Source organism: Takifugu flavidus, chromosome 14 (assembly GCF_003711565.1).
Source record: "Takifugu flavidus isolate HTHZ2018 chromosome 14, ASM371156v2, whole genome shotgun sequence".
In the NCBI taxonomy this organism is placed as follows: Eukaryota; Metazoa; Chordata; class Actinopteri; order Tetraodontiformes; family Tetraodontidae; genus Takifugu; species Takifugu flavidus.
The window spans coordinates 14,788,326-14,906,203 of record NC_079533.1 but is presented as its reverse complement, the minus strand read 5'-3'; the positions used below and the strand labels follow the sequence as shown (position 1 = coordinate 14,906,203).

Below are 117,878 nucleotides of genomic sequence, written 5' to 3'. Positions count from 1 at the left end.
TGGATGATGGATGGATGGAGGAAGGGAGGGAGGATGGATGGATGGATGGTTGGATGGATGGATGGATGGATGGATGGTTGGATGGATGGATGGATGGATGGCCAAAACAACTCCACATTTTATATCTAAACTTTGTCTTTTTACACTGAAACCTATTTCCTGAAGCGTAAAGTCGTTTAAGCTTAATGTTGTTTCATTTTACAACCCCAGAATTAGAAGCACAACTCTGCAGAAGCCTGTGTCGATTTAGGATTTCTCATCTTGACCAAAATCTCTTCAACTTGGCTTCTAAAACTCTCTGGACCAGCTTTCTTGGATGATTACGAACACATCATAAATAAAGGGTGTGTCACCTTGCTTCCCCTCTCTTTGTGTACAGATATATTTAAAATCTTCTTCATAAATTCTTTATACGTGTCAGTGCATTGCTCGCCTGTTTCCTGTTTGTTAATGCACAAAGGCAGATGCTGACAACTGCGTATGCCACTCAGTGGGGATTTACCAGGATGACTTCTGCATTTAGTGATATCATGTGGTTGTTGAGCTGTGGTGCGTCCTGCAGAAAGTAACTATAGTATTTTGCATCAAAGTGAAGAAGTGAATGTTTTGACTATTGATAAAAATGGAAATGCAAGTACACAAATTCTGCCAGAAGATGGCTGCCAGAAAATAAAGGTCAAAGAAATGGAAGTTACAAACCAGAAACAGAGCCCAGCAAATTAAAAATAGAACAGCAGAGAGAGTAAGAACACAGAAGAGGTCTGTTCAGCTCACACTTGTCCTTATTAGGCTCACGGTCCATGCACACAGTCAACAAAAGATGGTGATGTACTGTTGAGATAATGATGCCCCAACGACAGATGAGGTGTTTTATTTATTTATTGTTTGCGCATTAACTTTTCAGTTAAACATGGAAATGGAAACAAATGTCATTTTTCATTATGCTGTCGGAACAGGTCTTCAAAATGTTCTGCTCATCAGTCAGACCGGTCTCAAAGGTCATATTTTGGGACAGACAGATAAGGTTTCATACAGGAGGCTACATATTTTATTCTACAAAAATTGTAAAATGTGATGTTTAAGAGCGGGTTAATATTTAACCTCACAAAGTGAAACCAGTACAAATTGAGAGGAAACAGTCATAAAATGGGGAAGTTTGGTTATTTTTGCAGTGGAATCTGCCTGGTTTTATTTAAGAATGCATTGTTGCCATTTTTTAGTGATTGAATGGATGTTTTAGTTCAGCCACTCATTTGCTTCTTGTATTTCCGAGGTGAGCACACAAAATGAAATCCACCGAAAATTGCCAAAAACACAGTCAGATCTGGCCGGTCATCTTCTGAAGCCAGTCCAGCGAGGCTCCGTTCTGGTTGAGCTAATCTGAAATCTTGATATGAAGTTTTTTGGCTGAGGAAAATTGGCTGATGCCTGATGCAGCTGCCTCCTCACTTCATGCTGTTCTCGACAGTGTGACAATTTATCTACTCCATCTATCTGGTGCTCCTGTGGCTCTGCCGTGTTGCGAGATTAGATTTCTTCCCCCAATCTTTTTCCAGGCTTAGCTGTATCTGTTTGTGTCAGAGCTCAGGTGCTTGAAGAATTCTGGAGATTGTTTTCCTAACCTCATTTTAATTGATGTTTTATTTTGCTCACATAAAGTTAGGAAATCACGCTGGTGTCTACCGCTGTTCTGCTCTTTATTCCCCAGTTTAAGACGTGTAATGCGGAACACCATGTGCACGAGAGCAGGTGAGTTATATTTTAAGATGCAGGCCTATATTTTTAAAACACCTGTCATCTTCCTGGTGCGGTTTCCATCAAATACAGCGCTGAGGGTGATGCGCAGTGAAATGCGTCGTGTACAGGGTCTAATGGGAAAGAACCAGCTGTCAGATCACTTGTGATGACACACTCTTTGCTTGAATCATTGGTTCACTGAAATGATTCCAGTGTGGGTATGGATCCATCACAGGTGAGTTATTTTCAATCCGTCTCCGCGGTGCTGCCGGTAACACTTTATTCTGGATTCTGCTCCTTCTGAAAGGACCGAGCGTTCCGAAACCGAGTCAGGTTATTATTGTGAGCAGCACGCTTGCTGATTTATTTAGCTGCCACTGTTCTGGTTGAGTTAATGGATTAGCGTCTGAAAGTTGCTTGGGTTTGCAAAGAGAATTTTTAGAATGCGCGTTTCACTGAAGACAGTTGTGGATTCCGAAAACATCTTCTGGATAATAACACAGGTAAATATTTGTTTTCTATAAAATCTAGAGGCACTGTTTTCCGATTCTCAGCACTTGAAAAGTGTTGTTGAGCCAGACATAAAAGCGTTTGCTCAAATCGATGGTAGCTATTTACGTGACAGGAGCAGCAACGTTGGAACATGCCCTGCAGAAAGGGACGGCCGCTTCATAATTGTTATCATAAATGACTCAGTGCCAGAATGAACACAGCTAATAGCTTTGAGGACACAGCAGTCAAACTGTTGTCTGTCACCGGAGGAATAAAGACCTGCTAACAGGTCGTGTTTCTTTGAAAACTAGCTTGATTTTTCTTCTCCTGGTTTCCTGTAAATTCACGCAGAGCCTACAACAGCAGCAGGAGCTCTTATAAAGCCCAGGGCTGCTCAATCACCATAATTTAGAGGTTGCAGGGTTCATCCATAATTCATGGCTAAAGATGCTGAACAGATTGAATTGTCACAATTCAGGCTGCTGCTCTCAGTGAGAAAAGCAGATGAATGAGTGCATAAAAGTCATCATAGCTAAAGCAACAGCCACAAATTCTGACTTTATGTCAACACTGGCTAAGAACAAGATAATTACACCCAGGTAAGTTTATAACGACTTAAATACTTGCATATTAACAGATTCAATTCACACTTTTCTGCAGATTCTCTCATCCAAAAGTGTAAAGATGTTGGCTCAGCAGTAATTCTGATGCCCGTTCATTTCGCCCTTATATACCGATGTGCCGGGAAAGGCTCTTATTTCTATTGAACAGTCCACACGTGACACTACTGAAGCTCTCATGTTTGTGGGGAGCTTCAGGCCTCATGTGTCTGCCAGTGTGAAGAGCTGGTGCTTGAAATATCTCTTAAGTGTGTCTGAGGTGGAGGACGTGCAGATGTCTGCAGGTAGAGCTCTCCAGAGGCTTGGGTCTGGGACACTGAGAGCTTTGTCTCCGAATGTTTGGAAACCCCAAAGCCTCAGGCAAGATTCTGCTGCGGTAGTCCAGGCACCAGGTTATAAGGATGCGTGTTGACATTCAGGGTTTTCTTTTTTTGTCGTCCAGACAATTGACCAAGACATCTGGGTACCATCAGCATAGAAATTAGGCCGTGTGTACAGATGATTCGATCAGCAGAGAGCCCGTGTAGGTGGAAGAGGAGAGGTCCAAATACAGAGCCTTGGAGAACGCCAAGGTTGAATGAAGTTGGGTGGGTGGGACGTTTGTAAGTAGTAGCAGATATTTCCATTGCAAAGGTATGAGTGGGACCCCAAGAGAGGCTGCCAAGGTGAGACAAAGCAGGGTATGTTACTGTGGGAGGAGCTAGTTTAGAAGCATCAATACGCTTCACACAGCGTATCACCAAAGCTCAGATGTGTTGACAACGATGCACTTCGTGGGGACAGATGTGATTCTTTTAGAAGTTTGCATGACCTCCACAACTCCCCTGCAGTATCTGGATCCTCTGAGCGCCTCCATTAGTGACGCATGTTGGAGGCAACCTGTGTGCAGTGAGATCCAGATCCCATTTGTCCAGGAGTGTGGCAGGGATTTGCATCTCCATTACTGCAGGGGACCTGCTTGAAGGTGAGACGATTTGTACTTGTCTCTCCCTCTGGTGACGTGACAGAGCGGCTGTGTGGAGCTAACACATTCTCGTCCACAATTCTATGTTTTTTGCTTTTCATTTCCGGAAGTATTATTATCAGAAATCTGTTCCTTCTGCAATAAACATCCCCCCCAGGAAAATACCCATTAATGGGAAGCAAGAACTCAAACGTCTCATCAGCAACGGAATCTCAAAGGAATCCCACTGGAGGATCATTTTTCCTGTGTTTCCTTCTTTCTGTAGGATCACTGCACATTCTTATAACACCACATCTACATCTCAGGAGTCTGATTAAAGGTCATCTTCTAGACTCACCGGGGCTTTGAAGCATCAGTAAATGTAAAGCTATTTCACATATCTATTTGTTCAGACTAACCACATGATAAATATTCCTTTACATCTGTCAGTCTGCAGCTCTCAGGGGGGTCAATGATCACAAGCTTCCTTCCTCTCTTCCTCAGATATTCTACATCTTCTCCCCCATCCTGCATCTCTTTGAGAAAATCTCTGAATTAACAAGGAAAAACATTATGCTTTCATATATATGCAAGGAGATTTTTTCGATTTATGAGGATATTACTGGCTATGTGGTTTTCTTAAATATAGGAGAATATAAAGTATTAATATTTAATGTGAAGCATATCAAAGTAGCCTGCAATAAAACAGTCTGTGTATCTGAAATACTCTGTGACTAAAAACTTAAATAAAATACAGCATTTTAGTATTTTGGTTTTTGATACAGTTAGTTATATAAAATCTTTGAAAAACATAAAATATCTCATTAATCATATGTAACTATAGTAACGGTACACGTTAGCCATAAATAACCACTTACTAAATTGAACATTATATATATGTGTGTGTGTGTGTGTGTGTGTGTGTGTGTGTGTGTATGTTTTAATGCCCATTAAAGCCAGATAACCCTATAAAAATTGATGTAGTTGAAATGTCAATCACACTAATGGAGGTTCTTCTCCATGATTGACCCAACTGGGCCACCGTCAGGAGAAAGAACTGTCTCCTGGGAACCTGATCGATGATAACTCAATGATTGACAGATACGCTGTTGTAAAACCTAGTAATGTGTGTTAGTGACGGAACATGTCAAGGGTCTGCTGTCTCCGCACTGTGACCTTTTTACTATAATATTTTTTTTTTTAAAAAGCTAAACAGATCAGAAACAATGTCAGTGAAAGGCAAAGAAACAGAAATAGAAGGTCACCGGTGGCAAAAATTACAACAAGGAATCCTCTAATTCACTTTGTCCTTTACGACTGCCGGTATAACATGTGACCAGTCGGCCATTTTAAAGCTCCCTCAGGCTCTTCCATGTGGCCACCTGTCCATGAAGCCCATCTAATCTGCCTCATATTGAGAGGACAAAATGTGTCTGAATAAAGAGTCGCATCTGCTCCACAAGGGCTGTTTGGCACTTTATGGCCTTGATAGCATCAATGGGACTGATGCTGGGACTGATGATGATGATGATGATGATGACGAGGATGATGACAATGAGGATGAGGGTTGACTCCTGGCTGCTGGACACCTGTAACTGAACTCCTTGACTTATTGTTCACACAGGCAAAACATTAAAACCCGCCATTATTGTATTTAGATTACAACCGATTTACTGTGTCTTGATTCACACAATCTTCATCAAATAAAATTCTTTCGCAAAAAAATCCTCACATGAAAATACATTTGAATCTCAAAATCTGAAATACAGTAATGAACGATCAAATCAAGCGAAGTGCCATCTGCACGTTTATTATTGTGTTTTATTTTTGTCTTTTATTAATACCGCACGACCAGTGATCCAGTTAATGCACCGGTTGCCTGGATATTGGACGGAGGGGGCTAACCTTCAGCGTTCTTGTTCCTTAATAAAATTAATGTAAAATGGTGATACAAAAATCTCTATTACTGGTGAACAACGCATAATAACAACTGCTTGTTGCTGGCTCAAGTCAAAAACGTGCTTGGCTTATTGTGATTTTTGGTTTATTGCCATTTTAATACATGTTGCAGATATTAGAAACTTTTTCAGGTTAACGACATATACTTATACGTTTTGTTGCAATTCCATTTGCAATCACGCTATATTAAAGTTATGCTGCTAACGGTAATTAATTAGCAACATCATTTCAATGTTTCATTTACTCACATGTGTTCTAATGTGTTGATTAGGAGAGTTTTAAATGAGAAGAAAGAACAAGGGAAGCCAATTTAACTTGACTAAAAGTTGGGGCAAGAACACCTCGCAGCGCTGCGCCTCGTTATCCTCATGCAAATGAAAACACACGCCAAAAATGCTGCCGATGTACAAAACTTGAAAGAACAAAAGAGAGACAATACATTTGCACAGCTGCTGTATGAATAAAGTGTTTGAGTGATGATGCACCAACTTGTCTCTTCCCCCCACTTCAGTAATGTACCGGAAAAGATTGTCACTATATACTGAGGTTCATAATTTAGACCAACACTGCCAGTAAATATAGAGGAGCAAGAGCAAGTTCTCTTAAAATACAACAGAAAAAGACTAGTTGTTACAGGAAAACTCTTGCTTTGCCACTTAAGTGCCTCGGAAGCTTCCTGAAGCTGTCATGGCATTAAGTGGAGACCATTTTATTCATGTTAGGCCATCAAACCTCCAGTTAAGGTTAAACTTATGTGTGACACCCTAAAAATCAGCCCGGGTTCAGCTTCTTTATCCAGAAGCTCTAAACTCATTAAAGCGGTGAAATGTCTAAGACGTGGATTTCATTTTAAATAGTTGTTAAGGTGGTGTTTCTCTCCAGTAGCTCTTAATTCCCTAATCATTTCTCTTGGCTTCCTACTGTACGTACGCTGATAGTCTGCATCTATCGGTGATGTGTTCGTAGCTGGAGTGATATTGCTTTTGCAGTGTGGTCCATTTATCTGAGTCTCATGCGATGTCATACGATGCTGAGCTTGTCACACTGCCTCTGAGAGGCACCACGGGATAATAATCGCTGCAATATATCTAGTATCATTTTGGAGGTTACACTAGTTGCCTCCAGGATTCTAAAATGTTAAAGGGGTTCTGTTTTTATCTCTTCTTTCTCCCTTTTCAGGCTATACTGCAGGAAAACCATGACTCATTTATCTCTTGTTCTCTGATCTCATTTGCAAGTGAAATACAGACAAAAACTTTACAGTCTTCTAACTTTTGTGCTGTGGGTAGGAATGTGCTTTCAAGGTGAAGGTCACAACAGATCCTGACTCTATAGCTCAACTATATTCCTGTCAGCCCTGCACACATTTTACTTCCTTGTCACTGGGGTCTTTTATAAAATGTAGAGTCTCTGCAAACGGTTAGTAATTAGCATGTTGCTCTTGTTCTCGAGTTGTAGCCAATAGTTTGGCTAAAAGGTCATTGATCTTGATCTTTGACTGCTGACCCAACTTCCTCTTACAGTCTTGTACTCAAAGGCCACAAAAGTTAGTGAAAAAGATATGAAATTGAAGTCATTTTTTAAATTAAACGAGAGGTGCAAAAGATGGTTGCTTTGAGTGTTATTTTGAACCCATTGGACTCGAACTGCAGTTCTCCATCTGCAGAACGAAGACTCATCATTAAAACCCAGATTGGTTCCCAGAATGAGAATTTCAAGTTTGCTGGCGTGTTCGAACCCGTCTACTCACCCAGCTTTCTTTCCTTATGCAATGGAAGGATGTTGAATTATGAAAGGTTCCCAGACAAGGTTTCGCCTAATGAATAAAAAATCTCCGAACATGGCTGTCCCAGATTTCCTCATTGCACACAGATCTTCCTCAGTGCCGAAACACCTCTACGAAAAACACTCATTATGACTTGACCAAGGGGTTGACTCAAGATCTGGATCTGCATATAAGAGCAGGGTGGACACACACGCTGCCCATTGCTGCTCAGTTTTCAGGATGCGTGACCCAGAAGAGAATCCATGATGAGATATTTCAGATTCTAAAATGCAGCAAAATTTTATCCAGCCAGTAAAACCAGTTCTGTTTGTCAGGTTTGAACATCGGTTGAACTTTGAGAGACTGTGGCCAAACTTGTGAGAGACGCAGCAAAAGCTGTTCATGGTAAAACGCGAACCGTGTGAGAATCAGCGGCAGTTTCACCCCCCGCTAAGAAAAAGCTGCACCAAACAGCGTCAGATGTTCTCCCTCTCTTCGATGAAGCAGCAAGGGAGTAAACATGTGTGCCGTGCGCAGCTTACCAATGAGGTGCTGCATTAAATTTTAAATTTGATGCAACATTTGATTCTATTACAATTCTCCTTTGAGGGCTGCCAACATTGGGAGCAGCCTCAGGGAGTGGGTCTGTCACCCTTTTGTCCAGCTTCTTTGTCTGTGACCCCTCTGACTTCTGAAGATTATTAAAAGCTTTAATCAGGGAATACTCAACACACAGTCAGCGCAGAACAAACAGAAAACGCAGTCAGATGCCAGCACGTTCCAGATCATTTGCAAAGTGCAGAGATTTTTACAAAATTGCACCACCACATGAGGGCCATTAAGATGCTACTGCAGGGAGCCGAGCTGCAGGTCCCAGATACTGCAGAACACGACTGTACAGATGAAAGCGAGCGCCTGTTGTTTCCCCTGAAATCACAGAGGTTTGTCACAAAAGGCTCAGCGGTCTGTACCATCAGTATTTTTGTTCCTTTATTGGAGGATTCACAGCAAGTGACAGTGGAGAGGAAGCTTCCTCCATCTTGAAGTTTGGTGAACACAAACAGAGCAACAGGACTCAGTCATTCGCCATGTAAGAGCATCACAGGGAGCAGGTTTTCACCGTGGCTGCATAAACACCTGCCTTATCGGGTGTGCAGATGCTGGCGGTGTGTGTACCTGCAACCGAAATATACGAGCCTGCACGGGATGCAGGGATGAAATACAACCTGGAAACTGAATGTTCACACATCTGAATACTTGTCCTGTAAATCACTGCTTTAAAAAACACACTTTTTCCACAATCTTTGCACACAAAGAGCGATGATGAACGAGGTGTCATTGGGATTCTCTTCTCTCCTGTGTGTTGGTGTGTGTGTTGTGACACGATGGCTCTCTGGGGGTTTACATTGATCTCCCCCCCAGAACTGCAGCGCTGTAGAGAAATGACAACAGCATTCATCATCATAGCCGTCCTTTGTATTGACTGGACACGACTATAATACCCGCTGACAGTGAAAGAGTGTTGTCTGTGTGTTGGGGCAGTGCACAGTTCCTCATGTTGCTTTCACACAATGGACACACAGAGACTCGTTTGGCAAAAAACTGAACATTCAGATTCAATGTCATCTGAGCCAGAGGGAGAACGATTTTCCGCTGTGCTTTAAAAGTGTCTTAAAGTCCAGTGTTGCATTCATGTTACACACAAAGGCTCCCACCCAAGGGATGCATATGTTGACATACTACTGGAACCTGCAACGCCCACAGCAGAACGGACACGTGCATAGAGCACCACGTCATGCTGCATTCGTATGAGACGCTGTAGCACAGTTCAGAAGGGTGAGATACAATCGGGTATATGAGAAAATGTTCGCTGATCAGCATCAACCATCCTGACGCCGTAGGTCCCAAAGAAAAGTGATGAAGAGGAAGAAAAGGAGAGAGATAGGTCATCCTGGGTCAGCCGTAAAAATGAAAACGCGTGCGGCGTTGAAGCCTCTCTGTGTGGAGTCGGGACGCCCTCGGAATGATGGAGGGGCTGAGCACGCTGTTACACACGTGAGGATGTCCTGCGAGTAGATTTCTGATCAGTTTTCCCAAACTGGGAGGACAGAATCCACTTTTAGCCAGTGAAGCTAGACATCAGCAGAGTGCTGGAGTACAGATAATGTCGACCTTTACATGCCAAAACCAGTTGTAAAAACTGTAATAGCGCCTTTAAAAGAAGCCGTCCCTCAACTGGTCTGTATTCATCACAACTGCAGCCGTAAACAGGATTGCTGCTTTTTTGGTTTGGTTTTCGAAAGGTTAGCTCTTCTCTTCTCTCAAACTGGAGTCCTGTAAAAGAGAAAACTATAAATGTCTCTTTACCTTAACTGAGGTGCAGCCTGGTGGCGCCTTCATCCATCTATCATTTACCAGGAAAACCAAACTTAAATGTGAGTCTTGAACTGCTTCGTTTGAAGAAGAGCCAATCAGAAGAATCCCTCAGCTGACCAGCAACATAGAACGTGACGGGCCTTGAACTGGCCGCTGTAAATGCATTCTCATTCTCATTCTCATTCTAGCTTTGCAGCCGACTTGGCAATTTGTTTTTTTTTTTGCAGGTTCTCTCTGAGGTTTTCACCCGGCAGTGTGTTCACAGTCTGGTAATCTACTGGGCTGGCTAACAAGATGTGGAATTGAGTATATTGCGCGTCGATAGAAGCCTTGCTTGACTCTGGAATTCTAAAGGAAGTATTTAGTCAGATGCCACGAAGCAGCTGAAGCAAGAAGAACACAACTGTCATCCGACCAAAAAGCAATAATCAAACCACTGAACTCCTCAGAATCCTTCCTGTTACCATCATCCACACGAGCTGCTTACAATCTGATGGTTCTAAACGATGATCTGCGTCTCCTGGTCCGTTAACTCTGCAGCGTGCACCAGCCTCATATTACACCAAAAGAATGCTCTTCTTATCTCAGGAGAGATCACTCGTAGTCTAATGTATTTTTCTATGGCTTTTTATGCATTCGAACAGCGAGCTGTCGAGTCAGCATGACGGCATTTGGACCAGCAAAATCAAAAAGGCTGTTTTCCAGCTGTAATAACTGCATAGGAAATGTATTATTAATTTAATTCCATCCTGCAAACATCACAGCGAGTCTGTAAACATGTAAACACCCTGCTGAGAAGAGAGAAAGTGGACGGAAAAGTCATACATTAATCATTAGAGCATAACACGCACAGCAATTAACAGGAAGAGTTTGTTTTTTTAAAAGGTATTCTTACAATATAATATCTTGAAGGGGTTGTTTTTATACGATATCAACTCAACTCAACTCAACTCAACAAATATCATTTATAGATCACCCACAAGCTTAATATTCATAAAAGATATACAAGAACAATCACTGTAATTCCAAAAATACACACATGACCATGACGAGCACCGATATTATTACTAGTAGGACACGTTTGTATTAATTAAAAGGAGATATTCAGAAATTAAAAAGTTTAGCGTATGAAACACAAAAAGAATGTTTTTTTTTTTTTCAAATGGTAGGATTCATAAAAACCTTCCCAGAAGTTTAATAGCTTCAATCTGGAGGTGTAATGAGTGAGAGCAGCAGGAAGTGATGGATGTGGATCTGATTGGGACCCGAAGAAGCAACTGCTGTTTAACCTGGGTTATGAGGACACGTGGGGGAGCCTTGAGCTGAATTCTGAGCCCTGTTCTAGTCAGTCAAAATCATTAATAGCTTTTTAATCATTTCCATTTTTTTTTAAAGAACGTGTGGGCAAACCGATTAACCACATTCAGCACAATTTCAACTCGCCATATTTCTGAAATGAATGTTTTTTCCCTGCAGGAAGCTCTGCAGTCTTTTCCATTTCTGCTGAGGTTTTATTTAATTTTGCCTCAGAGACGTTTCCTTCTGTTCAGACTGAGCAAACAGCCGTCCGCGGCCGACTCATCACGTCTGGTGCTGAGAGGAGGCCCAAAGATGGAGGTGGTTCAAAAATAAAGTACAACTGAGCAAAAGTGTTGAGAGGGAGTCTATTTACCCAAACACATTCTTATTCTGTTATTTTCAAAGTTATCAGACCACCAGTTTCTGCTGATGTAATCTATATTTCAAAGGCACAACAATATCTTCTAAGGACACTTTATTCCAACTTCCACTTTAATCTGAAATGCACTAGACAAACCTTTGGATTTTGGTTGTAATTCTGAGAGAACACGAGAAAAGGAAACACCTAATGCTTAAACTGGGGTTCTTAATGAGCTTTGTCAATGAAGAATCCCATAAGAAGTTCAACTTATATGGATTATAAATAGATGCTTTTCCCCATTGCCACACATTTGCAGCTGGAGCTTACCTGCTCTGTCAGGTTTATTCAATATTCTTTCTATATTCGTGTTGTCGAGAGATTTAAAAGAAATAGAAGCCAAAATAACCCGTTAAAGCTCTTATAATTCTGCGACTATCCTGGAAACGCTACAAACAGAACCCACTTCTTTACACAAGTTTGCAGTTTCGTGAATCTTATTGGACGGAAGGTAAAAAGGTCGATGTTGATGATGGTCAGCCGCTGATTCAGGCATGAAGGTGATCCATTAAAGATTCTCAGTTTGACCCCCTTTAATTCCCCTCCAAAATCTTTATCTTTGATTTAGCTCCAAATCCGCCCACTTGGATCAAAGACGCCGGCCTGTTTTCCAACCTGCACCGTAGAAGCGTCTTGGCCTGCTCTCTGTTGAGCCCAACCTGCTCATTTGCTCTTCAGCGTTCAAGTGTGAAAAATGTGTTTTTGTTTTTGTATTTTGCCCTTTGGCCCCAATGACTGTTAGTCAACCTTGAACAACAGGCTGAATGAGACAGGCCGTCGATTATGCCTCATTACTGGGCGCTCTGGTCATCGGGACCGGCTCGTTTAATCGCTCGTCGGCTCTGACAATGGGGCAGAAGCACAATGGCAACTGATTGTCGGCTAGGGGAGATTTGACAGCATAATGAAACATGATGGCTAATCTGGAGACAAAGAGGATCCTGTCAAGTACACTTTCTGTTGCTATTCAAGCACATTCTGGAAAATAAAGAAAAGGGTCACTGTTGCATAAAGTAAACTAGTGTTTTGGTTTGAATACCTGCTCTATTGTACTCTATTGAAGTGGATAATTGAGTTAAATTGGCTTTTAACTAACAGAAAGGTAAACATCAGAGAGAGGAGGATGGGGAGCGTTGTTCTGCGACGATCACCCAGCGCGTGTCTGTATCCTGACAGGAACCATCTGGACCAAACCTGCTCCTGATCCAGGACATGGCAGAGGAAAGCAAAACACTTCTGCTACGATTCGACTCCGCTAACCATTGCGTTTCAACATTCGTGACCGTCGCTGCTGTTGCCGAGTTTCCGCAAAACACCCACAATTGGGATATTCCCGTCATCCCTTGCCTTTCGCTCCCCGTAATTCCAACGAAGAATCTTAAAAGGTTCCCTTCATCAAAGGCACCTCAGAAATGGACAGAGAGACCATCACCTGTCACACAGCCGAAGAGAAAATGTCCTTTTATTCACAGAGGGCAGTTAGAGCATCATAAAGATACAATTTACTGCTAAAAGGTGTCGCTCAATTGGGACGATTAAAAGTACAGGACTGTGTAATGGGTAGAGGCATAAAAAGGCTTGGTCACCGTGAAAGAGGTTCTGCTGCAGACTCAAGGACGAGCGTAGGTCCTGTGTATCATCCTCAGTGTAAGTTCAGAGTAATCCACGCCTCCCTTTTTGAATCAAATGTAGTTTATTAAGAAGAGGAAGACCTGATGGCTCGTGTGTCAGCAGGTGCAGTTTAACCTCCATGTTGGTGGGTGATGGAGAAAAGGTGGGATGACAAACGAAGTCACGGTTGCCAGGTATTATTTTAGCTGCGGCAGTGAGGCTTTTGTAGAAAGAGTTGCTTCGCCAATCTTGTTTTCATCTCTTCAATCCCTGACCCTGCAGCCGGGCAGGCGCACATTCCTGAGGGCTACGGCGCGTCTGATTCTCGGAGAAAACAGACATTCCAAAGGCAAAATATCAAAGCCCGTTAATAGAGATGGACGCCTTCACCTGCTGCAGCACATGGAAGCCAAATAATCTCAGACTTCTTTTCTCGCTTGATCCCAGCCGGTAGTGACCTTTCAGTCTAATTCACAGCATCAATAAGTAATTATGTACAAATGCTTTCATAAAAATGGCGTTTCAAGCTATGCTCGCTAAGATTTAGTGCCATGCCGTTGTTGTCTCGTCTAAATGGCGTCAGAAGCATCTCGTTCATCTGAGACGCTACGGAACGTACTTGGATCTGTTCTGCTTGGCTGCAATGAACCTTTGAGTCACCAGATCAGAAGATTGACAGCCTGCTATTTTCTGCTTGATATTAAATGATGTAGAAAAATGTGCATTTAGTTGATGGACACATAAAAGCTTAGTCTAGCTGACCTTCAGCTCCCCGGTCTCCCGAGGAGCCGCCGCTGCCTCGCCGCGCAGCGTTTTTCTCCACAGCGGGACGCAGCAGCCTTTTAAAAGCATCCCCATCTTCCCCCAGATCGCAGTTGTTGCTCCGTCTGCACTTTGTAGAGACGCTACCTGAACAAAAGCGCGCACACAAAGATAAACGGAGGCTGGCTGGCTGTTACCCTCTGTTGCTTCATCGATTTACCTAAATCACTTTGTGTCTCGTGGTCCCTCCGGGAGCGCAGGTGCTGCGCCTTTCATCGAGTTCTCGGCTGCCGTTGGCACATGGGATTGTTTGTGAGGGTTTATAAAGCAAACGTTGGCCCTCGTATTTGCACCGGGACAGCAGATCCGCTCTCACCTTGGATTGATCTTGATATTTCGGAGCATGAACCGAAAGAGTGGGAAACCGATTCTAAATGTTACAATGTTGTATCGCCTGATAAAAATCTGAATTCAGCCTGAGAAAGGTTTTTTCTCTCTGTCTTAACCAGTGTAACAGGCAGCATAACGGGGCTAATGACTGACAGTTCAGTGTCCACACTGAGGAAACCTCGACGTCCTTTTACGTCCATGTTTGTTGTGAGTCATCTGTTGGCCAGTAGCGCTGTGTCACGTCGCCATCATGTCACATCTGTTAAATATGCAGCTCTCACCATCTGCCCGATCACTTTTCAGTGGGTTTGGGAGCCAGATCAAGTTATTCTCTTCCAAATCTGATGCAAACCCTCCTGTTTATTGAAGCAATAACACTTTATTTAAACATAAAAACTCAGCAGGTCTATCTTAACGGGGTTTCTGGAGACACAGCAAATAAATGCTCATCTAAACCGAGTCCTCTCATTTCCAGCGACATCTGTGAGATGAGTTTGAAAGCTCTGAACGCTAAATGACAAGATGAAACCTGTCTGAACACTCCTGAGTTGTTCGACAGGTAAAGTCGGTGAAGCAGTTACACTGAAGATTAAATTGGGCAGAGGTGATACTCCCTGTGCTCCGGTGCCACAGGATAAGATTGATGTTGCCAAGAGCAGTCTACATTTTAACCTCCAAACACGTTAAAAATGCTCCTGGAGACTCAGAGAAATCAGAACTCAGCTTGTGTCTCGGGGTCTGTCTGCACTGTCAAAGATTATTAATTATCTTCTGCACACACAACGTTTTTCCTCCTAAAATTGATTGCTAATTTTATTTTGATATTTAGCCCAATTTGCATGAACAGAATGCTGAAGGTGTGGAAAAAACATGTGAGCTCTACAGCCAGAAGCTAAAAAGATGTCCACCAAGGCAACTGAGAGTTAACGCGCTGGTAGAAGTTCATCCAGGTCACGGAGGCTCCAGTCAGCTCGCAGCGTCGGGTAAATCAGAGCTCTAAGCCAACCTCTGTCAGCTGATCCAGAAGATTAGCCAGTCTACTCCTCCTGCTTCCATCTGCGACCTTAATCCAGAGCAGATAGTCCTTTTAATTCTGCCTCCACTGTCGGCTCGCTTCTCAACCACACACCGCATTAATACCTTCGCATCCAGAAGAGCAAAAGACCAAATTTAGCAGAAATGGCTTAAATGTATATTTGTGTTTCTTATGATGGAAATAACAATCAGGAGTCCTGTACTCCTGATTGGACTCCTTTAAATGTCTGCTCCACCTCCTCAGGGGATCGGGGACCATTCTGGAGAGGTCCAGCCAGTAACTTCATAACTCATTGGAGCCTTCCAGGACCTGCAGCAGGATGCTGCCAGGACCAGGGGATGATGTGCATGATGTGCACAGTTCGGTGTCCTTAAAACGTAGCTCCTGTGTTGAGTTTGAAGCCATGGCCCCTGTAGCTATGGTCAGCTCGGTATGAAAGGAAGGGATTCTATAGGTTAATAAATGTGTAATAATTCATTAGAAATTATTTAAATGTCGCACAGATATTAGCAAAGCGTGGGCGGATATAAGGAAACGTCTCCCTCTGAGCCGAATCCATGCAGCCCACCGCTGTTGGGTCACTCAATCAAAGCTGTTTGCTGCATGAGGAAATAAGGCAGGCGAGACCTGAGCACTTCTCTCGATGTCAGCGCTGCTCGCTCTTACGCTGACATCTATTTTTCCAGCGAGCGTCCCTCGGAGGCCCGGGCTCAGTTGATGGGTGAAACTCTCACTGTCAGCTCATTTGCTAAACTATTCTGTGACCAATTTGGCCGCCTTTGTTTACGTTCTCTGCCTCTTTATCTCGCCCCCCCTCCTGCGTGAAATGGATGCAAATGAGAGCGGCGGAATGCGAGGGGTCCGCGAGTGCGGAGAGCAGCTTCCATTAGTGCCATCCGAGGCGACTTGGGGTATTAAAAATAACAAATGACATTGTACAGAATAATTGCCTCTCAGTTATCAGGTTTTCAAAGCATCCCTGCTGCTCTGTCATCAGTAAATGATAGCTCACAAACTCATTAAGTCCCTTAATAATCCATGAAATGCCGTCTCTTGTTATATTGTGTATTGTTTATTTTAGGTGCAACCCAGGGCTGCTGTTGCTCATCGGCGTGCTGGGTCGAATTTCACTAGCATCTCTTTCGCTCTGGAGGTTCTGTCTGACGGCAGCAGGAGAGCCGCTGTTATCAGGGTAGGACCCAGTGTTGCTACGCACTACGAAGGTGACGCCGGGGGGGTCAAGCCCGACATTTCAGAGCACCATATTGGAGCGCGGGTCGTGCTGTCCACACGCTTGATTGTCATGCTAATGCCCCGGTGGAGCCTCGCTCATCACACCGGTGGTGCTTGGTTTCAGTGGGGGACTAACGAGGCTCAGGGTATAAATTTCAATTTCAATTCAATTCAATTCAATCTTTATTTATATGGCACTTTTCATACACTAGGTAGCACAAAGTGCCTCACAAAGGATAAAAACAGCAAAGAGAATCAAGAAAAACACATACACACACAAATGCATACAACACACTTACACACACACCCACACACATAAACAAGCTGAGGCAAGCTGAGACATGGCTGGGCACCGAGACCTGAGGCGAAGGACACGCCACCTTTGGAGGCCCACCAGGCCGAGGGAGGTCACGGTCTGTGACCACAGGTGGTACCGCCACAAAGACCACCCCGACCCGGACAGACCGGAGGCTCCACACCAAAGCACAGAGCCCCCTAACCACCCAGGCCAGAGTCGACAATGGGACAGCACCCCCAGCGGTAGACCGGAAACATCTCCCAGCCTGGCAGGCCCCCATGAGGAAACACCATGAGGAAACACTGGAGCTAAAAACTGAAGGACTGAAACAATAAATGGGATAAAAGGTATAAAAGCTAAAAACTGAGGAACTAAGAATTGAAGGAGTAAAACAGTACTAAGACTAAAACAGACTGAAACAGTAAATGCGATAAAAGGTGTAAAGACTAAAAACTGAGAATAAGAACTGAGGGAGTAAAACAGTAAAAGTATCAAGTAAAATAAGGATAAGACATAAAAAGTATGAGGACATAAAATAAATTAAAAGATGAACAACCCCAATGTTGTGCCTAAAATGTGAGCATCTTTGCCCTGCCTCCTCTAAATGTAAAACACCAGTTCTTAGTCTTTTATTGTCAGGGCAACTCTAGATTTTACCATAACTAACATCTTCTGACCACAAACTAGCTTTTATGCTCACACTCTCCAGCCTTAAATTGGGGTTTCTCGCTCTGTAACATGGTTTTCAATCTGTCAGCGAAACTATTTCAGGCTCTGAATCCGGAGCTCCAGGCCTGAGCACGCTGGTGCTGCAGAGTGCGGTCGAGCATGATGTGGACCATCTCTAAAGACTGTGTTGTGGCAGCAGATTGATGGGGTTTATTTAGAAAGGAGAACCGTGAAGAAACCAGGAGAGAAACACTGAAACGGAGCCAGTGGGAAGAAGCAGAGTGTGGTGATGGATTCTGCAATCTAGTGGGAATTAGTTGTCCTCAGATGTCTGCTGTAGACAGATGGTAGGACCATGAAGGATGTGAACTTCAAATCAGGCTGCCTTTAATACTGGGAATGCAGATGATCTGACATAGCTGATGCTAACCACCTGATCTAATGAGCTCGACTCAGTATTTTCCTCAGTATCTTTACATATTTTACCTTTACATTTACATATTCTCTCACCATAAGCCCATGCACACTAATGTTACTATTTATCCAGATATTAAATCCTCTTGTTTTTGACCTTAGAACATAAAATGCACATATCTTTCTTCATAGAAGCCCTTAAAGGCAGATCAGCTCCTACACATACTGAACGGTTAATCTGGTCGAGTCTGTGTGCTGATGGTCCTTGAGATGGAGTAGAATCAGAAAACTTGGTGCGTGTGTGTGTGTGTGTCTGTGTGTGTGTGTGTGTGATTTCGATCACTGGATGTACATCACAGCCATGTCAATCACCACAGCCTAAACTGTCTCTATAAATGCTAATTAACATGCTAAAATAGCCAGGCACTGGGCCTGGAGTAACCGGGGTTTTTCAAGTCATTGAGTCATTTCCTCACCAGTTTACTCCCCCCCCCACTGATTTAATCTGACTGAAACTAGATCAAACTCAATTTGGTGTTACTGCAGCCTGATCAGTGAAGGCCGTCCGAGTCGGGTAGAACAAACGAGTGATTTTGATGTTACACGTATAATTGGATCAATGCGTTTTCATTGTTTTTCAGGTTCCAGATGCCGTCATGCTGAGGCAACATTTGCTGAAGCCTAATCCCTGTATTTGCTGGTGTGCTGTGTTCACGCACGACCTCAGCTCGGGAGGTTGGAGTTGCAAGGAAAGTCTCTCCATTTCTCTTATTATTGCAGGATTTAACTCTTTATTCAGGATGGGCCCGAAGAATCAGGGGGAAAAAGGAGCGAGGAGGGAGTTATTGGAGTACATGCATTATGTATCATATCCTACAGAGAAGAAGACGGCGCTGCGAGTGGGAATGAGAGCGGCCGGTGGTGCAGCGAGGTGAACGCTGCGAATGCTAATGAGGATGCTGCATTTGCTGGAGGGCACATCTGATTAAAAACACAAGTCATGGTGAACATGGCACGGTGGCGTTATCAGCGGAAACTCAGAGAAAGTGGAGGAGCCAGAGCCAAACCCAGATGAGTTTTTGGGGGGTTATTTCTGGCTCAGCTGGAGATAAAAGATCTGATGGCCGATAAAAGAAGTTGTTGGCACGGAAGAAGAGCAGGAGTGTGTTCAGTTTTAAACTTTTATTCGGCCATTTTGTTTCGGATGAGTTAGCCTTGACCGGAGGAGCTTCTGTTGTACAGTATAATTGGTCTTTTGTGTCACAGCGGTGCAGCGACACATTAGCATATAGACAAGGTTAAGTGATTTTAGGTGGGTATTTTTCAAACCGCTGTGATTTTAAGGCACAGGCTCATTGATACAGGAAGCCAGACTGTCGGTGATACGGCTTCTCCCTCAAGGATAATTAACTTAACTTGGATTAAGGAAAATACATTCCAGTAAAGATAAAGAGGCGGCTTTATTAGACGTGGCTCCTGTCTGGTTTTCATACACCATCACACGTTGGGTTTATTCCTCAGAACACAACTGCGGGTGAGCTGGAGAAATATCTATGAAAAAACTAAAATGAAAACAATCGGCAACAGCACCAAAACCGCGAGAGGATTTATTACACATAGCGCTGTGTCGCCGTGCCGACACATGTGCGTTACTTCCTCTCCAGCCCTCCAGTCTTCATGAACTATACACTAAAACCTGATTACGGCATGGCTCACTTCACTTACTGGCCTTGTTACCACATCACATATATGCTGAATAGCAACAAAGTTGGGTATAAATACACTGTTATACAATCGGGCTAAACACCGATTACGTCTTGTCATCGTTCATTCGGCACTGACAGATTTACTCCGCGGGGCGCTGATAGGGTGCGGGACAAATCATCTTATGAAACAAGCTTCCCGAGGTTCTCTCCGCTGCCAGCACATCACGCCTGTCATGCAGCAGCCAGCAGCCAATCAGAACTCCGTCTCTCTGCAGGAGGCGCCGGGCTGCCTGCTGCCCAGGCTGCACTTTGATGACTGGATCCTTAATATATATATATTAAACAACTCTTGTCTGAAGTTAGGCAACACTCTACACCCATCACTTCCACTGTTTTCAAATTAAAATGATCACTTGCTAACTACTAGCAGCCTTTCAGTAGAAGGAAAATTCCCCACGCTGACTGTTTCAATCATTTTTGGCTGCTTTCTTCCATTTCTGTAACATCTCTTTTTACAGTATTAACCTCAGAAGGGGCTAAAATGCTGCTGCTCATGGAATATTTTGTAGTTTTGTAGTGTAAAACAGCACTGTGCTGCTGTAAACACCTTTAAACAGCAGCTTTTTAAAGATGACAGCGCACATGCATCCAAACTAATAAGTTACAGTTGCTTTTTTTTCAACTTTTTCCTCCTCAAAGGGCAGCGCTGTCAGCACAGATTTACTTCACCCCCACGAGAAAACCAACCATTCCCAGCGGTTCCCTTTACATCTCGCCGGGCTGCATGTTGATGCGATCGAGCCTCGATGCAAAATGGACAACCTGACATCCCAGACGAGGCTGCAGCGTTGGAGTGCGGCTGTAGGAACCGGACCACACTGCTTTATCTACTCCACTTCCCGTCGTGCTGTCAGCGCTAATCCCCGGAGACCGGCGCGCGTTTGACTGAACAGATCTGAAGTCCGATTACTCAGCGGCTTAACTGCTGAGCGGCCGAGGTGTCTGTCATAAAAGTGATGATAGTGTTCAGAACGAGGAGCGTGATGATGAAGAGAAATGTAATTACCTTCACATCATGTCGTCTGAAGCGACCCGCCTCGCCGAGGCCCGAACACCTTCTGTCAAAGATTAGAGAAACGTGCAGCTTTTCTCTAAAGGCAGACAAATGGGAAATAACTGCAAACGTGCGATCAAATTAGGCGATTTGAATGTCTTGGATACGAAATTAAAAACAAGGGAAAAGCAGTGTGAGTGAAACCAGCACCTCTGATTGGAAGAAGCGTTCAAAACGCTACCGGATCGTTTTCTGCCACTTTTATTTCCCAAAACGAAATCCGGGCGACGGCGCCCATGCGAACCAGACTCCCCCTTCGCCGCCGAGATGATCAAAAGGTTTTTCTGGGATTCGTTCCCCCGGATGACAGCTCGCGTCACACTCACTTTATCATCCCAACTGGAGAGATTTCCTTTCGCTTCGATCCAGACTCTAATAACAGGTTCCGTTCTGAAACTTGATTCGAGCAATGCAGATGATGTGTGACGGGATGAGACGTGCCAGGTGCAAGGATCTCCCGAGAGGAGGCCTCACGGACTGGCCTGTGGGGCCGCAGCGAGCCTCTGCGCATGCTACGATGCCTTCGACAGGAGAAGAAAATGACCAGAGAACAGCGGCTGAAGCACAAACACAACAAAATGTCCGTTCTGTCCGTTTGACCCAACGCTGCTGCTGTAATAAAGGAAAAGCAGCGGCTTCTCCTGGAGTCCTGATGGACGTGGAGGAGTTGATGCAACCGGCTAATTTACTCAGAATCTCAAACTAAGTGATAAAGAGTGAAATGAGGGATGTTTTCAAACCTGAGGCAGCTTTCAGCTTGAATAAATCCTAGCATGGTAAATCATTTATCATCTGCTGTGGAGCTGTAATGGATTCCCTCATTTGCAGTAACTGAACTTGATGGGAGGGCCGTTTGCTTGACTCATTATTTTTGGTGGGAGGTAAGCAGATTCTTTTACTTGAACACTCATTAAGCTCAACCATTAGGCTGCAGGGAAGCAGCCCAGCTATTACATTAGCATTATGTTTGCAGTTGCTTCTCTCCAGGATACAGGCTATGGCGTTTGCTTCCCCACGTGGATTTATAATCTGATGCGCGTTCCCTCGCTATTGTTCGAGATGATGGCCTTCATTCATCAAGACTCTCCTCCCAACGTGATTTAAGCAGTGTCGGATATCGACTCCATCTGGCAGCAGCTGGCAGATTTACTGTATATTTAAAGTCTCTCTCTGTGAGCATTTCCCAGACTAACTCTCTCTCAGATGACACCCACCCTCCTCGTCAACAAATCAACTGATATGCGCGCTCGCCTAGTTGCCCATCGCTCTTTCGTTATGGCCCCCCGGAGGTCCCGCAGCCTCATTATATCACCTCTGCTCCATCAGTCTGAAACTTCACGTGTTTCTTCATGCGCACTTTCTCTCATCTGTCTCCATTAAAAGTTTAAATGGGTCAGACGAGATCTTATTTTGCTCGCACTGATATTTTAACAAGAATAACTCCCAATTAGCAAAAGTTTTAGCTTCCACTTTGACAACAGATTACCAGAGAGCTCCTTAAACACTGAGCTTTAAGTGATACCTGGCAGGGTTGGTACTCAGGCTGGCTGCTGCCCAGGATGATGGATGTGGAGCCCTAACCCTGACCCTGGGCATCCGTGGAGGAAGAAGACGGCTTCTTCTTCCTCCACGGATGCCCAGCGTTGTTCCGGAGGTCTGGAGACTAGCCCAAAACATTAGAACATCTCAGTTTTAACAGCAGAGGGACGTTTACCACATAGCCTCCAAAATGGGGACCTGCTTCAGACCGCCCGACTTCCACTTCTGTTTGGATCCATGAGGGTTCTGCAGGTGACTAACCTGCTGAAAGGTCACTGCTGTGGTGCAGGGCCGCATTTCCCGTCAGGTCCACTCTATTGTGGAAGCACGCCGACTGACAGCGGAGAAGGGAAGAAGCTCGCAACGCGCTTCACTGGCGTAGACCTGCTGGAGGTCCTCGCTGGGAGCTCAACCCTCAGCCTGACACATCTATAATGGATGTCATCTAAATGGCGACAGCCAACGGTGCGCCAACCTTTCCCAAAGCTCGGCCGTGCAGGGAGAGAGAGAGGAAGAGAGAACAGAGCGGATGCAGCTTATTGTTTCACCATTCCGCATCTGCCGATGATGGTTATGGACGGACAGCAGGGCTGCCATATTTTCATGATGGATGACGATCCGCTCGCATTGTGTGCTCTAATTAAATGACAAATCAGTCTCTGGGGCAGACAAACTTTTATTTTGTAACTTGTTAGTGTCATGTAACGGTCTGTGGGTGTGTTCCAGGCACATGGGGGAATGGCAACGCTCTCCAAATGCTCCCGCTATTGATTACTTGGTCTTAATTGGTTCAACTGATGTGTCGAACGCTTCGTAAAAGCGAGACGAAAGTGGCGATAGTTGCATGTGTGAGTTGAGATCTCATTGGCTGTGGGTGGATATTGATGTAAAAGTAATGAGTCTGAAATGCTGCACTGATCAACACCCAGCACTAATGTGCGACTAACCATGTGAGATATTCCTAATTAAACATCTTTCACACATTAGCAGCATCCCGTTTATTTGCAGAGGTCCAGTTTTAGCTTTGGTTTAATCACACAAACAACCTCCAGGAGACGTCTCACAGCCAGCGACGAGGGCTCAGAACTCCGGTCACAGTAACCTTTCTGCAAACAAGGGTGTATTTTTTGATTTCATTATTTGTTACTAAAAAACTGCGCTAAAAGGAATCAAACCCTCAACCAGTGACAGAGCTGGCTGAGCTGGAGGCGCAGATATATTTTAGAGCAGGTCAGACTTTTGTGCGGTGGTCAAAATAATTCCATAATTCCAGTGTGTATCCCAGGAATTCCTTTATGGTCAGACATGAACCAGCCATAAATCCTTTTGTCATGGATCCATAAACTCTGCCCGGAGAATGTTGAGAGACAATATTTCAGTCGGTGGACGCCGTCACACAGAAGAATTTGAGTTTCAGAGGAAATGAACAACCTCTCAAGCGAGTCCTGCCGTCATTTTTGGCATTAAAAATGGATGAAACCGACGTCCAACTGTTGTCCTCGGTGCCTCTGACAGTTTGAATATCTTCAAACTGCAGCAGAGTCCAGTAAAAGGGATGAATCTTGGCATAAATCTGACCTTCTACACTCTTTAGTGATTTCTGGAAGGTTTCTTTGCTAACTAGGCTAATGCTACTGCAATTTTGAACTGAATGCAATAATAATTACCAATAATAATTTCTTCTCAGAAAAAGTTCCTTTAGGTTTTACACAACACTGTGGTCTTTCTCTTAAATATGAACACATGTAAAATATAAAGAAATCGAATCTTCTCCTTGTGAATCATGGGAGCTCCCCTCTATCCCAGCACAATTCTGACGCTGCATGCTGGTTTCGAAAAATAACACCTCGGCCCTGTTCCAGGCTGTTCATGTCCTTTCCTGCAGCGCATTCAATTATACAGCAGCAGCAACATACGGAGGAGTCAAACATACAGAATATTCAGCCAGCACATTAACAGTCGTGCTTTAATTACCCGCATAATTCAACAGCCCACAATTCTGTGATCCTGGTCGGATAAATACATCACAATTCCCTCTATCATCTGCTTCTGCAGAAGGTATTTTAAACTGGGATTCCAGAGGATCCTCGTGGTGGGCGAGCGGAGCCTGATATGCTAGCTTGACACGTCGATTAGCTTCTGTATTTAACCAACACAGAATGTTGTGTTTGAGTTAAAAGTGTTCTACAAATAAGTGATTATATTTATAAACTTGCAGATAAACTTGACGTTATATCACTCACCATATCGTTCACAGCTTTGTCTCTCCTGGAAAAAAAAAGGGGAGTGCCAAGCGACATGATTCCAGTATCCTTCAGCGGCTCTCTGAATCTTATTTTTAATATTTTCCTTCCCAAAGCTTTGTCAGCGACCTTGAATCTTGGCTGCCAAATCTAATAATTTTATCTGAGTGAACAACTTTAAGGCAAATCCCTAAATTGGAAAAAACTGTTGGTGTGAACGTTTGAATGCGGCTCATGTTTGAATGCATGCTGCAGTAAATCCTGCCTTATATCCCCTCATGACCCCCCCGATCCATTTTCAAACTGGTTCTGCTCTTTTCTTCCCCACCAAATTCTGCGCAAAGACAGAACGATAATGAAGAAATGCTTATCTTAAATCTTTTATTTATGAGCTGATGCTAGGTTTTACTGGTCACCAGCTGCTTCATGCGGCCCAGTGCTGACAAGCAGGTACTGTGCTGCATACTGAGGTAAGCATCAGTCAAACGTGTTGGCACTCTCAGCCCGAGCCCTGAAAATCAATATCATCACCTTTTTGGGAATGATAAGAGTAATCCACAGATGGATGGGCAGATCAGCCATCTGTTTGTGCGTTTGCGTGTGCACAGCCTGGCTGGGTCTTCCACCGACCTTGCCTGGAGCTCACCTGACCTCTATATCCCGACGTCTTCCTGCTGAGTCATGGTTCCCTTCCAGACAATGGCCCGTGGACTCTCTTGGTAGCCAGATGGCCGCTGCTGCTTTGGAGCTGCGCTTCCAGCAAATGCACTTTCATTTGACCTCTCAGTAAGTTGCTGACAGGAAGCACAAAACTTTCGTCCTGAAGTCTGAGGCTGATGTGATTTTAGCTGGGTTTAGGTCTTTGATCGATGGAACTTTTTGGAATTAAGGCAGCTAAACCGGCGTAACTGACTTTGGGAACCCTCGTTGAGAAACTGCACCATGTCTGGACACAACATCGCTCAACCCTGCAGGAGCATTTTGGCGCTTTAGCGTCTACATTTTCTGGCTTTAAAAGTTCAACAGGAAGCCAATTAGTTGTCAAAAATTCAGTGTGAAACGACAAAAATGCGATCAATTCGAGGGCCTGCTGAGCAAGCTGCCCTCCGCAGCATGGCAAAGCAGAAAACCCTTCATCCTAATCAGGGAGAGTGGGCAGAGCCGTGCTGGAGCTGGCCGACACCAAGCTAGCTGTGTGGCAGTTGGCTGAGGAGACGACATCACTGCAGGCTCAGGAGGTTGAGCTGTAAACATGACAGTATATTCAAATGAGCTAATTGCGCTAATAAAAAAGACTGTGGTATCGAGCTAGCCTTAATCACCGCGGGGGGGTAGGATTTGTTCCCAGTGACAGACATAGATTTAGGTGTGCCACTCTGGGGGAAACATATACCCTTATTGATCATAAATCCATGTGAATGGCCCGTCCGATGTCAATGTGACAAAGGCGATATTGACTACACTGTTAGGCACTAAGCCATCAGGAACCTCTGAGTCCTTCAGCAGTGATTTCAGAGGCTGCTGCACCCCTCCAAGGTTAACTAGTTAAATCATCAGTGTTGACAATGAAAGTCGCCGTTTCTCCACTCTGCTAACTTTAGCTAAGCTACAAGCTGTGGCAGAGCCAGTCGGTGCAGGTTTGCATGCGTGGCCTCAGTAATAATTCAGTCTGGGCGCTGAGAGAGACACTGTTGTCGCCCCCCCCCCCCCCCCCCCCCCCCAGTGACGACCTGGACAAATGAGTGATGCTAGCTAGCCAGCAGAGTGCGGGAGGCGGTTGGTTGGTGTGACTGCTTCTTTAATCCACCCGTCCACTCAATCAAGCTGAGCAAAATGACTGATTGCGACATGTGACTGACTTCCTCTGAAAACTGCCAGCAGATCCTCGTCTCACGTCTCTTCATAATTCAAATAAACGACACGGGTTACCACCGGAGCCGCCGCCACGACATCAGCCAGCATGTAAAAGCAGCGCGAGGCGGCAGCTCAACAGTGATGCATTGCAGTCCCGTGACCCTGAGCGCCTTCCTCATCAACGCGAAACAGGTTTCAGCCCGGGCTGAGATTTGGTAACGTCTCACTGTTATCGACCTGTTACTGCTTCCTGTTGCCCTAAACGTATTGCGCTGTTTTGTTTTACAGATGAATTCAACCATAAAATAAGCTGCCAAACACAATTGTAATGACTGACACTCTAGATAAACCATCAGACATCATATTGACATAATAAAATAGAGAAAATCCAGCTCTGTTATGAAAAGTGTGGCAGCCAGAGCGGCAGGCTCTTGTATTAATCCTGCATTTGGACATGCTACGTACCATTTTTTATCATGTGCCTTCCAGTTTTCCCAATAGGGAACGGTCTTGCACACGTGGGAGTCTTAAAAAAAAAAACGGCAGTTTTAGCATTTCATATGAATTACCTCATGGGTTTCTTCACTCTTCCTGAACACCTCCTTCAGGTCAGGAAATCAGTTCTGGGGAGGAAGTCTGAAAACGCAGCACTGAAGCGACTGCATCTGTGGGTGTTTCTGTCAGTGTACGGCTGAATTTTTATGCATATATTTTACACATAAGATGCGTGTAGGCAGTAGAGAAACCTCGCCGTCTCCTGGGACACTCGTGACTACGCATGCTACCTGATTGTGGTTGGATTTCATGTGAGGGGATGAAAAAAGAGGCGTCTGTGAAGAATAGCACAGAAAACACAGATAAAGATCACAATCTGCACATGCAGCCCCGCTTCAGCATTTTCCTCCCTCAAGCCTCTTTGATCTGGCTGACCAATAAACCAGCCGGTCTGGTCTGCCTGCCATTTACATTCACATCATCATAAGTAGATTTAGATACCAGTGACTTTAACTGGAAAATAATGAGCGCTTTGCTGTGGCACGAGGCCAGCTGCCTGAGCGAGATAGCACAGCGTCCCCCTGCAGATACATATCAAAATTAATTTTGCTGGAGGGAAGTGCTTATCGTTTAAAAGCCCCTGTCCATCAAAGGAGTGAGTCGTTACATCAAAATGGGCGCCGAGAGACATTTCTGCTGGTGTGTCCTGCAAATAATGTATGATGAGCGGTTGATAACTGGGTGCCGAGTCTCGTCAAGGCTGCTCCATTATGAAATCACGTGCTAATGAGGCGGCCAGTCAGGAGCAATGTGAAGTTCAGCAGGGTTAAAGCAAAGGCCCCATAAATGGTCAATGGAAAATGTAATTTGCCTTTTTATTCCCCTTCAAGTAAGGTGAGACAACCCAGATCAGATGGTTTGGACATGTCCATAAGGAGGGACAGTGAATGTTGGAAGAAGCATGCCGAGATTAGAACTGCCAGCCCGGAGACCTCGAGGAAATCCCGAAAGTGGACGCGGGGACGTAGTTGGAGAGATCAAGGGAGATGGAGGAGGATTAGCTGTGGTGACCCCTGAGGGGGAAAATTATGAGAAGTCTTTAGCGTGAGTGCAATGCTGCCCCTGGTGGACGAAATCTGAAAAACATTCTGAAGAAGCTGCTCTGAGAAGTTGATTTAAATCTACAACAATCTGACCAAAAGTGTAAAATCAGGACATTAAAAAAACATTAAAAACAAATGTGAAGTTGTGGACAACTGCTCAAACAGGGCTGTTTGTTACGCTAATAAAATAAAGCTCTAAGGATGCTGAGGTTCTGTCCTTTAGTAGGCCAGGAGCTCATTCTGCAGGTATAAAACTGCAGTGGAAACGACTGTAGCTCCAGTCTGAAGCTGCTCTGAAAGCAGCACACAATTGAAGTGGCTGCCCCTTTCAGTTCCAGCCAGCGCACAACATTGTTCCCAAATTCTCTCTCATCTGACTGACAATCCACTGGATGCCTTCCAATTCAGGTGATTTTCACAATATGTCGCAGGCCCCATGGGAAATTTCACCTTCAGCACCCACCAATTCCCTCCTCACCCCAAGTAAAATGGGTTTCCAGCTATTGAAGGACCGAAAATTGCCGGGCCTACTTGGAGAGACATTTGCTAGGACTTGATAGGACCCCTGTGATTACTGTGAAGTGGAATTACCTCATTTCATCACAGAATGCACCTTCTGCCTTTTGGCACAGCCTTCTGATAGTTTGCATCCAGCTGATGCGGAGATTAGAGGCTGCGTTCTCAGCAGCAGCGGGACAGAACTCCCAGAATTTTTATCAAATTAATTGAACTGCATTCCTTGTTCTGGCTCTGGAGACATTTGGATGCATCTCGAGTGCGTTCAGGGAGTGGATTAACAGAAGTCCAACCTTTTGATCCTCTTCACGGGGCTGTAATGATGCTTGAAATCATCAAGTAAAAGCTCTTTAAATAAGAGCTCCATCGCTTTTGGAGACGGAAATCATCCATAAATTGATTTTGGAATTATCAGGGTATCCATTCATGACTACAGATGATCTACAGGAGGATGGTTTCTATCAGAGTGCCGATCCTGGACCTGTCCTGAGGGACACAAATTCAACACAGCCTTGCCTGAGCAGAATGCTGTTGAGATACTTCCATCCTCGCCTTCAGTGTTGTGATGTCATGGCGACCATCCAGGCTTCCAGCATGGGTCACAGGTATGTAATGACAGAGAGAGAGAGAGAGAGACAGAGAGAGAGAGAGAGAGAGAGAGAGAGAGAGAGAGAGAGAGAGCATCATTTTGAATGATCTCTTCACGGCCACATCTGCAGCCTGACTGCACGGCTGCTTCACACTGTGGAAGAAGCCTCTCAGGAAAATCTGGACAAGCGCGAATCGATGTTTGGGCAGCAGGGACGAGTCTCTTTGGCTCTCCCGTCACAGATGACCATGAAGGCAACACTAACACTGGGATATCCTTCAGATCTTTAAGGGCTTGTTCCGTAAAACATTGTAATTAATGGTTTCAACTTTACTAAGTAAAAAGATTATGCAGATTTAAAAACCTTCTGGCTGTGTGGCTTTTATTTCCGTTCTGAATGATTGACTTTTACAGCAGAATCATTTAAATATGTTTGAAGCATTTTTTTTTAACAAGATGATCGAAACATAAAAGAGCTTAATAATAAATGATTCAACAGGAGAATGAGCAAAAATGTGGGTGCAGTTGTTTTTAAAGGAACAGATGGATCACTCGATCATGGCGATGTCCTCTCTGCTGTATTGACTGCAAAGCCACTTTTTTCCGGCCGTTTCCCTCCAAACAGTTTGTTTATTAGCAGTGAGCAAACAGAGCAGCGCCGCCATCGCTCACAACCGGGCCAACGTGGATTTGAGGAATAATTAAATCAATAATCCACCATCTGCGATATGATCTTGTACGCTGCCTACAAGCAAGACCAACACTTGATGTACCCTGATTGTTCTGACAAATAATTAGCAAATGGGAAACAGACTGAGACGCGAGTGCTACGACCGGATACAGCCCCCCCCCCCCCCCCTCCTGATGGTTTATGTTAAAAAAATCTACAAGAACGCAAAGTCACGTCCACATTCCGCAGAACGCGAGCTAATTTATGGAATCAGCTGAAGTGAAGCCTGACACAGAAACAGTAGAGCAGGAAGCAGCCAACAGATATACGAGGAGGAGATTATTAGACAAAGAAGACAGAGACAAAGAGCTAATTAAAGCCACGAGGGAGGAGGAAGAAGAGCACGAGGGAAGAGGAAGAGGGTCAACACAAGACAAGGCTCAGCTTCGGGTGCATTCGTGAAGCGTCTGAAGCTTTCAGAGGGTTCGGGTTTAACGTGAGAGCCTGTCCTCAGCCCCATATAGATGGTGAAAGAATCAGCCGTGATGGATGAAAGCATCTGGACGTCCTTGCCAAAGTCTGTCCAAACATCTCTGGCTGATCTTTCCTCACACGCCTGCCACTGCTGTCATGTTGGACCACAGAGCACTTTGTGAAATGAGGACCAGGCCTGGAATGCAAAATGATTATTTGTTGGTGAAGTTTGGAAGTTGGACTTTTTTCAGCGAAGCAGCGAAACTCAGAAGATGAGCTAGACTTTAATGGATGGTTCCACATCCACGTATCCTCCTCCGAGCAAAGCTCACTTGGACTTTTTAAAACTTTACAGTAAATTCAGCACTAGCTGTCATCTGCTTGTTTTTAGCCTTCTAATAAGATATTATCTGGTTTCTGCACCCAAATTGCTCCGTATGGATCCGACAAAAGTCTACCGTTTATGAAAATACACATGAACGCACACTTTCATCTTGGAATCATTCCGGTGACATTAAAAGCGACGGTCGTCGTGCTCTCAAACGCTGCGTGTGGAGAAGAGGTGTCAGAGCAGAAAGTGAAAAGTCATTTTCCTGCAGATTCGGCTTTATTAAAAAACGAAGTGCACTTAGCTTTCATCTTCAAACAGACTTCATCCTGTTTTCTTTGACCTCGGAGCCACTTCAAAGTAGCTGTCAGAGTAAACACATTAGTTGGGAAGTTCTGCTGTTAATTTGAGTGGTTTTCTGTTTAAAGTTTAGGTTTCAAACCTTATTAAAGGACCTTTATGTCATGTGACCTGTCATAGTTGTGTAGGATGTGGCTGCAGCTCACCTGTGCCTTTGAGCCTCGCCGCTGCAGGCGGTTTGAACACGGCCGCAAGCGTGGATCGACTACAAACAGACCCAGGACCAGCCCCAGGATGAAAGTCCGCTTCCACAGGATTGCCTTTGTTCATAATTTGAGCTCCCCCCGCCCCCCCAAAAAAGGCATTTTATTTCTCCGATTCCCTTCTGCACTGCGGCGGGCTTTGAAACAAAACAGCAGTCGGCAAATCCTGAAATGAATGTTTAATAATAAAAACATTATCTATCACATCCACACCAACGCTTCACTCGGTGTCTCACCAGGGGGGATGTTGGAGGGGCGGCGGGCACCATGCTGTGACCTCCACCGCTGCTTTTCCAGGACAGCCGACGAGCCCGACTTTTAATGAACGCCTTTGTTCCTTTGGACGTAATTTTGATTGAACAAAAGCTCATCATTCAAGAGAAAAGGATGAACCTGCCAGTAAATCGACAGTTGCGTCATGAAAACATCCCAGTGTGCTGTTAGAAATAGGATCATTTGAATGTGTCTGCCTATTCCTCTTCAATCACCTGTGTCTCGCCTTGTCAGTGTAGCGCAGGTTGAGGCATTATAAACAAAATCCACGTTTCCATCAATAAAAGGATGACAGGAAATCGCCATTTTGACTCGCTGATGCACAAAATAAATGATGTGCAAATCGTAATTTTGCACCAGTCTTAACATGCGCCGCCTTTAGGTTTTATTGATTGAATTATTTCTCCCACCATGAAGCCGGTCTTTGTTTCTCATTGTGGACAAAGTCTCTGCGGTCGGATTTGAAGCCACAAAAAAGGCCAATTTAGGGGAAAAGACACAGTTGCTGCAGTTCTCCTCATGTGGGAGAGTTGCTGGAACGGAGTAAAACCAGAATCTTGTTACCATTTGCCTTTGAGAGCATGTAAGGACGCAGCAAGGAAAGCAGCTTGAAACCACCAGTTAACACACTTCTGCAAGACTTAAAGAGTTGTTACAGTGGGCACAAGAAAGCAGTGAAGATCCAGGTTTTCATCAATTACCTGTCCAGTCCAGTCAGTTCAGATTAATGAGCCTTCTTGGTTTTAAGGCGTTCAAATGAAAGTGATTGAGGCAGCGGCAGACCAGCAACTCCTGACAAACTGTAGCAGCAGCTGGAGTCAATAAATCACTCCGCAGAGGACAAACAAGGTTACGATTCCCAAAACCTCTGCTGCTGTCAAACTCTGTCAGACACGACTTCCGCGTCAGAAAACCAATCGGTCGATCTGCCATTATCAGGGGCAGCCGGGACTGCAACAAATGTGGGAATCTTTTCAGCCAAAATAGGAAGAACAGAGGTCCTCAACGTTAACTGAGGCTGCTCTGTTTGACTGGAGCGTCTTTTTATTTTCCTGTGTGATGATGCACCTTCATCCTTTATCACAACGGCATTCTGTGTGTTTGATGTTTAGCAGGTGGAAACACCAGTTGTGTCTTTTTTATCTGCCCCTCGGCTGCCACAACACATTTATCAGCAGCTTTCCCTCCTTCATGGCTGCAGCAGGCCATCATGTGACTTAAACCTTTGTTCCTGACAACGATGCATTTCAGGAGTAAGTTCCTTGAGAAGGCTCCTTCTCTAAAGTTAGAGCGGGATGTTGGGAACCTTCTGAGGAAACTCAACCCTGATTATGTTCTGCTCTTCCACAGTGTCAATAAAGCCTCGTGGAGCTGTCTTTAGTATTCACTGATTTTGCCCACAAGCTCTAGCTGCAGTTTTTCCAATTCGCAAAACATATTTGCTGATGTTGCAAAAAAAAAGGCTGCTAATTTGGTTCCAGGATATGGTTTCAGTCAACATTCCCGCCTGGAAAAAAACACAAGCTCTTGCGTTCAAAATATCTTCTCCAGAATCTTGCCGATTCTGTCCAACACTGAGGGTTTAGGTGATGGATGGGGGGCAGTCAGAGCCACTGACAGAATAATAACAGACTGAAAAATACCAGGAAATTACAAAGATGAAAGAACCAGACTCGGAAGCACCAACTTTATTATCAAATCACCCAGAAAGTGTTTCTGTGTGGTGCAAAGCAGCCTGAAAAACAAATCAGAGATGCATCAGTGACCACATCTCTGCTGTTTAGGGCTAAATTCATAATTTTGCCTGCTGGTCACCTTCTTTAATATTCAGTGATAAAAGAGGGAGAAGCCAAAAGGGCCACAGATCAGTTCAACAGACGCTCAAATGTTTGCTGCTTTGAAATCAAACAGATCTTTGACCATTTCAGGAGGCCTCTGTAGTCGAGACTTTAAAGCCGTGAATATAAATTTCATCCAGGGGCTGAAGCCATTTAGTTTGTTTTAATTATATCACGGCTGGCTTTATTCCAGTTTCTAAAGCTGCCAAAAGAAAAAGGGAGGAACAAAATCAACTAAATTCCACCCACATTTCAATCATAGAAAACAGATTCTATGGTGAAATGATAAGTCGGCAGAGAAAGAAGAGCTAGAAATTGAAATGGAGGGAAGAGACAAGGTGAAGGAAAGGAGGCAGAGGCAGCGATGTCATTCTGACTGATTCAACAGATAAAGATCTCACTGTAACCCAAAATTCTAAACTAGAGAAACCAAAATTCACTTCTGCTTTTACTTGATCAAGTCGCTTCACTGTTTAAATATAAAGAGCCACAAAAACCTTAAATCTACCAGCAGAGTGAGTCTTACATTAAAATGCCTGCAGTATAACCATGAGCTGAGACTGAATAAATCCCCGTTTCTTTGGTTTCCTCAGAGCTCTGCTCCAACCGGGGACAGTTATTCCTTCTTCACCTCAGTTCGGTCCTGACAGGTAAGAACCGGGACCCTGCTGCTCTCCAGCTCTGAGTCGGTGCCCCTGCAGCATCTAACAAGGCTTACGTCTCCTTGGATATTCAGCTTACTGCTGCTGTGTTCCTCTAATCCTGTGAGCTGGGTCCCGGCTAACAGCGCTAACGGTGAAAGCTAAAGTGAAGAGGAAGCGGCGGCTGACAGCTTCAGAGGTGATTTCTGTGCTGAAAGTCCTCCCTTGTTGAACGTGTTTAACAAGTTGCCCCTGTAATCCTCCCCATGCCCCGCTTGCATGTTCCGTCTGCACGTATTGTGTTCAGTGCTTTGGTTAAACGTATGAACAATCCTGATCAAAGCAGAAACACGACGGAACGGTGACATCAAACACACAGAAGCTCATTATTAGCCTGATCAAACCCGCTCCGGTCATGGCCGAGAGGCCAGGAATATGTAGTGTGTGGCGTCAGACATCCCATATTTGCTTACATTTTATAAAAATGTACAGTTGGAGCGACTCAACATTTCCCTGATTAAAACTGTGTGTTTTATGCTCAATGTCTTTGCTCAATGTCTTACGTTTATTTAACATGAAGACGAGACAAATGAGAATGAAAGTTCATTTTGGTTTTAGATAATGGTCGGCCACACACACATTAGCACACACACACACACACACACACACAGTCTAAAGCCACTGGGGGATTGTCGAGAGTGCACTTCCTGTCAGAGTGGCCTGAAGGGAGCTGTGTCCACCACGCAGCCATGAGAAAGTAACTAAGATGGATGTGCTGAGGACGGTGTATCATTCAGGTGGTCCGGTGCTGCTCGGGAGGCGTAAAAGGCCGGACACAGAGGGGAAGAGGGTGGAAACACAGATAGAAGAGTGTGAGACTGCCAGACGCAGGCAACACGGGGGCTGGGGCAGGGAATGGCGTCCACAAGTGGCAATATTCTCCATCCAGAGAGGATGAACATGTCAGGAAATAAAGACCGGGCAGGTTCTGTGTGCAGAAACAATAGAACCGGCCCATAAGAACACTGCAGCAACCAAAAGTTGAAAAGTAATTACTAAAGCTGCGAGTCCCAACTCCCCACAGCGCTGGAGGAGCGCTGTGAAGTCTGTGCAATCATTTGTTCTTTTGTAACTTCAGCAGCGAGGTTCGGGTCCATTCAAGGCCCGGAACATTTGCAGCTCTTTGTTTTCATGCGAGTAATCAGGAAAGGTAACGGACATGAGTGAAAAGACAAAAAGGCTTTTAACAAAAGGGATTAGAACAAAAGGACGGGTGCAGGGAGGGGAGGGCAGAGCAAAAAGCCAGAAGAAGACACGAAAACATACGGAACCAGCGATAACGGGACGGAGAAGCACAGGTACTCGTCCAAGTCCGCGTGGCAGAGCCGGGTCCCTCGAAATGGAAATGTGCCGCTGTAGTATGAATGTTTGATGGCTGCCGGGAACTCGACGTGCGGCGAGGACCAACAAAGCATGAAATATACATTACAACAGGAGGCAGAGATGTGTGTGACCTGCACACGGGTTCACACACGTCCCCGTGTGTGACCTACACACGGGTTCACACACGTCCCGGTGTGTGACCTACACACGGGTTCACACACATCCCCGTGTGTGACCTACCTACACACGGGTTCACACACGTCCCCGTGTGTGACCTACCTACACACAGGTTCGCACACTTTCCCGTGTGTGACCTACCTACACACGGGTTCACACACGTCCCCGTGTGTGACCTACCTACACACAGGTTCACACACATCCCCGTGTGTGACCTACCTACACACGGGTTCACACACATCCCCGTGTGTGACCTACCTACACACAGGTTCACACACATCGCCGTGTGTGACCTACACTCGGGTTCACACACATATCCATGTGTGACCTACACACGGGTTTACACACGTCCCCGTGTGTGACCTACACACGGGTTCACACACGTCCCCGAACACTTACTGTCACTTAACCCTCCGTCAGACCGAAGAGGCTGTTAAAGTTTTGCTCCTGCGGACGGAACCAAGCCGCCTGCATGCATCGACCCTCCCATCCTGGGTCAGTTTAGGTGATAAGAAAGCGAACCCTTAAAGTCTGGATTCTCTGGTTCACACGTTAATCACTTTCAGGTCCGACTGAGCCTCTTCCTTAGAGCTTTTCCTCCTCTGAAGTGGAAGAGGCGGTTTTGGAATGTATGAATATGCTTAAGGTCAGAGGAGAATCACTGGAAGCTACAAATACTTTATGGATCAGAATTGGTTCCCAAACTAACAGAAGGGTGAGCTGATGTTCCTACAGTAAATAATGGAAGCCAAGGAAACATAGGATGTATGTGCAGTGGGAGTTGAGTCGAAAATGAAAAGCTGAACTGCTTTCTTTGATGGGTTTTGCATTTTGGAGTTCCTGTACAGATTTAGTGTTACCACAGGCATAAATGATGCCAGGAGACTTGGAATATGGCTTCCCTGTCCACATGTTTTATACACCCACACTAGATGGGCTTCACCTTACACAGGTGAATAAGGTGATCCCCAGTAAAGACACTTAAACAGGTCAGAAGAAGTTCAGCCTCTAAATGACCAACCAAACGCGCGATGGCCTGCAATTACAGTCTCATTGAAACTAAGAAATCAATGCTTCTTGAGACACTGGTTAACCTTTTAAAAAAAGGCACCAGCACCTACTTCACGAGCGCCGCTTTGTTGTCTCCAGCACAACAAAAGAGTACCTCCACCCCCACTGCGACGCCGCTCCCAGCATCTCATTCCCCTCATACTTGTCTTGGTGCTCCCTGCTTGCTATGACTTCCCATTAGCATGCCAAACATTTCCCAGCCTTCATCCTCTCCAGCACCGTTTGGAGCTCAGTGGCTGTGGGGACCGTCTGTTTGTACAGTCTGAAGTTTGAGCTCTGCCACAGGGATTACCCTGAAAGCCTTTTAGTCATTTCATCTCAAGACTAATAACCTCCGCTGTGGCGTGTAGTTGCATGACAGGGTGATTTGCTGCACTGCATTAAACAGACGCTTGCATTAAAATAACACTTCCTGCAGGTGACGGCAGTCCGATTTTATGGTTTACACGCAGTAGTTGAAAGAGTTTAAACTCTTGAATGCTACAAAACATTGGAGCCTTTGCTTGCAAGCTCCAAGGTCATCTGAAAAATGGTTCTACTTGCATTCCATTCTTCACATGCTGATAAGTGAAGGACAATAAGTGGAGAACTGCCATGTAGTAAGGCGTCTTAGAAATGAGACATCGGAGAACATTGCGGGTAAATAAAAGGACAGCAACTTAACCCCCCACCAAAAAAAATATGAAAAATAAAGAAAATGGGCTGTGGCCAAGCCACCCATAAATATGCCAATGTCCACAACAGCCCCATCTTAAATGTGTTTACACAGCCTTTAAATCAGGAAATTCCGAGAGAATCTTGCAGCATTCATCTTCTTCCTGCGTGGACTCGAGCCTGATGGGGCTCCGCAGGGCCGAGAACCAATTAACCCATCTGCACCACCGTGGGCTCTGAATGCCTGTGACAAGCTCCGAGGTGCCAAACGACATAATGGCGCTCGGCTCGGGCTGCGGTGGGATCTCCTCCCCGTAGAGCAGCTGAATAAAACACATTTGGCAGCTCAGGAGGTAAAGACACACGGCTCTGCCGCCGAGCAGGTGATGATGGCGCCATTGTGCAATTGCCATTGTTGTGTGATTTTGATTTCGCCCTTTGTAACTGTGCTGAAATGCACTTTTTAGCTATTTTCTTTGTCGCGTGAAAGAGGCATTTGATGGAAGAAGATGAGATAATGGGAAGAACTTGCAAGTGTGACGACCTTTGGTACCATTCATGCCAAGATGCGTTTATGTGCAGATGCAGAACAATTTCCTGGATGTTTGACGTCTTCGGTTAAAACGGAGCGAGAGACCTCCTCTTGGCGTTTGAGCCCTTTAGCATCCTCCAACACTTTCAGCAGCAGGAGCCATCCAAGTGTTAATACAACATTAATGTTTGCTTTTCATCACAGCCCTCACGCAGTGTTTACTGGCCCAGTGAGAATTCTGGTTCTGTCTCTCTCCCAAGCTGAGCAGGTTCGAGTCAGAGTGAGTGGAGTAGCTTTAAATTAGTGGTCAGGTAACCCACAAGTTGCTTGAGGTTAATGTGACATGGAGCTTGACTCTAGTCTGGAGTCTCCGTGTGATGTTAATGATTCACGTACAGATGGAAAAAGACAACATGAGTCGAGCCGGTGGCACTTTCCTTGTTGCCAACATTGTCTTTGCAGCTGCAGTGACAGCTACAGTGCAACCTGCCCTGAAATCTTCACTCTTATTCAGGAACGACAGCTGAGCGGAGGCGTCAGTCAGTAGTGATTTAATGCAGCCACGTGCACATTTGCATGCTTCGAAACTGCCAATTTCCACCCTGCAGCTAGTTAGACACTCTGGGCTAAATGGCCGTATCGCTAACTCGTGCTGTCGCTGGCTGTCAGGGTTTATTTGTGAACACAGACAACCGTGCCGCCTGCTTGCCCCACCCTCCATGAAGTCGGATGCAGGAGCCACAACTGCATCCTTCCTGTGTGATTTTTCCCCACTTCTGAATAGTGTGTGTGCGTGTGTGTGTGTGTGTGTCTGTGGTCTAAAGGAATGGAGAGCTCTCATCTGCTGATTGCTGGGATAAGCTTTGGCAACCCCCACCCCCCGACCCTGATTAGAAATAAAAGGCCTTTAAAAAAGGATGGATGGATGATTCAGATTCATTTGTTCCGAGCAGCGTCTGACCCTGGATATGGTGCCAGACTCAACAATTTTACCATAGATGATTGCGTCCATAGATGTCCTTGCAAACAACAAGCGGTTCTTTGATTTCAGGGCCTCTCCTGTTCCTGGATGAGTGCTCTGATGGATTGTTGTGCGCTTCTATGTCAGAGATACGGCCGTGCCGCACGTATATTCTTTTTTATTTTTTTTTTTTTAAAGGTGCATTGCAGCTCGATTCTGAGACAATTGGAGAGTTTTGGAAAGATGGAAAAGTAATGGGGATGGAGAACAATTCGTTGGAAAGACAGGGATGATGGAAGACAGAGGCAGGAGGATGAAAGCAGGCCAAGGGAAAACAGCAGGCAGAGTCCTGGGAGATGAAACACAGCAATCACTCCTACAGAAGCCCTCCGCCCTTTCATTGATTTATCCCACATCGATCATCTATAGTTACACAAGCTGGTCGCACTAAAAATCACCCTGCAACCTTTCAGCACAGGAGGAGTTTAAGCAAACAAGAGCTCCATGATGCTAGTTTTAAAGGAAATTATTTGTAGCACCTGCAGTGAATTGGAGAATTCCATTTGTTTTATTCACTTGCAGAGCCCAGTTGTCTGCCTCAACATCTGAGACCTGTTTAGGTATTCAAGCAGGTCAGGATCCCAAAATGTCTCTGATTAGCTGTGATGCTGCTCCGGTTGTTGGCTGAAAACACCTTCTGATGCCGAACTGAAGTGAAGGGGAGCCGCTTTGCTGCAAACATGACTGCGGACATGCAGCAGAACTTCACGGTCGACCCGCACCGACCTTGTGTGGAACCTCTCAGTCTGCATATCTGTGGTCCGGGCGGCTTAAAACACAACCTACACCGACTTCAGATACATAAGGACAGAATCGATTTCAATGAATGTGATGGCAACTGATATTTGCCGAACCTGCAAAGGTGTTCTGGTACTAGCAAGAAGCAAAAAGCTTTATTAAATTGGTGCAGCTACATCATGTCCAGATTTAACAGACACTACCGTCTGATGCCCACCAGGCTAAAGCTAGAAATCCATTGGTGCTAAGCTTCAGAGAGGGGGTGAAGGTTTAGGCACCATTTTTAATGAAGTCCTCTTACAGATTTGCTGAAGGTGAGGGACAGAGAGGTTGGGTGTTGATGCTCATTTAGTTTGGAGACTCCTTTGAGGTAAATGCATTTTAGGCTTGTACTCTGGAGAACCTAAGATGATGGACCTGACTTGATCTCAGGGGTTGTTTTGGACCATCTATTAAACAGACTTCTAAGCAATTTTGGACCAAGTGCTACCACAGACAAGGTTTGCACCAGAATTCAGACCAGCCAGCAGTGCTGCTCAGAAGGTCAAAACGACGCTCATCACATGCAGACTCAACCCAAATACCCTAGAATCACACAAACACATGCCCAAACCGGCAAAGACCAGCAGGTGAGAACATCTTACATAGATGAGGGAGGGCTGGCAGCAACGAGGCATAGGTGAGACACACTCGACAGACATCAGGTCAATCAGGGAAGCGAGAAGATGTGACACAAACAGAAACAACAGAAAGTGAAAATCATGAACAGGAAATTCACCATTTACAGATGAACGGATCTACTCACAAAAATACTCTGTCTCTTCCCGTCTGGTGGTTTTAAAGCCAGTTCCAACAGCTAAAATCCTCCCGTAGAGTCCGAATATAAACATTGTGTGCGAAAGGTTTTCCAGGAACCTTCCTGCAGCTGTGTGAGCAGGCGCCCCTTTGTCGTGTTCATATTCACATCTACACGACTTGATTAATTACGGCCTCCATGGTACACAGGCAGAGCGTTCAGCATCATTACCTCCAACCTGATTCGTCTGCATCTGAATCGTGAGCTGTCTGCTAACTCATTAGCTCGTGTTCCCGGAGTAGCTGTGTTTATGAGCCAGCAGGGCGAGGTGTTATTTACACGTGCACACTTTCATTTTTTACCCTCCGTGTCACAGGAATAGTTTGGTGTGCTCCCACGTTGCCTTTAATATAATAACTTTCTAAGAAAGTACAAATAAAAACAAATGTTTTCTCTTGGATGTAAAGGAGTAGTTTTAGCAATTCCTCTTTATTTGGGGGCCAGATGTTCCCTTCAAAGCTTCGTTAGGTTCTATAAGAACAAATGAATGTACAGAGGCAAATTCTTAATCGAGGAATTTGTCATTATCAACATTGTCGTCATCTCCTGGCTAATCATTTATCACCTCAGAAGAGAAGAGCTGACAGAGGAGAGAGGTGAGTAAAGGCATTGTATTATCTTTTAATAGCTTTCCCAGGGGAGGAGAGAGTCTGTTTAATGTTCAGCTAATGAAGGAGAGAGAGGGTGCAGAACTGAAAAGGAAGGGTGGGGAGGGTTGGAGGGACTCAGACGAATCAGAGATTGTAGAGTTCCTTTAGACATCATTGAATTTCTCATTGAATTTATTCAGTTGAGCCACCAACATCTAAAACAGCAAGAAGCTCTCGTGAACGATTGGTGGCCCGGATGAAGATGAGCTCTTTGCCTTTGCAGCGTTTTGGCTCATCTTCACCGAGGGTGCCAGTAACTCTGGAGGGCAGAATATATCCAACCCTCCCACCACTTCCTGCCTGCTCTTCCTCCTCTCTTGGCTCAGCCTTGTCTCACGTTTCCACCTTTGTATTATTCAAGGTGCTTTTTTTTTGTTCCCTGTATGAAATCATATGGTGAGAGTGAGCAAACACCCAGGATTTGATTTGCTGATCGGGACTGAGCGGCGCTCCGCGCTGCAGAGATGCTCCGCGCTGCAGAGATGCTCCGCGCTGCAGAGATGCTCCGCGCTGCAGCTGCTCTGCTCTATACGCTTCGATCTTTGGGTCAGATTTGCTTTTTAATAAAGCAGATCAACTGTTGGAGACAAGGTCAAGCGGATTTTAAAATACATCAACTTTAGTTACGAAATGTTTTCTGATGGACTTTATTTACATGAAATAAACAAGTTTGGCCGGGCTGAGTCTCACCTCCGTTACTCTGATGATGATTTGTGTCCAGTTTCACTTCATGACCAGGTTTTTCTGACATCTTTGGGGACCCTGCAGCTGACGTCCATTCTTTTCTTCTCTGGATTTCAAGGTTAAAAAAAAATCTCAGCTCACATGAGAAATAATCTCAGAAGGTGAAAGAGGTCACCAAAGCTGCAGGACAAACACACACCCACCCACCCACCCACGCACACAGGCTTCATTTATTTTGGAAACGTGAACAGGAAATGATGCGCCAAATACTCTGATAAATCTCCACCGCCCTCCTCTTAAATCCCAGTGATAATTTTGCACTTGTCTTCTGATTTATTACAGAAAGGTTCAAAGTGGAACATGGACTCTGCAGTTCAGACTGATTAAGCTGCTGCTGGGAGAATACCAAAACACACAGGAGCTCCTTTCTCCTCCAATGTTCCTGCTGCTGCAAAGAGTTCAACTCTGTTGTTGTTTGATATTGATGATGAAGGTTGTTCACAAGTTTCTTAGGAGAATGAAGAGACAAACATTGAAGAGACAAGACATTTGGAACATTTGAAGAAACTTCCCAGGAACACGCACTGTTCCGTACTTTTGCAGGCCCGTTGAAGAACATATTATCATCGCCATCATCTGCATGATCGTATCAGTCTCGCAGCTTCATTTGTCTCTTTCTAGCTGCACCAATATTCGGGTTAAAGGAGATAACCTGATAAGATCGGACTCTGAGTCTCTTTGGTGGATTCTGTGCTCGATACCTGACGTCAGCCTCGGAGGTTTTCCTTCCACGACGTGGCAGGAACAGATTACAGCGATAAATAAATAAAATAGTTTTCATTTGGCTGATTTGTTGACTAAACTGGTTTAAATGGGAACATGTCAGTTCTGTGTCATGTAGAAAACATTAAACCTCTTTGGGTTTTAAAGCAAAGCATCATGTTTCATGAGAAAACTGTTGAAGTGATGGTACTCACCTGGCTTAATAAAAAAGAAATTGTGTCCAAAATTGTGCAAGATTAAGCTGTTTTGAGCCACATACATGATGATGTAAAGGTCCACATAGCTACTGAAGCAATTTGCCTATTAAAAGGGGTCGTTTGTCATTAATTGACAACTCTGGAGGCTGTTGACAAGATTCACATGCTGCCAGTCAAGCTTCTCAACTATCCACTTCACTAACGGAAAACTGTGATTAGACGACGGCAGATTTTCCATTTCTGGAGGACCGTCTTATTAATGACTCCAGCTGCTTCGGGACAAATTACAGGACAATCGCACAGACCTTTATTTGAGCTGTCTTTCATATTTGCTGCAGATCTGCGAGCTTCAGCGGCTGCTGCTGCTCATTAATCAGGAAAAAGGTCACATGTGATGGAAGAAATCCACAGTTTCATCCTCTGAAAAATACAGTCCACCTCCAGCACTTTGGATAAGTGACACAATAAATGATCTGTGTTGAAATTCAGTCGCTTCATTAGTCAGGACAGTCAAATCCACCGCTGCTTTCCCCTCGAGGGGGGCATTTCAACATGAAATCCATATCAGTAGAGGGGCCAACTTAGCCTCGGCACAGGGGCGGAACTCATGGACCTGTGTGCCTAATACCAAGTGTGCAGCTATGAGTCACCCGTAGCTGCAGGATTTTGTTAGATTTTTGTGATTTGTGGTGAAACAAACCTTGATCTTGTCCCAGATTCCTTAAAAAAAAGGGTTCCTCTGTCAGCCAAACCACCCAGGATGCCACCTGAATACCACAAGCTGTTTAAAAAGCCACAAAGCAACCTGCTGAAATTCATTTATTACTCTTATTCCTCAGCCTGCCGCTCTTCTTTATAGGCTGTGAAGCTTCATTCAGTCGTAGAACACTGAAATGTCATCATACACAGAAAGTGTATTAATTAAGATCCTTTCCATGAGCAGCCGCCACCAAGGCTGATGAAGACAAACTGTGAAGGACGACATCCATTGAAAAGATTCATTCTAGTGTTTTGTAACAGGCTCATTCTGAACAAATTTCCTAGATTTAATCCTAAACGTGCGCTGCTGAGTGCTGCAAGTTTACACAAAGATGGCCTTTTTCCATTTCACGCCTGTTGGCCCCGAGAGAATCGGCTCTGTGACAACATGAGGGGGGAGGGCGCACGTGAACGCGTGCACATACGCTCACCCACATTATCTTTCTGCTGCTAAACAGATAACTTGTTTACTCTGACTAATTGTTCGGCAGCGGTGGCGAGACGATCAGCGGCGAGAAGCTTCAACTGATGAAACGGATGAAATTAGCTGAACTTTTAATCTGTGAGCATCAAATACAAAAGTCAAGTACATACAAAAGTCATCAATTACAAAAGGCCGGAGTGGCGGCAGAGAGGTCATGGTCCGTTCACCACAACCGGCTGATAAAAGAGAGACGGTGAAGCGCTCCAGTCCAGGAGGACACAAAGCTGGACTCTTGTCGTGTAACATTTGTAGATGAGGGTTGAGTTTTTGGTTTCTATGATGCAGAGCTCAAGGTACATGTTCTCGCTCCAGACTGATGAAATGATGAGGCTGCACATCCGACGGCTTCACGCAACTGACACCATGGACATAAATGGGTTTAACAAGGCACTTCAGTAGTAAAGGGGAATATATTAGGATTTTTATCCACTTCTTTGTCTTTACACACTCAAGGTGTTGGAAGTTAGTGGCATGGGAAGCGTCTCGGAATATTTTGGACTTAATGATATTCATGGTCTGGGGCTTCGGTGAAAGCCGAGGCACCACTCTAGCAACAAAAAAGAGAAATGAAAAATCCACTCTGGGCTCCGCGCTACCCTCTTAATACTGAAGAAACAGCACAAATATTCCAGCAGGGCATCCAGGCGGGAGTTATGTAAATCAATCAGGCAACCTACTTTGTCTTTATCAACAGTTTGGGACGGGATGTGGCAGAGAGCAGGAGGCTCCTTATAAAGGAGGAAAGATGAACCATGAGGACACGGCTGCTAAACACACCCACTTCACTTCTATTATTAAGCACATGTTCTGGTTTCTGCAACAAGTCTAATATATTTATTACATATTAGACTTTATTCCGATGAAACAGAGTATGTGAAACATGGATGAGCCGTCTCCATCTCATCCTGTCTGCTTGTGTCTCACAGCTGTTTTCAGCTATTTTTAGCAGCCTTCTCCTGATACTTCCATCATCTCCAGATCAGCTTTAAACCAGTTAGAATCAGCTGCACTGGGAGAAAACCCAGAGAATGAGAATTCTTTAGCTAGCCACAAATGAAGCTTTCTAACTATGATCTTCATTAATAAATGTGGAAGTGTATCTCTTGTCTTTATGCAGTGCTGTTGGTGTAAATTGAAGTTCTGTATTAAATAATCAATATATTCACTAAAGTGAGGCAGAGGGTGAATAATCTGCAGTGATTTTTACGCTTGCGCCTCCACCGTCACAAACAAGGAAGTGGCTTTGTGGAGGAACATCTGTGAAACGAAGACGCTGGCTCACATTTACACTCACAAAACACTGATTGCTCATTGACCGTGTCGCAATGGCACGCTGGCTTTTGCTTCATCTCATCATGTCTCATACTGGGGAGAATGAGACGGGCTTTGAATGCCTTGCTGGAGCTGTGGTGGACTTCCTGAAGGTATAGAGGCCTGGTCGCAGCTGATGCATGAAATGAATCTGTTCTCTGCAAACTGGGCTGCACATAAATGGGTCTTCCTTCACCACTCAGCCCATCTGGTCTGGTTAAATCCCTTTTTTAAGTGTTCTTCATTAGCACCATTAACTCACAGCTGACCTTTTGGAGTCTCTTAGCCTTTACTTGCTTTATACACCCTCCCTTAGCTGGTTTATCAGCCCCAACAGTCTTTCGGAGTCCTCAGCCATTAGCATCACCTCCAACAGCATCTGAATAGCAAGAGCTTTTTCTGACGCTGAAATGGCTGCTGCGAAGTCTTCAGCTTTAGAACACCTCCAATCAATCATCTGCTGCAGTACACATCGTTATATCTTTTAGAGTTGGTTTCAAATCTTGGGTTGTAGCTGCATTAGCATCAAGATGAACCAACGTGAATTGAAAAACACACGAATATATTATCTTTACACCCAGCTCATCTTTATTTAGACTCCTTCTATGGTTCCGCTCAAACAACAAACAGCAGCAACATCAAACTGATAAGACAATGACGTGCAGAAACTCTGTCTTTGTTCCTCTCTGCTCCAGAGTCTTGTTATCCCAGTCTTTGGTCAGCCAAGGATGTTAAAGGCCCAGTGTGAGACAGACAAGATCGACCATGAACCCGACTCCAAAACAAACTAACAAGCGGCACAATCAGGAGTGAAACCTGAAGTCCTGCCACGCTCGCTGGCTGAAACGTAGAGAAGAACAGCAGGAGTCAAGTGCTCCTTCTTCTAATGAGCTTGAGTGGCTCAAAAACAGTCCAGGGATAAACGGCTCAACCCAGAAGATGTGTAAAATAATTAAAGGGTTAATGGGATTAGGGTCGGTTTCCAGGCTCCATCTGGAGTCGACCTTGCAACAGAATACGCAGCGGTTCCCGTAGGACGCCACCAGGCCTTCAGAGCAGTTGCTCCTCTGAGAAGTGAACAATAAGGAATATGAAAGAACAATAAGAAATATGAAAGACAGCTCAAATAAAGGCCTGTGTGATGAATAATCTTGATAAGGTGACAAATGCAGGAGAACCAACGAGGCTTTTGCGACGGCTGCAATATCAGAAGGTTCCGTCCACGCAGACGTACCGTACAAAACATCCCCTTTAATTAGACTCTGACTTCATCTGGTCTCCACGCTGAGACCTTCTTCTTAAAGGAAAATGTGTCAGTCCAAAGAAATAATGAGTGACGAGTGAGTGACGACGTGTTCCTGGGCGTCGTTAAGAAATCGGGTCTGCTCGTGTCCTTGAGACCGATCGACAAATGTGCAAGTACGTTCGCGCAAATGCATGTCTAAGTTTGGGCGACATGGGGAAGCAGACGCGGTGAAATTGACGACGGGCACAAAGCTGGAGCCTCTTGAAAGGCCATTAAAGTGAAATGGAGGAAATTACCTCGACTCACTGGGATGGATCGTTTCTTACAGGCTTTACGCTCCTCTGCTTGGCTAAGTTTTTCCCATTTCCGTCTCCAGTTTAGACTTGCATTGTTATTTATGTCAAAAGCAGCTTCCTCGGCAATCTGGGGCTTGGCGAGAGTTCAAACACGTCGGGCCTCGAGCAAGAACAACTCACTGGAAACAAATCTGTCACTAAGTTGCATGCAGAAGTGATTTATGAGAACTCACATTACCCATTGTGTATAGAATTTTAATATTTCATATTTGAATTAGAATTGGCAGGCTTGTGCAAACAGCACGGGGAAGCAGGAAAGCAAGCGTAGAGGCTGGAGGCAGAGCTTACCAAGTTCGTTTTATTCAAAATCAGAAGGCTTAGAGGACGGGAAGATGGGCAGGAGGGCAGCTCTGCTCCGGCAAACAAGCCTAGCTGACAGCAGGCAAGAGTCAACATCCAGTAACTCCAAAAAATGAGATCCAGAACACAGAAAACACCGGGAAGACAAACACAGAGAAAGCCTGGAACAAAGGAAGGAGGAGGTTGACAAAGACAGAAACACAGACGAAGCTAAAACCAGGGAACGCCGGGAAGACAAATATATCAGGTACATGTTGAAGCGCAGTAGAACAGAGATGCTGCTCAATGCTAACAGTTGTACAGACAGCTGGTGCGCAAATGATGTGAGTGGGAGAGTTTCTGCTCCAACCGTCCCGGAGGACTCGAAGGTCTCTGCTCCAACCGTCCAGGAGGACTCGAAGGTCTCTGCTCCAACCGTCCAGGAGGACTCGAAGATCTCTGCTCCAGCCGTCCAGGAGCACTCGAAGGTCTCTGCTCCAACCATCCAGGAGGACTCGAAGATCTCTGCTCCAACCTTCCAGGAGCACTCGAAGGTCTCTGCTCCAACCGTCCAGGAGGACTCGAAGGTCTCTGCTCCAACCGTCCCGGAGGACCGAAGGTCTCTGCTCCAACCGTCCAGGAGGACTCGAAGGTCTCTGCTCTCCAACCGTCCAGGAGGACTCGAAGATCTCTGCTCCACCGTCCAGGAGCACTCGAAGGTCTCTGCTCCAACATCCAGGAGGACTCGAAGATCTCTGCTCCAACCTTCCAGGAGCACTCGAAGGTCTCTGCTCCAACCATCCAGGAGGACTCGAAGATCTCTGCTCCAACCTTCCAGGAGAGACACTCGAAGGTCTCTGCTCGACCACCACTCCAGGAGGACTCGAAGATCTCTGCTCCAACCTTCCAGGAGGACTTGAAGGTCTCTGCTCCAACCGTCCAGGAGGACTCGAAGGTCTCTGCTCCAATCGTCCAGGGAGACTCGAAGGTCTCTGCTCCAACCGTCCAGGACTCAAAGGTCTCTGCCATTCTGTCCTCAGACCAGCAAGGTTATGCATTTAATTAATAGGACTTACACTTTTACAGTATAAATAACAAGAAAATAGATAATAATCCCTCCAGTTGAATGGAGAATGGGGAAAAAAGGTTTTTATACAACAATCTTCACAGGAAATCATTAAGTTTATGGGGGTAATTAATGGTGGACCTTTCATCTTAACTATAATTCTCTAAGATTTCTTTCTTTAAAATCTGCACAATGGATTTTAGAAGAAAACAACATAACTATTATTTTAGTGTGGCTATTTTTCTCTATATTCTTAAAACTCGTACACGCACACACACTCACTTGTCCTCACCATTCTATCTTTGTAGGGACTTTCAGCCATCATTTCACTAAATGATCACACATATGTATGTACGTATGTATGTATGTGTGTGTGTGTGTTCATAAGTGATGGGTTAAATGCAAAGACCTAATTTCATTGGTGCGTACTGACAATGATTAATGAAGGATGTTTTCTACTGCTTCTTTTTCTTCTTCTAACCCTGAACCCAATTCTAACTTAGCTTAAACCGTGTTTTAACCCTCAAACAGTGGGCCCGCATCCCAACATGGCCCTGCTTTACTGGTAGAATGAGGATTGTGCTACTCAAATAGTAGAAAATGTGAGGACACACACACACACACACACACACACGCACGCACACACCGTAAGAGCACGATTCTCCTCCTAAATGAACTCATTTGAATGCAAAGCCAGAGTTTTCTTTCCAATTACACACTTGCACTGATGCAGAGTAAATCTGGGAAGGTCTTAGAAATTACAGTTATTAGATTATGACGAGCAAAGTTCAGTAGAGGCGCTTAAGCCTCAACAGTTCACACCAGAGCGGCCGCTCACCACACTGCACTCGCCACACAACTCAACTGGAACCCAGTATAATCCTTTCAGCACACCAATAAAGGCTTAGAATGACGCTTTGTTTTTAGCTTCTGTCTATTGCAAATGCACAGTGGCGCTATTATATTCACAAAGCACTTCATTTTTAATCATTTTTAATCTGAAACTGATGTTGATTTAACCACAGTAACCTCCCGCAGGAGTGGGTTTGCAGGCAGGGATGTAAATGCACTCTAATGTCAGAACAAAGACGTGCTTTTCATCAGCAGCCATCACTCACGACAATGTTCTTGCGTTGGAACTGCATATTCATGACACGTTTCAGTAGTTGCTGTACTTATTTATCCTTATTTACCTCTGCGTAGATTACATGGAGACATTTAGACGTGTTTCCTTCCTGCATTTAGATGAAGAGACAATTTGGATTAACGTGAAAATACACAACAACCACAAGCAGCTGTTCAGGCTTTAATCTAACAAGATTTTTTTTTATCGTTATGGGATATTGTTAAAGCAGATGTGAAGCTGTTATCATCAGATTATAATGAATTAATCACCGTGAATCTAAACTTTAACAGTGTTCGTACTGATTAGTGATTAATTACGCTGTTTATTGGATGTCCCAGGTCGTCTGTTCTCTGTGCCTCTACTGTGATTAAACTGCTGAGTTTTTTCCTTCTGCTCCCACCGGGGGGGCCAATATTTACCAGCAGAGACTGCAGGATCAAAAAAGGTACGTTTATCTCTATTTATTCCTCAGCCACAATCACTAGTGATCTTTGTTCCATGGTATTATTAAGCTTACCCGATGGAACTCTGATGGGGTTTAAAAAGATTTCTTCAATATACCAATTTGAAATAAAAGTCAACGGCTGGCTAACACATCGGTATTTTGAGTTTAATTTAGATTTTCTGTGTTTTAATCCCGCAATGCTGCAAAAATCACCTTTTCTAAACTGCATGAAATGACCAGAATTAGCAGATTACATAGATTCCACTGAGATGCAATCAATTTCAAGTCATGCCTCATTGTTTTGGTTTTGTTTTGCAGGTAAGTGGCAATTCTGTACAAAACTACAGAACTTTGACCAACAATTTTCTGAAAGTCCAGTTGTGGACACTGATTTATGGATTAAATTCAACAGAATTTTCTTGTTCTCCCATTTTCTTGACTTTTATCTTTAAATTTAAGTCGAATTTGTGATTTTTATTGCCATTTACAGCCCAGAGTGACGTGTCCAGATCTAAATCCTCCCAGCTCTGCAGACGAAAACCTCAGCTCGAGACCCCACTCGGTAAGCCTCCTCCTCACCCATCCATCCATTCCCGGGTCTAATCTCTGCCCACCGGCCCCCCGGTCTGTCAGTCATTGCTTATCTGTTGAGCTAATGAACCTGAGCTGGGGAGTGTTGTTCCTACCAGCGTGTCGCTGCAGAAGACAGAGTGCTCTCCAGGCTGACAGCAGAGCGGCCAGACAGGCGCAGGTACGTGGTGCCCCCCACCCCAACCCCCCGTTCATCACTGACAGCCACGCAGAGCCTGTGAACGCCTGGATTGCTGCACAGCGGCAATCAGACATAGTGATTCCAGCCAGGAGAATACCAGCTGTGCCGCCTCTTCTTTGGCTCTCACCAGGCTTTTCAGCCCCCCCCTCCCCAAAACCCAGTCTCAGTAAATAACAGCAAATAAACACACGCTCCAACTTCACGTAGCTAGCAGATGTTAGTGATTGGCCATCAGGAATCGCAGGCCCTGACGGTTAGACGGTATAAACCGAACAGCATCCACACAAACTGCAGGTACGAACGCAGGAATGCAGCGGCTCAGAGGGTCAAGACTTTGATGTCTGAGTCACGCTGTCGGGTTCTTTGATGTCTGAGTGAGAACGGACCGCTCTCATTGGCTGAGAGAAAAGGAGGAAGGTGGGAATGTGGTGAAGGCTTTATAAATCCCTTTTTTTCCACAATGAAAATACGTTCGAATGTCTCTTTACTGTCCTGGATACAAGTATTATCTCAGAATGATGAAACCAAAGATCAGACCAGATCTGTGTGTGAATCGAAAGGGAGGCCGGTCTTGTTTTGCCACACGCTATCAGTTGATCGCCCTGTCTCACCTGCGGGATCACCAGCCATGATGTGTGCCTTCTTACTCATTCTCTTTTCTCATCTACCCTCCAATCAGCATTTCATTTTCTTCTCCAAATTCCCACACTCACACCTGATAGTTGACGGCAGCCGCGCTATTCAGCCCCGCTCTCATTTTCCTCCCGACAGCTGCTTTAATACCTCTATCAGCAACAAGAAAAAAGATGAAACGGCTTCAGCAGATGGTGCCGATAGCTGAGAACGGTCAATCCAGGTGAATTATGAAGAGCTTCAAAGTGAAAACAGGGCTGCTGTTGTTAGTAACACTAATGTTAGCAAAGTTGGAGGAATTTTGTGAGAATTATTTAGGCCGTCACATTTAAGAGTGTGGTACTGTCGATTAGCTTTTTTTTTACTAATGTGTCTGTCTTGACCCTCTGGAATTGAAAAAAACAAGCCGTTGTTGGCTGTTAGCTCAAAAATCCCCCAACTGGGCACGATCTCTATACCATCTGTGTGTGTGTACAGATGCTGTTTAAATGGCGTAAGATTGCCTAAGTTTACTTTAAAAGGTGAACTTTCTTAGTTTGTAAAGGTTGAACTTAAGGGGCCATATGTGAATTTGTGGTTGAAGCTGGAACAGCAATCACCCGTCATACTACTGTAGAGCCTGGTACCCCCCAGAGTACTGGTTGCCAGTTACCGTAAGCTCTTATTTCTCACAGTTGATTGCCTACTTAATCCATAGAACCACCTACATACACGCTAGTTACTATGAAGGTACATGCAAATTGTTATTGGACTGTAGAGAATATTTGAAAAGTCTCTGATTACACTAATTAAAATTCAGTTAGCCAAACTTAGCTGAGTCTATAGTCAGGACCAAACTAGCAACCTCAGCACCAGTTGAGCCATCGCCATCAAAGGCATCACCTGTAGGGGTCCCCTGTTCCATTTCTGACTATGTCATGATGTTGTTAGGAATCATTAGGAGGCCTTTTAGGTTGAGGGACTTCAGATTTTTCTGATTTGAAACATACGTAGTGTTACCTGGCAACCTGGCTGCCGAAACACTACTGACGTCGTGATTGGTAGAGGGCGGAGCTACAGACTAGCACACATAACATCAACGTTATGTACAGCTGCTTTGTCTCCTCGACAATATTGCCTGGACTATTATTGTCAGCGATGTGAGCTTTTGAAATAAACACGATTCTTCAACGTGTGCTGACACATCAGGGCCCCTTTATGTTTACTGTAAATATGTTTCTTACATACTGCTGCTTTAAAGACTGAAATGTTTGGTTTGTATCTTGCTGCCATGTTTTTTTTGGCTTCAGGCTACACGAAGAGCTTCAATTGCAGCCGCTAAAAAAGTAAACAAGCATGAATAAATAATTCCCTGTGATCAGAGGTTTTAAGCTCTCTGACAGGAAAGATGGCGCCACACAAACTCTGGCCAAGAAACAACATAAACATGGTAAAACAGCATGAAAGGAGTCTGGGCTCAAAATTCCACCATCCCAAACTTTAACTATGAATTTTTGATGCTCCACAGAAGAGCAGGAACTTTATAAATCTCAGTTTCAGTGATTAACACTTAATTAATTTTTATATATTTGTTTTATTATTTATATATATATAAGTCAGACTTATAAATGTGTGTTATTATATATGAATATTCCAGAATGAATAAGAATTGATATAGTTTAAATTAGCTTTTATGCAGAGGTGCAGGTGAGACTATGGTGCAGGATTCCTGCAGGGAAGCAAACATATGATATTTAAATGTCTGGGAATGCCAGATTGTGTAAAACTATGAGGTTAATTACAAAGAAATAACCCTGCAGGAACCCTGCGCCATTGTCACCTCTGCATAAATCTCAGTGTTCATTGCACTTGTATGACTCCGGGTCATTTGAAATTGCAATAAATTAGAGGAAATGTCCAAAAAAGCCAAACATGTTCCAACAAGCCTGGTCGAAATGCTGAGTCTGGCAAATGCTAACCAAAAACTATATCACTTCTTATTTAATATGGAATATTCCTTTTTAATAAAGAACGGTAAATGGATCAACTTGGGAGACGCAGCAACAACTGGACCCACCTGAGAAGTCTGTCCCAGAAAGTGGGACAGAGTGGATGACTTTGGAAATCTTAAAAGACCTTGTCTTTCTGCTCTTCTCTGTTCGTGCTGAAGCTCTGGTCATTTCAGGTTCCGTTCTTAAGCCTATCAGATGTAAAGATCAGTCGGAGATCATTAATTATGCCGAGCTGGGGGAGATAAAGGAGGACAGCAGAGTGGAGGAGAAGGGAAAAAAAAGGAGCTGATGAAGATTAGACCCCGGAGTCTCCTTGACCTGGCTCTCCAGAGGTACCGGCTTGTCTTTACAACAGGGAGAGGTATAAATATTTCAAGTCAAATAGAGCTGTAAAGACGGAACTTTCATATTTTATTCATCAAAGCTGGAGATCCACCAGCTTGGCTGCCTACAGGGAAAGGTGTGCCCACAGTCTGGGTTTAGATGTGTGTGCACGTACGAGGGAGAATATTTAACAGAGTCTTCATGTGTTCCTGTTGAATCTCAGAGGATCTTCACACTGGATCGCAGAGCCAGAAGCTCCTCTGTAAAAACGACCTGCCGTCATAACCTATGCAGGTGTCTTCACATATTTGTGAGTTTAGACCAGGTTTTATTGTTGCCCGTAACAACCAGGAAGTTGAACAGAATGGGAGGAGGAGACGTGGGCGAGTGCTCCTGCTGCTGTACTGAAAAACATTAGCCTACATCTGTAGGTTCCACGCTAAAGGCAACAAAAGGACGGAACTTTATGATGGCTCATTTTCTCTTCATCACAATCTTTCATTAACGGACTAATATACATTGGAATATCTGACACACACACCCCCCCCCCCCTTATTGCAACTCTCCCTCAGAACAGGCAGAATTCCCCCGTTCACTCTGTTTTAATAGCACCTCAAAACTTCCCCTTTCCCACCTGGCCCATAACACCTAATTGTTACATTAAATATAGGACTGAAGCGGCTCATCTACAGATATTTCCTACAGATATGTCTTTTTTTAATGTTCGGAAAGGCATCTGTAAATAAAATAGATTATTATTGTTATTGCTTATTATTCATAAACCGTATCGGGGGGATTTGGGGAAACTAAACTTGGTCATGAGGTCATGTTTGATGCCGACGGCAACAGATGCTGCAATCAAACCAATGAAACAATCTCCAATAAAACATAAAGAAAAGCTGTTTTTACCCTTTAAATGCTGCTATGATGGTCACAGATGATTGAAGCTCTTATTGATCATTGAACATCAAACAGGATTTTTATAACACGGCGAGATACTAGCACGGCGGGATAACTAAAGCACTCCATCGGAGGCGACGAGAGACATGCAATGGAGGAAGTATGATTAGATATTGATCCCATCAGAGCTGAGGACCTGAGAAAGAAGCCGAAAAGGGTTTAAGAGAGCAGATAAAAGGGTTTAACAGCAGATAAATGCATGTAATCAAGTGTCGGCAGAGACGACGCAAATATTCCAGCCTGATGATTCGGGATGATTCAGGATTGTGGTGGGTTTGAATTAAAGAATCCATATGTCCATAATCCAACAACAACAACAACAACAAGCCTCTCACCAACAGTAGAGGACGGGTGTAATCATCAGACTTCAAAAAGATTATTTTTGACAGGCAGAACCTCCAGAATCCAACCTCTGCAGTTTTTGACAAAGAAATACAAAAACACATTAAACAGTAGAGATGAAATGAAAGAAAGCCATCTTTTATGGCCTGAAATGGAGAGAATTCTATAAATAGAAGGAAGAAGATGTTGTTGATATGGAAACCCACATCCAAGAACACTAAAACCCATCAATAAAGTGCTGTGGCCAGTCTGATCCCACCCGTGCACCATCAATAGCGGCTGGTCAGAATATGAGGCAGCGCGCGTCTCCAGGGTCGAGCAGTGTCAGACAGCACGACAGGAAATACCAAAGCTCTGTTTTATTGCTTTCTGTCTGCTGTGCTGAAGGTGCTCAGGAGCTCCAAACTCCAGACTCCCCCACTTTAAAAAAGACCCAGGACGAAGGCGTGTCTGGCTCCATCCCTGAATATCAATCAGCTGATATTTCTGTCATCTGAGCTTGGTCCAGCATCCTCATCAGCATCCCGATCCGTCTGATTTAATCACAGTTGCACATGCAGGCAACTTCAGCCAAAATGACCTTCAACCTCATCTGCTGTCTCTTCAGGTCACATGACTCAGACTTCATGGGCTCCAAAACTCCAGACTGGAGATGGGATGTGCCAGTCTGCATCAGCCCAATGATGCCGGAAGCTTCCCAGAACCTTGTTGATACTGACCTCTGCCAATTATGTCTTCCAGTTAAAGTTCCTCGCTTGTTGCTAACGGCTACTAGCTTGTTTCAGAGAAGCAGCTGATGGGTTCGACGCTAGTGCAGTGACACAGCAATCACAGGACTGACATTATGAGACTAAAGTAATTTGTAAACACAAACCGATATCAAAATGTCGCAAAGACTTCAGGCTAATCAGTGCGATTTGGTCTTGAAATATTTATACTTTATAATTAAACGTTAATCCATTTTGCTTAAAGTATCTCTGCTCCCTCCCTGAGGGCCGTGCAGGAGAGTAAACCCAAGTTAACCTCTTGCACAAACACTCAGCGTGTTTCTCTCAGCGCTGTCAGGCGGAGGGTGAGCACGGGGTTAACGCCACACAAAGGAAAGAGGTTGTTGAATATGGATGAAGGTGGGGTGGTGCGTGAGTGTGCCAACTGTGGGGCCTGTCAGCCGGTCCTGCTCATTAGTTACACATGCTAGCACGGCGGCGGAGCAGTCAGCCTGCATCCGTTCACCCCCAGCAGCACTCAGCAGCCAGGCCTGAGTGCATTATGCTGCTATTCTCAGAGCCCCTTTTTGCTCCCTAAACCACCATTTTCTCACCGTTGTCATCTCGTGTGGGGAAAATCTCCTCCTCCTGTGGGAATGTCAATGTGGATATGAACTGCTGGTCTGTGCCTGGGTCTTCCAGGAGGAAACTGAGCTGCCGAGGCTGAGGTGGAAGCCGTCAGGAGTCCTCTGTCGGCAGTGTCTGCTCGAAACCGTGCGTGGGTTCGCTGATCTAACTGCACGCAAGGCTGTGGAATCGCAATGACACAGCAATCACAGCTTTCTATCGGCAGGGCCCTCACGCTGGGGAAAGTTTGGAAACTTTCGAGACGTCTGTTCTTTATCTGTTCTAACCATCAGCTGCCAGTTTTGTAAACTGATCAGCATATTTGGAAGCAGGAAAACAACAAGGTCTGATTTAGTAGGAGGGCTCTCCGACTGCATTTGAAATGTTCTTAGTGGATTTTTAGCAGAAATTGAAATTAAATCTTGTCCCCTCAAGTTTGTTTGGCTTTGGCGCTGTTTTAATCGAGCCCTGCAGATATTTATTATAACTACATTTTCAGTTGATTTAATTTGCTTTCCCCTTCCTCCAGACTGAGTCCTTCTATCCTTCTTTCTTTGCCACTGTTGGTTTGCAGACTGCTGTCAGACGGGAGAACACTTCCAACAGATCCAAGGCAGCAGCTTACCAAATCTCTGCAGGATCATCAACTTTGGAAATGATAGCCAAGCTAAAAAATAAGGCTGAGTTTAGCCTCCAAAGTGGGGCACGTGGACGTTGCTCCACAGCTGGTGAACATGTGGGCGCTCCCCGGCGGGCACCTCCGCTCAGGCGACCCAGAGCTGTCGCCGCGCTACACCACAGATGCTGAAACGATGCTATTAGCAGTAAACTTCTCTGACAGGGAGGCCATTTTCAGCCTCCTCTGCTGCATCTGTTGAAGAAGAGCAAATGAGACCATTTGTGTGCCACAAATTGCAAAATTTAATGCTGCAGAACAGATTTGTCAGCAGCACCGGTTCAGCAGTCGGACTTGGGAGGAAGATCTGAGATGGTGCAGGTTCCCTCTTCACTGGGAAACACTGACGCCATCGCTTCAAATCTCATAATATGTGACTCGAGCTTCGACATGTGAACATGTTTGAGCAAATGTGCAGGAATGAAGAGGGTCCCAGAAATCGGTCACATCAGGACACGATAGCGAGTCTTCCCTCTGAAATGTTCCCATCAACTTTGCACAAAAATAATGTTCCGATTTGGATGTTTTCATGCTAAATGAGTTCCCAGCCGTCACCTTCTTTTACTTTGATGTGTTTTCCGTTTCCCTTAAGCTTCCTGTTGCAGGCAGAAAGCCCAGATCAATCACCGCGGCGTATCTCGGCAACAGCAGCTTTTCTGCAGGCTCTCCTGGAGTCGGTTGGTGGGCACGTGGGCCGCCGCCATCTTCCGGCTGTCTTATTGAATGAGCCGGATGTGAAATGATACCTCGAGTGATGCAGCATGTTAAACCTCCCTGATGTTTTATCCATGAAAACAGATGCTGGTTAGCCACAGGAGGCGGGGGTGGGGGGGTATCTGCTCTGACAGGAGCACGTGTGACTTGCTGGGATTGCGTAAAGAGACGAGGCCTGTATCGGCGTAGACACAGAACCCAGAACAAGCCCTCTCGGCTGGGGTCTTCAGACGCGCCATCACATCGGAGGCCATCTGTACGGGCAGCTGAGCAACAGACAGCATTAGCAACAGGCAAAAGACTGGCGCGCGCTACCTGGGATTTTTTTATTTTCATAAAAAAGTAGAAATTAAGCAAGAGGATTAATTTGAAAACGGTAACCAAGGATGATAAATGTTGAGTGTAAGCAGCGGGTGGGTCATGACAGATGAACCAGAAACAGCTAAAACCCGGCTTGACTGTGCAGGCGGGACGTCTCTGTGGAGCTGCCGACTCTGCTCCTGCATCAGTGTTTCCTCCATTGTTGCGTCCCTCATGTGCTCTGACGAGGGACCTTTGGACCTGATGCTAAGCAGAAAGACCAGTGTGACCTTTATCTTGCTGTGCTGGTTATTATTTATAGCTGTTGACCACCTGCATCCACTACGGCCCAGAAGAACTGAGCTCCAGTGTTTCCCAATGATGTTTTTTTTTTTCTAGTTAATGTAAACAACAGCGTAGCTCCAGTTACAGGTCTGGAATTGGATGGATAGATAAATGGACGAGTGTGCGTCCGACTGTTGGCTCATTTGTGCTGTTGTGAGTAAGTGCTCTCCCCCAGCACTGAACCACCTGCTTGGTTAAGACCTGCATGAAGTCACTTACAGTATCTAAAACTAGATAAAAGTGCAAACCACCCAGGAAGCAGGTTGTGGGGGGAATGCTTTTCTCCTTTTTAGGGGTAAAAATAGCTTACAAGCAAAATGGAGAGAGAAACTTTTTGTTGAATAGACTCCGGAAAGTGAAGGGGAGCGGGACGAGACGTGACCCTTGAGTAACTCCACTTGGAACCAGATGCTGAGCAGCACCAGCTAAAAGGGTCACCGGTGAGCAGATGTTGTGCAGGTTGTTGGTGAAAGAACAGAACAGCCAGACTCCATCAGCCTGCAGATGTAGAAATCCCCAGAATGTGAAATCATGTGACCTCAGTTTGTTATTCTCTCTCTCTCAGAACTCCCCTCCTGTTGGCCCAGATTAGATGTTCAGATGTTCTTGGAAGGGGAAATCCATCCAACCCAATCACCAAAAGCTTGACGATGTTTCTGACAGTGTCCTCTCCAGCTCTTGCTGCCGAGAGCTTGATGACAGCCAATCAGGTCTCAGCAGCTTCAGAGCAGCTTCCTGTTCACGTCAGCACACTTCCTCTGCATCCTTCAGTGACTTGCCCCTTCTTTGTTTGCTCCTTAAATGCGTTGCGTGACTCCCCACCAGCGGGTCTGCTGCTCTCTGCTGATTCCTACAGGAGCACAGCGGCGGCGGTGGCCTCACGTCTCAGTGCTGAGCTGCTGCTGCAACAGTTGTAGCTGACAGAAAGATCAGGCTGGAGGCCACAAACATGGCTGCAAAGGCTGCCTTCACTCAAACGGATGAAAGTGAAGCTCGGGTTTGTAGCTTTATCACTCGAATTGCACCAGGAACTAAACAAATAAATATAAATTCAGTCCCAAATAATAACTCTCATTTTGCATCACCAACTCAGGGTCAAGATGTTTATTTCGCTCAAGCAAGCAATCAAGTTGTAATTAATCATGTGATGAGTGAGAGCAGCATGTTTGTGTTAGCTGGAGAGGACAAGGCTGAGCGCTGCTGATAGCACTTTTTATCGTTAGCCTCCAGGTTTTATTCCAAATGAGGTTTCTGCATGAACCACAAAACAAAGCGTGCTTTGCAGACGGCGTTTCAGCAGCATCCTGGATTCAGACGTTCAGCAGTTGATGACGTCCCGACACGCATGGACCTACCGACATTAGCTTGGGTGCTACTGCGCTAATGTTAGAAATCAGTTGACATTTCCAGCAAAGGTACAGATTTCAGGATTAAGACAGACTGTCAGTCACCTGTTGTGATTGTCTGATGTTTGTCACCTGTGTCTCCTCCCATCTCAGGTGTGTCTCCCAGGCTCACCTGTGACTCTATGGCTGTGTCCGAAACCACCTCTATACCCTACATAGTGCACTCAAGAGTGTGGACGCCATTTTGAAATAGTGTCCGAATTGTTAGTGAGCATCGCTGTACCCTATCTAGTGCACTCAATGTATCCCACAATGCACTGCGAAAAGTAGTGTACAAGCGAGCACCTTAACTCGGAAAATGTATCCCATCAGCCATTACGGTATCCGTAAAGGCTGATGGGATACATGTTTTAACGGAATTTCTACTGTGCGGTTTGATATATGACATTTTTGGAAATAAGACATTTTTTTTCAGTAGGGGTCCAATATGATCATCCTAAAATATTACAACATAAATGTGTAAACAAAAAAAATCAATCAATCTTCACTGATCACTTAAAATTGTTCTTCGGAATCGTCTGTTGCTCACCAGGCGACAGAATCTCAGTAAAAGAATATTTTCAAAGATGAAAAGTAGCTCTGGATCTATTTTTTGATGAAAAATTGCTTTATTAAATGTTTTCACTACAGCGGAATATGACTTGAGAATGTGCCGTCACATCTTGAAAATGTCAAGGGACACTAATTATTTTAGGTAATAAGTAATTATTATTGACATTAATATTTCATTTTATTATATAAAGTTAATTATCATGTAAAAAATTGCATTTTCATAAAATGACCTCTGAATATATTTCTGATGGGTTAAAGTAATTAAATGGACCTGGCCACTTTTCCCGGCAACCGGTTCGTAATTATTATGCGACACCATGACGTCACTTTACGTGCGCCGTAAATGACGCCGTTGTCCGAATACTAGCTTTAAATTGAGTGCGCTACGTAGTTCACTCAATCCATGTCCGCCGTGTAGTGAGCAGTGAATAGGGAACGAGTGTGTTCCTAGTAGTGTTTCACCTGTGCATAATTCCGTCTCATCTCTCCCCACCAAAAGACTCCAAGCTAACGGCTCAGTCTGAATAATGGTGAATGTTTGAAATCTCACCAAAAGTGAAAGATAATATGTTTCTTTTCTTACTCAACATTAAATAAATACACTTAGATTTACACTTAAATGCTCCCAGTTCAGAACCAACTGGCTTCCTGTTTTCTGGGGGGGATTCTGGAAATCTCCAAAGCGTCAGACAACAGAGGAGGAATTTAATTTGATCAAGCTCCATCAGTGGAGGACGGATCTCCCCGCGGTGCCGCCTCCTGTCCTCTATCTGGAACATGAAACCTGATTCCTCAACAGCCGCTCCTCTGGGTCTTAATATACATATGTTCTGTGAGATGTTGGAGATGGTTCAGGTGAGGAACCCCCAGAGACGCTCAGGCGGCCTTTGAAGATACTTACGGCTCGTTCACGTTGCATCACTCCTGGGGATGCGTTCGCGCCAATCAGGAGTAAAGGAGGCGAGTTTTTAGCTGGAGAATGAGTTTCAATGTAGCCTCCTCCGATGAAGAGCACTTTCTGGGCGCTGGAATTGACAGGAAGTAAGATCTGCGTGGAACGCACGGCGTTCTCCTCAAACCTTTCTCATCCTGATCCGTCGATGGGAGCGGCTTGATTATTTAGGTTTGCCTGCGTTCTCCAGAAAAAGGAGATCATATGAATCCTGTTACACCTGACACTGTGTGCAGACCCTCAGGCGCCTGCACGTGACACGTGCGCGCATGAAATCGCAATCACATTTATCAACGACGGTAGGATTTTTGGCGGCTCTGAGATGACACTGAAGCAGGAAATTTGATCCAAACAGGATACCAGCATCTCGGAGCGGAAGCAATCACGGCCACAGCGTTGGCGAGATCACCACCGATGTTGGCGGCATCGATGCTAATCTTGAGCGCGCGCACATGCGCGACACGGATTACTGCTTGTGCCTTCAGTTTCAGTCTGAGAACACAGAATAAAGCGTCGGTGAGATTTCTGTTGTGGGTCCACACGGAAATATTTGAAAAATATCAGATGTGAACCACATGAGCAGGAAAGATCAGTCAGGTCCACCAGGAGAGCGCAGCTACAGAACCTTGGTGGAAGATCTGGGTTCAGGGGGAACGTTTTCTGGAGGACACAGATAAGATCCTAAAGCTTTAGATCGTAACCTCCCTGAGGTTGGGCTCCTCTTGACCAGCACAGATGGGGGGAGGGGGTGAGAGGAGTCATTTTAGGCGGTGACCTCATCAACAATGTTGAGAACCAACCAGAAGATGATTTAACAACCTTTGATGTTCAGACACACCTGCTTTCCTCAGCTGATCCTCAACCTGATTCTTCAGCACCTGTTGGCTTCCTCTTTTTTATTTATTTATTCATTTTTTTTTATAAATAATGAGTTTCTGATCTTCAGACGCAGAGAACATCATCTCCAGCGTTCTCTTCTGATCCCACCAACAGAAAAGTGGAGATTCAGAACGCCTGCCTGCCTGTTTGGGACTGGTGTGTTTTAAAGTCTGTTCAGCCCACAGAAACATGAGTGAGTGACAGCGGCGCTGCATCGCGTGGCAACCGCGAGATGCATCATTAAAGAATAGAGCATATGGAGAGGAGCGGAGCGGCACTGTAGGCGAGGAGCGTCACACTGAGCCGGATTTCCTGTGATGTCAGCGGCTTCATCTGTCTTCCATCAGATTTCTTTTTTTTTCTTTTTTGCATTGAGGAACAATAAGGAGCGGCTTCAGCTCGCATCCGTGAGTCACCGCATCGTGTCCGTGATCTGTGTCTGTCTGCAGGCCATCGGGGAACAGCTGCACACGGGCTGAATGAGGAACCATTTAGCTTCATGATGCTAGGACGTAAAATTGGTATGCTACAAACAGAAGGACATTTTGGGTCTTTTTGAGGGGTTTGTTCTGTGTTTTGAACCCCTCTTTTGTTTTTTTTTCTTGCTCCTGACTTGAGTGAAGAAGCCAGACTTGCTATGCTAGCGGGATAGCATTGGCAGGTGGGGTGATTAGCACAGCTGCTGCTGCTTAGCTAATTATATTCTGATGCGTGCAGCAGAGCGGCAGATTAATGGGAAGTGCGTGTTGCCTGGGTGAGGGTGTGTGTAGCAGCGCTGGTCACTAAACGTCTCACAGCTGTACATTGATCTTCTTTTGTCTATACGTTCTTGTTACTTCAATCCAGATTTTTGGGGAGATGCTGGATGAGATGCCCCGATGAAATGATAGCCGGAATTAAAATCATCCGTGCACGGCTGGACTGGTCAGATGTAAATGAACGCCAGCGGTGCCACATTGGATGGGGGGAGGAAGGGCGGCTGCTTGATTAATGTGCTGCTTTTTTCGGCGAATTCTCATGGAACAATCAGATCGCAGTGCCCACGTCATTCCCAGTTTGAAAGAACGCTTCTTCCAAGGTTCTAAATGGACAGTGAGGACACTTGATGCATACAGCATATGATTATTCTTCGAGGCGTTTTTATTAAGCTTGTGAGCTAAATTAATGTCACGAGTCGCTGAGCCAATAAGCACAAAACAAACCCAAAGAGAAAGAAATCTCGTTGCCAAGTTGGGTTTTAGAACCTTGGTTCCTCTGAAGCAGAGGAAGAATCCACCTCTCTGATGAGGTGGAAAATATATTCAGTCATTCAGCATTGTTGGTTGGGGTTATGGAAATCAGGTCTTACCTTCTGATGTCTGATTTTCAGCCTCCAAACCGCTCAACTAACCCTTTTTAAGATCCATATGATCTGAGGGATCATCAGGATCTTAATCAAGTTAGTTTATTTGGTGATGTTTTAACAAAAGTTCTCTGGTAACAAAGTTTCGTCTTCCCTGTTTGGGAATCAAAGCAGAGCTGATGAGAACGGCTCTAATCCCAACATCCCATCAAACCTCAGAAAATGATGAAACGCCTGAGACACGATGACGGGCAGATTATTCGCATTTCAAAGTAAGATGCAACATTTCTAATTAAGTCTTTCTCTTCACCTAATGAGCACTACCGTATTTTCCGGACTATAAGTCGCACTTTTTTTCATAGTTTGTCAGGGGGTGCGACTTGTACTCCGGAGCGACTTATATAAATACATTATTACAAAATTTCACATTTTCGTTATTTTCACACTGACAACCACAAGAGGGCGTGTGTACTGAGGAACGAATTCCTTTAGCGACGCAGAAGAAGAAGCGGTGCTTCGTCTATGGAGTTAGACTTGATTGTTTGGTAAACTTGCTCGGATGTTCTTTATGCTATAGTAATCTGAATAAGTGTTAATATGTTACGTTTACAAAGCAGACACGTACTCAGTTTGTTGTGGGTCATGTAGCTGAATTTGTTACGTTAGCATACCGTAACCCTATTGCTAATCCATGCTAATGGATTGCTAATTGCCTTTCAAGATGAAATGTATGTTCTTGGTCTCGGATTTTCTCAAATAAATTTCCCCCCAAAATGCGACTTATAGTCCAGTGCAACTTATATATCTATTTTTCTTCTTTATTATGCATTTTTTGGCTAGTGCGACTTAAACTCCGGAGCGACATATAGTCCAGAAAATACGGTAATTAAAATCTGCTACTGCGGCTAAAACGGCAAAGATCAAATTGATCACAGTCCAAATGCTACTTTTCAATTTCCAATCCCCCCCTCAGCTCCCTGAGAACAAGCGGAGCAGATAAACGGAGAACCTCACAGGAACATCAGACGACGCCTCATATTTCTTTATGGGATGGACGGCTGTGTGTGACACCAGGCTGAAGAGTGAAATGGTGTCCTGAGGCTGTGAACAGCTGCTTGACGCTCCCACGTACGCAACATCCCATCATCATCCAGTGAGAGAAGATGCTGATGATTTTTGATGATGTCATCAGACTAAAATGGTGTTTAAAGGATGGAGTGTCGCACAAACTTCGCACTTTAAGACCCAAAACAGAGAGAAGCCAAAATTAAAACACATTTAACTGTATATAAAATGTACTGGCTAAACAGGTTCTACCACTTTATTTGCCTTTTCTCCATCCTCAGTCTGTAGGGACACACTTGTGAACTTCTGGAGCTCACAGTTTGAAGTCCATACTCCCTGTCAGTGCTGCTGCTGTCGCTCGTGGAGGAGAAATGCATCCTGGGATACCCAGCTGTCCTACACAAGTCGCATCTGATGCAGACTTAATAAAGTGGGCGGAGCAAGTACTTGGGGTACTTGGGGAGCGCATATGGACAAATGCATTATCCATGTTGACGAACGGCATCATACTGATAGCGATTCCACCCAGCTGATTCATCTTCTGGATCTAAAAGCTGGTTTTGGACAAAATCAAAGGGAAAGCTGGCGAGCTAACATTTGCTAATGCAATGCGGAGCATTGTAATTCTACAGTAGTACAACATTAAACATCAGCATTAGACATTTATAGCTGTGCTTTCTGCCCTGGGTAATGGAGAAGCTGCTGCCCGTCGCACGTGGCTGAAATCCACTGGAATAGACCCAGATTGAGCTAACGTGCACCAACTGTTGCTCCGTGACCTCACGTCAGCTTCCTCCCAGATGCTTTAAAAGAGTCAACGCGGCGTCCATCTGTCAGAGAATCTGCCCTGGGATGTGGTGGGGGTGGGGGTGGGGGCCGGTTCGGTGCAATGGGCCAGAAAAGCAGAGAAGCCATGTGGGCAAATGTATCCATCCCCGTCTGCGGCAGGTCATCCGCTGACCTTCACGCATCAAACCTGCGTCTGCAGCCAAAGATCTCAGCAGTCTGAAGCTTCAGGTCACTGTCTGGAGAAGAAAAAAATCAAAAGCTGTTTTCCAGACTGCCAATCAAACTGGCAATAACGGAGGAGGGGCTGTGGGAAACGGGAACAGATGAGGTGTCGGAGGGAGGTTTCAGATCATTCCGACCGGTTCAGCTTTAGGCCAAAATCCCGAATTTTAACATCATTGCAGAGAAAAAGCAGCTATTATTGGAATCTTTAGTTACTGGTGAAGGTCCCTATATAATCTGGTCAGCAGAAGCTTCTGCACTGGTGTCGGTCTGGCCTTGGTCACGGCTGCAGGGTGCTGCATCATTTGGTCTTTTTTAACATTCAGGATTTATTTTTGTGTTCTTAGAGATGTGTGAAGCTTTTCAGTCCTCCCTTATTCATTATTGGATACCTTCCCCGCGACCCTAAAAGAGCTAAAGCAGCTAGGACGACGAGACATTGTTCAGAGTCTCTTTTCATTTTCAAGCAAAACTGGCAGCACCTGTTGGAATCATGAACTACAGCTCCAGCTTCTTATTAATGCGAGTTAATGCACCACAGCAGCGATGAGTTATCAGAGCTTCCTTTGGAGTGTTTGACTTTCATTCGACAGAACATTCAATTCATTATACAAGTTTCCATTTGAACCATTTTATGTAGAAACATTTAGCTTCCTCCTGAGGTGACCTCTACGAAGGGCTACAAGCTCATTTAGAAGATTTTAAAAGACATTTTGTCTGTAAACCTGGTTGAAAACAAGCAGAGGAGGTAAAAGTCAAGTGCTCTGTATGAATGATAAAGATGAAACAGTCGAGCCGAGCGTGGACGGAGGAGCGGAGGATTCTCTGGCGCTTGAAACCCAAACACATGGAGCGCTTGACGCTTGGCACCGTTCCCAAACAACATAGGCGTGTCGCTATGTGTGTGTGTAAAACACCCCGCTTCAGACTGATTCCCATCATGCCTGTGAATCATTGCAGGCGGTAAGTGGCGTGCTGAAGCACTCTTGAGCGGGGACCGCACGCCGCCCGACTCAGGTTACAGGAACAATCCCTCGCCGGGCTGAGCAGCTCAGCCGACAGCAGCGCTGATGTGAGAATTCATCTCAAATTCATGAGGACTAGTGCTAATATTTAATATTTCAGAGCATAAAAACAGAAGACAGCTGCTGCTGCGAGCGTTTGCTGGATTTGTAAACACTCCTTTTATTGAAATCATTCAGTGCGACAAGCTCCAAAAATACAGCTCGACGAGGCAGGAAGACTCTCGTTCACCCAGAGGTTCTCCTGGAACAGCCGGTGTTACAGTCCATCCATCCATCTATCCATCCACCCATCCATCCATCCATCTGTCCATCCACCCATCTATCCATCCATCCGTCCATCCATCCATCCATCCATCCATCCATCATCATCCATCCATCCATCCGTCCGTCCGTCCGTCCGTCCGTCCGTCCGTCCATCCATCCATCATCCATCCATCCATCCATCTGTCCATCCACCCATCCATCCATCTATCCATCCATCCATCCGTCCATCCATCCGTCCATCCATCCGTCCATCCATCCATCCATCCATCCATCCATCCATCCATCCATCATCCATCCATCCATCCGTCCGTCCATCCATCCATCCATCCATCCATCCATCCATCCATCATCCATCCATCCATCCATCATCCATCCATCCATCCATCCATCCATCATCCATCCATCCATCCATCCATCATCATCCATCCATCCATCCATCCATCCGTCCATCAGTCCGTCCATCCATCCATCCATCCATCCATCCATCCACCTACCCATCCATCCATCCATCCACCTACCCATCCATCCATCCATCCATCCATCCATCCATCCATCCATCCATCCATCATCCATCCATCATCCATCCGTCCGTCCGTCCGTCCATCCATCCATCCATCCATCCATCCATCCATCCATCCAGCCAGCCAGCCAGCCATCCATCCATCCATCCATCATCCATCCATCCATCCATCCATCCATCCATCCATCCATCCATCCATCCATCCATCCATCCATCCATCATCCATCCATCCATCCATCCGTCCATCAGTCCGTCCATCCATCCATCCATCCATCCATCCATCCACCTACCCACCCATCCATCCATCCACCTACCCATCCATCCATCCATCCATCCATCCATCCATCCATCCATCCATCCATCCGTCCATCCATCCATCCATCCATCCATCCATCCATCATCCATCCATCCATCCACATCCATCCATCCATCATCCGTCCGTCCATCCAACCGTTCATCCATCCATCCATCCATCCATCCATCCATCCCCTCAGACTATAAATTCTGAGGCGTTGTCACGGGAACGCAGGTAAAATTCTGTGGAAGCCACTGGCTGGCGGTGTGCTTCATGCGAAAAAGCTCCTCGCACCACTAGATGTCAAAGGTCGCGTGACAACAATCAGCTTGAAGAGCCGGGTCGTAGCGGCGAATATTTCCCCCACCGTAATGCACCAAACGCGACCTTCAGGTCAGGACGGGGAGTTCCAGCTTCCATCCTTCACTCCTGTCGGGTCGCTGAAGGCGGAGCTGAAGTTTGCACAGGAAGTCATTTGGTGTAAACACAGATATTGACTCAGCGGGACCCCCGAGGGAGCCCGCCAGCGCTGTCAAGTGGCCCCCTCGCCCTTCAGAAGCCTCCCGCAGCATAATTGAACCCAAGTCAATATGTGGAGAGGAATAGGGAGATTCCATTTCTTGCTGGCCTAATGTCGCATTAATGAATAGAAGCAATTTCCAACAAATTAAAATTCATTTCAGCGAGGCTTAAGTGCATCTGCCGGATACATTTCCATAAGCCAGACGGGGCTTAGGGGCAGCACTTGAGGCGTTACTGTGCTTGTAATAACTGAATTAAAATTTTATTAGAAGAAGCTAATTTCAAGTGAAGAAAATTACTCTGACACTTGGGATGGTTTTTTGGGACACCGAACGGAGCCGAGGCGGCACATTAGAGAGGCTCTTCACTCTTCACGCTCCTTTACGTGGCAGATTCATGCTGCCAAGCGTGGAGCGAGGTTACCGCGTGTGCGCGCGAGCACCTGTGTTCAGGGTTCTCAGTTTCTGATTTAATGTCCTCAATAAAAACTGCCCCGCCAGGGATTAATGAAATTTATGGGCTGGAAGAAAGTGACCCAAACAGGTCAAGTTAACAACACAAAGACTCGAGATTGACACACAACGTTTCCCAGAGAGCCGCTAACGCAGCGGCGACGACGGAAAAATGAGCAGAACAACAAAATACGGGCAATGTTGAACACATTTACAAATCTGTGACAAACAACAGAAGCTGACATAAAACCGTGGGTAGCTGGTCTGCACCGCTGATGAAGGTGATGATGAAGAGTCCCGCACGCGGTCGCCAGCATCTTTTGTTCGGCCGGACTGTCTGCTGCATGTTGCCTGATTTGCTGCACAAAATGGGCTGATTGCTGCCGCCCACTGCAGCCAAGAGCACGAGCGTGATGAAGATAATGGCTAAAGAGGAAAACTGGCAGCTGTCTGTGGAAATGAGCTCAGAAGCTATCCACCAGAAGATCTCTCAGAAGAAGAATGGCAGCACTGGGAATGATATTTTGCCCAGAAACTCAGAATATTACCTCCTGCAGGTGGTGTTTCACCATTCCGCTATTGACGGCCTTCCCTTCCGGCTCAGTACATCAATACCCCATTAAATGAGCAGGCGATGCTCAGGATGTGCGTCCGCTGCTGTCATGTTAACCTTTGAAATCTCTTCCACGAAGCGAACAGATGTTTTACTGCTCTGACCGCCTCAGATGACCCTCGGCGTCTGACAGGGTCATAAGAGCCCCGGCGTCTGTTGGGGCTGTTCGACCCAAAAGAAAGCAGCCTTTGAATGCATCACATCTTAAATGAAACCTGGAAGCTTTTTAGCTACCAACAGTTTCTATTAAATGAGTGTTTGTTGTTGTTTAAGTGCACTGATCACATTTAGCTCATTCATTGGATAAGCAGCCGGAGAGTGGTGGAAAACCACATATTCATATATTCTAATTCTGCTGCCTGTGAAGAAGTCTGGCCTCATCGTTGATTCCCACAGTGGCCTTTCTGGAAAGGATGAATTAGCATACATTACATTATTCTCTCTTTCCTGCTCTGACTGATTCCATTGTTGGGGGAACGGGCACCTCTGCGCTATAAAGACCTGATATGAAATGAGTAATTACCGGGATGGATGAGGGAATTGAACCCACAGGTAAAACCACAGCACTTTTAAACGGACTCTCTTCCGCTTCTATTTGGCATCGCCGTCATTAAAAATGATGTCGTGGCTGGAGTGGATGTTTTTCATTTCCTTGATTTATCCTGACATGGCTTAATTTAGGGAAATGTTTGTCCGCTCAGTGTTTGCGGACCCTAAAGTGGAAATGGCTGCATGTGTTTGCAGATGACTCTTCCGTTTTCCCACAGCAAAGTTACAGGACGGTCTGGTGTGCTCCCCTTCCATTGAGTTTTATTTATTGCCCAAACTGAACCGCTCACGAATACATCAGGAGCTCCAAACCTCTCGAAATGCATCTCTTATTGGATCTGAAAACACCTGAAATCCATTCAGTTGGTGCTCCAGGTGCATTTCTCATCACCTGCTACTTCAAATTAACTCCATGAAGCTGCAAACTGCTGATTATAACTGATAGGGATCATACAGTGCTGGCCCCTGGGGAGGGTGGAGATGGTCTTCATGTTAATGTTGCTTGGATTAGAATCCTCCAGTTTCTGCTTGAGCAGAACAGAAACATGTCATGTGACATTTTGCCCTGGAGCAATCAGGGAAAAGGAAAACCGTGGGGCATCTAACTCATCTTTCTCACAACCCTGTCATCCTCTGGGGGAAAGAACATCCTGACAGTGAGGTAAAGCTCATCTCTCAGAGGGGTGTAATCGTTGTTGGGATTACATGAGGACGCAGATTATAGCAGCTGCGATATCTGCTTATATTCGAATATGAGGAGGAAAATGCATTCAAGCGTCACAATTCAAAGCTAAAACAACACATATGAATACAAAATCTACTGGCCATGAATGATTTAATAGATTAAAAATGCATCAAGACTATAGATGCTTTATAGAATAGAAAACATTGGTTGAAAGCACTTGAGAGCCATTAATAGTAGAGCGAATGTTTTTAGGCCCCCAGGCCAGAGTGCAGCTGCACCATGACTACAAACCACAGAAAACTGAAGGAAGAACAGATAAAGATGAAGTTATGGACGGTGATTCGTGCCCACATAATCTGGCATGATGAAGCCATCCACCTTTTCACCACTGCTCAGGTTGCTGTGATACGCGAATGCAGCCAGTTCTGTGCTGGGCGACATTGTATGAGAGTGAGAGCTCCTGTTTCCTCTCTCCTATCTCTGTTAATTACAGGTGCGGGTATAATGAAAGAGTTTCAGGGCTGAATGAATGGTGGAGGGAGCCAGAATCACACTGTAACTTTAAAAAAAAGTTAATTATTTTCATTTTTCTGCCCTTTCCAAGTTTGTTTGCTTTGCTTTAATTTAATTCTGAATGGACAAGTCATCGGACTAAAATATGTAAGGCGCTTAAACACTCCGCGTCCTGGTTATCGTTGTACAGCTGGTACTGATGGTGACAGTGGAGTTCAATTTCCGTGTCAAGTGAGGGTAATAAAAGAAATAAAAAACAAGCGGCTGGCTGAGCATAAACACCAACTGCGGCCGTAAATATTTGATTTGTACTTAAATGGACTCGAAATGCAAAAATCACCAGTGCGGCGCTTGTTGTGTTACGTAAGCTGTAATTTCAGGCTGACATTCTTTATGGCTTCCTCTCTGCCGGGGAGCCGCTGGAGATCAGCTTGGCTCCAGTACGTGCGCTGCTTTTTGGATGGACGCCTGCTGCAGGCGACCTGAACGGAATACGCAGCCCATAGTATAAATCTGATCAATGATGGAGCTGACAGCGGGCGTTTGTCCACAACAATCAACCAGTGACTGAATGCAATACGACGAGCTGCAGTGTCTGCTCATCACTGTCGAAATCATTGATGGTATTCCAAAGAACCAGAACCACTGCTCGGCTGAATGGGTTGATGTAAATATAACAAAAGGTGTTTAAATGAGCTGTATGGAAGAAATCTAGGGAAAGTAATCATAAAACGGCCCCAATGTGATATTAAAGGATCATCTCGACTTTGAGTTTTAACAGTAGTCCAGCCGGAATAATTTCATTTCAATCTATCAGCCCGTAATTAACCGATCACGAGGTCAGGTGCCTTGAGACTTCCGGGTTGCCAGTTATGCGCGAAAGAATGTGGTTGCAGTACCGGTTTGGGCCACAATCTCCAACAAAGTCACCAGTGGTCAGACGGACGGCAGGATGGGAAAAAAATGAATTTGAAATATTTATGTGTGGTATTTGCTTTGTGTGTGAGATCAATGGTGTATCCTGCCAGCTCACAAAAATGTTTATTTAAGACCTTCAGTTTCAAAAATTCAATGGCGTGTCAGCTCAAATCTGTGCCTCATGTCCTCTGTTGTTGAAAGCACAACTTTTGTGCAGAAAATAAGGTTTGAGGAGGCCTTTGCAGAAGCAAACCAAAAAGAAAAAGTGCCCTTTGAATGGACAGAATGTGAAACAGTGTCCTCCTGGCTGTTTTTCCAGCAGGAAAATGCAATAATCTGACTGGCAGTTATGTTGAAAAATGGAATTTCCCCAAGTGGGATCAATGAAGTATATCTTGTTTTCTTTCAGTACTCTACATGATATTTAGTGTATGCCAGGGTGATAATAAATTACCTTCAAGGTTACAGTTTAAATGAGTAAAAAGAAGATAAAGTGCCCTCTAAGTGTGCCTTATCAGCAGATAAAAAGTAAAAAACATTACAGTTTTTTGCATGCAATCTGCTGCTCAGGTGTTTTTCCTGAAGAGGAAATGTGATTTAGTGCTTTCAGTGGCGTCCATCCAGATGATAACATAAGATAAAGTGCCCTTGGAGTGTGTTTCTAATTGACAAACTGCATCCCATGCAGAAAGACCAATCATCTGATGCTCAGCATCAGCTCATCCTCTGAGTTCCTGTTCATTCCCTTCAAACAAACACACACAGCATCTCCTCCAATGAGAATAAACATGAGCTGACAGCAAAAATCACAACTTCGCCCCTGCGAGTTCCAGTCTCCTTTAGCACCCAGCAAAGCGTGTCAAAGGATTTGACCTGAAATACGAACACCTGAGTCCCAGGAGACCAGAGCCCGGCGCTGCGACACCGCCACGCTCCCGGATGTCCATTAACGTGTGACGGTGAGGACATGAATAGCTGCGAAGCCCCGTGGAGACGCAGGTTAGCCGTAATTATTCAGATGAAAGATTATGAGAAGGGCAGAGCTGTCACACCTCCTGGAGGACCAAAGGAGCCCGATGCCAGGAGGGATGTTTGGCTATTAGTCACGGCGGTGAGCAGGCGGGAATCTGCACCTTCAGCAGGAATTGCTTCACGTTGCGTTTGAGGACTCTTTCAGCCTTATCTTCAACATAATACTTCTATTAGCCTCGTTATCACGCAAGCCTACGAGTTGCTTTTCATCCCGGCCGCTATCTGCAAACATTTTCCAGGAAGAAGCGATAAACGCCAGTAACAATGAGGGAAAATTGATTTGGGTGACAGCAGGACTCACTTATCTTTTACGATTTCGGCTTCTGTTTTGGTGGCTGCTCCATCCCTCCGTCTCACGCTGCTAGCAGCAAAGGCCGATGGAGGTGACGTGCTAAACGACAGCGGCTCTCCTACCCTCTGGTATATTGGACAGAGAGCATCGGTAGTGGTTTAGCCCTGGACTCTTAGTAATTGCTGAGATGACCCATCATCCACCTCCGTCTGTCTGTTTGGTGATGTCAAAGTGTCGGTGATGAAGAGCAGGGAATGAAAATATTCCCTTTGTTCAAAAACTCACATCACGCGTGTTGAACTACTTTCACATCAGAGAGGAGCCGCGAGCGTCGGCCGACGTTTCCTCCAGCTGCGGGAATGAGAAGCTGAACGTTGCCGACTTCACTGATCCTCCAAAGACATCCATGATTTATAAAGCAAGAACAAGAGCAAATGACAGTTTGCCTCCATCAGAGTCCTCATCTTTTTCATTAAACTCGATCTCTGATATCTCTTTAACTTTTCCAGCTACAAATTACAAAAGCGGAGGAGGCTCGGGGGGGTTCAAGCCTACGCAAAGCGCGAGTCAGGCTGTTAATCAAAGGAGGAATAAGACTTGTTCTGAGTCAAAGAGTTCCAGATGAACAGGCTCAGAGCAACAGTGTGGTGGCAGGTTACAGATGAATCTAAGAGGCTACACATGAGGCTAAACTGGGCCGTGCCATCTTTTAATCTGCTGACAGAGGCTATTTCAAGTGTTCTGGCTTCATCCCTGTGTGTTTATCTGGTAAACACTTACTGGTTACACTGGTGGAGCCCAAAGGCTCCAGGCGAAGCCGCCGCCGCCGCCGCCGCCGCCGCCAAACCTACAGACGATTCAGCGGCAGCATGTGTGAAATAAAAAGCATTTTACTCGAAATGTAACCGTTCGCTTTATTTCTCAGTAGAAAAAAATAGATGTTTGTATTTCAAAGGTGACTGTAGACATTTTGTTGTTTGGGAAAAGGCATATTCTTGCTTTGCATCCACACGCAGTGCAGCCAGAGTCCGACAGGTGTGTTTTCAGCAGCGGCCTCCATGTTTGTTGTTAGTGGTAGTCAAGTCTCCGTACAGGTGATGCAGCTGCTCGGATGGAAACAAAGGGAGCAGCTTTGTTCCCATAGCAGTAACTATTTAAGGCAACGATTAAATGGTGAGACGAGGCAATAAACTCCTTAAGTTCTCCTTAAGTTAGAGTTCCGGTTCGGGAGTTTTAAAGAGGCCATCAAAGGTTCCGTTTCCGAGAATGCTGTTGGGGTTTTGGGCTCCCGCAGGACGGGCGGGCTCCTCCCCCCCTGGACAAGCAAAGAATCCAGAATAATTATCAGTCTTTTCACCTCTCACAAGGCTAAAGTTCATGTTGGGTTACCTGTTTTCCTGAACACACTGCTCACGCCGCTCCGCTGGATCCTGAAAGATGCTGTGTGTCTGATCACTGGTGTAGCACAGGGGGGACGTTTCTGAACCAGCACCTCCTTCGCTCGGAACCCCTTACCTGCGTTGCAAAGACGCTAATTCAATTCATTGAAATGAGACCTTTCTGGTCTTTCTGGTGATGACTGAAAACGAGCGTTTGTGACCTGCTGAAAGATTCTCATTGCTCCGTGATCGCTGGGGGACGCGTCCCGGTCGCGGCGCCTCAGTTGTGGCCCTGATTGAAGTGCTCCAGCACGGTGGCGTTGGTCCTCTCAAAGAGCCACTGCTGGCTGAGGGACGCAGGGTCGCACGTGTTCATGAAGACCCTCCTTTCGCTCGGGCTGCTGTCGATGCAGCTGTTGCTCACCGGGTGATACAGACGTTTGTCCTGCAGAGAAATGAAAGGCCCGTTTTCCCCATTATCTGCAGCTTTCCATCCTGACATGATGGGTTTGACGGACAGCATCGGAAGCGGATCGCTCTAAAACGTTTTGCTAGAAGAGATAGCGTCATCTCTCCTTTTAGCAACGACAGATATAACAGTGAGTCATTAAGAGCGGCTCATAATTCTAAGATTATGTGGCTGTGTTGGTCAGATTTCCACAGAGCTTTCGTTTTTTTTTCTTTTTTTTTCTGTTGCTGGGAAACAGAGTCGAAAGAGAGCATCTCCTGGCACAAGTGAGGGAAATGAATGAATTAAAAAAGGATAAAAGGCGCATTGATCTGACAATAATTGCAACACATAAAAAGACCCTCTGATAAACAACGTATGGAACGCCTGATGGTTCTCTTGTGAGATGTTTCATCCTCAGTTCTTAACAGAAGTACGGAGATAAAGAGCACCAAAGTCTGATAAGAGCCTCTGAACAGCTGTTGATTCAGGTTTCTGGGAACATGGATTATCAAACAGATGCATTGTTTCTTCCTAATACAGGTGTACAGACTCAGAGTGGTTTATCAAATTAGGCAGGAAGGTTGTTTTCTGTTCCCAGATATTGGAAATCTGATATCACAATGTTGGTTGTGGAATTAATTTCAATTTGTCCCTTAAAACATGGCTCAAGATTCCACAGAATGATCTACACACCAACCTTTCTGTAGCGCCACAGCTGGTTCCCTTTCATGCCGTGACAGTCGTACAGGGTGACGGGGCTGTTGTGCGAGACGGCATCGAAGCAGACCTTCCTCGTGTGCATGGGGTCCCCCACCCGGATATCCTCCCGCCACCCAAAGGTCAACACCTGCGGAGAGCACGCAGACGCCGTCACGCCTGAACCAATGGCTTCCGCCGCTTGCTGGAGTTCTTTTGTTTGAATAAAATCTCATTTATGCGTCACCACATTCCAGCTGAGGGCCATAAGCCCCGCCCCTTATCTAACTAATGTTTGGGACACGGATCAAATAAACATTGTTCCAGTCGTTTCCCAGATACGCTCTCTCCTTTGATCCACTGAAGTAATGCCTGTATTTGCATCCTTACAATGAGACCTGGCGGCAGCTCTACGTGCACGTTACTGCATCAGATCCATCAAGAGTCTAAGGCAGTGGTCCCCAAACTACGGCCCGTGGGCCGGATACGGCCCGCCTCCACATTTGGTCCGTTATGAACTATTTTCATTATTAACTATAGGTTCGTAGAGAGGGTTATTTGGTTATTATTAATATCATTAATAGTGTTATTATTTAATTCCTGACTTTTGTTCTGTGAAGAATCCAGAAAGGGTTATTTGATTTTGCTTTCTTGAAAACAATACATTTTTACCTTTAGGCACTCCTGCAATCCTCACACTTTTTCTGTTACAAACTGACCCCGGCCCCTTATCAGAGAAGGGAAAAGGTATGGGACCCCTGGTCCAAGGTGTTCTGACACAACAGGCCGAGGAGAGGACCATCACCCCTGGCTTGGACATGTCCACCTAGCTTTTTGATGATACATTTGCAGCAGAAGACTTGACGCATGCAGCATCGCGCCGAGCTGCTGGGTCCCTGGAGGAAGAGTGCTGAATGGGCCTCACCTGACCGTGACTCCAGCCCACCTCGCCGCGGCTTTTCACACAGTTCTCCAGGCGAATGGGGCTCCCTGACACAAAGTGTTTGATCTCCATACACAATCCGCTACCCACGTTCTGGATCTGCAAACACACACAAACGCGCGCGCACACGCAGAGGTTTAGCTGTGCTTTTAGGAAAATTATTATTTTAGAAGCCTGAATCTGGATTCTTTTTTTCTTTCTGTCATTCACTTTCACTTCAGACCCCCCCCCCCCCCCCCCCATGTAATTGTCTGCCTCCCCTTGATGTGCTCCACCTGCAAGTGTCCTTCACCCACAGGAATTGAACTTGCACATTTCTCACTTTCGTCTCTCGCAACAATGAGTGGCATCCTAACGTCCTAGCTGGAGTTGGCATGCTCTCCAATCACAGTGTGGGTTTTCCTGGCCATTAGCAAACCACGATACCAGACGTAGGGGAAAAAATCTTGATAGTAATAGTCTTGATAGTAAGGATAGTCATTTAAATACTAAGCCGATGGACAACCCACCTGAGTTACACAAATCCTGATGTATCATCACGCTGTTCCATAGCCTCAGCATGCAGGAGAGCTGATATTGCGGACAGATTTTATCATTGTTTGTTGTTTGCGGTTCCCGGGGGAAAGCTACTCGGAGTCGCGGTTTATCACACTGTTGAAGATTGAACCATTTCCTCTGCTTGACTTGATAATGGAGAACAAAGATTTGCAAACACGGGACTTTTAATATGTAAATGAGAAGATCACACAGCGTGGTCAGTGTGGATGGGCCGATTTCAGGAGCCAGAGCTGATGCCTTCAGGCAGTCGAACAAGTTTCCCACAGAACTTTGAGGGGAGGGAAAAGAAACTGCTGACATTATCAAACAAAAGAAAGACGTTGGTCTCTAAACTAATTCCTTTGATATCGCTATTCCTTTTTATCGCAAAAACTGTTTTATTAAATGTGAATGGGAATGCAGGGGGTTGCTGAGAAGGTCACCTACAAAATGGGGGGATTCTAATGCTGATTCCAAAGGAAACACAGAAGAGAGAGCCTTTTATGCTAAAGTTGCTAACTGATTGAGACGTATGGCTGTGAGAATGAGCTGTACCTCTCCCCAGGCTGCAGCGGGAGGCTCCACAGGTGGGTAGTGTTTTGGCAGATCCCAGGCCACGTTGCTCATGAACCACTTAAAGTTCTTGCAGCCCAGTCGGCTCCTGAGCTCCTTCTGGGGTGTCATGTCTCCTGCCGACAGGTGGCGGTACTCTGGCCGGCGCTGGTAGACATACTCTGCATACTCATCCATCCACACCTCAGCCACCCGCTTCAGGTTCTGAATGCAAAGAGAATCAACAGAGAGCAGACTTTTCACCAGCAGCCACCTCTCAGAATGTATATTAGCTTCCCGCGTATAGGTAATGGCCCTCCCAGTCCCTGCAATGAGGACGACAGGGATGGGAGCGTTGTTTCCACTGGTGGCCGTATTTGTCCGCTCAAAACATGTGAAAATACACTCAGAATCATTAAAGAGGAACTGGTTGGGGCCTTGTCGGTTGTAAATGTTCTCCTAAATCCGCAGGAACAAGTCATCCCAGAATGATCAGCATTCGTAAGGCCTGCCAAGCCCAGGAGTGCCGTAGCTGAGGCACGCATAATGGCTCCGCGCGGGATGATTTAGCTCCTCTAGACAGTTCCTCACATTGAGAATCGGCGGTCAGAAGAACAGAGGGAAGAAAGAAACTTAAGCTCATTCGTCAAGGCAACACCTGCAGAGGCTATATGTTGTAGCTAGTGTAGATGGCACTCTGCAGCTTCCCTTCTGGTGTTTTGTTTGTGGATGATGAGCTGAATATAAAGTGCTTCTGTGCACATGAGAGGAGCCGGAGAGCACTTAGCAGAGGACGCAGGACAGAAAAATGTTATTCTGCAACACTAATTACAGACATGTTTGGATGGGTCTATTTGTTTGCATTTATTAATGCTAGCACATTTGTTCAGGTCATTTCACCTGTTTTATCTGATGTATTCAGCCCCCAGATGCTTCAGAGGTGATGCACGGACAGAAAGTTGCAGGATTTCTGGGGTTGAAACTGATTTGCTCTCACATGCAGCTGTATCTTAACACAGTTTTAAACTGTTTCCCATCTGTGATTAAACCTGCTCCTGAATGTGGACACTGCAGAACACTAATAATCACTTGGCTGATAAGATGTCATTAAAAACTGACACCTTAATTGGATGTTGCTGAATTTAATATTTTTTTTTGTTCAAAAACCTCAGTGACATGATAGTGATGCTTTTTTAAAGACAAGGAAGAAAACAGACAAAATCAGTCAGAAGACATTATAAACATGAGCCAGAACTTTGACCTTTCCGTTGAAACGATGCATAAAAACTGACAGTCAGTCGTGTTGGATTAACAGTTAAAATTGAATATTTTCCCATTTTATGTAACACTGAGCAGTTGTCAAGGATTCCTGCTGATGCCATGAAAGTAAAACTTCAGGCAATGATTTAACAGTGGAACATCTCATAAAAAGCCAAAGAACTTCATAACATTATCTAGAAAACTACTTGCTCTTGTGCAGCTGGTGACAGCAGATGAAATCATTACTGGCCACCTGAGGTCACCTACTTCTACGCTGCATAAACTGTCATCCTTGGAACAGTCAATAAAGCTTTAACACCTGTCAGGTGAGGAGACACTGAACTCCTGATGTCACACCATCACTCTAAACAGGGAGAGCGTGACTGATCTCTACTGTATTTAAATTATGAACCACTCCGCTGTGAAGAATTACCTTGGCCAAGCTGATCCCACCAGGGACCTTGTACGGGACATACTTCCTGTATATATGTCCTACCCTGGAGCAGGGGATGTCTTCCATCCGACCGCCACACATCCAGACCTGCAGAAACACACACGCGCATGCACAAAAGTGTGAAATAGTGTGCCAGTTCTGAACCAAAATTGCAAAGTCGTGCCGATTTTCCGCAGTCTTCTGGTTTTAGAGAAGAATGAGGCGACGGCAACCGTGAGCCCTAATCCCAACCCTTCCTGCTGTACAATCGTATATAAAACCTACAGAAAAGGCAAAAATGGAAAGAATAGGACGGAGGAGAAAGAGGACTTACAGTCAAACGCAGGGTGGAAAATGGGTTTTTGTTCTGAAGACAACAACTCGGTGGAAAGTGGAGAAAATGAAAACACAGAAGGTAAAAATGGAAAGCGAGCAGTGAATGGACTGGCTGTAAACTATTATGTAAATAAGGCTTTTGCCTTTTGGAGGGCTGTGGCAGAGTAAAGATGGTGTGAGTTCATAAACGCATACAGGAGTAATGGCACATAAAACCTCATCTGCATATTTTACACATCAGGTTTAACGTAGCTGCGAAGCCCGTCTACCTGAACAGATGGTCCTGCTGAGACCTTCGGAGAACACAATATGGAATAGCTGTCGTCTACACCCTCCACAGCCTGAAGATGTATGTTCAGGTCATAATGCACTTCATGAACCGGATTTAAAAAGTTTGTTTTTTGCTCTATTAGCTGCCATAACTCAAATGGTGGAGCACTGATAATGTATTTACTGAATCGTGTTTTTGGCTCAATATATTAAGGTTTAGTAAAAATATGTGCCTGCTGTGTCACGTTCTCCCCCTCAGTAGCTGTGAGGTCGTGTTTCCGTGACGATCTGTGTGTCTGGATGTCCCGACATTATTTCACTGTGTGAGCTGGAAAAGCCCGCTGTTCCCACACCAGCGCGGCCAGGACAAAGTGTCAGATTAGCTGCTGAAGTGAATGCGGCTCTGCCATTCAGGCGGGGGCCTGGCTATCTGTGGGAGCAGCAGTTTGGTGGTGGGGATTAGTATGAGAGCCTGTTAATCTTTTCACCTCAGGAGACCGACTGTCTGTGCTCTATCAGCTAATGGGGATCTTAATAAAAAGGAAACCAAATTGAATATCTGAGGGCATAAAATAGACTTAAGATGCACAGCTGGGTATGAGCTGATAGCAGCATCTAATGGTGGAAAAATGCTGCCCAAAATTTTAACCTTGCTAAATCAGTAACTGCCTAAATGAGATGAAACTGTGGGAAATGCTTCTGTCATCCACACAGCCAAAATATACTGTGTGGCATTTTTCTGGTTTTACCTTAAAGGAGATCTCGTACTGTTCTCCTCCCCAGATCTCCAGACCCGTGTCATAGCCTCCCAGTTCCCAGAACCACTTCCTGTCCACGGCAAACAGTCCGCCCGCCATCACCGGTGACCTGCACCACAGCCAAAAGACAAAACACCAGCTCAGTATTTGCTCTCTGCTTTGGAAAACAGCAGCAGTGACATCTGCAAAATACATAATTTAAGTATGTGAAATATTCAGGAACAGGCGTCCATACGGGGCTATAAACTGTGCGCCTCCCAGAATTTTAGCCCTGTATGTCTCTATGAAGCGTCTCTATTTATGTCTTCTGCTGAAATACTGTCCAGACCCTTCGCCAGCTAACCTGCAAGTGCTCCTCCACATTAGGGAAACACTGAGCGTGCACATTTGCAGATGGTGCACAGCAGCTTAAATTTACTACTTATTTGAGATACTAAGAGTGGAGTTGGTAGGAAACGACCTGGGCAGGCGCTGGCCTTTAAATCAAGTAACATATTAATACAAGTGGGCAGCAGGTGCATAAAAATATATATGGAACTAAAAGTGCCTGCGTGCAGACAGCAGCAGTAGCTGAAGTTTCATTATGTGCTCTTTTTTTTTATCTCTCCATCAGACATGGAGCGGTAGATATGGTCATGTACTGAAGATATCTGCCGAGCATCATTGTCGGTCCGTGTGGACTCGATATAAAGCTTCTAGAGCCCAAAGACTCGCATTTTTATTTCTTTTTTCTCATCACCAGTTTTTCTGGTGACAATCTCTCACCAGCACGGCCTTATTTGGACGCTGTTACCACATTCTTCCCTCCCAATTTCCAAGAGACGGGGGTGTTCTTGTACTTCACAGCACCCCAAAAAAAAAATATCGCAATACACAACAGTAGGTTGTCATAGTGACAAGCTTCTCAGCAGATTGTAGGCATGCAGCCAGCAGGTAGTCTTCCCTCGCCAAAGACGTCCCAGAGGAGGATCAATTAAGGGCGAGCAGGGCAGCCACCGTTCAGGCAGCAGCGAGGAGCGCTCCAGGGCTTCCCACGCCGCGTGAGCGCTGAGCAGTTACAGGTCGTGCTGCGATAACAGCCGTCTTTCTGTTGTTTTCCTTCTCTGAGGGCGAAAGGGATAACAGGAATCTAGCAACGAACACACACGACTGAAGTTCCGTAGCCACGGAGCTCATCGGCTGATTACGTAATAACCAAAAATACAAGAGAGTTGGGCTGATGGAACATGAGTGTTTGCTCGTGCACACCTAATACAGTGGGACCTCTACTTACGAAATTAATTGGTTCCGGAAGTTGTTTCGTAACCTGAAAATTACGTAAGTAGAGACGCACTTTCCATGTAAATGCCCTAATCCGTTCCAAACCCCCAAAAATTCGGACATTTTTTTTTTTTATAAATCATAAAAATGCATCAAAACATGTAACAAATACATGTTACAATTAGATTACAATAAATGTAGGGATTCAGTGCAAGGCTTCTCCAGGAACAAAATGAACTTTATTACAGGCTAATCTTACATTAGCCGTCATTACTAGCAACGAACGTTAACACTTGTGGTAACACCGCCATCTAATGGACAATCATACAAACACCCACAATAAATCCCGAAGACGACGAAGAAGACGCTGGGATACACACAAACATGTACATATTGACGTCCCTCCTAGCCAATGGGATTACAGGAAGATGCTAGGCGATAGCCAATGGCAAAGCAGCTACAAGCATGTTTGCGTTCGCTAAACTCTGCGAGCTGCGAGTAGCAGCGGTAGCGTATTTTTGACCTCTTATCCTGAAATTTCTTTCGTAACAAGAGGAAATTTTTTCCCGTTAAGACGTTTCGTAACCTGAAAATTTCGTATGTAGAGACATTCGTAAGTAGAGGCCCCACTGTATACCAACTGCACAGTATTTATAAGTCATATTAAATGGCTTTGTTTGAAACGTTCACTATAATCCAATCATTTTCCTAGTAATAATGTATATTGGATGACAGGACTGCACAAATATTGTGGCCAAAGCTCTGCTCCAAAAAGACAGGATGCAGCTGTTGCAGCTTCCTGCAGGGAATTTGTCCTCATATCGACCAGTTAATGAGTTTGAACCACTGTTTTTGCTCAATTAGCAACAGCACACAGTCAACTTTCCAGTTCGTCTTGGAGATATTATGTGCATGGCGGAGTCGGAATTATTTCGTCTGTGGGTCAGTCAGGATCATCTGCATCGCAACAGGAAAAACTATTTCTCTGCTGATGACCACGGGAGAACCATTAACTGCAAATCAAGGAGGAGAAACGAACACGCTCTCCAAAAGTGGAATGAAATCATTTCACTATTTAGCTCCGGTACAGCACGCGTAATATATTTACATTTCTGCCCAGAGTCAAAGGGGAAAAATAAAGACAACCACGATAATATTTGACTCCAGAAAGAGATGGGATGTTCATAAAGCTTCTCCACTAATAATAACCTTTCGATGTAGGAAAAAATAAATCACATAAATGATATATTTTGATATGTTTGAGCAAATGTTCCATTTGAAACCAAGCAGGACTTAATTACTGCGGAGGCAGTGTGCAGCAAAGGGGCAGATAGAGTTAACAGCTTAACTAATGCCTACCTATTATGTCACCTTAATTAAGAAAACTCACTCTATATAAAACACTGTTCAGCCCCTCCTCTGTCAGCCATCACACTTTCCTGTGTTAGCATGAAATGAAATGTCATTTGTGCATTCAGAAGCAGATAATACTGTGATTTAGACGGTGGGCAGGAGCAGTCACCGGCTGACAGATGTTGCTGTTGAAGTGCCTCCATGGAGTGTGCAGCTCTGCATTTGTGCATGGTTAAACCCGCAAACGGACACTTGGCAGCACTTCCGGTGCATTACAGTGTGGCTGTGAGTAGGAGAACCAAGTTGGATGTTTAATTCATGTGTTGACACATTCTCCATAGTTAGATCGCGCTGCAGTGCACCAGCCAAGTGGAGCTTGGAGTGTTCGCTTCTATTCTACTGCCTGGCGTCAAAGAACATGGATCTGCCCCACAGACGGGCAGGAAAAGGTGAAATCTGCAGGATATTTGTCACGCCTAAAACATCACTTAAGCCTCAATGTCATTTCCCTCTAGCACGACTTTAACTTAAGATGGTCCAGGCCAGCATAGTCATTATTATATTATTTCTCATGTATACAGATTATATCCATTTAACAAAATGCCTAAATTTATGGTGAGAGCCTCAAACAAAGCGCAGATTTGTCTTTTATCTCATAACATGTGACTGAGATGTTTATACATCAGCCAGCACAACTATTAATAAGTAAGTGAGTCTATTTTGCTGAAGGTGACTGTTAATGCAGCATTCGCTGTTGAGGCGTTGCATCATTTGACCAGGATGGGAGGGAATGGGGGGGGTGGGGGGGGGGGGGGCTGCGCTGATGGAGGGACTCGAGCAGTAAAAGCCATCGCAATGAAACTGACCTTTTAGAGAGTGAACAAAGAAATGTTTAAGCGCACTGTACAAAGTGACCTTTGAATTAACCAGGGCCACAAACCTGCCTGGGCTGTTGCGCTGTGTGTGTACCCCCCTCACACACACACACACACACACACACACACACACACACACACACACATAACCCACCCAAACTATCTGTTTGCAAATGAACAAAGCAGCTGCTGTCGACTGCACCATCGTATCACCTGGAGATAAATGCCTGCTCTACTTGCTCCTGTTACTATAGAAATGTGAAAAATAAAGATCGTGTGGAATTCCCGCAGAACTCAGTAAATCTGTGTATGTTTTAATCCTCACTCAAAGGGTTGACTGGGGTCGTCCCTCTGCATCTCCGCTGGGATGGGAATGCGTTTGTAGTACATCTCCCAGTCGAATGCCCCTCGCATGGCGTCTCCTGCTTGAGTGTCGTAGCCAAAGTTGTCGTGGTCGATGACGTCGATCATCGGACAGACGATGCTCTTCCTGTTCTGGGCGATTCGGTCTGAGAGTGAAAGTAGGCATGATGATTGGCTCCCAAACACATTTTTGTATTTTCCAATTACAAAACCATGCTAATTTATAACAAAAAAAATCATTTTCTTTTCATAAATATTTAATTACTGACAATAGAACCAGCTGTTCTGTTTCTATTTATCTAAATAAGCTGAAAGAATGATACTAAATATATAAATTGTATATAACTGTATTTACATTTTTATAACTTAGTATTCTTCTGAAAGAAAAACAGCAAAATTTAATTTAAGAGAAAATCTGCAATGGTCAGACCAACCAAGACTATAATATAATATATATAATATAATATAATACAATACAATACAATATAATATAATATATATAATATAATATATATAATATAATATAATATAATATAATATAATATAATATAATATAATATAATATACTCCAACCTCATTAAGGGATAAAGTGATAAAAGATGGACGATGGATAATATAACAGTTTCAATCCTTATTTTCTCTGTATGCCAAAAGCTTGTAACATGTTCACGTGTGTGTCTGTGCGTGTGTGTGTGTGTGATGGTTCAGCCTGTGATGGTGCCATGCTGGGAGACTGAACTGGTCTGGTCCCTAATGGAAAAAGGGTAATTGGGAAAAGTGAGCCTCCCAAATTCCCAACAACCACAAGATAAGGTGCTTAGTCTCACAGTAGGGGTGGTGTGTGTGTGTGTGTGTGTGTGTGTGTGTGTGTTGTGTGTGTGTGTGTGTGTGTGTGTGTGTGTGTGTGTGTGTGTGTGTGTGTGTGTGTGCGTGTGCATGGGTGTCAATTTGAGAGAGGACATCTTTGTGATGGAGAGCTTTGTAAAGAGGCCATGTTGGAAAAGGCTGACCGACACCAGAGCAGTGAGAACCTCCACTAGTGTACAGGAAGTGCATCGCTCATTGTGGTTGGGGCTACTGGGAAAAAGAAAAATGAAGCAGCAGACATGAGACACAGAAGGAACACGTGTAACTCACCCAGCAGCGGAGGAAGCCAATTAACATTGGCTTCACAGTGGGAGTCCAGGAAGGTGATGACTTCACCTTTAGCTGCAGAAGCTCCCAGCAGGCGAGTCCTGATGAGGCCCTCTCTCTTCTTGGTCCTCAGGATCCGGACCTTTGGCATCCGCTTCATGTACTCCTCCAGCGGTACCTTCAGATGCTCTGTAGACAGCACGGACAGACAGATCGTTAGCATCACGCGCTATAAATACAGTGGCTTCTCCCCACCTCTCCAGTCTAAGACACATACAAATGACTGCAAACAAAGTGCTTTTAATTCAGCATCATTAACACACATTTAAACACTGATGCAAACCAAACGCCTGTTAATTAGACTGCTGCAGGAGCCTTCACACCCTGGCCGTGCGTCCACGGGCCACGTTGCCCTTCTTTGAGTGTTTCAAGCAATGGATGGATGCTTATGGCACTGGCAGAAAGGTTTTCTATTTGAAAGGTCGATACATTGGTGGCAGATTTATGAAATAAGGCAACCAGCCACTGAACTGGCCTTCTATACGTCTCTGCAGGATTCTTCTCTACCAGCATTCTGGAGGTTTGATCTTCTTAGCCACCCTAACTACCACTAACTAACTACAACTCTGAACAGTTAATTATACCAACACATGTAGAAACCGTCTGGTTTAATGGCGTCACTAAGGAGGAAAGGCTTCCTAAGTTATTTAAATGTGTTTTTAACTCTGTTTATATGAGAATTCTCGGTAAAATGAGATTTTTGTTGATCTTGTAGGGAACCTTTTTCTGTGGTTGCTGGAGTTCCTATCGCAGAGACGGACCTTGGGTGAAAGCCCATTGTATGTCAGTTGAGGAGAACGTTGCAGTTCTTTTCATTTCCTTCATAAGCTGACAAACCCTTAGCGCCTTTGCTGGCCTGAAGGGAACTCATTCTTGAAGCAGTCAACATATTAAATGTAACTTTGACTTTGACAGCTTCTTTACCAAAAGCTCAAATATGGTCGTTTGAGGGAGAGAGTTGAACAGTTGACCTTTCACTCAGTTGCTGCAAACTTTATTTTATCTTCACGCCAACTGCAGAAGTGATAGACTTGACTGGAAGGAGGAGGACCAAGATTCTGTATGAAACTGCTTCTGGAATGAGACCTACAGCAAAGGGGAGGGGGGCTTTGATTCCCAATGTTCAGAATTGCAGGAAAGACAGTTTTGAAAAGGTGAATTTTAAGCGCATGAAACATTGGAACCCTCCGTCCTCATATCCTCACATCCCTCAGTTCCTCACTATGAATAAATCTCTAACAATAAAGACCTTGAGGATCAGGGAAAGGCCACAAATATCAGAGTAGGAGTGAGCATGTGACAGGAATGCTTCACCTGACCTCATTCTTTCACTCTCGTATCCAGGCTTCATACTTCACGCTGCACGTGCTCATTTGTTCTCTATAGGGTCACCTAACACTGCAGCTTAAACACTTAAATGGCTTCATTAGTTTTGAATATTTGGCGGTCCCTAAACTCCCCCCGATACCTCCAGGCTCCTACTGTGACCACCAGCTTCCTAATCCCTGTCCACCTCCCTTTATTGCCAATTCTAAAAATAAAACGTTCCATTGATTTCTTCCCCTCTCATAATCTTCGTGACTCTATGAAGGTCGTTGTGTTTATTGTGTTGCAGATCTGCCCTACACGCTGTTAAATGTGACATTGCAGCAAGGGCAGGAGGGCCTCGTGACGCCGGTGTCAAACACGCGAGGAAAAGGAATGCCGCCGCGCAATAAAGGAACTCATTAAAAACTGACAATTATCAGCCTGACTCTGGCTCTTTATAAGTTTTCACCCTACACAAAGTGACGCTTACATCACTCTGCTAATGACAGGAAGTGAGGCAAAATGAATCAATGAACATTACCCCAGTGTGTGAAGAGAGCTTGTGTGGGGAGATCAGAGTATTTAATTATGATTGGTTCATTCTCGCTGAATACATTGCAGTTCTGCTCATAGTGTTTACCAACTGCAAGGAGGCAATTAATCACGCTAATGAGAGCGAGCCGATGTCGGCAAACACATTAGTCTTTATTAGAACGTGAGGCAGAGGAGATTGTGGGGCTAAGGCTTCGTGGAAGCTGGGGTCATTTCCCAGCCTGGAACAGAGCAAATCACTAATCACAAACCAGTTTCATGAGAAATCTAGACGTGTTATTCATGAGAGCTCCGGCTGCACCTGAACCTTCGCTCCACCGTAAAGCATCCGCCTCTGCCTATTTTCTGAAGCCCTGAGATTTATAGCAGAAACTGATCGTTCAGCCTCCCGCGTGCACATCTGCACTCAATAATGAATTAGTAGTTTGCAACTTAAATGCACAATGCCTCAGGCTGTCTGTAAGCTCTCTAAATATCTTCTGTTTGATGCCAAAGGTCTCTGCTGACAGATTTTTTACGTGTGTGTGTGTGTGTGTGTGTGTGGGTGGGTAGATACCCACTGGATGTCAGCCCTTCAGCTCAACCTCCAACTCAACCGGATGTCCAAACCACCGGCCCAGACCTGTCAACATCAAGGAGATGTTCCCCCTGCATGTCATCACCTCTGCGACATCATTGAGGAACTCCTTTTGCTTAGTGGGGCTTTTAGTGGTTATTTCCTGAGGAAATTACCATATTTTTCTAGTACTCCTATATCCACAAGATTTCAATATGTTTCCCTTCCAAAGTTTTAAGGAGAACAACCCTACTCAGCGAGACCTCTGCTTTCAACATGAATTGTGATTTTGCACTAATTGTCTCTTCATAAAGCGTCTCAGCTGTGAGACCCTGAGATGCAGATTTGCTTCCTGCTTTAATCAAGTAAACCAGCTCCAGAATATTGATAAAATCAGCTTATTGGAGTAAAAATGAGACAAAGAAATATGATTTTATACACTTGATTTATCTGGAATGCAAAAAGTCTAAAGTCTGAAACAGGAAAACAGGAAAATAAAGGAGACTTGCAAATGTTTTGGGGATTCTGAAAAGGCCAAGGCAGAAGACTTAGAAGATAGGAACTGAGTGAGGATGCAGCAACTAAGTGGCAGGTGAGAACATACAAGGCCAGGAGAATGTTTTTCTTGTGTGGAGTGTGGATTATTCTTCTGCTTTTTGGTGCAACATTGCAGCATGTCCTTGGCTTTGCTGACCTGCATGCTACTCTGTTTCTCCACATCTCGGTGGCCTGTGTGGGCTTTGAGGTCAGCTTATGCTCTTTGTTCCACTGTTTGTGTTGCAGCTTTCATGCAGGTAAACGGGTATGACTTTCAGCTACACTGTTTGAACTTTACATTCGAGTCAAACCAGCAGAGATCATCAAATCCCAGTGGTTTGCTTATTTTCTAAATATAATGCCTTAGTAAAAATTGATGATGAGATAAATATGCATTAGCACGATTTTGCATATACTGTGGAGGAAAAAACCTAAAACCAGAACACCTTAAAAAGATTTTTACATTAGAGGCTGATCTCGTTAAAACCTGGGGTCCAGTTCAGGTAAGAGGTGACAAGTGCTCGAGAAAACGGACCAAATCTTTCTGCTAAGCCAGAGTGGATTCTGTGCTAGCAAACTAGGACTGTGATGATGAATGGCAGCCACGAACCCATTAAATGTCTTTTTGTGTCTATTTTGAACTTTTGCTTCCCAATTTGCTGCAGAGGATATGTGCGGTACATTCTAAGGAGACTCAGAAAAGGAAAAAAAAAAAGGTTTTATTACATTTTGACCTCCAAGCTGAACTAAGACATGATGCTGCCAACCTCAGCTGTTACAGGAATGCTTTCTAAAATGTAAAAATCCATCCCAGAGCCCATATGAACTACCTGTCCACAATACTGAGGTCGTGAAGGCCCGGCAGGCTGATGACTGGATCTCCATGCTAATGTACAGAAGATGCTGTCCTCAGATAGCAAAGGCAACTTGTCATCGGGTCTCTTCTGCTCCAGAAGAGTTAAGATTGATTGGATCCCACCAACAGCTCAACATCCCTAAATGACAACACTTAATTAGTTCTTTCTGTCCTGGCGCCTCACTCGCTCTCAGCCTTCCTCTCTGCCTCGTCTCTCCGTCACACTTCACCGAGCACCATTACCTCATTATCTCACAACACACCAACTTGCAAACAAATACACAGTGACACGAATGAATAAACCTGCTGAAATGTGCTCACTCGTCCTGCTGTGGATCATCTCCTGACACATTTGCCCTCCCTCGCCTCTGGGCCTTCCAGGTCACCTCCTGTTGCCTCAACTCCACAACAAACACCTACCCTACTTACCCATCTCACTGTTGTTGGTCAGGCCGTTCAACAGCCCACCCCTGACAGCAGCTTCGATTATAAGCCATTAAATATGCAAAGCAAGGGTACATCAATACAACCCGGAAAATAAAACTGGGTTCAAATCAAGGCCAAGGTGAAATAGCTTTTACACAAAAAGCTGCGGTTAGCAGCACTCTGCCTGGCATTAGCAGACAATACGCTCGATTTCCCTTTTAAACACAATGACAAACATTATTTCCTCTCTATTATCTGCAGACCTTTTCTGTGGTCAGCATTGTGGTGGAACCACATGTTAAAGCTGTGCTGAGGTCTGCTGGGAGCCCTGCTGCCTCTGCGTCCAAATGCCTCCATGGCTGGCCAGCACGGCAGAAGGCCTGCAGGATTCTTTAAATGATGTATTCAAATTATGTAATGGAGCCACTTGTTCAATTCATCCCATCAGAGAATGGAAGGCCCAAGAGTAAAGGGATGATCCATCTGCCTATGACAGCTTTCAATCACACTGGAGCTGCAGTGTCCTGATCTCCGAGGAAACGGACTCTGTAGGACACCAGTCACTCCTCTTCTGCCTAAAGATGTATTTTCACCATAACCTAATGCCTCAGCAAAGATCTGGAGTAAAGCATTTTGCACAACTGTACTGCAAACGTTCCATTAAAGCAACTGTTTGATCAGCATATATTACTGTTGCACCAATAAAGTAATAGAAGATGAGCTGCTTTCATCACTTCACAGTCATGTGCCAAATGGTTGCCAATATCATATAAGAGAGGCCTCATATATTGTTTTATTCATTTAGGATAAAGCCACAACGCTCTACAAATTCTTCAAATGACATCATACAAACTGATTTTTTGTGAATCACGTTCTGGACGATGCAGCGCACGATAAGCCTGGAAAACAAACACTCATTCACACGTTTTCTCATGCAGCATTAGCTCACCTCATCTCCCATATGCTCCTCCACGATTAAGTAAAAGGTTGCACCTTTGATGCTCTCTGTTTCTCTACAAGACAGAACCACATTCCCAGTCCCGCCTGGCCATAATTCCGTGAAATGACTTGTGCTACGCCGGCTGAATTCATTGCTCATGCTCATCCACCGTTGTTAAAATGCCAGACACATGCAACCGTTTACCCTGTGTGACCACATCGACATGGCAGGTGGTAAAGCCCGGAATCACCGGTGTTCGAATCCCATTACCTCAATAAGATGATGTCATTGTTTTCACATAGGATAAAAAAGGTTAAAGTTGAGATTTTACTCTTAAAAGAGGAACAGTCAGGTGCCATAACCTTTTATTTTCCAGGTAAATACACCACAGGCCAACAGAACACCTTGTTCTAATAAAGGATCAGCAAACACGATCTCAGAGAGGAACTATTACCCTGAACCAAACAGATGCAGATGCACAGCTGAGGGGAGAAAGGAAGGATGCTGCTGGCTGATAAACCTGTGATCTTCAGATGTGGCAAAGTTAGCAGCTTCCTGCTGAGGTCAAACACCGCATCAATATGGTGACAGCATGAAAGGCGGTGACTCAAAGGCGGCATCGAATCAGCACATATTCAGAATCCTGTAAATTCTGCCAATCTATCTGCTCCCAAAGAGAACACTGGGATTACAGATATAAGCAACGACATCTTTTACTACAGTGCAACTTATAAAAGTACCAATCGAGCAACTCAAGGACATGGTTTGATCTCCCTTTTCTTTCTGAGAAGGCTTCTCGTCTGAGCAGCCCTGAAATCATGCAGCCAAAGCTTAAAGCAGAATCATTCCTCATTTAGAAATGATGCAAAATCACCACGGACAGTCAGATTCTCCAGATGTGCAGTCTCCAACATCCCATCAGAGAGCGGTTGGATTATTACATAATGGTTCAATGCCAGGCATTGATGTGTGGAATTCCTGTCCTGGATTATCCTCTCTGACACTGGAACAGCAGTGACTCCACCAGAGAGCAGAAGTGATTGAAGTTCACTTTGTCCTGGTGTCTCTGAAGCCTTAATTACAGCCCGATTCAGTTCTTATCAAAGAGCAGAGACAGTGAGACAGAGTGTTTGAGCAGACGGCCTGCAGAGGTTAAATCCCCTCCCCGCAGCTCCGCCATGTTCTCCTGTCCATCCTGACAACTCCAATCCTGCTCTTTCTAAGGTCGTTTCCAATCTGCATTAATAACAATGTGACTGGGAAAAATGATAGGTATGCTTGTTTGAAAAGAATGTGGCACTTTGAATGATAGTGTTTTATTAAATGCTATTACTGGTATGTGTATTTTTGTTTATAAAATTTGGTTCATTAACATAAGTGTAGAAGGTGGAAATGAATCATTCACACACTTGTTCTTCTATCTTTGTAAGGACACCCCTAGAAAAAAGGCATCTTATCTTAATCCTAACCCTCACAACTAACCCCGACCTGGACCTAAACCCAGTTCTAACCAGAAACCTGACAACAAACCATCAAACTGCATTTTGAAGATGTGAGGACCAGCCAACACACACACACACACACACAGACATACACCTAAAAATTGTAGCAATAATTAATGAAAAAAAAAATATTAAAATGCAAAGCACTTCCCTAACGTAACTCTAATTCTGAGTCCTTTTTTGACATTAATGCAACGGCGGTTAACCGTGTGGTTAACCACAAACCACTGCTGCAACCGTAAACAAACAATATGAGGCAATATGAATTAGGATTTATTGCTTTTAATTATAGATAAACATAACGGCGGTATAATGATTTTTTTTTTATTTAATTCTAAATGAGAATCTAATACGATTAATCAAGTGTCATCTATTGTGAAGAGAAGCGCCTTCACCAATATTCCACTAGACTCAACGGCAGCAGTGGGAGGCTTTGGTCTCTGAGCTGATGCTGTTAAACAGCTAGATCAGACCGAGGTGGCAGAACATCTCATTACCGTGGAGACGAGAGGTAAACATGCCCTTCAGAGGAGGCCGTGACAGGGAGCTCTAATTAGAAGAAATTAAACACTTTGGTAAGAGGCTGAAAGTGTGAGAGGGAGAAAATGCTAACAGGTGGGTGCATTCAAACACACACACCCTTGTACTTCTATCTTTGTGAGGACTTTCATAGACAAACGCAAATGTAATGTCCAAACAGAAACGCCTCCGTACCTTTGTCGCTGAAGTCGTCGACCAGGATGAGCTCCGCTATGAGCTGCGGGGGGGAGCGGTTCAGCACGCTGTGGACGGTCCTGAGCAGGGACGACCAGCCCTCGTTGTGGAACGGGATGATGACGCTGGTGTTGGGCAGCTTCTCTGCGTACAGCTTCTGTTTACAGCTACACACAAAATGGGATAAATCTGGTTTACCGAATTCCTGTAAACCCGGGGGGGAGGTAAGCGTGCAAGGACTGGTTGTGATCGTGCATTCATTTGATTCAAAGGGTTATGAAAACAAATCAAATGCAGAGCATCAATATGTTTCCAGTCAAATAAGCATTCTGTCAGAACACAATCCAGGCTTTAATCATGGCATAATGGGGTCATAAAGAAAACAATTTAACAAAATACAAGCCTTTAATAAAAGAATGAACAGATGGAAGTCAGACTTTTCTCTCATCCACCTGGAATCTGCTCCAAACACAAAAATATTTAATCCAGGTTCCATCCTTTGCTATTAGACTGAAAAAATCTACTGCCTCTCAGAGAGAGATGGAGGATGGTATCGTGAGGGGGAAAGAAGCTATTTTGGCAGTAAGGATCTGAATCTGCAGCCAATTGTAAAGGCTGAGGTGTAAAACTGCATCAAAAGAGCAATCTTCTGTTGTTACTAAAGTCTCGGTGTCACTCTGATCTCAGGCCCTCACAATAAAAATGTCTTTGTTGTTCATTTTCAATAATATAACAATATTACCCATAAGTATATCTCAATATACTCCCACCACTGACACCATACAGGAGGGTAAAAATCAGACTTTAGTTGCTGTTGTGGGTCTTTTCCGCAGCTCAGTCATGAAGTCAATGTTGTTCCGTAACGACAAATTTGATCTGAATATCTGCAGCACATTTGAGTAGTCACCAACATGTGCACCGATAGTGGGGTTGCAGCATCCACCTCGGCCGTGATCATTACAGCAGTCCCTGGGAAGACTGGGCGGGGAGGACTGGTTTGCAGAGCGAGGCAACTGGGACTGAGGGCGGTGAAGCGTGTCAGTGCGTCTCTTATTTATTCAAAGAATGCTAAGAGACAGGGACAGTGATCAGCAGGCATTTGGAAGGGAACTTTTAACAAGCCCCATCCAATTCCACAGGGGAACAGCGATGTGTGTGTGCGTGCGTGTGCGTGTGTGTGTGTGTTACTTCAATTAATTCTTGTCAACGTGCCGAAATCGAATGTGTCACTTGCAGGCCTGGAACTGGTTGCCTCTGAGGCACAGACAACATGCCAATCACTAAAATGCACACACTGCCTACCAGCCAGGTCTGTATGTGTGTCTCTGTGTCTGTGTGTGTAAATGGAGCTGCTTGGCAGGGAGAAATGGAGAGAAGGTGCATACATGGGATTGGTCACAGGGACTCTGACGAGTCTGGCAGGAGACGAGGTGACACCAATCTGCGACAGCAAGCACTCATTTAGCGCATTTGCATACTAATAATTTCCTTCCAGATGAAGCAGGACAGAATGTAAAGTTCCATGTAAACATTTTCTGGACAATAGAAAGAAGCTATGGTTATTATTTGTCCACTCATGGAAAGCTAGAGAACACATTCATATTACGGCTGCAAATTGACTGACTGCTGCAGAATAACACCCCCTGTACGGTTTATGCTTCTATCAGCAGCCGCTAATGAGTTTTTAAAGATACCTAATGATGCTTGGATTTGATTATTATCATCAGTATGATGAAAACCACTTCAATCAAATTATATCCATGACTGTAAGTCTGTGGAAAACCAAATCCAGAGGCCAGTGGCTGAGACCAGCTCTAAGTGCACTGACATTTAAAGTTTACTTAGCTCTCTCTTTTCTCTCATGTTTGTCTCAAAAGGACACAGACAGCAGGAGAACAGGGGCTGGTGACAAGCAAATTAAAAAAGAACAACAGGAAGTAAAACGTCTAGCAGAAAATGCAAAATGTGGAGCTGAAGTGAAAGCATGACAGAGAAAAGTATGTTTGATAGTATCAGATCTTTTTTTTCTTGTTGTGTGTTTAAGCCTTCCTGTTGTGTTGGTTTCCTGTTTTGCCTTCTTCTTTTCCTCAGTAGTTCCTTCCTCTGGGTATCCTCGTGTCTTCCACCTGCGTCCTGCTCTGCCGTGATCTGTTCCACCTGTGATCTCGTCTGTGTTTTCTGTCTTTGTCAGATCATTGAGTGTTTCCATCCATCTGTCTTCTGTTTGGCGTCTCCTGAATGCTGGCACCTGCTTTTCTACTTGTTTTATTTCCAGCGTTACTCCTTGCAATGTTTTATCTGTCTGTCTCTGCAATTCGGGCCCAATTTGGGTCTCTGTGTGCTTCCAAATGACCCTGAGACGGTTTGAAACCAAATTACAAAGAATTCTGCAACTAAAAAATCAAAAATCAACTGGGTCCAAGTGCAAGAACCCGATCTCCTCCTCTGTTTCTCTAATGGTGACTCTGTTTTAACTGATCTAATGAAAAGGGGGAGGGGAAGGGGGGCAGCTGGGGCTTTTTTCCACAGGAAAGAGAAGGTCAAGACAAAAAAGAGTCCATGACCCGTGAATAAAAAATAATAAATTAATGTGCTAAAAAGATGTCTGAGATGAATAGACGATGAAAGATAAATAGACCATTTCAGGGTTTGTTTGTTTTTAAAATTCAATGCTAAAATCATCATTTTGACAGAATACATGTGCAAAACTAATAAAAGAAATTCAATTCAAGGCAAGAGTGCAGCAAATTTAGTCATTTTGTCATTATTTTATGTACATTTTTGGCTCGTGGGAACACGAGTGCGGGACTCACTCTGCATGGCGAATGTCGGGGAGAGAGCGGTTGAGGGAGATGCGGTCACTGATGTAAATGTTGAAGCCGTTCTCCCTGTAGGCCTGATCCACCCTGTCAGAGTCTGTCAGAGGGAACGCTTTCCCCTGCTCGCCGTTACCTGTGTCAAATACAAACACACAGGCGGTTACATGTATGAAGCATCCTCAGACAGCCAAAATTAGGTGAATCCAAGGTATTAAGCACCACATATGGCACCACCTACTGCAAATGGATCCCTCAACCTCAAGTGGGCTCCCTGCACACATCATCAGGCCTTTATTTCTCTATTTTCCCCACTTCCTCCACTGACTGTGTTTGTTTTGTGTGTCAGGCTTCTTGTCTGACTCAGTCTGCAGCGTGACGAGACTCCGGTCTAAAATAGACCTGAAGCTTGTTGTCTGCAGGGCACAGAAAGCTCTGGGAAGCTTCACAACGCCGCAGCTGGAATGGACACCAGAACCTCAGCCCAGCGTCTGAGGATCAGAGCTCAGACCAGCTGCCACAAAGGTTTTTACTCTTCAGCCAAACGGAACGGTACACACAGGCCATTTCAGCAGATAGAAGCAACTCAGGATGGCTAGTTTCGCTGAGTACTGACTTCTTTGTTTATATTTAGCATTTAAATGCCTCTTTGAAGTGAGCTAAAACACCTCACTCTTGGCTGATGAGCTGACATGTCCCAGGTTCTACCTCAGGCACGGATCAAACAAGCTAATTTCAGGAGTGCACAGAAAGGCACGGTGCTGCACGTTTCATTAGCCGCTCATCAATGTTCTCCACACAAACATGCAAACGATGCGCCTCGCCTGAGCTAGGAGAGGGATCAAATTAAAGGGAGCTGTCTTGTTCCATTAGGCAGAAATGATCCATCCATTTTCCTGACGGTAATAACTATGGAAAATAAACTCTCTCATTTTAATGGTTCATCTCGGACAAAAACAATTCTGCCCAATGTCGGACTTTTGTCTGCATAGTAAACATGTTACATAGATCACTGAAATTGTTCTGTTCCTCCTCTGGCAGAGGATTGTGCTCAGCTGAGCTCCAGATTCTGGGGCGTGACGTTATCTATTTATATGTTCATTCCTCATGAATTAATGGGTCTGAAGGCTGGTTATAGGTGTGAGGTTTATCTCTCTCTCTGTCTGCAGCACACAGATTGAAAGTCTCTCATCCACCAGCTGCGCCACAGATTTACTCATAATCACGTATCAGCGGCTTTAAAGAATTGTTTTCCCCCCACTTTTCTGAGGTTAGAAGGTATCAATTCCATTTAAAGGAAAATGAAAAACAAATGGATGAATTTGCTGCTTCCTCTGATGCTGGTATTTCTTATTTTTTTGGTTTTTTTTCAGACAGGGAATCTTCTTAGACATGAAATTCAACTCTGATATTGTTCTATAGTTCTACTCCCAGAGGTCAAAAGATTTGAAATAAAACAATCAGGGTGGGAGCGAAGTACGGGCGACCTGATTTTCCGATTTCCCTCCTTTTTATTGCTAACTACAGTAATGTGGCTCAATTGAGGCTGAGATCAGGTGGCTAAACTGGGCAACAGCTCTACATTTGATGGATAACGTGTAAAGTCGCAAACACAATGCTCAACAAATAAACTACGCTCTTCCTAAAGTTATTTAGGTTTAACTTGGCATCGCCGTTGCTGAACCAACTCAGATATAATTCAGTTGAGCTGCCGTCTGTGGTTCTGCAGCGTAAGCTTTAGCGTTTATTGGCTCCTAACCTGAGATGTAATTTAAAGGTCCATTATTGGATGTTTACAACCAAAATGCTTTTCAGCTGTGACGTTCAGGTTTGAAGATCGGGTTGGAAGCTGATCCAGGCTATGGGTGATAGATATGAGCTTAGGGCCACATCTTTTGGTCTCATTCACTTCTTGTTTCCTTTCAGTCCAGCTCATTTGCTGCACAATTACCAGCTAAAACTGTCAGAGAGTCGCATTAAGAATAAGAAGCTGAAGTAATGCTTTTCATTCATGCCTTTGGGGTAAATCAATGCTTATTGTAGAAGATTAACTGTGTTTAATTATGATCTCAGAACTGTTTTTGCAGGATTGGTTCAGTCGGCTGAAGAGGGGAAAATCCAATGGAGGAATTAGGGAGCAAAAAAAGCGACTCAAAATAGATTTGCTGCTTTGTGTGCGCACGTGCGCGTGGGCGTGCGTGTGACCACAAGACCATATATTTCTGGGCATCATCTTCGGAGACTGACCCGTGCGAGCGGCATCTTTCCTTATCGCCTCGTAGTCGTGCCAGTCGACCCGACGCACGCCGTCGACCCCCACCTGGGCGACCCTTCTCATCTGCAAGGACACACACAACACAACTCAGGTCACACACATTCAGACACATTTGTACAAAACGTTGTTCACGTCCAAAATGGGATTTGGATTTGCAATAACAGACAAAATCAGTCAATATAAAACAACCGAAAAGAAACGGAACTTATATATATATATATATCACGTTCATATCTGAAAATGAATCCTTCCTCCATTTGCGGCAGAAAACATCGACTGCTTTGCAGACAGCCCTAATAAACCACGATGGACTTCCTGTTAGTTTTTCCAACATATTCTGCGTCACATGCTCTCAATGCTGCTCGGTTGGACTTATCACGGCCTGTTTAAAAAGCAGAAATTATTCTTTTCTTTTATAGAAAGTCAGCGACTGAACCCAGCTGACGACTGTTACAGTGGTATGATGGCAGGGAACACAATAAAAGATGATTTTCATGCTCAGTCTGGCCTCAGGCAACTGAGCTGCAGCAGCTAATTGGACCACCGACATCAGTAGACCAAACTAGCTCACTGTAAAGCAGCATCTACAGCAAGTCACCTCCGCTGCTCTGAAGCTGCAAGTTTTATCAAGTCAAATGTCAGAATGTTTTTTCCTTTTTCTTCTTTTGTTGCATCATATGGTGTGTGCGTCTCTCCAGACCCTCATAAGAAGCCAGAGTCCATCCTTCCCACTAACAGGAAGTGACTGTGCCAGCAAATGTAGAGGACCTCACAGGGAACAAACAGCCAGGGGAGTTTCGCTCTGAGAAAAGCTGTCGGAATCACTCCACGGTAATATGCATGAAACCAAACTGGACGCCACATTAAACCAGCATTCTAGTGGAAACGTCCATTTCCTCCAGACCGCAGAGGCATTCGATCCCTTTCATTTAATTCATCGACTTCAATTGAATTCAGTTCAGTTCGTTTAAAAATTACTGTCATTCTGCATGGTGCCCACGCATAGCTCTCAGGCCTACCTTTGAATATGAAGCTAAACATCCCAAAACAAACTGCGATAGAGGTAACGGCGCGTTTAACTTTCCACAAACGACAACGCGCAGTATTTGTGGACAAATGTTCAGTGGGAGGGTTGTTTGCATGAAATATTCAACAAGTTCAAGTTTATGTGACATTCGAGATTGCAAGCGTGAAATTCAATTAGCGTTTTTTTTTAAGATAACCTGGCTTTACGACGCACAAAAATCGATACCTGCATCCGTTTATCGCGAGTGAAGGAAGCACTTTTGCTCCAAAGCTGACCAGCAACTCCACATCTGAGCACAACTTGGCCAAATCAGATCAATGTGAGGTATCTTTATTCGGTTTATTCGCTGCTTAATACATTCATGGCTTCAGCAAAAAGAATCAGTTTTGAAGAATCTCGCCTAATTGGTTCTTAACATGGTCTTCTGGGAGAGGTGGGGGCCATCCCATCCTCCCATTAATGCAGGGAGAAAGATAATGGATGTGTGCACAAAGGCTGATGTCCATTTTCTCAGTGCTGACTTGCAGTGTTTAATCACCCACAGCAGGAACACTCCAAAAAATATTAAACTCAAACTTTCCACATAATTGTCAGTGAATTGAGGTTGGTTGCGTGGAAATTGATGCTAACATACAGAAACACTGCTACAGCTCTCAGTCACCAGTCAGGCAGCTCAAACCTGCATCTCACATGAGCCCGGAGACGCCTGACTCGTCTAATCCGAATCTGATCCACTCAAGCAGTAAAGCAGCGCTTCGGGTCCAAACTCGTATCGCCGCATCAGCGGCCTCGCAAGAGCCTTTCTGAGTGGAGAACCAGAACTCTGCTCTTCCTTTCTGCCGGCCGTCGTCACAGGGATGAGCTTCACGCTGCCGCAAACAAATCAGCGCTCGCGGCGCTTTTGCCCCGCATCTGCATTCGAGGTGCAGCGTCGGCGGCTAACAGGCCGTGACAGGAACTGCAGCCCGAGCCACGCAACCCGTGTTTTAGCTGTCAACTGGTGAATCATTAATTGCAAAACACCGAGTCACATAAGCGACAGGCCTCAGTGGCGGGTCATAATTTATGAAGGCAGAGACAAAAACACTCAAGTCAGCGATGGAAAGTGGCCGAATGTGTGTGTTTGGGCCGAGACGCTTCTTTATTTCATTACGCTCTCTCCCCCAGACAGTTATTGCCCAGTCATTACAGGCTAATATACCACAGTTGGGCTGAATATTTGATTCTGATTGGCTGCAGGCTGTCCATTAATTTCTGATAATGGAGCCCTGAGTGGATGGAGTGAAACCGTCCATTCACTACTGGCGGTTAATGGTCGGGCCGCCGCCGCACAAGCATTTTTCGTCATCGTCGACAAATGATGCCAAAGATGAGAGTGCAAATGTGGCGGCGTGCCAGCGGCGTCCACGTTACTGCCCCGACAGCCTTCACGTGAAGTTATGAAAAGATTTTGAATTTTTCTCCTTTATTCCCACGCAGCGAGACGTGGGAGCTGTAAAGGCAGCGGTGGCCGACGAAGCCCCGCGCCGTGAGTTGTAGAAGCGAACAAACATGAAGCTTTTTCGTTGCAGGAACTCAAAGGAGGGCGGCTCTCCTATCCTGGATGTTTCAGATTCATCAAGAATGACAATGTTTCCTGATAAATATCCTCCTAATATCCTATCAATACTCATCACACCTAAAGTTCAGTTCTCTACCATCCTTCACTGCCTCCCACTGGTTTGAGAAAATACCGCCCATGTGGCCCCTGAAAGCAGCTGAAAAGTGTCCTGGATCTTCTCCTGGAGGTGGAATAAACTTCCTTGAACACCACTAACTCAATCTCTCATGTTCAACTACTACATTTCTTTCCCTAATCAGCCCTAATTTAAGTGTATATTTGTATCATCTGTTCTATTTCACTTTAAAGATGCACAGTTGGACCCCCCCCCCCCCGCTCTGTTGTGTGTCTAATTGGATGTGTTTGCTGTGATTGCATTGATTCTTGCTTTTGACCTTTGCCCGACCTTGACCTGGGAGTTTGCTCGGCTGTCCGATAAATCGTTAGGCTGAAAGAGTTCTGCCGCCGCGTCGCATCCCTCCATCCTCCAGCACAAATCCAACATTCTCACTAAAGCATAAACCTCAAAACTACTCAAAATCAATAGCATTTCTAAAGGCGCTCCCACCTTTATGCAGCTCTGCTGCTTTCTCATTTCTCACGTCTGCTTTTCTCAGACACCTTTATGCTTCCTTTCACACCAACGATGTTCGACATAGACGGAGGATGGAGGTGGGCCTTTGTTTGGTGGAACAGAGAGGCCAGCATTACCAGCAGGGCAGAGCCTCTGATAAGAATGAGAGTGCCAGTGCCTTCTCTGAGGAGATGGAATCAGACTGGCCGGGGTCAACGCTTCCCCTCCTTCACAATGAGGAGAAAAGGGAAGCTTTTCACTCCTTTTTTCCTCCTTTCTGATCAGTCTGATTGCAGACAGATCTGGCTCACACCCCAGAGATGCAATTACTGATCTTTTCTGTTTCACCTCATCCTCCGGACCCTCCTCCACCTTCAGTCACTGCTTTGACAAGTCAATCTACAGCGGGGGCTCAAGTTTCCCCTTAAGTCCTCGAAGAAGAAACTTTCTGAGTCTACCAGGTGATTTAGCTCTCCTTCATACATCACAGTTTCATGTTTTTCACCGTGTCCAAAAATGTGCCTCTTGTGTAATTCCTCACCTTGACATTTCCAGCAAGCCAAGCTAAAGCTCGTCCCAGAGAGGAAACACGCCGACGCTAACCAGCGCCGTTGTCAGTAGCTCAACCCCCCCAGGCCGCCGCCTTCTCCTTCCTGTCTGAGGCAGTCAGGAGTTTGAGGCAGAGGACCTCCAGGCTCCTGCAGTGAGCCACTGCAACCCAACACAGAGGAGTTCTGCCGGGCCGCTGTGCAGTCTATTATATCCCAAAAGGAGTCATTATGGAGCGTCCTGCTGAGACGAGAGAGCTGGCACAGGAGCAGAGGGACGCCAGGCGTCCTGCACCTCCTCCAGCCTCGAACTTTTGTTCCCGTATTGATGGATGGTGAGGAGCAAACTGAGATAAAAGATGTGTTTTTTACCCACTGCTGTTTCTATGAAAGAGCCAAAGATGGTTCTAAACACCAAGTGAAGTCCAATTTATTTACTACAGCTCGGGCTCAAAATTTGTAACACCTCCATTTGGGATTAAATCATAGATGTTCAAATAAAGGCTCAAAATATTCCAGTGAAATGATAATACAAGCAATTCAAAGAACAAGGAAAATAGGAACTCAACCCCACTGTGGGATGTAATCGGCTAACACAACTGTTGCTGTGGTAAGTATAGTATAGAATGTTTAGAAGGCAAACATTCCCCTACTTTAGAATATTTGGACCCTATCTAATGGATGTGTAAATGTAATTCAGGAGCTGGTTCTTCTCCTCGCTCCTCCTCTCCTGATGGACCAGCATGAGACACCAGGAGGTCTAATCCAAAAGTGTGTTTGTCCTTTTTGCACTGTCCGCTTCACATTTACATGAATAAACAGGGCCTCACATTACACACCCAAAGAGGAGCAAACTCAAAAACACTCCTCCAGCTCAGAGCCGCCCTGCTATCACCTGCTAACAGGCAGCTTAAAGCTTATTAATAGAGCCTGCTGCTGGATACAGGCAGCAAATGTACAGATATCTCCATTTAAATGCACCGTTCTACCACTGAACCCTGTTATCCTGTATAAACACACTATCACGAGCAGTCTGGGTTTTATAAGCCTGTTAAGTACATCCTGTAAAGTTAACCTCTCACTGAAGACCTTCTAATCAGTGAAATACGGGGCTCAGACTCAGCAGAGTTTGTTTTCCCACATCCTGCTATCAGCTGAGGGAAAGGAGGACGTATTTGTGTGCAGGCGGCAGGGACAGCCTGCTTTACTCCCCTGTAATGTGAGGAGGAGACTGGGATGATGTATCACCACTGCCATGTTGTGGGTTATTGTGAGACTGGCTTCAAATGAGTGTGCGGACTCACAGTCCAAGACTATCCTGGAAAACTCACATGCGCACACATCAATAGCCCCACGGTCCATCCCGGCATTCCTGAATCTAACGCTGGCGGCCCCTGCGGTGATGCTAACAATCAAACAAGCTCTTACGCGCCGGGTGTGCTGCAGATGGAGGGTCTGTGCTCTGATGATTTTGGCTTAAAGGGGTTCTTACCTGCATCAGTCTTAAATTTAGCTGAGCAGCTTCTAGTGGGCTCGTCTCCTGCCACCTGCACATCTGCCCCATCTGAAGCAGGCTCTGCCCCGCTGGGATCGCCGCTCGCCGCGGTCAGGAGGAGCAGACGCACTGTTTCGACACTCACTGCTGTCAGCATTTACGCACAGCGTGCAGCGTGTAGCAGAGCCGGCCCCGGGGCCCTTCCTCCGTAAACAAGGCTCAGGGAAAAACTGATGTTTAATTTCTAGCATTTTCACCTCGCTTCCCAGTTTAGGAATCGTCAACAGCAGGATAAATGACGGCCTGGAGCTCAGCGGAGCTGGTGTCCAGAACACAGACCTGTCTGGATTCTTTTGGGATGGACCTGATATGAATCCCAGCATGTGTTTCAACATTAACTCAACAATTCATTCAGCCCGTACTTCTATTTCTAACAATGTCGGCGTTCTTTATGATTTGATTTACTTGCATTTTGCTATAACCTATTAGTGCCTCAGCTGAATGTAGAAGCACTAAAGAGATTAATAATTTATTCAAAACATATAAAAGATAAATAGAACTGATATTATCGATAAATAGAAGTGTGTCCACTGATGATGTGTGTCCGACATCAGACATTTAAGGCGTGTTTTGGGAAAAAGAAGTAAATTTGATGGTCCGAAATGTTTAAGTTGCTGCTTGGGATTCGGGCGGCAACGCCGGCCACAAGTCAGAGTTCCACTTCTCAGCGAAGGTGGCAGGAAAAACGTGATGGAAAAACCAAACGGAACGAATGGAAAAGAGGAGAGCGAGAAACGTCAGCTGAGTAAATAAACAACTGATGGATGCTCCTGATAAAGCAGCGTATGAAAGAGAGCCGAGCTGGTTCTGTTTGTGTTTAATCTGAGGATTATAATTTAATGATTCAGACTGTACGCACGACTAAAGCAGACAGAATTCACCAGAGGGGCGGATGGAAACAAAATATCCATCTCTAACAAGACGCATGGGGGAAAACCCTGAATGGGATATTGATTTTTATCTACTTCGGTGAAGCCGTAACGGCCCACTGGGAGCGCAAACACACATGCGTGCTTTCCTCCTGCTTTGCATCAAGAAACTCTCAAGTTTTAAAGCCTCACATCAGCTCGTTCTGCGCTAACGACTATAAAACGCGAAAGGAGCGGAAACGATCCTGCAACGACCGAGCAAAGCCTCCTTTAAACTGCCACACGGCAGAGAATATAAATCTCCCTCCCTCATAATATTCACCAGGGCACGCCGCTTCAATCGAACTCGCAAATTAAGACACATTATGTAATTAGCTTTATTATTGTGAGATCTAGAGGGACGTGAGGGGGCAATCTATACAAACTGTACTCGCAGGAAGAAATGAGATTTGTTCTGCATCACAAAACACCGGAGACTTCTTAATGATGCTGAATATGTTATAATTTGCCGTATAAAACCTGCGCTTCTCTCTGGGATGAACGGCTGAGGGGTCCAATACTGGAAAATGAATAGAAGAAATCAATTTTGATGGGGGTTGCAGTAAGCAAGATGTTATCTGCGGTTCCTAAGCAGAAAGCAGCCCCGGCGTTGATTCAGTCATCCCTCCGACCCCTCCGTCGGGGTTGTAAGCTGCGGGTCTCTCATCTTGGGTTATCGGCGCAGAGAAAGGATGAAATCGAAGCAAATGTCACTAAGAGGGAACCTGATGGGGGAAGAAGTGCAGGCAGATCCTCACATGCTTTAATCTGCCACCTGCGACCTGCTGGTGCCCCGCGCCACTTTATCACGCTGACCTTATTTTGAGGTGTCAACGTGGCCGCGTGACTCTGTTCATAGTGCATCTCTCCAGATCTCATTCCAACACCCGCAGACAACCTGATGATGATCCTCTAATGGGGAAGTCACAAGTGTGAGAGACACACAAGAGCACTTTATTCAGCCCCCAATGGAAAATCTGTCTAGATTTAAAGAGCTGCTTTGACTTTAGGGCGGCAAATTAACGATGTGAGGCGGCTTTAAGACACGCTGCTAATTACGTCATCGTGATTTTTAATTGAATGATTACTACTAGATAAGAAATGTTGGGAAATGTGTGTTAAAAGTTCACAAGCTGGAGCGAGTAAATACTGAAACTTTCCTGTTACTGTTGAAATTGTCACAATTTCTGCTCCCGTGAATAAACCCACTTCAGCGAACTATTTAAATCGTACTTTTTAACCAGCCACCGGGGCTGAGACGCCTCTTCTTGCTGCTCCGCGCCCGAACCTCAGAGCCTCTCTGCCGGGATGGGGCTCTGTGTCCCCGCGGCTGGAGCTTCAGCGGTGGGAAGCATAACACCGGTGCTGACGGTGGGTTTACTGGTTTTAGTGGAATCCCCGTGAATGAAGCCCAGTTTAACCCGACGCGCTCTTCTTACCTGTAACGGGAGGATGCCGCCCGGTCCGTCCGTGTTGGGCGAGTTGTAGAACGCCCGGTCCCGGTACAAGGACCAGAGTCCGACATTGGGGAGGAAAAGCAGAGCCGCCAAGAGCAGCCCGGCGACCTGCAGCAGCCGCTTCTCTCTCCGCCTCATGTCCCCGGAGGATGTGAGTGACGCTTGCGACTCCGCTCTTCTCTCGGCGAGAGCAACTACCGGAGTGACGGCGGCCACCGGCCGCCCGCGCGAGTACAGGGGAGCTGGGCACGTGCACCCATTCCACATCCGCTCGAGGATTTCAAAATAAGAGGAGCGACAGAAAAAGCGCGTCGGTAAAGTAATTAGTCAAATATGCAATGAGACGCGGTGATCCACGTGATATTAATTTATAGGCAACAACGCTACTTATGAACCAAAAAACTACAAAAGAGTTTGGGAAAATAAAGAAAATAACAATTACAATAGACTGAAGCCACGTTTTCATTCTGTGCTGTGGTGACATATTATGTCTAATTAAAACTGAGTTATGCTGAATAAATGACAATCAGTTACAAATATAACCTATAACAGCAGATGTAGTTTAGCAGTGTAACAAAGAAGAATCCAAAGAGTTGCTACAATGGAAAATGGACAGTTGGGTCACTCTGTGGACTTTGAGTGTGAATTTTTTTTGTCAATCCATCATTAGACTGGTGCTTATTTATTCTGGTGGCAAGAGCCAGATGCAAATGCATATTGACACTACATTTTTAATAGAAACCACAGATTTAATCATTTTTTTAAAGCAAACCCACGTTAAAACCTTAAAAAATAAACCAAAATAAACCATACAGCGTAATGATCTAGCGTTTTCAAGAAATTCCGTGTTTTTCATGTTTATTGTTCATTAAATGCGTGCCATATTTCTGGCTGCATGTTTTCATATGTGTAATTACCATTGTTATATAGTAATTATGAATGTGTCGCATCCTCCGGTCAATACTTTTGTTTTGAAAGGTAATAAGTGGTCTTTCCTGCGTAATTCTTAATGTTTCCCAACTTGATGTTCTTTAAAAGTTTTTCCCCTTTCAAAAATCATAGATACACATCTAAATCTAGAGCTGCATTAAAGAACAGAGAGAAGAATAAATGTAAACCATTTGATTTTGTCTCTGCAACGTGACTGTAATTTTAACGTGACACTCCTCCCCCCTCCCTACAACAGATTTCTACAGTCATCCTCTCTCTTACTGTAATTGCTCATTATTAGAATGCACCGCTGCAAGCATCTGATAATTTTCTAAATAGGCTGGTTGAACATGTTCTGTTTGTTTGACCTACGAGGGCAGATTTCACAGCTCACTACATTAGCGGCAAATAGTATTTCAGTAATTGGTTTTCAGTGAAGTCACGGCCCGGCCGGTCCATTCTGGATGAGCTCCACTAATGGTTTTCAGTGCAGCGGTGAGAGAATCCGTGGTCTGCTATCAGTGGATATTAATACTGACATTTTTGCTATTTTGATGTCAGGCGAATTACCTTGATTTTACGGAACCACTTTCAAATCCTCGCTGAGCCTGTGACATAAGCAGGAGCACTTATTGAGCTTAAATCCCCGCCACATTCAGAGGTGCCCGGGTTCATCCATAATTCATGCAGGGTGACGCTGAACAGATTGAATTGTCACAAATCGGGGCGTTATAGATGGAGAGGACGCGGGAGGAATGAGCTTCCCTCTTACAGGAGTTAAAAAAAGGAGGATTAGAGACATCCGATCATCCTGGGGTCAGGTCCACTCCCGCACAGTCTGGTTAATCTTCAATTAACCCACAGTCATTCTCACACCCATGCAGATGTGTCAAATGCAAATGTTGGATTAGGAAGATGCTTGATGGGTTTAAAAATGGGTCCATTCATGGTGTGTCAGAGGTCAGGGTGAAGCCGCAAATCTGCTGCCACTTTGGTGTCAAAGGCCATCGGGGGCAAAACAAGAGGGGCAGCTTGTATAGACCCCAAGAGACAGTCAGATGATCCAGTAACGAATGACGAACTGTCACGATCGACGTTTTGTTTGTCCAGGACGAGCTGTGACTGGTGAGACTGCACAAAATCTACTGGGATATACTGAATGGGTTTTCCTGAACTGTTAGATCTTTGCAGCACCTTATTTACAATTCAGTTTCATAATCTAAATGTCAGCGGCTAACCGCCACTGTTTGCTCGTCACCTCTGTTTCTGCCTAATGTGACAATGTTGTTTTTAACTGGGCTGAGCTGCGGTTAGCTGCGCACCACTGCTTGTTTTCCTGCTGATTAAACAGATAAATGTGTGTAATTATTTCTCCTCCTGCGGCTTTAGCCAAGCTAACATGTTACCCTTCTGGAAATGAAAAAACACAATTTTCTTTTTTTTTCCTTTGGAACATAATATGACCCTGTTTGAAATCAATATCATGAGTCAAGAAACCACTATTAAATGGTGATGTAAGGCTACACAGCATGTAGCAGAAAGAAAAACATATTTAAAGATATAAGTGTAAAATAACAGTGAGACAACATTTATGATTGCAATGTTGCAGTGCAACAGTTGATGGCAACAAGAAACAAAACTAAACACATCTACTGTACACACACCGTCTTTCAATCAGCTGGGTTAATATTTACATGAGGCACATTTTCTGGCACGAAGAGTGTTGATTTAATTCCAGTAATAATATGGAAATGCTTCATGCATTTAAAATCTCTGCATTAAATCACTAATATGAGCTGTAGAGTCCAAAACGTTCCCATAATGGAACTCGGAGGCTGCGCCGGCTTTCTTTTCTCTGCTGATAAAGAGCAGGTAGAGGACTCAGGGCACAATTTATGTGTGAAAGTGCCCTTTCTTAATGCCATGAAAGGTTAAGAAGTGGTAATTCATGTGGCATGGAGTGCACGAATGGAGCCGAAGCAGAGCTGTTCTATATGCGCCATTTCTACAAAGGTGCTTTGGTTTACTAGGAAAATCTCCAAGGGCTCAGTAAGGAGAATCATCCGGACTGCCTAACCAGCATGCTTTTAAAGAGACTCGTGTTGTAAAACTCACACTCCAATAATAAGTTTTTGAGGTTCAAGGTAAGACACGAACAAAAAGTGAGGAGCGTCTTCCTTTATAATGGTACCACATAACAATACTATTCCCAAACTTCGAAATGAGACTGGAAATGCGTTGCGCAGAAACATTTATAAAACTTATAAATAAAAAATAAATAAATAAAACTTATGAAACAGGACCAATTTAAACGCTTCCTGTTTGGTTTGCAGGTGTTGCTTCAGCAGAGAGCCAGACTTATATGGAAGCTGTCATTATGGATCAATGCATCCTTGAGTACAGAATGCTGATGCTTATTGTTTGCTTTGAACAGTGAATTCGAGATTCTCTGAAAATGAGTATTGACTGCAAGTATTGACCCGGTGTTGCCGTCTCACCAGTGAGCTCGTCCTTCATTAGCGAGGCTACATTATAATGCTATTGGACTGTTGTTGAGGCACCCCAAGTGTCCAAATTCCTTCATACATTCACTGTTTAAAGCTTGTCCAAGCTACCTTTTCTACATTTTGCATCGAAACAATGTCAGCATTATATTTAAAGCAAAGCTTTTGCGCTATGATGCAGAATTAAATCAGTATTTTAGAACTGAAGTCCATTTTGTGAACAGATGTCTTCACAGCTCCTGGACTGCTCCGATTCTTTCAAATTTACTTATTTTGCCTTTATCATCTTTGAGGTGTTTTGATACTGTGATCAGGGTTCACTTTCACTTGACTGGACTGGATTCTGAAAAACACACACCTGTCTATAGATGACCTCATAACAGATGCTAAGAACTAATGCTAAGACCAAGAACCAAGAGGTCAGTCTGGCTGAGTGCAGATGAAAGAAAGTTCTAGAAGGTCAGCCATCCCAGTCTTTCGTGACTGCGTGATCGTCACTCAGAAGCTCCTCCAGCTCGGCTCTTTTATAAAACTCTTCCTGTCCTGTGCTGACAAACAATTCTGAACCATGAGAGCAGATCTTTTAGGATTGGAGCTCTCCTTCTCCTCCGGTCTCCCTCTGGTCTTCATTTTATCTCCTTCAGTGTTTGCTTCCTTTAAAACTCCTTGTTTTGCTGCCTTCTATCAGCCCTGCCGGTGATGCCAAGCAGGCCGTCTTTGTGGCAGTCCCAGTTGTCTCCGAGAGGGACGATTGAGGAAGCACAGCTGAAGACAGAGTCTGAGTGTCCCTCCTGCTAATTGTGCAGAACCTTGAGTTTGTTTCACACGTTTTCCACCCGGATCCACGAGCGAGCAAAAGCGTGGCTGCATCTGTTCCTCCCACCTCCGCCGCCATTCCTCCACCACTCTGATGATTTCCTCCTGGACCGCCCTTTCTGTCCATCCTCCGCCGTGTTTCTCCATTTCTCTTTGGCACCCTTCCTCATCCGCTCTAAGCAGCAATCACATCCATCCAGCCAAACATATTGATTTTCAAGCCAAACTCCCCCCCACACAAATCCTCCCCATCGTCTCTCCCCGCAAACCTCCACATTTCAAACTTATTTTCCCTCCATGGCACCTTTGTAAATTAATCAGCCGCTAATCTAACGGCTTTAAGGAGAGTGAAGGCTGGTTCCAGAGAGGTAAACAGAGACGGGCTGAATTAGGCCTAATAACATCCTATAGTGTTATAGAACCACTTTTATTGGGGCTCCATTCTAGTCCACTCACTCCGGTTTTGCTCTTTGCAGTCATCCACTTTGCTCATTGGTACATTCAAATGTGGGCAAATAAGGGGGCTGGAAAAGAATGATTTTCAGGGTGGGTAATGACAGTTCAAGGCTAACGACTGAATTACAGCCCTGTGAGCAGGGACAAGACAGGAGCAGAAAATGGGAAGGCGGGATTTCAGCAGCTCAACAGGCTGATTTGATGCAACAGCAGTTGCTGGTTTAGCATCCAGGGCAGCAATTTAGAGCCTCCAATCACCCTAATGTGGCTGTGGGCGGAAACCAGTGTAACCAGAGGAAATCCACACAAGCACTGGGAGAACATGCACGAGCTCAGAGCTGAACGCGCAACCTCCTCTGCGCCAGTCTTCTCTCACTTTCTGCTCTTCCCTCGTCATAAACTGTCAATTTATAAAGACAGTCGGTCAAATGGACCGGTCTCCTAGGTAACCACAAATGGAGAGTTCTCACTGTGTCTGGGAACATCCAGTGCTGCATGTTTAGTCTCGTTAGAAGCCTCTTCACAGACACGGAGCCGTTCTTGTCCCGCTGTAGTGGGACCACTTCCCGGTGAGGAGGACGCCGTCGCTGTCAGACTGTGACGAAGCACCGCCGCAGATCACAAACCAGTGCCGGTAAACTAGTTTTCCCAAAGTACAACTCAAATATTGTCCGTATTATGTACAACCAGGCCTCTGCGTCAGAAAGTTTTTCCCAGCATTTCAGCTCTTTTTAAAAGTTACAACGTGTATTTTATTTAAATTTCTTTGCCAATGTTTGTTCACTGGTCGTCATGGGGACGTCAGGTCTGTTTTTTTCCAGACGGGTGCTGTCGGAGATGATGTAAACCCTCTGTGGACGGAAGAGGCTGATGCCTGATCACTGAGAGAACCCAACAAATGACAGTTTGGAGGAGCGAAATAAATAATGCATCCATTTGTGATTCCAGCAGGATGCTACACCCAAACAACAAATCAGAGAATGACTCCAAATTCATTCTTTTATTCATTCATTCATTCATTTAGCACACACACACACACACACACACACACACACGTGTGACTCTGGTAAAGGTGACTTCAGTGGAACAGCCATAAATCTGTTCCCTTTTGTAAAATTGTGCTTCTTTTCATCTTGTTTGTGCTTTAAACTGCCGCCTGCAGCTTTTTAAGCCCTGTTTAAAGGGTCATTACGGGGGCACAGACGGTCCTAATGGATTCAGAAAGCAGGTTTTTTTCTTCTCATCGTTGCCTTTATTTCCCCTGTGATGCTCCGTCAATAAAGCGGCGGAAAACCATCATTTCCATATTGACTGACAGCAGAAGACAGACGACCGCTTAAACGGCTACAGCGCTTTACTTTCAAGATGTCCTCACAGAGGTAGAAGTTCCCAAAGCCCCTTCTGCTTGCCCGTGGTTGTGTGTTTACCTCTGATTTAGGAGCCATATCCTTTGATAGTGTGATGAATGCATCTGGATGCGCGGATTAAATGGATGCGGCTCCGCCCAGTTTTCAGCGTCACCTTCACCAAAACAGGAAAGAATGGCTGATTTTAATGAAGCATTATTTAGCTTGGCAAACCTCCAAATATCTCTCTCTTGGTTTTTGTAGCTGTCAGCCGGAGCCGCTGCCATGCTCCCAGTTTTAAACACCCCCGACTGTGCTTCAGCGTCGGCACCGGCTCAAACGCTCCCGATACATTAGCCAAGACGCCGACCACAGATTTCAGGCCCTTCAGCAATCAACTTATTGATGAGACAGTAGATTATCACACCTGATTAACCAGCTGCTCTAACAAGTCCTTGCTTATCGCATACATCACTGGGATTAGTGGGACCAGTTCGGCCGTGCTCTGTACGCTATTGGCAGCCTGGACGATGAATGCCCGCCGCCGGTCAGGTCACGACGCATCGATGTGTCAGGCTGAGCACCGGCAGAAACGGTCGCTGATGACCCGTTTGAGTCTAAGCGATTCCGTCCCATCCGTCACGCGAAGGCGTCCCCAGACTGGAGCGCCGTCTCCGCCTGATCGACCAGGCTGTAAATAATTGAAGATCGGCACCTGGGAGGAAATATTGGTGTTAGCCTTCTGTTATTGCGATGCACCTCAGGCTTCGCCCGTCACGTTACGTTCACGTTTGATGGAAGGGGCTGGATCAACCGTCCGCCGGGGCGCCGGTCGGTCGTGACCTTTGACCTGAAAATGGCTTTAAAGCTGCTGTTGGCAGGAGAACAGGAAACGGCTTCTGTCTCACTGGCGTTCCAGCGCTTCCCTCTTCGTGCCGGTTGAAACGCACATGTTTGCCCTCAATATTGTCCACTTTGCACACGTTCCTTCGTCTGCAGGTGCTGCCGCAGCTTCATCTCGCTCTGGAGTGCGTGCGTTTCGCCCTGGCCGGGTTGTGTGCTGCGATAAAAGAACCAGCTGCCCCCTCACTCCTCTGGCACATGGAGCCAAACCACGGAGGCTGCTCCTGGACCGAGAGATTAGAGAATAAGAGACTGATAACCGACCGCCGGGGGGGCTCCGACAGAGCAGAGAGACGAGCACTGAATACCCGGCAGAAGGGAAGGTAACTGACAGATGGCGATTGGGTCGCAGTTGCATCAGCAGAAAACGCAGGCAATTATGCTTTGATATGAAAAACAAGCTCTCCAGCAGGGTCATGTGACCTGCGGCGGGTTCTGCCCACCCAAATCTAACGGTGTTGAATCTGTGAGACGGTGAAGGTGAACACATCCGCCATCCGAGGCAAGACATAAAAGTTTATTGTTCATTTTGGAGCCTAATTCACCTTTATTCAAGGACAGCGATGATGAAGATGAATATATTAAATTGGAAAATTAAAGAACCCCCGAGAAGAGCGAGAAGGTGTAATTCTAATGTGATGTAATTTGCAAACTTTGGGGTAATGTCATGGAGTGGAGGTCACTCGGGGGGTGGGGGCTGAGAGAAGATTGTGGTTGTGTTTGTGTGTAACTATAATTGGGCTTCTTGACTGTGTTCTAGACCTACATCATGTGATTTTAGAAGCAAACTGATGCTGGAGCTCCTCTCATCATAAGAACTGATTCCACCTTCTGCTTTATCCATGTTCCTGATTTATTGCATGTTCTATTGCTGTTACCTATATTTATATCAGGCTTCATTTCTGCTGCTTTGTTACTAAAACAGGTCACGGCTACAAAATTATTCCTGTTTTTAATTGCGCTGCAACACTGAAACCCTGGACCTGCATAATAATAAAGGACTATATTATTATATTGAAAGATTGTGATTATTAGATGTTGAAGGCCTATTTTATATTCGCTCGACCCCCATTTATTAACTCAAATATCGGATGCAGCTAATGAAAAACAGGGATTTTTACAGGTTTTATACTGCACTATATCATAATTTAGCATGGTGAAAAAGTGACTTGGTCTAATAATGATGCTACATCTGCGGCACAGATTCGTGGCCGCCCCTCCGCCACCATAACTACCGCTGCTGCTGCTGGTTCCCAGTGTTCCAGCCAGTGTTCTGTGTGCTGGAGCTGCAGGTTTAGCTGGCAGCCAACAGGTACGCTTGGCTGTAACCGCAACAGTTTAGAGCCAAGCGTGCAGTTTGTGTGTCACACACACAAAAAGCCTCATTTTGGTTTCATTTTGTCTCATTTTGCAGCATAATGAGGGCTCCACATCAGGCCAGACAGCATTACTTTAATTGGGCCATCACAGAGAGGCGTGGGAGTGCTGGTCTTTCGGTTGCCGATGTAATGAAATGGACACGTCCTTCCAGTCGAGCGGGCCGCAGGACCTCGGTCGCTGCCGTTTTCCGGCTGACGTTGGCTGTTTTGTGAAAATGCTCATTTGGCCGATGTCCAGCGTTCAGCTTCTTGATTTCCTCCCCAGCTTCCCTCAGGAGGGGCAGCAAACAGCCAGGCGGGAGTTTTTGTTTCTGCCTTTTTCGGACATTTTGATTTTCCCGTCAAATATGATGATCAATTCTCTGAAGGTCAGAGGTCAATTATAAGTTCCATTTGTTTCTGATGGGGTTTTTTTTTTTTTTTTTGCATTCCAAGAATTCTCACTTCCATTTGGGAGCCAGAGAGAGGAGGAAGTGACACACCAGCAAAGCTTTTCTGGGACTCAAACCATCTGCTGCTTGGCAAGATCTTCCATTTGAAATGTTATTTTTACTTCTGACTTTCTGAAAAGTCCCTTTTGTAGTGACATTTTTTAAAAGTAAAGATGTAAAAATAGTGCAGGTGCATCCCGAAAAGAGCGGCGGCGTCTTATTAACGGTTCCGACCTTAAAAAAGACAAAATTAAACTAATGCATCTTATTGAGCAAAAACTGTGGCTGAATGTCCAAGCACGCTGCCCACAAAGGCCTATATTTAAAGAGTGTGTGATGAGGAGGATTGTTTAACAGAATAAATAGCAAAAAGGGGAAAGAGCCTAATAAGTGCACCGTGGAGCCTCATTTCTGAGTCTTATCTGCGATAACAGGGTTGTTCTGGTGCTCAGACAGAAGACGCAGGAGCTGTTCTGGGGCTTAATTCTGACCATAACTGATGAAGGTTGGTGCCTGATATCTGTATCAGCGCTTTCATTTGCCTCTGATTCTGTTTGAAGGTTTTAGCTTCCTCTCCTTCACTCGTCACCTGTTATCTAACCTTCCTGGATTAACGCCACGTTTACTTTTGTGTCGACTATTTAATTTTCCTTTCCTGTTCTGTTGTGAACCCTTTTTACTTTTTGACGTTTAGTCGGATCTTTCCCTAATTGAATACCTTCTGGACCATCTCGGCCTGGCTTTTTAAGATGACCCCATCATTTCCCCAAATTCTCACTCATTCTGAGGGCAACCTTCATCATGCAGCAAAAACATGTCAAAGAATGAATAAGAAGCTCCAGGTGAAGCCAGCTCTCACCGCACAGGTGGGTTACGTCAGCTGTCTGTGCAGGAACTGCAGGTGGGGCATGTCAGCGGGACCTCAGGGTCAGCAGGGGAGGGTCATAAACATCCCTTTAATGTGTCCAATTTATCTGGTTTTTGATCTACAACCTGCTTATTCTCCTTATTTCCTGCTTTAGTTGTTCCACAGGTGAGGTCTCTAAAAACTATCTACAGGCTTCTAAAGCACATGAAAGGGATGGATCACAGCGTGACTGGTAGCTGTGGTGTCTGAACTAGACTGGAATTCATGTAGAGAGACGGAACAGGATGGAGCCGAAGTTTGAAAAACACTTTTGAAAAAAAACTGAAAATCTGCAAGATGACAAGATTTCCCAAAAATAAAAAGAGCAGCTGGAGTGTCTCATTGTGATCTCTGGATTCCTGTTTACTCCGTCGTGAGGGATACGTCTCGTCTTCCTGCGTGCGCACGTGCATCAGTCGTGTTCCATTTTTAGCAGCGATGCTGTTTTTGATTAATTCAGTTTCTGTCTCTTCGGTCCCAAAGAAAATCAGAGGGAATGAAAGGCTTTTATGGCTGCGTGTGCAGGCAGCGTGGACGTATTCTCCTGACGTATGTCGGCTCTGAAAATGAGGCAGAATGTCGGGTACCTGTGCGTTTAACAGGTTTGAAGAACTCCGACTGCTAGCATATCTGAAGTCTCCATTCGGTTTTAGCAGCCGGAAATAGAAGCTTTTAGAACTCATTTTCCAGAAGATTTCTGAGTGCTAAGAAGGAACTTTTATGACTTTGATTGCACTCAAATAATTAAGTTCTTCTGCCCGACTGTTCTCCGCATTCGCCTCCATTTAGAGAGCATCCTTGAGAAACCTTGAGTTCGTTGAATTGGGTTTTGAAGGGTGAGTGTGCTTTTATCTATACTATCATATATTGTGATGTCATTTTGATAATTAATTGGTGTTTGCTTGGATTTTGCTGCCAAATTAGGGTCTCAGCCATAAATGTTCTTTAAAGTCAAAGGGACAGATGGAGAGGACTGTAGCAGTGGGACTCTGGGATCCTTGGGAGGATTCTTTAGTATTAATTTTTGGTACAAATCTTCCAGCAAAGACTTATTTCTCAATTCCTCCCTTCCCTAGAATCATGAAAGTAGGTAATACTGATCTCTCTTTACTTCCTCGCATCACTTATTTTGGTACCCAGCAAATTTTTGTTAACTGATCATTTCCAGTGAGAAATTCACTGGCTCTAACTAGATCCTCAGTATTGTTTCGGAGCATAAATGGGCCTCATTCGTCATGTCCCGCTGATGATCCTTCTTTGATTGACCCTCACTGTGGACAAATTTGTCTTTTTACATCAAAACACATCAATTGCTGGGAAGGACAAACCACTTTCTGCATCAAACCATCTGGCCCTGAAGACCGAAGACTGAATCAGGAGACTGAATTACGGTATGTGGCAAAGAAAAGGCCAGCCAGTCAAAAAATAGCAAATAATGCAGGACAATAGCATGTTTCATGTTTCAACTCAGCCAGAGTACAACAATTCTATTCTAAGCACTCTGTATTTGTTTTTGATCTGTAAATGGCAAATAGAATCCTTGAAAATGTCTCATATCATCATCTAAGTGGCTCTGTGCTTTGGCCGGTGGCTCGTCTCAGCTGCTGTAGTTCACCTGCTCGTCACTGAATGATGCTAGAAAGCAAAGCAGCGACGCCTCAGGCCACGCTGCATCCAGTTAGCAGAACAAGACACCCTTTTAAAAACACAAACCACCAGCAAACAGCTCTTTTCCTCTGATCACATGACCGTGTGCTGATCCAAGTCGCTTTACTGCCTTTAGCTCTTTTCAAGAGGCCCCGATGAAACACAGATGGCGAAGCAGCCCGAAGACGATAGAGGTGAAAAACTAGCTGCTCCATTGCAAATTATTGATTGTGTTTAGGTTCAACTTGGCGTCATTTGTCAGTGGAAAAGGCCTGGACCTCCATAGATGCAGCACATGTGAGGGATGGGATGGTTGATTCAGGCGGCGCATTTGCTGCTGCCTCATACATTAGCCACACATAAGCTACCCGTGTAAACAGGCTGCTCAGCTCCATTTGTTTTCTTAATGTGGGTCCAATGCAAACCTCCCTCTTAGCCGTGATTTCCATGCACGTCCTTGTCCCTCAGTTCTGGCTCCCTCCCCCCATTATCGTGTTTACAGCTGTCATGCTGACTCTATGTTTGCCAGAGCTGCAGCCTGTCCTGAACCTGCTTCTCTGGTCCGTCCTCTTCAAGACTGGGAGTTCAGATTCAGTGTTGTGGTCCCAACATCAGAACAAAATAGCTGGAAAATAAGGTGAGTGTTGTATCTTCAGTGTGACGATGCACCATTTAAAGTTGCGA

General features: G+C 45.0%; 1 protein-coding gene and 1 long non-coding RNA gene across 2 annotated transcripts; one reads left to right on the top strand and one right to left on the bottom strand.

Annotated features, from left to right (window-relative positions):
- Positions 1-60,941: 60,941 nt before the first annotated feature.
- Positions 60,942-64,824, top strand: LOC130537465 (uncharacterized). Its single transcript, XR_008953626.1, has 4 exons — positions 60,942-62,373; positions 63,483-63,580; positions 64,282-64,461; positions 64,655-64,824. It is a non-coding gene; the product is annotated as an uncharacterized LOC130537465 (long non-coding RNA).
- A 9,128-nt stretch (positions 64,825-73,952) lies between these two features.
- LOC130537770 (polypeptide N-acetylgalactosaminyltransferase 10-like) lies at positions 73,953-106,087 on the bottom strand. The gene is made up of 14 exons (XM_057054788.1): positions 105,858-106,087; positions 98,179-98,269; positions 95,929-96,067; positions 93,116-93,282; positions 85,668-85,853; positions 84,493-84,676; positions 80,671-80,788; positions 79,316-79,423; positions 77,626-77,847; positions 76,516-76,632; positions 75,592-75,741; positions 74,665-74,888; positions 74,454-74,579; positions 73,953-74,379 (listed from the first exon to the last, which is right to left on the bottom strand). The coding sequence occupies exons 1-12, from the start codon at positions 106,011-106,013 to the stop codon at positions 74,724-74,726; spliced, it is 1,803 nt and encodes a 600-aa protein (XP_056910768.1). The 5' UTR covers positions 106,014-106,087; the 3' UTR covers positions 73,953-74,379; positions 74,454-74,579; positions 74,665-74,723.
- Between the last annotated feature and the right edge of the window lie 11,791 nt (positions 106,088-117,878).

Coding starts and splice junctions, on each gene's coding strand:
- LOC130537770 (XM_057054788.1), bottom strand. CDS start 106,013: ATGAGGCGGAGAGAGAAGCGGCTGCTGCAGGTCGCCGGGCTGCTCTTG. Junction 96,068..98,178: donor GAAAGATGCCGCTCGCACGG/GTCAGTCTCCGA, acceptor TATTTGACACAG/GTAACGGCGAGCAGGGGAAA. Junction 85,854..93,115: donor CGACGACTTCAGCGACAAAG/GTACGGAGGCGT, acceptor TGCTGTCTACAG/AGCATCTGAAGGTACCGCTG.